General features: G+C 37.7%; 2 protein-coding genes across 5 annotated transcripts; one reads left to right on the top strand and one right to left on the bottom strand.

The window, feature by feature from the left end:
• The first annotated feature begins 7,390 nt into the window (after nt 1-7,390).
• On the top strand, nt 7,391-57,852 carry DHX9 (DExH-box helicase 9). 4 transcript variants are annotated; one of them, XM_057727633.1, is made up of 28 exons: nt 7,391-7,528; nt 10,682-10,814; nt 11,660-11,800; nt 19,904-20,018; nt 21,171-21,283; nt 21,886-22,034; nt 24,386-24,432; nt 25,904-26,040; nt 26,326-26,415; nt 26,517-26,678; nt 26,817-26,894; nt 27,468-27,659; nt 30,458-30,599; nt 31,395-31,477; nt 35,320-35,476; nt 37,794-37,894; nt 39,231-39,444; nt 39,631-39,725; nt 40,009-40,082; nt 41,293-41,445; nt 42,862-43,022; nt 43,805-43,916; nt 44,507-44,668; nt 44,775-44,902; nt 46,479-46,708; nt 46,885-47,000; nt 47,704-47,904; nt 49,049-57,852. In XM_057727633.1, exons 2-28 carry the CDS (start codon nt 10,704-10,706, stop codon nt 49,425-49,427), a joined length of 3,843 nt encoding a protein of 1,280 aa, XP_057583616.1. In that variant the 5' UTR covers nt 7,391-7,528; nt 10,682-10,703; the 3' UTR covers nt 49,428-57,852. The 4 variants fall into 4 exon arrangements, 3 of the variants coding, with proteins under 3 accessions (XP_057583616.1, XP_057583618.1, XP_057583617.1); XM_057727635.1 differs by lacking the exons at nt 47,704-47,904; nt 49,049-57,852 and having other exon boundaries at nt 46,479-46,556; nt 46,660-46,708; XR_009052676.1 differs by lacking the exons at nt 46,479-46,708; nt 49,049-57,852 and having other exon boundaries at nt 47,704-47,842.
• Nucleotides 57,853-58,545: 693 nt separating this feature from the next.
• On the bottom strand, nt 58,546-99,797 carry SHCBP1L (SHC binding and spindle associated 1 like). Its single transcript, XM_057728541.1, has 10 exons — nt 99,338-99,797; nt 97,649-97,798; nt 88,322-88,536; nt 87,310-87,396; nt 87,020-87,238; nt 75,502-75,607; nt 62,151-62,304; nt 60,695-60,945; nt 59,709-59,831; nt 58,546-58,833 (listed from the first exon to the last, which is right to left on the bottom strand). Exons 1-10 carry the CDS (start codon nt 99,752-99,754, stop codon nt 58,582-58,584), a joined length of 1,974 nt encoding a protein of 657 aa, XP_057584524.1. The 5' UTR covers nt 99,755-99,797; the 3' UTR covers nt 58,546-58,581.
• Between the last annotated feature and the right edge of the window lie 16,403 nt (nt 99,798-116,200).

Genomic DNA, 116,200 nt, shown 5'->3' with positions numbered 1-116,200 from the left:
TGCTTTTGTAAACTATGCTTACTGCAGTGAAAAAGAAAAACAAAAACAGGATGGCCTAGCAATCAAATGTAACCATAAGATGTTTTGCTAAATATGGAATGTTCTGCACCTGCTCTTTTAAGTTTCTGTTTGGAAATTTCCATGCTCTGTAAACAAAGTAACCAATATACTAATGCTGTCTGTAACCATGTGCACTGACCCCTATAAAAATAAAGCTCACGCTGAGCTCAGGGCCCAGAACTTTGGAGCTTTAGCTAATCTGGAGCTGCCAGTTTAATAAACCTGAGTTCTCCAAACCTGCAAGTGTGGTGGTGGTTTGGTGGTGGTTTCTCGACGGACCAATTTCTGCAACAGTACGTGGGTACAGTTAGCCAATTTTCAGATGCTGTGTTTTTTGTATCTTTTTTTTTTTTTAGGAAAAATATTTTAAATATAGTGTATGCCAGGTACTGAACTTCACATGCTTATTTATTTATTCTTTATAATTACTTTATGATATAGGTACTAATATTTTATTGAATCTAAGATGCTCTTGATTGTAAGACATAATTATTTTATGTACCTCTAAGAAAGAAAAAAGTAAAACAAAACACTGGTAAAGTATGACATGCCATCTCATTCCAGAGATATCAAAAAAAAATTCAAGTGTGTTCTAGAAGTGATACAATATAGCATCTTCTCATTTTTAAAATGAAGTAATTATGGCAAAGAGAAGTTAAATATCTTAATCAAGGTCACACATGGTTTGTGGCAGAGCCAGAATATGGATTTTAACTGGGTGACAGCAAACTCTAATTCACAGCAAGAATCTTAAAGCCATATGTCCACTTTTAACAGCACCTCTTAGCCAGTGTTCTCAAGATTCAATTCCTACTGATGTAGTAGAGAGTTGGGTTCAATATAGTATGAAATAGTAAACAGTATAACATGGTTTTGTGGGAGGCAGGGTTGGCCTTATGCTTCTATGTATGACCTCAAGCTGTGTGGGTTCAAGTCCCAGCTCCACCACTTACCATCTTGTTTTTTGTTGTTGTTGTTGTTTTGTTTTCTTTTGGCTGCATTGGGTTTTCATTGCTGTGCACAGGCTTCCTCTAGTTGTGGTGAGTGGGGGCTACTCCTCATTGCGATAAACGGACTTCTCATTGCAGTGGCTTCTCTTGCTGCTGAGCACGGGCTCTAGGTGCACAGCCTTCAGTAGTTGTGGCCCATGGGCTAAGTAGTTGTGGCTCACGGGCTCTAGAGCACAGGCTCAGTAGTTGTGGCACATGGGCTTAGTTGCTTCGAGGCATGTGGGATCTTCCTAGAACAGGAATCGAACCTGTGTCCCCTGCATTGGCAAGCAGATTCTTAACAATTGTACCACCAGGGAAGTCCCTCCACCACTTACTATCTGTGTGTGACTACAAGATGTTATTTAACTTCTCAGCTATTCATTTATCTCATTGACAGCATGAGAATTATAATGTCTATCTCCGGGGGTTATTATTGGGATTACACAAAGGAATACATAGAAAGTTCTAGCACATCTTAGGCACAGTGAAGTGTTACTTATTGTTAGTTTTTCTAGCTATCCAAGGCATTTGGTGTATGTACTTTATATAACAGAGAGAAACATTACTTTGCTGCTAAACTTTTAACTTAAAAGCTGCCAAAATAAAGTTGAAAATGATACAAAACCTAAGAACTGAAACAGAAATTTGCATTTACTATTATTGGAGTCCAGATCACAGTGCCACCCTCAGATTTTTTCCTAGGTTGGAAATTTTTGACTGTGCTTCTAACAGTAGAGGATGGGGATGGAAAATATCTGTGGGCTATGGAATGATCCATGTATCGCTATATGGAACAGTGACAAACTCAGTGAGAGCATGCCTTTTGCTAAGTGATTTTAGAGGAACAAGCAGGTCAAAGAGGCATAGATGGCAAAAGTCACCATCATTGAAAGATTTGAAGTATTTACACATGTATGGATAGGAAGGTATGTGGTATGACTTTTTGTGGGGTTGTTTGTTTTTTTTCTTATTGGCTATGTTGGGTCTTCGTTGCTGTGCACAGTCTTTCTCTAGTTGAGGAGAGCAGGGGGCTACTCTTCCTTGTGGCCTGCAGGCTTCTGAGTGCGGTGGCTTCTCTTGTTGTGAAGCATGGGCTCTAGGCACACAGGCTTTCGTAGCTGTGGCATGTGGGCTCAACAGTTGTGGTTCGTGGGCTCTAGAGCACAGGCTCAGTAGTTGTGGCGCACGGGCCTTGTTGCTCTGAGGCATGTGAGATCTTCCCGCACCAGGGAGCAAACCCACGTCCCCTGCATTGGCAGGCGGATTCTTAACCACTGCACCACCAGAGAAGCCCCATGACTTTTTGTTTTTAAAATGTCACTCTTGGAGCAGTATGATAAATAGATTGGAAGACACAGACTGGGAACAGGTAAACTGTTAGGTGGCCTGTTATGATAGGTAACCAATGGTGGAGCCTCAGACTAAGGAAGTGGCAGCAAGAATGGAGGGGAGGAAGTGGAATGAAAGATATTTAGAAAGAAGAATCAACAGAACCTAGACATGGAAGATACAGTTGGCCCTTAGTATCAGTAGGTTGCACATCCAAGGATTCAACCAACTACAGAAGGAAAATATTAAAAAAGAAAAAATTTCAGAAGCTTCCAAAAAGCAAAACTTGAATATGCCACATACTGGTAACTATTTACATAACATTTACATTGTAGGTATTATAAGAAATCTAGAGATGATTTAAAATACACAGAAGGATATCCTATAGGTTATATGCAAATACTATGCCATTTTATTTAAGGGACTTTACCATCTGCATATTTTGGTATCTGTGAGGGCCCTGAGACCAATCCCCTGTGGATACTGCAGGATGACTGTACTTGTATTTGTTATTTATTTCCTGCAACAAATCACCCCTAAACTTAGCAGCTGAAAACTGGAAACATTTATAAATTTACACAGTTTCTGAGGGTTACGAATCTGGGAGCATCTTAACTGGGTGGTTCTGGCACAGAGTTTTTCACAAGGTTGCAGCCAAGCTATTGGCTAGAGCTTTACTCATCTCCAGTTTCAATTGGCGCTGGAGAGTCTGCTTCCAGGTTCACTTACATAGATGTGGGCAGGCCTCAGTTCCTTGTGGGCTTTTGGCCACAGGCTTCGGTTCCTCACCACACTATGACAGCTTTCTTACTCCAGAAAGAGAAATCTGAGAGAGAGAGAGAGGAAGAGAGTGAAAGAGAGAGTACACAAAATTGAGCCAGAGCTCAAAACAGAAACCTCAGTCTTTTAAAGCCATCTCAGACGTGGCCTACCATCCCTTTCTGTATGCTATCAGTCAAAAAGACCAACCCTAGTGCAATGTAAGATGGGACTACACAGGGTATGAATTACAGGAGGAAAGGATCATTGTTGGCCATGTTGAAGGTTGCCTACCACAATAATAAAGGAATCAGAATTGACACCCAAACATCAAATCCTGTGGGACATCACGTAGAGAGGCCCACCAAGCTTGCTTTTTTGTTGTTGTTGTTGTTTGCTGCGTTGGGTCTTTTTTGCTGCACACGGGCTTTCTCTAGTTGCAGAGAGCGGGGGCTACTCTTTGTTGCAGTGCTCAGGCTTTTCAGTGCAGTGGCTTCTCTTGTTGTGGAGCATGGGCTCTAGGTGCGTGGGCTTCAGTAGTTGCAGCACTCAGGCTCAGTAGCTGTGGCTCACAGGCTCTAGAGCACAGACTCAGTAGTTGTGGCATATGGACTTAGCTGCTTCGCGGCATGTAGGATCTTCCCTGCCCAGGGATCGAACCCATGTCCCCTGCATTGGCAGGTGGATTCTTAACCACTGCACCACCAGGGAAGTCCCCCACCAAGCATTTACATATATTGATCTGAAGTTCAAAAGAAAGTTTGGATAGGAGATAGAGGTTTAGAGGGTGTCGACACATAGATGGTAGTTGAAACTGTGGTATGAATAAGATTGTCCAGGAAGAGCATATATGGAGTGCTAAGAACAGAACCTGGGCATGATTGGCATTTGGTGTGCTTATAGAGGAAGTTGCATAGGAATCTGAGATGTAGTGATTAAGACATGAGAGCTGAGCTGTGCTCAAAGGAACTTCAAAGTCCTTAAATGTGAGAGGTGGTGATGCTCAGAGATTTGCTTCAGGAGTCTCGCCCTTGAAGGAGAATGCAAAACTCAGAGGGAAATAGGCAGTTGGCGAATGTCAGCAGCCCCAAAGGAGCAGGGTCTCCCAGCCACCGCTGAAGTCCTCTCTGAAGTGTGGAAAGCCCTGGAACCTCAGCAGCTGGATACCATGTAGGTGCCATTCCCAGCCACCTCATTGCTGGGCCCCAGGCTCAGGACACAGGCTGTAGGGCAGCTCAGAAGCAGCACAACTCACCATCGACTTCTGAAGCTGCAGGGCAAGGGGCTGGAGCTGGAAGACCAGTATTCACCCCACCCCTGGCTCAGAGGAAGGGAAGACTAAACCCAGGGCAGCTGGAAGACCTGCCCAGACCAAGGCCAGTGGTGAGCTGGTAAAAGGTTAACCACTGGCTCTGGCAGAGTATAGGGGGATAGGGCCCAGACGTGCAGCATTTGCCTATTTCTATGCTTAGATATTCCCACCATGGGATGAGAAGCAAGATGGCAGAGTAAGAGGATATGGAGCTTAACTCCTCCCTACAAATACATCAAAAATACCTCTACATGTGGGAAAAGTCTCACGGAAAACTATCCAGAAACTGGCAGAAGAACTGTACAACTAAGGCTGCAAGAAAGATTCCCGTGTAATCAGGTGGGATGGGAAGAAATGCATCATGTGGGGACCTGTGACTTCGTGAGGGGACTAAGAGGAAAAGGGAGATTGCATAGGTGGACACTAGCCCTGGGGAGTGAGCTGGTCAAGCTACAGACTGGGCGTCCCAGTCCTGGGGTCCTACACAGAAGAGACAAGCCCCTTTGGCTGCTTGGAGGACCACTGGGACAGATACAAAGGCTGGAGAAGCCTAGATTGCACTCATGAGGAGTGCGCAGGTGCTGGTTTGCCATCAGACAGGGTGGAGAGAGGTCTGCCCTAGTGGCTGCCGCCTTGCCATGCTCCCCAATCTGAGCTAAGAGGACACCCCAGCCCCACTTATCCCACACCACAGCTTGGCAATGGACCTAGGGCAGCCAGGACCTGGGAAAAGACTTGATCTAGGGATGCAGAGGTAACCCAGGAGCTTGGCGTGTGGTCCAGGTGGGGCAGCAGTGGCCATTGTTGGCAGTCACTCAAACAGCACCACAGACGCAGTCAAGACTTCTGATGGTAGCACAGCCACTTAAACCACTACGACCCGTAGTCCCGGCCTGGCGAATGCTCTGGCCTGACCCATTCCATACCATAACTTCGCATTAGATGTGAGATGGCCACAACCAGGGAAAAGACACGACTTTGGGCTGTTTCTGAGCAGAGCTGTAGATGCCTACACAGGTAGCACATTGAACCTCTGTAAGCACATGAGCCCCATTTACTTCTTCACTCTCCTCCTTTGAGGCAAAGGCTTCAGTGCAGGGAGAAGTAAAAACAGACACTTAAAGGGAACAAAGCCAGCCTGAGCCCGACCCTCAAGGCTTCTGCTCCAGCAACTTGGAGCAGACCCACCCCTGACAATGTGGTGACAGCCACTGAATAGAGGGGAAGTCCCACCTCACACCGTGCACAGGCTCTAGCTACTCCAACACCAGCCACCCCCCCATCAGGGTGATAGTGGCCAGCACACCCTAAGAAAACATGTGGCTGGTGTCCACATCAAATCCAGCCCTCACACCAAAGACATTGGGCAAACAGTCTACACAGGGATGCTTCCACATAAAAACATCTATTCAAGACCACAATGGACAACCGTTTCACCTAAATTCACAGAGATAAAGTTAAGTAAAATGAAAAGAGAAAGGAACTACTCTCAATGGAAGAAGCAAGAGAAATCCTCTGAAAAAATAATGAAACACATATACCCAGTGTACCAGATGATGAATTCAAAAAGTTGGTAAATGGTAAAAATGCTGTGTTCACAGGGCTTCCCTGGTGGTGCAGTGGTTAAGAATCCGGCTGCCAACGCAGGAGACACGGGTTAGAGCCCTGGTCTGGGAAGACCCCACATGCCACAGAGCTACTAAGCCAGTGCACCGCAACTATAGAGCCTGCGCTCCAGAGCCCTTGAGCCACAACTATTGAGCCCACGTGCCACAACTACTGAAGCCCACACACCTAGAGCCCATGCTCTGCAAGAGAAGCCACAGCTCTCCACAACCAGAGAAAGCCTGTGGACAGCAACAAACACATCTAATAAATAAATAAATAAATTTTTAAAATGCTGTGTTCATTATCTACTACAAAACAGTTGCAATCCATTTATGCTAGTTGAGTTTCCCTTATCATTAAAAAAAAAAAAAAAAAAACCCTGCTGCTTTAAGCACCCTGAAAGGGACAAAGAAACAAGATTAAGGTGCTTCACTGAATGATTTCGTTCCTAGTTAAAAAGAGCAAACACATGGAGAAAATAAAAGAATGAGTAAATGCCGTGTTATTCTGATCATAGGAGTAACAGAGTTTTAAAGGGATTAATCACAGTGAGCTAGAAGAGTTAGGAAAAAACATAGTGAAACAGGCGAAAAATAAGGATGGTAGGTCTGATGGGGCCAGAAATTGATTACTTTGGATTCTCTGGAACAACCTCAATTTGATATATTTGTATTGTCACCTCCGCGGGAAGCACTAGAGTTAAAAAATTTAACAATAGTTAAAAATATAAATTACTCCAAAGTCTCTGAAGACAAAAGGATATCCAATTTGAGCAAAAACAACTTTGCAGGTTTTATCTGTTCATTAAACTAGTTTTTACTGAGCACTGAATGTGCCAAGCAGTGCAGAGGGCTAGCCAGGGTAGGGTTCCTGCCTCCACTGAGCTTCTTTCAGGACACGTTTGCGTTGGAGTATGTGAATCACTACAACACCTACTGAACACCTACTGTGTGCGAGCTACACAGGATAAGCCCCCTTCACACGCCATCTTATTTAATCACCCCCAACAACCCTAAAAAGTTAGCACCTAAGATTTCCAGTTGTCCTCGCAGGGCACCTCATCTACCACAGGTCCCTATGACAGAAGCTGCGAAACATTTTGCTGCATTGAAATGCTACAGGTCTCCAACTCGCCAAAACTCTCAAAAGCAGGTAGCAGACTACAGGAGGAAGCAGGGCTGGGGCTCCGGGGGCCAGGGGCGGCGGGCCTCCCAGGCGACGGGACGCTCCCCGCCGCTAGGTAGCTGCAGCCCCGCCTCTCCCTCCGGGCACCCTGGGTGCCAAGTGCGCTTTCTGCGCATGCCTAGCGCACTGACCCCGCCCCCCTGGCGCCGCGGTCGGAGCCATTTCCCCGCCGCCGCCGCCTCCGCGCAGGTGGCTTTACTCTCGCCGTGTGTCTGTCGCTAAGGCCGAAGCCACGGACGGCCCTAAGAGGGCTGTGCTCTCGGGCACCAGGAAGCGGACGCCGGTAAGGGAAGGACGTCGTCGTCCCTCGTTGGGCCCGCGTGGGCCCCGCGGCTCTGTAGCCGGGCTTTGTGGCCCGGCACGGGAGGCGGCGGCGGCGGCGGCGGGTGGGGGGAGGGGGCGCCGGCCCGCCGGGTTCCCGGATGGCGGGTTGCGCGCTGCTCGCGGCGCCGCGCTGGCGCTGCCCGGGGCCGCGCGGTGGCCCCCTGGTTCTTCGCGCAGCCAGGCCGGCTCGCGTCTCCGGAGCAGCCAGACCCCGCTTCCCCCTCTGGCCTGCGCGAGGCGGTGGCGCTGTCGCCGCAGAGTGGAAGGCGGTGAGCCCGCTGAGGCGCCACACACGCCTGGGGCCCTTCGTTCGTTCGTTCCTGCCGCAGATGCTGGGTGCTGTCCTGCGGGCGCTGTGGACGGAGAGGAACCAGTCCTCGCTCTTCCGTCCCAGAGGGTGCGGTCTTGGCGCGGGTGGGGAGGCAGTAGGAAAACAGACGTCTGCGGTTTCGGTAAAAAAGATCACTAGGGGTTAGTGTAAAAGGAGAGAGCCACTGTAGATAGGGTGGCCAGGGCAGGCTTTCGAAGGAGGTAGCCCTTTTTGAGCAGATATCGCGGCCGTGGGGCGGAGAATGCGTCAGCTATGGAGATGCGTAGGAAAAGCAAAACTGCAGAGGGTAGAAGGGATTAGTTAGTGCTCTCTGGAAGGGATTGGAAAGAAACTGAAAGAAGGTCCTGTGACTGGAGTGTGTTGAGGAGAATGGATTTTGGGGTAGGCAGAGTGGAAATGGGAATCATTTAGGACGTTATTGCCGTACTCGCGGTGTGCCGTAGTGGTAGCAGGGAGAAGGGAGGGAAGCGAATGCATTGGAGACATGTTTTGGAGGCAGAAGTACGCAATAGATCCGTATTAGATTAGGACTAGCTGGCTTGGAATTCTGGGTCCCCCAGTTAGGAGCTCTGTCTCCTGGGACAGGTTATCCTTTGGCTCAGTTTGCTACCGAATGCAAGGTCGCTCTGCTCGCTGCAGGACAGGCCAGTGAATCAGAGAGGAGGTGTTGAGGCAAAGAATATGACTTTATTCCGAAAGCTGGCTGACCGAGAGGTTGGCAGACGTGTGTCCCCGAAAAACCATTTTGTTTGGATCTGGATACGCCAATTTCTTTTGTAGAATCAGAGCGGAAGAGGCTGTAAGGAAGTAAGGTAAAAAGGTAGAATAGAGAAGGAGAGGTGGCCGGCAGGTAAAGAAAAAGGGCGGTCAGCCTGGCAGAACATCTGGGGAATGACCAGCCTCCGTGAGGGGATGTGTTAATTTCTTTCTTGAAGCCTTTCACAGGTGGGCGGGGTCAGATTGCTTGTGAGCTGACCAGAGGCACTTTAACATTCAGGCAGAGAGGGGCAGGGTTCCCTGAGGCAGGCTATTATGTATGATTATAATAGTAACAAAAGCAACAAAAAGCAAAGGCTAAAGTCAAAGAAACAGGGAACGTGGAGCCCTATTTAGCTCTTTCCTGTTGTAAGTTTACTCACCTGCAAAAGGGGATAATAATAATGTTTATCTATATAGTGTTGTAAGGGTTACATAATATAGTTCACGTGGATGCTGCTTCAAGGATACCAACCGGCACATAATAAGGGCTCTACATTGGTTAGCTATGGAGAATCTTGAGGGACTGGGAAATTACCAAACGGTGACTTGAGTAACTTGGTGGATGGTGGTGCCATTTAGGGAGATGGGAACACTGGGATTGGGGAGAAGAGGAAGAGGTTTGGGGAGGAAATTTAAAGTTCTGTTTTGACCGCGATGCCAAGTTAGCATTCAAATGGGTCTGCTAGTGCTGCAGTAGGATGAACTTGATTTTGGAGCTTAAAGAGAAAACACTAAACCTTGAATATATATTTGGGCATCATTAGCATATACTGTAGTTGATATTTAATATTATGGAGTTAGATGAGACTGCTGAGGGAGAAAGGAATTTGATAGTGCAGTCCTTCATATTTCATGTTACTCATTCACCCTGAGGGCTTATTTTTTAATTAATTGTTTACGGTTTGCATTTGTAGATAGACATTGTCAGCTTTCCACAGCTTTTCATTAATAGGATGTCCCCAGGGTTAACCTATGACTACAGAATAAACTTTTTATCCTAGGGTCCAGTTTGAGGACACAAGACTTAGGTGCTAACAAAATACACTAAGCATTAACAGAGGACAGAGACTTAATGCTAGCAGTGGGGTTTCTTCTGGCATCACAGCAAACTAAATTCGTAGCATATTTTCTCGGGTTCTTAACTTAGTGTCAGATACCTTGCTTGTAATGCAGACTCAGATTTTAGACTCAGGCTCTACATCTTTTGCTGTCTTGTAACCTGGAGTAGAGGGAGAGTGCCAACAAGTATGGTAGGTTGCACTTCAAGAAGTTGTAATATTCTCAAATTTTAATGAATAATAAGGCCTAAAGGAGAGATTTGGTACAGAATATTTAAGTTCATTGATTACTGTTTTCAGTTTAAGTGCTGTATGTGGACTTACTAACATAATATATTGCCTACAACTTTGAGGACAGTCTGCTATGAGACATAATCCAAATGAGGATAAACTATTGGATTTATATACAAAATGACTGATGACCATTTCTTAATATAGTAGTTTGGGTTTGAATTTAGGCCTCCACAGTGGATAACTTAGAAAAGTTACTAAAACTTTCTGTGCACTAGTTTCTTTCTCTGTAAAGAGATGATATAGTAGGCTCTACCTTGTACAGTCTTATCTACCATTGTTGTTAGGATTAAATTAGATAAAGCACATAAAGTGCTCTTGTAAAAAGTAGGACATTACATAAAATGTCCTTTAAGATAAAAATCACTTGAAGTTACCTTAAGATAACTATCTGATGGGGGGGATATTTCTTTTCCAGTCTTGATTTACCTATGCATACCTTTTGTGTAGTTCAAGTCATGCTTTAGTATCCTGCTTTTTCTTAAAACGTGTCATAGACTTTCCAGTTATGTCATTAAAATTTCTTCATAGGCAATGTTAATAGCAGCATGATAGAATATCCTGTACTTAACCTAGGTTTTCAGTAAATTCCAGCCATTGGTTATTTCCAGATTGGTAATTTCCAGTGTTTGTGCTTATGAATAATGCTGTTTTTAACTGACCTGTTTCTTAGGTCTGAAGAATACACTTGAATCATGGGTGATGTTAAAAATTTTCTGTATGCCTGGTGTGGCAAAAGGAAGATGACCCCATCCTATGAAATTAGAGCAGTGGGGAACAAAAACAGGCAGAAATTCATGTGCGAGGTACTAAAAAAATACAGTTTACATTTATGTGACTTTTGAAGCTTATTTTGTTATTAAAAGAATGTTTTCTGTTTGAAAATGTTAATGTGTTGTACTTTGGGAATGCTCTTTATTGTGACTTGCCTATTTCTATTTCATTATAAATCATTTTCAGGTGAGCATTACTGTTTTATTTTTGGTTGCACCACGCAGCTTGTGAGGTCTTAGTTCCCTGACCAGGGATTGAACCTGCCCCCCGCCCCCCATGATAGTGCCAAGTCCTAACCCCTGGACTGCCAGGGAATTACCCTAGCATTACTTTGAAAACAATCTGATAGGTAAATTATTCTAATTAGAACGTGAATCTTCCACAGCTTCCACAGTACCAGTAGTGCAGGTTGAAAAGTTGGATCAGCTGTTTGTAGTTTTACTAATTCCAGTAGAAAGTAGATCAGTTCTTGATTGCTTCAAGTCACAGTGCTTTAAGATAAATAAATATAAAGTGCTTTGGGTCTTACAAAGTCAGATTTTAATGTGGAACATTCTGTTACATGAGACAAGATCGGGTGTGTTTGGGGTGATATGGCCGTAGACTGGAACATTCTGTTACATGAGAAGAGAATATCTGAGCCACATAAGTTAACATTCTTGTTTTTGAATTACTTTATTACTGGACAACACGAATTAAGCTTTTTTTATAAGACAACCGGTGAATTCTCTTAAGCGTGTTTTTTTCAGTATGTTTATAGAGTATATTTCCAACAGTCAGCTGTAATCCCTTAATGGACTAGTGAATACTGAAAATTTTAAATCCCAGAATTACCCAGGTCAGTCTCTCAGGGTATTTTTTTTCTTGACTGTTAAAGGTTCGAGTGGAAGGATATAATTACACTGGCATGGGTAATTCCACCAATAAAAAAGATGCACAGAGCAATGCTGCCAGAGACTTTGTTAACTATTTGGTGCGAATAAATGAAGTAAAGAGTGAAGAAGTCCCAGCTGTTGGGGTAAGTATGGCCAAGCGCTTGAGATGTATGTTATAAGGTTATGCTAATCCATATGTATGGACGCCCAGGGTGATAATTTTTCAGTGTTGTTTTCAAACAGTATATTAATGTGTTCCTTAGTGAACTTTGGCATTTTGTTTTCTCACAGAACTAGGATGATTTCCTGAAGATTTGGATTTCATTCTCATGTACCTGACTTGTGGGCTTGGGAAATCCCTTTAATCTGTATATTTTATGGTTTTGTGTATTTCATTCATTCAAAACTGATTTTTCAGAGCCTGTTATAGTCTGTGTATTTATAAATATAACATTTTTAAAATGTTAGTAAAAGTCAGTAACATTTAAAAAAATTTTTTTTTGTTTATTTATTTGGCTGCACTGGCCTTAGTTTGCGGCAGGAGGGATCTTCATTGCCGCCTGCAGGATCTTTAATTGCGGTATGCAGGATCCTTAGTTGCGGCATGCGGGATCTAGTTCCCTGACCAGGGATTGAACCTGGGCCCCCTGCATTGGGAGTGTGGAGTCTTAACCACTGGACCACCAGGGAAGTCCCAAACTTTATCATTTAATTAAAAAATGAAAGTTTGAATTTTCCCAAAAATTGAGGTATTGTTCATGTTTAAAAATATTCACATTATGACTTAAGTAGATGCCTTAGGTATTCCATGAAAGATACAGTTTTTATAAAACCTTTAGAAATAATATATCAATTTTAACACTTTTCACTGAGTTTTTGTATTCTAACTTGCTTATAAAGGTAAAAATACATGTTTTTTTTCCTTCCATTGCTTTTACCCAGAAATTGTCTTACTTTCTAGAATATTGTATCACTAGATAATTACAGGATTTTTAATTAGATTGGTTGAACCATCTATAAAATGAGGGGATTGGACAAGATGACATTGAAGACTCTTTCTGGCTATGAAAAGAATATTGCAAATATCTTTGAGATATTTGAAGCCATTGGCCTTTGCTCCATCTGTTACGTGCTATTCTGTTTCTTTTAGTCTCTTCCTCTTTTGTAGTGTAGGTCTGCCAGTGGCAAATTCTCTTTCTTTTAGGTAAAAATGTTTTTATTTTACCTTCTTTCTTGAATATTTTCAGTGGATATGCAGTTTTCTTTCATCACTTTAAAGATAATGTTCCGTTGTTGTCTTACTTCCATTGTTTTCTGATGAGAAGTCAGCAGTAATCAAATCATTTCCCCCTATGTGTAATGTTTTCTTTGGTTGCTTTCATTTTTTTATCTTTGGTTTCACTGTGATGTAACTAGACATGGTTTTCTTTGTACTTGTCATGCTTCAGGTTTGCTGAGATACTTGAATCTGTAAATTTATGTCTTTCACCAAATTTGGGAAACTTTTGGCTATTATTTTTAAAAGACTTTTTCTGCTTCATTTTTTTCCTCCTCTTTTTCTGGGACTCTTATATTAACATGTATGTTAAACCTTCTGATGTTATCCCAAAGGTCCTGGAGGCTCTCTTCTTTTTCTCTTCCTTTCTCTTTATTCTTCCAATTGGATGATTTCATATATATGTTCAATATATGTTGAAGATAATCAGTATATTCAAGTTCACTGATTGCTTTCTCTTGTCAGTTCCATTTTTCTGTTAAGTCCCTCAGTAATTTTCTTTTTCAGATGCTATTTTTTTCATTTCTAGAATTATCACCTTTTTTTTTAACAGATTTAATTTTTCTGATGGCATTTCTTACCTTGTTTTCTTCTCTATTACCCACTATTCAGTGAACATAGTTATAATAGCTGCTTTAAAATCCTTGACTGCTAATTCTAACATCTGAGCCATCTCAGGTTTTCTCTTTGTTGATTGTGCTTTCTCTTGGGATTTTTCCTCTTTGTTTGTCAAGTAATTTTGGATTATATCCTGGGCATTGTGAATATTATGTTGTGGAGACTCTAAATGAATAATGTATTCCTCCAAAGAGTATTAATTTTGTTGTTGTGTTGTCAAGCAATTAATTTAGTTGGACTCAAACTGCAAACACCATCTTTTGAGTGATAGCACAAATCTCACTTAAGTTTTCTGATCCTACAGTAGGAGGCTTGGATTCTTTCCTGTATATGTGTAGTTTAAGGGTTAGCCAGAGATTTGGGGAGAGTTTATACACAGAATTTGAGATTCCTCCTTCTTTACTTTCTAGGATTCCTTTCCCACTTTCTAGCAGCTTTGGTTTCCCCAAATTCTTATCCTCTGATATATCAGGACAGGAAAACTGGGTTTTCTATTGAGTTTTAGCTGCCTCAGGTGGTCTTCCCTAGGACTAAAAGGCATAATAAACAGGAATTATACCCTTGCTATTTCTTGCTTTCTCATTTCAAGTTCCTTCCAGAATCTGCCAGCTTTTGCTCAGTTTTTAGTGCCCGTGTATAGTTTTTTCTCTCCTAGAGTTCATGTTATCTGCAGGAGTCAGTCTAGTAGGAGCTTACTTGGCCATACCAGAAAGTACTGTATTTTTAATTTTAGCACATTCAGATGTAACATTTTAATCCATTATTTTTCTCATATTTTTATTTGCGCATTAGCAGTATTAACCTTTTATCTGTGATATGTTACTAATTTTTTTTCCCAGTTTTTCCTTTACGTCTTTATTTTTGCTTGTGGTATTTTCTGCTATATCAAAAAAGAATTGTTCGTAATGTAAACTGAACACTCCCCCACCCCTCCCTTTTTTTTTTTTTTTTTTTTTTTTTTTACCTAATCAGTGTTCGGCCTGATATTATTTATCCTCCATCTATCCTCCATCACTCTTCCTTTGTCTTCTTTATTACCCATTCTTCTTAATTTTCTTCCTGTCTCTCTGACTGCTCCTTAATTTTGTGTTTTATCATTCCCTCACTTAGTAGGGTATGGTCCTATATACCCTTAACTATTCCATACCATAATTATTCCATCTTTTGTTGATACTACTCTGTAAGCTTTGCATTCTCTCAGGCATTGGCACTTGTATCTTCTTTGTAATGAATGCATCAATTCTTAACATTTACTTAGACTAAACCATAATTAATCTTTTGATATTACTTGACAGGGAGCTGTATAATTTCTTCATCTTGAACAAAACCTTATAACCTTAATAGATCAACTTTAAACAAACAGGCATTCCCCAGAAAAGTGACTACAGTGAGAATTCATGAAAATTCCCTGTACAACTTGTCTCTTTTCCTAAACTTGAATTTTTAAATTATGTACAGTGAACAATTTTTCTGGCCTTGGTTCCTTCTATTAGATGAAAATCTTTTGAGGGTTTTGATGGGGATTTTGTTCGGTTTACTCATAGGAACAATATGCCTTCTGAAATAGTGAACCTAGTTTGTCACCTGTGTTGGGTGGGGGGTTGGTCACATCAATCTATAGGTGAGTATATGTTGAATACTATGTTGAATTCTTAATGTAATATTGCAAGATTATCAGAGTGCTTGAACCATTGTAGATTTCAATGTGTCACCTATATCAATAGATTTAGTAGTTTTGGTTGTCTTTTAAAAAAAAATTATTTGTTAATTTAAGAGAGAAAAAAATGGTAGTGTTTTAATTTATGTTTCTTTCATTATTAATAAGTAGACCATTTCTTATAAATGTTAATTATTTCTAACTTCTTTGAATTGTCTATTTGCTTATCTATTAGTAGTTCATGTTTTACTGTCAGTTCTAGAATTAAAAAATAACTTTTACAGTGTTTAATACATGTTGATTGTGAAAATTTTGGATAACAAAGATTATAAAGAAGATGACAAATGAACTATAGTATTGCCAGTGTTGCTAAAATCTATGCATTTTTATTTAGATATTTAAGTGCGTATTTTAACATGACAGAATACATATTGCGTATACTATTTTATAACCTCTTTTCGCTTATCTTAATATAATAAACATTTTCTCATGTCATTAGACCTTAGGCAGAACCAAGGTTATACCTGATGACACACTTTTAATATCCTTTTCTGTGTCTTAATCTTAATTGATCAGTAAATGTAAAAAAGGAAATCCTTCCTGTGTTAGAGCTGCTATAACAAAGTACTATAGACTGAGTGGCTTATAAACTGTTAACAGAAACTTATTTCTCACACTTAGATAAGCTGGCAAGTGTAAGATCAAGGTTCTGTCTGATTCAGTGTCTGGAGAAGGAGTTCTCTGTCCTTTTGTTTTGTTTTTTGTTTTTTCTAAATAAGGGCACTGTACCCTTTCAGAAGGGCTCCACTCTCATGGCCTTATCACCTCCCATAGGCCCTGACTCTGGTACTATCACATTGGAGGTTAGGATTTCAATATATGAATTTCGGGAGGCACAGGCATTTAATCCATAATACTCCCTGTCACTGGAAAGTAGGAAGTTGTCCCATGAAAAAACCTCAATCTTGCAGCAATTTTTTTCTAAAGTTGATGTAGGTAGAGAGGTAGAACGGAACTGTGGTCCTGGAGTGGGCAAGGTGGTGGAAAGAGGAAAGATAAGTAAACCTTGTGGCACCAGTGCTGCCCACTGTTTTTTTCCCGGGGACCTGGCTATTAAGTCTGTCCCAAGAGTAGGCTGTAATTTGCTTCAGACCCTATGCTATCTGTATAAAGAAATCTTTCAGTCAGAAAGATCGAAAATAAAGACATAAGTAAAGCCGTACCAGGCAAATGAAATACAAAATAAAATGGGAGAAGCAATATTAATAGCAGAGGAAACTTTAAGGAAGGAAGCAGAAAGGACAAACATCAATTCACAGTGTATCAGTCTAACATTAGAAATACTGGTGCACATAACGGTAAAACCAAGATGGCAATGTGAGACGGTGGTAAAGGGACCAAAAAAATCCCAAACACTTGGAAATTTGAACTCTTAGTTCTAAGTGAAAATTTAAAATTACAATTACAGACTGTTTAGATAACATTGCCTATCAAAACTCTGGAATGCTAGAGGAATGTTGTATTCAAAGAAACATCATCAAATGCTTTTATTTTTATACAGGAAGTAGTTTTTTAAATGAATGAACTAGTAACTTTCAATTCAGGAAGATACACCAGATAAAACTGGAGGAAATTAATAGAGACAAAATCAGAAATTGCTGAATTAGGGAGAGAAAGTATCAACAAAAGTGATAAGTAAAAATTTTTAATGTTCTTTGTAAAAGATAAACAGTCCATCCCAAGTCTAATTAAGAAAAAAGTAAATACTATAAATTCACAGTCCTTTATCAAAACTCAAGTGGTTAGATGGGTTTGAGAATACAGGATGTTTCATATTTTAGAAAAGTAATTTGGTGCACAAGCCGTATCTTACATGACACTTCTAGCAGATCTGGGTCAGAACCTTGTGATCAGACTTTCTTATATCTACTCAGTGATCAACTTAATAGAGGTCTTTTAAAAGAACATTTGACAGACTTAAGTGCTTATTACCAATAAAGTACTTAGGAAATGGAGTAGAAAAATACTTCCTAAACATGCTAAAAGGTATCATCTAAAAATAATAGTGAACATTATACTAAAAACAAGCCCTAGAGCAGTGCTGCTCAAAGTGTTTGTTACAGTTTGTGAGAAGGTAAATATAGAAATGAGTCAGAATTTAGAAATACTTATGATGTTTTGACAGTAAACTTACATTTGTTGAATCTAATAATTGAAACACTTGGGCTTGTATTTTATATGTTTTTCTATTTCATATTTCTAGGAATTTAGTTTTTGTATGTTTTACAAAAATATTGTTCCCAGTGGATTGGAGAGAAAACTCAAAGCCAGCTCTTCATTGCAGATAGTTTAAGATGCCCTGAGCTAGGGGAACTTCTGTAAAGTTAAAACAAGACCAAGGTGTTCACTGTCATCACCATTACTCAGTGTAATGCAGTAAATAAAAAGAAATAGAAGGAAGATGTAGTAATAGAAAGAAATGAGGTGTAAATATTTTAAAGAATTTAAGTGGAAAAAAATCTCACTATAATAGTAAAAATTATATAGAACTTATGAATATGTAGTTTGTAGGACCTGTAAGAACAGCACAACAGATTTTCAATGAAGGATAGCTTCAAGAACTCTTTAAGAGCCTGAGATTTTACCATGCTTGCAAGCTAACAATTCAGACTGCCAGTTTCATAGATGCTGGCAGAAGACACAAGACTTCTAAGGGTGTTGTTACTCATGGGATAGTAGGCAACATAATCTTCATGTTTGCCTCAGTTCCTCCTTGTCCCTAAATCTCTTGGGGGGTGGTGTGGAGAAGGTCCAGGTGGATGCCGAGGACACAGTGGGTCTGTATCACAGCTGAGGCACTTTGGGCTTAGGAAACTCCCCCTAGTCTTGGGGTGCTGCTGGCAAGCCTGCCACCTACCTTTATCATCCTTATTAGGAAACAAACCTGCCTCCTACCCTGGAGGAAGATACTGTCTTCATCTTCCGAGGTTATTTGCTGTCCAGACATGCTTGAGAAGATGTTTAAATAAGACTTGAAGAAGCACAAGATAACCATGGAGAATTGTCTCAGACAGACAGAAGACTTGATGAAATGTAGAGCCACATATTTCAGGTGGTGGTGTTATTGTAAGATGTCAGTCAGTTCATTATCAGGAAGTCAGTTATCTCTGAGTAAGTTCTGTAAATTTAACATATTATTTGATAAATTAGATGAAAAAATAATTGCTAAAGAACAGTCAAGAAGAATAGCCAAGAAATTTGGAAAAGTTAAAAGTATTATCCATTCCTACTATATATTAGTAAAGAATTTTAATTATTTTTAATTTGCAGTAACTAAATTAGCATGATACTAGTTTCAAGTTGAGGAGGGGTGTTATGTTCATACGTGTGTATGAAAATAATGTAAAACAGGTCTTAGGATAGGAAAGGCCATTTTACGGAGGATGTCACAGCAGAAACTAGATTTGACTGCAGAAACAAAAACAAAATAGCATTAAGCAGCATTTAACAGAGTTAGAAGGACAAATTATTTGCAAGTTGTATGGCAGAATGAATAGCACTAAAATATTAAATTCTTAGAAATTACTGGGAATGATGAATTGTCCAGATAGGATAATGGGCAAAGAAAATGTAAATGAAAACAATAGGTTGCCAAAACAGAAAATGAAACCAAAACTGGTGAAGATGTAAGACTCATGCTGTAATTCCCGGAAATGGTGAGGCTGTGGGGAAGTAGATTCCCATATAGTGTGCGAGTATGGAAGTCAACCTTTCTGTAGAGCACTATGGTGCTATTTTAAATGTTGATGCTTTTTAACCCAGGAATTTCCCTTTCATGAATTTTTCCTAAAAGAAACAAGCCAAAGTACAAAGAATTTATGGCAATGCTGTTTTATGATGTTAAATTGGCTACAATCTAAATGTCTGTTAACATGGTATTGCTTGAGTTATGCATAATGCATCCATTAAATCATTAAAATCTAGGTAGATCAATATTTAAAGAAGTAGAAGGTGTATGTAAAGCATTTTTCATTTGCCTTGGAACTTGATGCTCCCTTTCTCTGGAAACCTATTCTCCCAGATAGTCGCTTAGTTGGCTCCTCAGCTGCTCCATATCTCTTCTCAAATGTCACCTTACGAGTGCAGCTTTGCCTGTTCTCTTTAAGTAGTGATCTCCCACAGTCCCTGTTTTTCTTTTCTGGTAGTATTGTATTATACTTGACATACTGTGTATTTGTTCTTTATTTAGCTCTTTAAGAATACAGCATTAGAATACAGCTATTTGAATATAGCTCTGTAAGTACCGAACATGTTTTGTTCATTATTTTATCCTCAGTACGCATAACAGTGTTTACCACGTAGACATCTAACAGATGCTTCTTGGAAGTTGAACATATTTATAAAGATATTAAGTGGAAAAGGTAAATTATATAGCAGAAACTGATATCACTTTTTGTGGAAAAACTCTTCATCTACATAATTATGTAATCTCCAGATGGAAAATTATGAATATTTTTACTATCCTTATCCTTTTCTGCCTGAAATGAGAACATGATAGTTTTATAATACTGAAAACGAAGATGTCAGTATTACGAGGAAAGGAGGGGTGACACATGGGCCTCCCCTAAGCATGAAAGAATTTAATAGTGTCTGAAGGGAAAATTACTGACACTGCCTTGACTTTTCCTCTTGCAGGTGGCACCCCCTCCGCCCCCAATTACTGATACACCTGACACCACAGCAGATACTGGTGGAGGTTTACCAACAAGCATGGGAGGACCTCTTCCTCCACATCTGGCTCTCAAGGCAGGTAAGGGACTTGAATGTGTCTACATGACCAAGAATAAGATACACAATCTTGCATGGTCATCATCTCTCTTTCTCACGAGGATAGATAGAAATAACTACAGTAAACTCATAATGTTGAGAGAACCCAAGACCCACGTAAGTTTGCAAATACCACCAGATTTTTTTATTTTTTTAAGAACTATAAGTGAGATACCATTGACATACAATAAACTGCATATATTTACAGTGCACAGTTTGATATTTTTTCTTATTATAGTGTATATATCCCAATCCCAATCTCCCAGTTCATCCCACTCCAACCACAAGATTATATAATCTCCTTTATAAAGTGGTACAGCTCAAATCCGTGCTGTCACTAGTTTTTACTAGTTTTTGATCTCTAGGTAGATTTTGCACAGGCTAGAACATTTGGTTAAAGGGGTCTTATTTACTGCCCTTTCTTGTTTCTAACTTATTTATACCAAATATATTGTAGGCTTGTTTGTTTGACTTATGGATCCCAGTCATTGCTGAATTCTGTATATACCAAAACTTTTATTAGTGTGTCCACTGTAGGGTAGATTAACTGGAATATTTGTCAAGCTACCTAAGTCTCAGATCCAGCGTTTATGAAATAAGAATAACAGTAGTATTTACTTATAAGATTGTTATGAAGAGTAAACTCTAAAAAAGCATATAATAAACTTAGGAGTTTCAGTCAATATTTACTGTTTTTAGTTACTCTGCTTTCTCATCAAGATTCATCACTTTTTAACACCTTTTCAGCTTCTTATTTCCATCTCTAGCACTAGTAGTTAGCTTTCTTTCAGGGTCATATATAGCAAAGAAACAGTTTTATCATTTAATCAGTTATTACATATGTAACAGCTCAGAGCTACACTGGTAATGTATGCTGGGTCATCAGTCACTTATGATCGTTACTAGTAGCACCCTCCTGCATACCATCTTTGGAATTAGCAATTTAGACCTATATTCAGTCATGTAACACTTTTCAAGTAAGTCATAGAGACATCAGGCCCATTTCCAAATAAATGAAACCTTGGATTTCTATAATGGAGTGCTCAAATTTAAATTAGGAGTATTTTTAAAAAATATTTAGAATCTTTGTACAGTTTGACTCATCAAGAGAACAATCATTTTCTTCCCATAATAGAAAATAATTCTGGAATTGGGGCCTCTGGCTATGGTGCTCCTGGGCCCACCTGGGATCGAGGAGCCAACTTGAAGGATTATTACTCTAGAAAAGAAGAACAAGAAGTACAAGCGGTAAGGCTGTAACCCTGTGTAACATCTCCTGGAATGGATTTAGGACTTGGGTATTTGCAACTTAATAATTTGGTGATTGTTTTAAGTAGTTACTTGAGACTGATTATTCACGCAAAACACCATAAACTTAAGCTGCCTGTTAAATCTGGTCAATAGAATTGCCTGTGAAATAAAAGAGTATTTTTCATGGTGTTAATAAAAGGTCTCTTAATCTGCTTTGTAGGAAATGTAGTTGCCTCAGTAAATCTCATTTCATGAGCACTCATAGTAAAAGTGTTATGATAAGGTAGCTTACTTTTCCACTGTATATATGTAAAGTGTTAAAACCAGGTTAAAAAAATTTGTCAATGGTTTCCTTGGAACAGTTTAAATACAGTACATTAACTAATAGCTTGTTTGTACAATAGGGCCATCACATGGAGTAAAAACTAATTCTGGCTCAATTTTGACTAGGATTAGAAACTAAAAAAAAAACAAAAACAAAAACTTATGCATTATAAAGCATGGTACAAAAACGGTATTGTTATAAATTTTTGTGCTTTAAATATACATAACTAAACTAAACTTAGTGCAGCCAAATTTAATTATCTTTGATTCAACAGACCCTTGAATCTGAAGAAGTGGATTTAAATGCTGGGCTTCATGGAAACTGGACCTTGGAAAATGCTAAGGCTCGTCTGAACCAATATTTCCAAAAAGAAAAGATCCAAGGAGAATATAAGTACACCCAAGTGGGTCCTGATCACAACAGGTTTGCTTGTTTCACTCTTTTCCTTCTGTAGTAAGTTAGGGTTTTGTATATTCATTGTTCTCTTTTTGTACGTGTTACCTGGTTCACTTTGTGGATTAGCAGCAAATTGTGAGAAAATATGTCACTTTGCCCAAGAAAAATTGTCATTGATTTGTAATGTGCAGTTTACCATGGTTTTCACTTAGGAGTGTGATTCTAGCTGTATGAGAAGTTCTGCGAAAATCTGCTGTTTGTGTTGCTAGACTTTTAGGGTCTCGTATGAATCTGAGAGGCAAAAATTGTAGCTGCAAGTAGTGGTTTGTCCATAATTGATTTAAAAATCAGCCGGAGGTGGTGAGTTTATTATTCACTGTAGTATTAGAAGCAGTTATAATGTTTGTTTCTTTCATGAGTCGAGTTAGGCACTTCAGTTTATTTAGTCTTCAGAGGTAGATGGCGTTGCATCTAGGTCCAATTTCCCATCAGCTTGAAAGTTGCCAGCTGTCAAGAGTCCTATGATTGAAGGTCTAAGGGCTTATTGTAAAGCTGAAGGAGAGCCTCAGTCTTTGTGAGTTAAATTAGCACACTTTTATTCTGTTAAACTTATAAAACTGAACATAAAGGGAGGAGGTTGTTCTAACAGTGACAGTATGTTTCTCAGCCTGCTTGCTGTTCTTCCTGAGAGCATTCCAGGGTGTAGTAATTATTACTCCCAGGAAGGCTCATATGGATTAGACTCTTCTGGGGGCACTGTATTTTATTGGAAGGGAGGGAGTGTTATAATGGAAATCTGGATGATTTAATTTGCTGTCCTTATATGAAATATTCAAAATACGTCAAAAGTTTTTTTCCTTGAAAATCACAGTATTCTCCTTTGGTTGCATCTAGCAACCTCAAAATAATTATTACTAAAGTAAAACTTTAGCCCTGGTCAAAATGTTGTTCAGAGTATGATTCCCCCTGCTTCCCACTGTTTTGTTCAATCCTGAATTCTCAAATACTTAATTTTGACGTCAGACTTTTTTAAACCCACAGATTATAAAGGCAGGATTCATTTCTTGGCTTTTTTTTTTTTTTTCTGCACTTGGTGACTTTAAGGACAGTTAGATAATTTAAGTATGCCTGAAGCTTATTGTAATTTTTTTTTTTTTTTTTTTTTGAGTATCTCATTGACTTCTGATACAAAGCGTTGAAGAATTCAGGCTGTGACGAGGAAGGCAGACAGTTGGGGGAGCTAGGGACAGCATTGCTCCTTGTATGTCCTTTATTTAAAGGCATAACAGACAGCAACACCAGAGGTCTGTGTTCATACACACATGTGTTGCTGCTTAGGCTGAACTAAGCAATCACATGGGAAACTATTGTAAACTGATTTCTGGTGTTGCTGTTCCCCCTAGGTGGAGGAGAATGAGATTGAGTGCTGACTTTAAGCCTGGCTGAGAAACATACTGGCATCGGTGTCATTAATGAAAGGGTGGATGTTGTTCCCCTGAAAGCCAGTGGCCTTTGACCCCTGAAGCCGCTGTGCCTGAAGGTCAGTTCACAAGAGGTATAGGAAGGAGTCTAACATTTTTTTTTTCTTAAGTCTCACCTAACCTTTTATTCACAGCACAAAGTTAAGGTTAGAATGTACATGAGCAGTGGAAGGATCAGAAAGCATAGTTTTCAAAGGGCAGTTTTGCCCTTGTTAAAACCTAAATTTATTCCCTAGAATCTGCTAGCAGTTTTAGCTATAATTTTCAAAAATATTTTGTCCTCCAGGACCTGATTTAAATAAGTGTGATATAAATAAGCTAAACTTTTTCTTATCAAGGGCTGCTTCCAACTGCAGGCAGATACGAGACCCCTGCCTCAGGAGCCACGAACATGTGCACAGTGTTTGTATACCCATGTGTATGTGTGCATACGTGAGTATATTTAGCTTATCTTAACAGATTGAAATCATTAGTGGGTGGCCCATGCAGAGGAATCTGAACATAATCAAAACTATAATTTAAAAGAGTTTTAGGCCTATTTTATTTCTTGGCCTCAAGCTAAGTGGAAAATTCCTTTTCACTGAATGTATTCTAGCTGTTCAGACTGCAACCTTTGAAGTAAGAGTTAAAAGTAAGTAAATATAGAATCAAAAACCCTAACATTTTCTTTTCATGAACAGTTGGCTCATCAACTTTGATTACAGCTGTCTCATGCCATATTGTGCATTTTTTGAAGTTTATATACTTCATTTGTTCTAGGATTGAACAAATAAATGTTTACAATGGTTTTTTGCTTTGTTTTGCCTAAGCAGTTGGAAAGCCTGCCTGATATGGGAGTCCTGGATTAATAATTTCTAATAGCGAAATTTCTAACCTTGTTTGTATATGTTGTTACAGGAGCTTTATTGCAGAAATGACCATTTATATCAAGCAGCTGGGCAGAAGTAAGTGTTACTGCTTCCCTGATACTATGAGTCTTGTATAATGGAGTAGTAGTCACCATGATACAAGGTAGCACATAGGGTATGTTAGAATCTTAGTAATTAGAGGGCCCAGTTCCCCATTTTTGCATGTGAAAAGAAAGATTGTGCTAATGTTACATTTCAAAAGGTAAGAGGTGGTAGGCTACTGAGGGATCTGCCACTGTCAATTTTAAAACTTCTTTTTATCTTTCTACATAAAAGACATCTTTCCTTTGAGTAAAACTAGCTGGGTGATATTTAGAAAGGAGTTATTTAGATGATAGGATTGGAGGCCTGAAGGTGAATGTGAGCATTTAAGAGACTTAGAGTCAAGAAGAAAGGGTGAGAAGGTTACCCTTAGGAAGCACTTAGGAATAGGTTGGGGTTATTCACAAAGGAAGTAAAAAGACAAAGATATACATGTATTCTTTATTCTTAGTAAGTTTAAAGCAGGTAGTGTGTCATGCTTGAGAGTAAGGAATAGCCCTGTGTACCTGGTTTTGTTACTAACACGTTTTGTGACTTTGAATAAATCGCACCTACATTGCTGGGATTCAGTTTAGTTCACTACAAATTTGTGAGAAATGGAGAGAGAGTCTTTTCCAACTTGAGAATTCTGCAGCTGACCCTAATGACTGAAATTTAGTATATCAAAGACTTCTAATGGAATCAAGCCTTTGATTCTATTATCACCATCAAGAGATGATGTTGAATTTTTTTATCCTAGACTTTAAAGATAAGTTACTTTGAATGGGAGTTTATTTTAAACTTACTGGAGCACAGCTACAGTTATTCGTTTACTTCAGGGAATAGCAGACTTCTGTAAAAGTCCAGATAAATATTTTAAGCTTGGTAGGTCATGTGTATCACACATTATTATTTCTGTCTTATATTCATGACTTTGAAAACATAAAACCATTTTTAGTTCCTAGGCCTATAGTTTGTCAAACCCTAGTTTTAGTATTGTCAGTGAATGCTTTCACTTGAGAGGCAGAGTAGAGTAATTGTGGCAGAGACCACACGGCCTGCAAAGCCTAAAATATTTATTATCTGACCCTTTGTAGAAGGAGATTGCTGGCTCCTGGTCTAGGCACTTTAGATACATTTTCATTCCTTTGATTTGCTGTTTGATCCTTTACTTTTCAGAAGTTAAGCTCTCTTCCCCTATTTTAATGCCAAATGATATTAATATTGACAACTTTGTTGAAATAGGTTATTTGCTTTTGTAATGATTCATATGTGTCTTAGTGTGTGCCCGTAATTGAGATGGTCAGTTATCTAGTTGATAAGCTGTTAAGGTATTGCTTGTGGTTAGCAGTTAGAATGAAAAGAAACTTAGAACTCATAACATACTCTGTATTTTAGGACAGGTTTTGTACCTAACCTTCTAGTTGCTTATGATAAGATGTTTCTTTATCCTTCTGTCATTGGTAATCCTGACCTTAAATTATAGGGATTTTTGCACGCGAACATGGATCAAATAAAAAATTGGCAGCACAGTCCTGTGCGCTGTCACTTGTCAGACAACTCTACCACCTTGGAGTGATTGAAGCTTACTCTGGACTTACAAAGAAGAAAGAAGGAGAGACAGTGAGTCTTTAGATTTAGTAACCCAGAGAGATATTATAAGATTCAATTTAGCTTCTGTTTAATATTTGGCTAAAGAGGTTTGATAGTTCTAGGACTCTTGCCTCAGGAAATGGAAGTGGCCCTGCTTACCATCATTAAGTAATTCTTTCACAAGGGAACTGACTTGTTGGCTTTAGGACTATTGTAGACCTAGTGTCGACTACATACTCTTAACCCTGCTGTAGTAGATTTGAGCAGTGTTCGTGTGTATGTTACATGATTTTCATGGCCATCCCTTTTCTGTAGGTGGAGCCTTACAAAGTTAACCTTTCTCAAGATTTGGAGCATCAGCTGCAAAACATCATTCAGGAGCTAAATCTTGAGATCGTACCTCCTGTAAGCATATGGCTATTTAATTTACCTTTGTATTGAACTTCTCTAGTCAGACAAGCAACTGGTATTGTTTTTTGGTTTTGTTTTTTGTTGTTGTTCAATAGCCTGATGATCCTTCTGTTCCTGTTATACTCAACCTTGGCAAATTGGCTCACTTTGAGCCATCTCAGCGGCAAAACCAAGTGGGCGTGGTTCCTTGGTCACCTCCACAGTCCAACTGGAATCCTTGGACTAGTAGCAACATTGATGAGGGGCCCCTGGCTTATGTGAGTGCAACATTGTTTTTGAGATCGGACTCTGTGTTTTACTTTTGAATATATTTCATTAGGATGTCTAGATAAAAAATGTATTCATTTTGAAGCTGAATTATGCTTTTGTGTGACTGTCGTCTTCCCATTTTACAGGCTACGCCAGAACAAATAAGCATGGACCTCAAGAGTGAGTTAATGTATCAGCTGGAACAGGATCATGATTTGCAAGCAGTAAGTCTGTGAAGTATTTAGACATAAGGTGCTCAGAGCTTCAGAACTTTCTAGGTATGGGCAAAAGGACAGCGAATACTATATTTTTGCCCTTTCTAGGAAAGTGGATCAAAGACACTAACCTAACTTCTAATCCTAGTTAGCTCTGAGGGTGATTGTTGTAAGTCAAAGGCAAGTGGAGAGATGTGGGGTAATAACTTTGTTTTGTTTGGTTGGGTTTTTTTTGTTTTTGTTTTATTTGTTTTTGGGGTGGGGTTTTTTTTTTTGGTATTTTCTCAATGAAATAACTTAAAAGGTTAGAAGAAAGGGAATGTATATGTAATGTCTGGGGAGAAAAGGAGGAAAAAGGTGTGAATAAGGCCAAAAGGTAGATTCTTCAGAAATTTAATGGAAAGAGGCCATTCAATTAAAGGTATAAATATATACATTCTTTTATGAAAAAGTATATTTTGAGTACTAAGCCAGTGGAAAGGAATAACTTTTTATAGAGGTGGCAGATTTTTTCTAGAATTAAGGTAGTTGCTTCTAATACGTATGTTGGTAGAAATTTGAGGTGTAACTTTTCTAATACAGATCTTACAGGAGAGAGAGTTACTGCCTGTGAAGAAATTTGAAAGTGAAATCCTGGAAGCTATTAGTCAAAATCCAGTTGTCATTATCCGAGGCGCTACTGGATGTGGTAAAACCACGCAAGTTCCCCAGTTTATTCTAGATGACTTCATCCAGAATGACCGAGCAGCGGAGTGTAATATTGTAGTAACTCAGGTAAGTAGCAAGCCAGCTTACGAGGTGTGTGCCTGCTGTGGAGAGCGTTTGAGAGGTGGAAACACCTAGAAGCCAGACCATTCCTAATTCTTTGATCAGCTCCCCTTTGTAGTGACATAAAATTCTGAAAGTGGTAGAGCATCAGGCCCTTTTAAATTAAAAAAAGAAAAAAAAAGGCATGAAAAGAATTTAAGTCTTATGTTAACCTCCAGTATCCTTCACTGATAAGCTAAACTGAATCATGTGGAGGATTCTTTTTGTCTGGGCTAGAGGGAGTCTTTGGGCCTAGAATTAAACAAAATGGAGCGTACTTTCTCCTTAAGTTTACATCCAAACCTTGCTCTCTTTATCTTATCACCTTAATGTTCAATAAAAACCAGTCAGAGCAAGCGTAGACGAGGTAGAACAACAGATAAATGGTTGACTAGCTGAATGCTTACTATAGTCCAGGTTCTATTTTAAACTGCTGATTTTTTTTTAACTCATTTAAAGTTTATGACTCTAAAATGTAAGTACTATATTATTTAGTATTTCTTTTTCAGTAACTTAAGGCACAAAGAGATTTTAAAATTGCACAAGGTCAACACAGGAAGTGGTTGAAACTAGGATTCATAACCAAACAATCTGCCTTCAGTAATCCCCCTTTTGACTGCTACATTCTGTTACCTTACCAGCAGGAAGCAATGCCTGCAAGTTTGTCCCAGTGCTAGGGAAGAGTTAATTAGCTCTTCCAAGTCTTCTTAGGTTAAAGCAGTTCCTGTCAGCTCCTAACCCTCTACTTCTGGAACTTGAAAGGAGAGCATTGCAAGTAGCCAAATAACCACCTCTCAGGCTGGCTCAGACCTTGACTTAGGGATTCTTAACTTGGGAAACTTAATTGATACTCAGGAGAGTCATGAACCTTGAGATAGCAAAAAATGTTTGTGTATATGCATTTATGTGGACACGTGCAAACCATATTTTTTAACATGTCTGAAATGAAGGTATGTCTTAAAATTGGCCCCCTGATGTTGTATAAGAGAGTTGAGTTTGGGGGACCTCAAAAAGATGACAGAAGGAATGCATTTAAATGGGTGCTATTTTAAGCTTGAAAGAAACATGATAGGTTTTTATTTTTCTGGGACAGAACCCTTAGCTCTCTTCTTCTCAAAAAGTTCTTTGATTGCCCTTCTCACTCCCAAAACTGGCTATGATTTCTTTGCCTCACAGCACAACCTAGACAACCCCAAGTACAGTGTTCAATAAAATATCCTTGCTCTTTATGCTTATCTGATCTTTCAGGAGGTGTATTGATCAGGAGGGTGCCATTTTACAGAAGAACTTTGTCCTCTGCCATGCCCTCTCTCCTTACTGCCACTTTCCATTTTTAAACTCAGAGCAGTTCAGCCATATAGGCAGAAATGCTGAATCCAGCAAATGAGCTGAACACTTATGTTCTTACTCAGAAGCTGTTTGCATGTCATGAGTAGGAAAAAACTAACTCTTGCCCAAGTGAGAAGTGATTTTTTTCGCCTCCTATCTGACTTATCAAATCCAGTCAAAAATGGCTTCTGTTTGTTCTAGACAAAAATAGTTTTTGTACTGTGGTCTTCAACTTTGTATAATTTGCTTACAAACCCAGATGATTTGGACATTTCCAGTGGGTTTCATCTGTAAAATGTGCAGATTTCTGTATGTAGGCTGTAACAAATGTAAGAGCAGTAAAGCTACAGTGTGGAATGGTGGGTCAAATGTAATCTACCTCTGTTGCATATAAAACAGCTTTCACTTGTCCACTAGTTCTCCTTTATTTATATTCTTTCATAAAGTGATCGATTCATGGAATTGAAAGCTACTTCAGAGAATTATTCATCTTCCTACTCAAGGTGGAATGTTTATAATAGGTGGTCACCTAACTTCTGCTTGAAATTTTCAGTAGTGTGGAAATGTAGCCTGTGTCTTCTAATTTTGGACAAATGACTGAACTGTCATATGAATTCTACATCCTGTGGCTTCCATGTTTTTGTCCTAGTGCTTGTCCCCAAATCAGTCTCTGATTCCTCTTACCTGTAATAAGTCTTCAAAAGTTTAAAAACTTGTATAGTGTCCTAGTATATCTCCTTTGTTTTATAAACAGCTGTGATTCAGCCGTGAAGATAGTCTAAGATTGTTAACCACAGCTGAAGCATCAGCATCCTGCCTGTATACCGATTGGTCATTGTAGAATACAGTTTTTACCATTTGTGATACTATAGAGTACTTCTGTTAAGGCAGTCTGAGGTAACAGTGATTTTTGTAGTAAAGTCACTGTTAGGTCATTCTTCCTTTTTCCTGCACTTGCAGTCATATATAGGAAACCACATAACGTCATTACCTAAGTTTTTTAATGTGCTTGGTTTAAATGTGCTATTTCAAGTCCTAGAGCACAAGTTGAGAATTATTATGAACCAGAATAAAACAGAATGAGTAGCTCAAACCTTAACTCCTAACCTTACCACCAGCTTTAATGTAAATTCTATACCAAACTCACTGTATCCTTTTTGTGCCTTCAGGCTATTCATACCCAAGCCACTTAAAACTTTTGTGAGTGTACAACAATTGAAAATAGGAAATAGTTATTTTCTGACCTTAAAGATGTTGGGAGAGGTGAATTAAAATTGCTAGCATGCAAATCAAGCATATTAAATTATTGTTTCTGTTGATTACTGAGCTGGCAATGGGTGAGATTTACTGCAGTAATTTAATAACCCTAATAAACAAGTGTAACTATTTAACTAATTTTGTAGCTTTTAAATCACTTTTTTTTTTTTTGGTCTCAGCCCAGGAGAATCAGTGCAGTTTCTGTTGCAGAGCGAGTTGCATACGAGAGAGGAGAAGAGCCTGGAAAAAGTTGTGGCTATAGTGTTCGATTTGAGTCTATACTTCCCCGCCCTCATGCCAGTATAATGTTTTGTACTGTAGGTCAGTAATCTGTTTTATTTTGGCCTTTCACTTGGGGTTTACATTGTGTTTGTGAAGAAAACTTGGTAACAGCACAGAGTGCCTGGAAATAAATCAAAAACCCAGTTTCAGAATTCTTGTTTAAATAGAACTTTCGGCAGTTTTTTCTTCATGGAGCGTTGTTGTAGCCTAGAGCAAATGAAATCAGCTTAGGTTACTAGAGTTACATCTTTTTTTTTATTATAATTTTTATTTATTGGCTGTGTTGGGTCTTTGTTGCTGCCCGTGAGCTTTCTCTAGTTGCAGTGCACGGGGCCACTCTTCATTGCGGTGCATGGGGTTCTCAGTCCAGTGGCTTCTCTTGTTGTGGAGCGTGGGCTCTAGGTGCTCAGGCCTTAGTAGTTGCAGCACATGGGCTCATTAGCCGTGGCTCATGTGCTCTAGAGCACAGGCTCAGCAATTGTGGCACGCAAGCTTAGTTGCTCCGCAGCATGTGGAATCTTCCTGGACCAGGGCTTGAACCTGTGACCCCTGCATTGGCAGGTGGATTCCCAACCACTGTGCCACCAGGGAAGCTCCTAGAGTTACATCTTTTAATGCTCGATTTTCATTAGACAAAGGTATTTCAGAGTACATGATTATTATTTCAATAATTTAAATATACCAGTGATTATTTCTTTCCTAAAATGCTGGGGTTATAGTAGTTGAAGCACAGTTGATTGTCTAGAAATTTGTTTCTTTGTACTTTTCCATACCTCCCTGTTTTAATTAACATAGAAACTCATCTCCAGCATTTACTCTGATTTTCTTTTCAAGGTGTACTCCTAAGAAAATTAGAAGCAGGCATTCGAGGAATCAGTCATGTAATTGTAGATGAAATACATGAAAGAGACATAAATGTAAGTAACTTGAGAGTTATGGTAAGATACCAGTACTAATATTCTGAATAAAGAAAAATGAAAGTAGAATGTCTTCAAAGCCATCAAACCCTTTTTTTCCCTTTTGTTAAAGCAGAGTTCTAAAAGTAAAGACCTCTTATTGTAAAGTAAATATAATTGCAGTGATCATTAAATTAGCATAATTGAGCAACCGATCTAATGATTTATCACCGAATAGCTGGTGAGATTTTAATAATCAGTTTTTCCTTGAATTGAAAATTTATCTATGATAATTTTTTTTCTTCCCCTGCCGTGCAGCTTGTGGATTCCCTGATGAGGAATTGAACCCTGGCCCCTGGCAGTGAAATTACCAAGTCCTAACCAATGGACCACCAAGGAATTCCCACAATTTTTAAATTCAATACAGTTAATAGTGTCTTTTGGATATTTGAAGCTTTAGTCTTTCCTGATGTTAATGATAATCATGCCAGAATTAAGAAAAAACTAGGACTTTTTTCACTCCCTATCCTCTTTTGGTCCTTGGCAACACTTGTGTGAAATTAACTTTATACAATTATATAAATCAAAGATTGATACTATAAATCAGTGACTTGTTTTTATGGCACTGTTTTACATATCCGAACAAAGGTGTTAGTGGATGGACAGTATGTCACTCAAACTGTCACCAAGCTGCTATTACTTAAAACATTTCATTGGAGCTCCTTCCCATAGCCATTGTTGTTAATCGTATTTAGTTTTAGCAAAATTTCTATCTTTATGATTGAGGTAAAGCAAGTAAGAAAGTTTGCATGATCTTTCAGATGACCGTTTTAAATCAAATCTACTCAGAAGGATAAAATTTTTGCTGTTTTTGTCATTCACAATCTTTTGAAAACTCAGGTTTTGTCGCACCCCCCCCCCCCAATTTAATTAAAACAGATGGTTAAATATTGTCTTTACTAGCATGTTCTTAGAGCTTAAATTATTCCAGATCACACTAGAAATATCATGGTTATCATTACTATTTTCCCCCAAAATAAGTGGTTTTGGTCAACTTTTCTTGAAAGATTGTCAGGTCTATATTAATGTGTTATTCACAGTAAAAGTGGAAAAACAACTTAGCAGAAACATATGTTCTCTTTCAGATAAGCCTTATCTAAACTTGTCACTTTACAGGGAAAACCCAAGAGAACTTTAAGACCAATTATTAGAAATAATAGAATAGGGGACTTCCCTGGTGGTCCAGTGATGAGGACTCCATGCTTCCACTGCAGGGGGCACAGGTTTGATCCCTGGTCCGGGAACTAGGATCCCACATGTGGCGCGTAACAGCCAAAAGGAAAGAAAAAGGAAGAAAGAAACATTTAGCAGTGTGGTTGGGGAAAAAGTTAATATACCAAAGTCAGTTGCATTGCATACGTTACGAACAGCTAGAAAACAACTAAAAGGATACCACTACGCTAGTCAGAATGTCAAACACCTAAGACTAAATCCAAAGAAAGACATGCAGAACCTCAGTAGGAAAAATAAAACTTTATTATAAAACACTAAAAAGGACCAGATTGTGTTCACGGCTAATGTAATATAGATGTCAGTTCACCTGAAGTTGATCCACATTTGAATGTGATTCTAATCACATTCCCAGTAGGTTTTTTTAATAGGCTGATTATAAATATCCATAGGGAAGATTTATGGCCAAAAATAACCAGGACTCCTGTAGAAGAGCAGAATGAAGGGTCTCTTTACAGATACCGGGACTAAATTTGAAGCTATAATCATTGAGATAGAGATAGTATAGTATGTGGGATGACAGTTTGACCAACGGAATAATACAGATTGTGTTGCATGCAGCTTTGGTATAATAGAGTGAGTGGTAGATGGCATGTCAGATCAGTGGGAGAGGGAACGGACTATTCAGTAAATGGAACTGGAAACAAATGGTTATCCATAAGGAAATACTTGAACTTGGATCCTTACCTTATAACCAAATACAAAAATCAACTCCAGATGGATAAGGACTTAAATGTCAAAGCAGTTTTGAAACTCTTGAGTAGAATATATAAGTAGACATCTAGGCAGCACTATCCAGTAGAGATGTTATGTGGCCCAGACATGTAGTTTTTAATTTTCTAGCATATTTTAAAAGGTGAAAAGAAACAAGTAAAATTAACTTGTATATCTAAAATATTTTCATCATGTAGTCAATATAAAAAATATATCAACATTTTTTGCATTTTCTTTTTCAAAATCTATTTTACACTTAGAGCACATCTCAGTTTAGACCAGGCACATTTTATGTGCTTAGTAACCACAATTATATTGGGCAACATAATTCTAGACCTTCTGGAAGAATTTCTTAAAACATGAAATGCGTTAACCATGAAACAAAAGACTGATGTATTAGTCTATTTTAAGATTAAGATCATGTATTCATTCAAAAGATACTTTAAGGAAAACCACAAGCTAGAAGATTCTAATATAGCCAACAAAGGATTAGTATAGAAATACATAAACACCTCCTACAGAACAGTAAGAAAAGTACAGATGACTAAGTAGAAAAGCAAGGAAAAATACAAACAGGCATTTTACAAAAGAGGAATTATATTTGGCTAATAGACATGATGGGGGTGTTCAGTCTCATTGGTGAATAGGAAAGTACAGACCAAGACCATAATAAGATACTTGCACTTTATATCCATTTGATTAATAAAATTTTAAGTGGTTATGCCAAGTATTGGAGAATGTAAATATCATCAGGTTCTCTTATCCATTGCTCATGGTGGTTTGTGGACTGGTAGAATGCCTTAGGAAAATAGTTGAGCATTCTCTCCTAAAATTCAACATTTACACACCCAAGAGTACATTTCCATACATACACTTACCCATAGAAACTTGCATTATGTACCATAGGAGACATGACCTAGAATGTTCAGAGGAGCAAATGTTTTTAAGAGTAAAATTCCAGAAACAACCCAGATACCTGTAGTGGATACCACCAGAAATCTAGTGGTGAGTTAATGGCTATATACACACATTGGGATATTTAAATAGTGGTCAGAAAGAATAACTGTGCTGACACACATGAGTGACTATTAGCAGTGCTATAGTATGTGAAAAAGGAAATCCCCATAAATAACGTAAAACATCCTACCTTCTCATAAAGTTGAGAATAGTAGATTTAAAAATATATGTATGCATGCATATGTATGTTTGTATATCTATTTAGATATACATATAGATGAGAGGAAAGGTGTATGAAAAGAAATAATGAAAGATTCAGGATGGTGGGTTTCTCTAGTTTGGGGAGGCAGAGTGATGGACTTGAAGTCCACATAGCCAGAGAAAAGTTTTATCAGAGTTCTAGCTTTCATGTTGTTTGGTGGGTTGATGGAAACATTACATTATTAAATAATAAATGTCTCAATCATTATTTTGTTTGAATGGACTAAATATAGCCTTTTCAGCATTTTTAAGATTAGCTTTATAGGTGATTGGAAAACTGATTTTTGGCTCATCGTGGCTTTCCCTTTTTCTCTAAAGTTTGTGCAACTAAAAATATAAATTTTCTGAAAATTTCCTATCATTAATGTTTTTTTTTCTCTTCCCTTCCCCTACCCTAATAGCACTCATTTCTGATCCCCACAATGAATAAGCTACAACTGTTCTTAAAAATACTGTTACCACTTAAAAATACTGTTACTGTATCTCACTGTAATCCTTCATCTTATTTCTGCAAACCGCCTAAGAAACTGAATTTCACTGATGTCTTGTGGCTGTATAACACAAGAAATCTTTGATCTGTATCTTATGAGCCCGGGCTTTTTACTGCATTTATTTTTCCTGTTGTGTTTGTGTTTTAATAGACTGACTTCCTTTTGGTAGTGTTGCGTGATGTGGTTCAGGCTTATCCTGAAGTTCGCATTGTTCTCATGTCTGCCACTATCGATACCAGCATGTTCTGTGAATATTTCTTCAATTGCCCAATCATTGAAGTTTATGGAAGGACTTACCCAGTTCAAGGTAAATAGTGTGGGGGTGGGGTGGGGAGAGTGAACATTTTTTGTGCAGTAGTGTGTGGATTTTCTTAATCCCAAAGATTGGAGTAATACTTTAAAGGATATTTAAAATGAAGTCCAAATTTGGGTTTCAAATGCATCATAGCATTCTTGGGGTTTTTTTAGTCAAGCAGTAGTGAGTTTCATTCACAACTTGAGGAGTTTGCATATCTAATAAATTTCCTATCCTTGTAGCTAAACTTTTAAGATTTTATACAGCCAAGTGTAAATTAATATGGCCTATAGGAGTTCATGGGAAATACTGTTAAAAATTTAAGCAGCCAGGGTCAAATTAACTAGAGTCTTTCCTAGGGCCAGAGCAGGCAGATTTTGAAATGAGATTAAGGTGAGGGTTTCAAGGTCAGATATTTCTGATTGCTATGAGTTTCTTTATTTAGAAGATTTTGTCATTATCATTTTCTAGGATAGTCACCTAGTAGCTTGGTTTTAAAAATTAATTACAGCACAGTCTAACTGAGGGCATGAAAATAACCTAAAAGATTTTCAGTGTACGTATGAGGTGATGGATGTCTACGTCAGGATGCCAACTTTTGAAATTCAGAAGGAATGGGTAGCTCTGAAATAAAAGTCAGTGCACTCGTATGTCACAAGGGTGCAGGTTAGTAACCCTAACTCTGCTTTGCGTGCACACTGGCATTGAAAAAAAAGGGAAATGGATAGCAGAGGGCAGGAACCAGGTTTACTGTTGGAGTGAGAGGTTACAGGTAAGTATGAGGGACTGCTTGAATGAACCCTGTGGTACTGGATTACAGTTGGAGACACATCAGTAAGAACTCAAGTTTAGATAAAAATGGATAGACACAAAAATAAACATACCCCTGTATGGATCCATGGATCAGTATACATTGATATATTCCCTAGCTCTGTCTGCAGAGCAGGCCTGGAAGTAATGACATCGCAGTAGCGAGGATCAGGCCCAACACCCAGATCTTGTTTCCAGTACCATTCTCCAGTTCAAGGAACCAGATGTCCTTGAAGACATGACTGATACTGAGGCTGAGGCGGAGAATATATTGATACAAGATGAGCCTGAAACATCTTGTAGTGACAGAAAGTAAGGAAGTGCTTTAAAAAAACAAACTGGAAACAGGGAAGGGGACAAAGGGACATAGGAGTCTACCTGAAAGCTCTAAGTGGCCAAAATTGGAATAATTGGAACCAAAAAATAAAAAACATAGTATATGTTTATAACCTGAAGTATAAAATAGATACCCATGAATTTATATGATGCTTGAATAAATAAGTGGGTAGTAAAAAGACAAAGCTCTCATATGGAAGAATTAGAAAAATATTAGGTAAATACTCTCTTACCTCAAAAAAGTGATGCTTAATTCCTTTAGTGTGCTGTGCTTAATGAGTTGCTTCCAAAGAGTAGAGTATGGAAAGGGGGAAACGAGTAACTTTACTATGGAATAACTGGCAAACAGTACCTCAGGGTGATCAAGTTTAATATCATTAGTGATGAGTCATTTTGATAGTATATACCTTTGATATAACGTGATGAGAGAGGTGCTTTGGGGCTCTTAGGGTATAGAGGAGAAGTGTTCAGGTTATGAGACACTTCTGGAATACTTCAGAGAACCTCAGGAGCATAACTGATCAGTAGATGTTTCAACCTTTGCATCGAAGTCTTTTTTTAAGAGTAATAACTAGGGACTTCCCTAGTGGCACAGTGGTTAAGAATCCACCTGCCAGTTCAGGAACACGGGTTCAATCCCTGGTCCGGGAAGATCCCACATGCCTCGGAGCAACTAAGCCCGTGTGCCAATGAGAAGCCCGTGCAGTGCAGCAACAAAGACCCAACACAGCTAAATAAATAAGTAAATACAAGTATTTTTTTAAAAAATATAGTAACTAAAAGGAACCCGTTTTATCTGTACATCCTGATAGAGGAAGGATGGACTATGGTATTTTATTGTATTGATATTAATTTCTCCCCATATGTAACGCCCATACTGTTGGGATTATACAACAGAGAACAATATGCATTCCATGAATGTTTGATTGAATATTGTATATAGCAGATACCTTGTTGGCTTTGTGGGAACATGTATACAAGATACCTCACCCTCCTTCAAGGTCCAAGAGATGGGAACACTGATTGGGAAAAAAGGTTATTGCCACTGAAATTTCTTGGCAATTGTGAAGAATCAGATTGAAGGGTATGAAGGTAGTTTTGAATTATGAATTAGAAAATGAGTTTTAAAGACTGCTCCATTCTGAAAGTGGATAGTACTTACCTGACTGGATTGTCCTGGCAGAATATTTTTTGGAAGACTGTATTCAGATGACCCACTTTATTCCTCCACCAAAGGAGAAGAAGAAGAAAGACAAGGATGATGATAGTGGGGAAGATGATGACGTAAGTGAACTTCATGGAGAAGTTTCATTATGGGCAAAATTGTTATTGCAGAGAATGATTTTAGTAAAAACATGCGCTGAGTTAGCATTACAAAAAACTTTTAAAAATCGACTCTAATGTCTGTCTTTGAATTAATCGATGTGTTTCACTCCAAAGAATTCCACATTCAGGGCAAAGCTCTTTTCATACCATGAGTTAAGTCATCTCTGGCATAAAGGTTTAAAAAAAGAGGAAAGAGTAAGGTATTTAATAACTCCTATATTTGTAAGGCTTTGCTGCTCAGAGTGTTTTCCATGAGCCGCAGCACCTGGTAAACTGGTAAAGAGGTAGAATCTTGTGGGCCCCCTCACCCCCCATCTACTAAATCAGAACCCACATTTTCACAAGATCTCCAGGTGACCCATGCGTACAATAAAGTGTAAGCAGCAGCAGCTGTAGTCCTAGGTTACAGAGACTATATGGTAATGACATGAGCAGGTGGAAAGAGTACTAAAGTGGGGGATGATGAGGGATTTCCTAAGAAACAGGAAAGAAGAGTGACACTTATTTTGTAGTGCTTAAGAGTTGGACCAGTGATATTTAAAAGTGCATCTTAAAAGTCTGGAAATATGAACAGAATGAATACTAGAAGGCAGCCAGCAATGCAGAATATGGTAAACATAACCTAGGAGTGGATATTTTTAATCAGAAGATTTGAAGATATAAGTTAATTATATTATGAATTATATCCTCAAATCTGATGAATTAGAAAGTTTATCGGGGGGGGGGTGGAAATGAATTGTAACAACTTTGTTTCTCATTACTGAAGGTTTGGTTTATTTTTGGTTCTTAGGCAGGCTCTTTGGGAAATACCACATTATTTCAGATATAGATGGTGATCAACTACCCTGTCAGTATGAGATGAGTCTGGGAATTACACAGGGAGACATTGTGTATATGTAAAGTGATTATATGATAACTAATAAAAGAGGATAATAGCAATTTATTAATCAGTAAGGAAAATATTTTTGAAAAACCAAGAGTTTATAGTTATAAGAGAGAAATAGACTTGGTAGAGGGAGCCATTAGAAATTTCAGAGTCAAATTTAAGCATTTGTGCTTGAATTTTAGTCAATGTCCTATAGGAAATATTGCTTAGTAGAAAACTTTAGTATGTGCAGTGCAGTGGCTTTACAGTTTTGAAAATTAAATTTCTTATATATGCCAGATATGACTAATCTGCTAGAATTAATTAAGGATATTAGGTGTCAACTGAACATTAAGAACGAATGTAGGAGAACTGAACTCATGATCTGTACTGAGACAGTCCAAAATATATCTCCCTATTTTTTTGCAGGCAAATTGCAACCTGATTTGTGGCGATGAATATGGTCCAGAAACAAAAATGAGCATGGCTCAACTGAACGAAAAAGAAACTCCTTTTGAACTCATTGAGGCTCTGCTTAAGTACATTGAGACCCTTAATGTTCCTGGAGCTGTGTTGGTTTTTCTGCCTGGCTGGAATTTGATTTATACTATGCAGAAGCATTTGGAAATGAATCCACATTTTGGTATGAGTCTTCTTTGAATTCTCAACTATTTGAGACTGAAAAGTGAATGATTTTGCTTGTGCCCTAGCCAATGTGTGAAAACAAAATTTAGTGTTGTATCAATTTTTGATTAAAAATATGCATAATGTAGAACAGTTTTAAATTAGGCTTCTATTTTTAGACCTTAACTTTTCCATATTGTTATAGGAAGCCATAGGTATCAGATTCTACCTCTGCATTCTCAGATTCCTCGAGAGGAACAGCGCAAAGTATTTGATCCAGTGCCAGGTGGAGTAACCAAGGTAAATAGTAAACATTACAGTTTCAGGGTTAGAAGTACCTTAGATGTTAAACCAATGTTACAGACCTTCAAAGAGCTATCCCCCCCAAAATTGTAATCCATCTAAATTGAGGAAGGAAAAAGGGGTCCATTCTTCATAAGCTTAGTAGGTTTTTCAGTTATCCAGTCAATGAGTGAGTAAATTAAGGTTTCTGTAATTCTAGTGTCATTTGTTAAATAAGCAATGTACATAATAGGAAAATATTTTCTGAAGTGTGATTTTTCTTAATATCATTTCTTCGCAGGTTATTTTGTCTACAAATATTGCTGAGACAAGCATTACCATAAATGATGTTGTTTACGTCATTGACTCCTGCAAGTAAGTTCCCAAGGAACCCGTTGTCTAGAATACAATAAATCTTTAAAATGCTCCATGTAGTGTCTGGAATCAGTTAACAGAATCAAAAACACCTTATTTTTAAAACTCTTCTGTTCTCTTACCATCAAAATTACTGTGCTGCATCTGTGTGTGTGGAGTTATAGGGTAATTACGATTCTTGGTGTTGACCATCACATCAGTTATGGTAGAAAGTGACAAAGCTTAACACTAACTTCTGACTGCTTCCCACTATTATTGTCTGCTGGTGTTTTGCTCATTTCCCATTGGGTGTTTCCATTGACCACTGCCATACAATAGTACGCTCCTTGGTGTATAAAGATGTCCAATATTTAGCTCATGACAAAGGTCCTACTTGTAGGACACTCATTTAAGAATTAAGATTTCATATTTGGTATGAAATAGCCTGGGAAGTAAATACACAGGGATGCATTGTATATAGATAAAGTGGTTATATGCTAATTGATACACAGAGAGGTCAAAACTTTGTTCTGTCGAGCCAACTGGTGCCTCATGTCTTCTCTGTGTAGTCCCGAAGCCTTTCCGGGCAATTGAAAAAGATTTGCCAATGCCCACTGTAGGGAATAGGGAATAGCATGCCGCTCTTTTGTGCCAATCCTAGTCATTAGTGCCAGCTGCCTGTGTGTAACATTGACAAATTCTGAGGTTGCTTAGTGGTTCAAGAGGACCATGCGGCACCACTTGGTGAGGTGGTCAGAAGTGCCACATATTCTAGTTTAGCACATAGCCTTTAGATCATAGATGCCTAAAAGTTAAACTAAACTTTGGAATAGAGTTGGCTTGAATAATTATCACTTACATACCTGTACATGCCAGATCCTGTTTAAGTGCTATGCGTTCATTAACTCACATAATGTTTATAAATAAAAACACTAAGGTAGGTGATAGTATTATACTCCTTTTCAGATGAGGAAAATGAGGCACTGAGAGATTAATAACTTGGCCAGGATCATCCAGCTGGTAAAAGGGCTTGTGTGTATTATATTGCCTCTTAATAGGCTGGCAGCCTAGAGTGCGGAGTCCAACTCTTAATTGGTGCTGTTCACAAACAGACATCGCAAGTAGGCATGGCTGTCTGGAAAGTGTCTACAACTTAGTGAAAATATAATAGTTATGTATCGATAGTATTAATACATGTGAGTTTTAGAATTAACCATTCTTTCCTATTTAGGCAAAAAGTGAAGCTGTTCACTGCTCACAACAATATGACCAATTATGCTACAGTTTGGGCGTCCAAAACAAACCTTGAGCAGCGGAAAGGACGAGCTGGCCGCGTACGGCCTGGATTCTGCTTTCACCTCTGTAGCCGAGCTCGTTTTGAGAGGTAAGACCAATTCTTGAGTAAAGAATGAAGTTTGTTTTTTTTTTTTTAAGCCTTCACACACACACACACACACACACACACACACACACACACACACACACACACACACACACACACACACACCACACACACACACACACACACACACACACACACACACACACACACACACACACACACACACACACACACACACACACACACACCCCTCCCCACACCTCACTGCCTTGACATAAACTTAGTGAACTCAGTACATAAGTGCTTCCAGTGAACTGCAGGAAACTTAGCTTAAATAGTGAGATGGTGGTAAGAATGAAAAGAAATCAGAAATTATTAATGGTGGCTTGATTCCAGTTTAGTGTTTACTAATAACCTTGAAAAGCATGACATGTTTTCCCAACCAAAAAAATAAAGGACATATGGGCGTTATTCTGGCATCACATAGCTTTATCACTTTGGGATTACTGATATTTATGGAATGGTTAACTTTCTGAAAAATGCATTTATGAAAACCTGATTTAAGCTGACCTAAGTCTTGTCAGCGGTGTTGGAATTCACCCCTGAATGGTTCCTGTGAATCTTCATTACAAATCGTTTATACAGAATAAGCCCGAATTGGAAATGTAGAGACCTGGATTTTAATACCGTTTGCACCTAATGTATCACATAACCTCAAACATTTACACTCCTTACGCCTTTGTTTCCCCATTCTACAAAATGAGATTGTTACTTAACCTTTCTGTGTTTCTTTTCCTTAGTTGAAAAAGGAATACTAAATACTAATCCCATAGGATTTGTTTGAGAATTGAGTGAGTCAGTAATGGAAAATACTGAGAACAATGCCTGGCACATAGTAAACTCAGTAAATGTTAGCTATTGTTATTGTTAATATAATTTATATTAATAGTTTTTATTATTAAAATTTTAAAGCATTAGATAATCTGTAAGATCCTTTCCAGTGGCACTAAATTTACATGGACCAGGAAGCAGGGTAAGAGGTTGCAGGGAAATAATAGTATCAGCTTGCATCTCCTACCAAAGGTCTTGCTCCCATTTTTAACCCATATTTGTCAGCAGGAAGGCCCTGAAGAAGCCATGGGTGGGGGTAATAACATTAGAGATTTGGGATAATTTTTCATCCTCCTTCACTGAGCTGAAAATGCCTTCAAGCTATAAGTGTAAAGTCATAAGCCACTACTCAACCAGTTAACAGGGTCTTGTCTAGAGTCTTTGTAGTAAATATAAAACATTCTTTGGTGGTTGTAAAAGGATGAGGGAGGGCAGCTCTGTGTTCCTGATGATCTCTGCAAAGTTTTTGGGTTTTTTTGGTTTTGTTTTGTTTTTTCTGCAAAGTTTTTGTTAAATGAATGTGTGTACACAAGAGAAGATGGTTATTTGATGCTTCTTTTCTCTTAGGCTCGAAACCCACATGACACCGGAGATGTTCCGAACACCATTGCATGAAATTGCTTTGAGCATAAAACTTCTGCGTCTGGGAGGAATTGGCCAGTTCCTGGCCAAGGCAATCGAACCTCCGCCTTTGGATGCTGTGATTGAAGCAGAGCACACACTTAGAGGTACCTACAGATACAGACCTGCCTAACATGTGCTAATTATGCCATCTGTCTTGTCCTGGCAAATAACACTTAACAAATGAGTCAGGAAGAGGATTCAGTCCACAGGGATGTGATAATAAAGCTTCCAGTGTTGCTTAATGTACTAGTATGGTCGGTATATAAAATGAGCAACATAAGGTAAGAAAAGGATGATGTGAGTCTTATTCAGGGTAAAAACGGAGAAAAGGCACATGTTATCTCTTAACCAGTATTTAGTGATTAGGACATGAATTATTCGTGATACCGTGTTTTATGTTTTCTAGTCACACAGCAGTGTAGTATAGTGGGGAAAAATAAGGACATTGGAGTCGGGGGATCTGAATTTGAATTTTGAATCTCACGCTCATCTGCTATGTGAACTTCAGATTTTAATTATCTAGATTTCATTTCTTTCTAGAAGTTATCAACAGATGGTATCAGACTTGTTATATAGCATGTAGCTATGCTGCTGTTATAGTTATTACTGTGTTTATAGACTTCTCATGGACTGTACTCAGCTTTACAGCCTACGGGGCCTAATTCTAGTACCTTCTTCATGTTAGGTGCTCTGGAATTTGGTTTTGTTCTGTTTTTGAGTGAAGAGAATTGTTTGCCATGGGCATGGTGCTGGCAGTTGGCTTGACAAATGATGAAAACTTAAGTGCAGTATCTGAACCTTAATCTGTAAAGAAATGTTTCATGTTTGCCTACGTTAAAGGGGTGTTCATTACTGTTTCTGCTCACAAAGAAATATTTCCCCACAGAGCTTGATGCATTAGATGCCAATGATGAGTTGACTCCTCTGGGACGAATCCTGGCTAAACTCCCCATTGAGCCTCGTCTTGGCAAAATGATGATAATGGGGTGTATTTTCTAGTAAGTGCTTTGTTTTCTTGCTGATAGTTAAATGGTGAAACAGTTTCAGAGTTTTATCCCCCTCCCAATAAGAACAGGATGGGCTCAAATGGAAGAAAAAACTAAATATTCTTCAGTAGAGAAGTGGCATACTTTAGATGCTGAGAAAAGTGTGAAATGAGAAGAAAAAAAAGTTCCAGTAGATGGACACCTGGGCCCAGCTTGCTGGGGGAAAGAGCACAGACTTCCCAAAAAAGAAGTGCAGTTCCTCTCAGTAGGTTAAGTTGTCTGAGGAAGAGAAAGATTAGGAAGACAGGTACATTTTATTTGAAGGTTTTGAAGACTAAGAGATTAAGTAAGATGAGGGAGAATGAGAAAGGAAAAATATAATACTTGGTCAGTTTATGGTAAATATACATCCATTAATATCAGAACTCATTATTTTTTTCCTTTTTTTGCTTCTGGAGAGCAGCTATAAAATTCTTAGTTAAGCCAGTTTCAGTGCTAATAAAGCAATATCATAGCCAAAGATTCTGACCCACAGTTAACAATACTGCCCGAGTTGCTGGAACAAAAATGTGACCTGGACTGAATTTTCCTGTTTGTTTCAGTGTGGGAGATGCTGTTTGTACCATCTCTGCTGCCACCTGCTTTCCAGAGCCTTTCATCAGTGAAGGAAAGCGACTGGGTTATATCCATCGAAATTTTGCTGGAAACAGGTTTTCTGATCATGTGGCCCTTTTATCAGTATTCCAAGCTTGGGATGATGCTAGGTATGGGCTTGAAAGAGGAGTGTTACCAGATTTGGGTGACCTGTCTTTAGTTGGTATCTAGTTCTTTAGGCTTTGAGAATGACTCTTAACAACCTGTTTGTTTTAGAATGGGTGGAGAAGAAGCAGAGATACGTTTTTGTGAGCACAAAAGACTCAATATGGCTACGCTTAGAATGACCTGGGAAGCCAAAGTTCAGCTCAAAGAGATTCTGATTAATTCTGGATTTCCAGAAGGTAAAATTCTCACATTCTGAAGACATATCTGAAGAAACCTTAACGTACTACACGCACATGGACAGTGCAGTATATTTTAGCTTCAAACCTTAGATCCTTTGCTTCTTCTATGTTCCTGGCTATTTCTTAGTTCTTTAAACTCTAGTGATAATCATTTTTTCACATTAATTCAGTTTTTTAAAGAATGCAAAAGGTTGTAATGTTCAAATTGTAATTTAGTACAAAGATGATTAATAGATCTTTTGAGATTTGTGCTACTTTGGGAGGACTTTTTTTTTTAATTAATTTTTAGGGAGTATGGTTGATTTACAATGTTGTGTTTCAGTTTTACAGCAAGGTGAATCAGTTATACACATGCATATATCCACTCTTTTTTATTTTTTTATTTTTATTTTTATTTTTTTTTATAATTTTATTTTTTTATTTACTATTTTTTTGGGGGTACACCAAGTTCAATCATCTGTTTTTATACACATATCCCCGTATTCCCTCCCTCCCTCAACTCCCCCCCATCCACTCTTTTTTAGATGGGGGAGTTTTTAAAATCCATCTGCTTTGTGAAGAACACAGGTCTAGCTTTTAGCACTTTTAAAATGAACAGTTTGTTGAATTACCTCGAATAGTGGCTTGTGAAGTTATTTATTAATTTGCCCATATGTTCAATTTTAGATGTGCGGTAAACTAACATGTTAAATTTTAATTGGCTTTAAGTAAGGTTTTAGGGGACAGATAATTACAGAGGGCTTTGAGATAGGAGTAGTAATCTAATGTGAATTTGAACTATTGTACTTTTCTCCAACTAGATTAAGAGACAGAGTTATTTCCTGAAACACTGAGAATTGGAACATATAACCAGAAATAGCTATTGAGTTGGTAGAAGGTAGTTGGGCAATATCTAAATAACTAAACAAAGTAATTCTTTTCTGTTGTAAACTGACTAAATGTGTAATTTTAAAATCAAAATCAAAGGAAAAGAGAACATTTTTTGTATGATAGACTCTTCACAAAAGTCCTGAGATGCAGATATTATTACCCCATTTTATAGATGAGGAAACTACACAGAAGTTTAAATTACTTGCCCAGACTCATTCAGTTAGGAAGTTTATAAGACTAGGATTCCGGTTTTCTAGAACAAAGTATATCCACACTCTTACCATCATACTTTCCATGTGATGGACTGTGCATACAGCATAGTTTGGGTGAAAACATCAGCGCCTTCTAGTGGGTTCCTCCTAAGTCGTCATTCCATCTTCTGCAGAAGGAACAGCCTTTTCAGAACAGCAGATGGAACACTGTGGTCATATCGGTTTTATTGGGGGACCTTTATGTTGAGTCTGTAAGAGAATACAGACATTTTAATTTTCTTATTGTGGCCACTTAGCAGAATTTCTCTTTGCACTTAATCTGAGTGCATGTGTTCTGAGAAGAGAAGTTAGGCAGGTTATTTGAAAGAATAGGGTAGAGGAGGAGTTAATTCTTCTAATTGTCTTCTAATTCTGGTAAATACTTGACATGCAATGTGAGAATTAGCCAGATAGCTGAATTTTTTTTTTTTTAATCTCCTTCCTCTTAACAGAGTGTTTATTGACGCAAGTGTTTACTAACACTGGACCAGACAATAATCTGGATGTTGTTATCTCTCTCCTGGCCTTTGGTGTGTACCCCAATGTGTGCTATCATAAGGAAAAGAGAAAGATTCTCACCACTGAAGGGCGTAATGCACTTATCCACAAGTCATCTGTTAATTGTCCTTTTAGCAGCCAAGACATGAAGTACCCATCTCCCTTCTTTGTTTTTGGTGAAAAGGTAAGAAAAGATAAGCTTAGGAAAGTTTACATTTAAAATCCAAATTATCTTTACTTATTAATGTGCAGTGGGAACATGAGTTTTAATTTTCAGAGCATAGTTTGTTATCATTATATGGTACTTGATGGACAGTTGCAGTGTCAACTATTTCCTCTTGCCTCTTCCTCTGTCTGCAGATTCGAACCCGGGCCATCTCTGCTAAAGGCATGACCTTAGTCACCCCACTGCAGCTGCTTCTCTTTGCCTCCAAGAAAGTCCAGTCTGATGGACAGATTGTGCTTGTAGATGACTGGTATGGGTTTTCAGATGTAAACTCAACTGAATTCTTAGAATTGAAATGCAGTGGAATTCAGCTGCCAATTTAATTTGTGAAACATGGCAAAATTCAATGGCACAAATGAGGTGCTTTATAACACTCTTTTCTTGGAGAGTAGTATATCTTAGTATGGTTCGTAGTTGGTAGTGGTCTTATGTTGACTATACCAGTAGAAGTAAATGCATTGGGCATTGGAGCCGCATCCACTACCATGAATACTACACTAAGGAGTTAGAATCTGACTGGAGCTTGGGTACCTCTTTTTCATGTATACTTTATAGTGCTTAGAGACTAGTGGTGAGTGTGTAGTAAGCACTTGGCAAAAATTGAATAGAACTTAATGGTTAGTAGGCTCAGTCATATTCTTGAAAACTTGCAAAGCTCTAACAATCTGAGTCTCTTATTTCATTCTTTTATTGGAGGCTCAGTGATCTGTATTACTTGATAGGCTTTGTGGTTCACAACTGCTGCCAATAGCAGTGAATTTTAAGAAGTTAGATTATTGTTGTTCTTCATACCTATGTTTGCGTAATTCTGAGGACATTACATTAGTTGAAAGTATTGGTACTTGGAAAGAAGTTAAATTTATCCCATCACTTGCCATGTGTGAAATTTAGAGAGAATAGTCTTTTTCTGTGTAGACCACCTCTCATTTTTAATCACTTTTTTTAAATTTTAGGATCAGACTGCAAATATCTCATGAAGCTGCTGCCTGTATCACTGCTCTCCGGGCAGCCATGGAGGCTCTGGTTGTTGAAGTAACCAAGCAGCCTGATATCATCAGCCAGTTGGACCCCGTTAATGAACGTATGCTGAACACAATCCGCCAGATCTCTAGGCCCTCAGCTGCTGGTATCAACCTTATGATTGGCAGTACACGGTGTGTACCACAGTCCATTCTCTTTGAACTAAGCAGAGGACAGTAATCTTATACTGGCCTAAAATTCCCACAGTTAGTTAATAGAGGCCTTGTTATTTAAGTTGAAATTCTAGACAAATGCTGAATATGAAGTTTAGTTCTGGTTAACACACTTAGAAAAAAGGGTGTTACTTTTGTGTTAATGATGTATTCTACCAGTGCATGCTAGAGATAGAAAGGGACCTTAAAAGTACATGTAGAGTCCAGGATAGGTCACATGACAGGAAGATGAAAGACCCCAGTCCTTTTCCCACAGTACTGCTTTGCCATCTCTAAAGAAAAAATGATGAGGTGTTAAATTGCTGCTTCTTCAAATGAAAAGCATCAGGGTTTATCTTAGTGAAGTATAAGAACATGCATATCTTAAAGAAGTATGAAGTTTCTCTTAATTCTTAAAATATTTTATTTGCTTCAGTTTTTTCACCTTTAAAAATTTCCTTTGCCCACAGCTTTTTATTTGGAAATACTTGATACCTGCAGAAAAGGAAGAACAGTAGTACAGTGACCTCCCATATAGTCTCTTAACTTAGGTTTCACTGATTGTCAGCATTTTGTGACAGTTGCTTTCATATATATATTACACATTTCTTTTGCTTAATCGCTTGTGATTAAGTTGCAGATGTTACGACATTTTACATCACTATGCTTCATGTATCCTTTAAGAACATAGCTATTAATACAGTACCAGGTCACACCCCAAAAATGTGTTACGATAACAATAATATACAATCATTAAAGTTTTTTCTAGTCATTCAAAAATATTCTTTAATCTCCCCATCAAGGATCACTTACTGCATTTGGTTACAAACTGTTAATGTATAGAAATGCTGTGTGATTTTTGGATTCTGGCTTCCCATTTTGGCTATAACTGAGTTAACTACTTCTTTAAACTAATCAAACTTAGTACTTAGGATGTGCCACACCGTGCTAAGTGCTTTTCTGATGTTAACTCATTGTAATATTTAATCTACCTATGATATATTCAGTGTTTGTGCATTTGGCTTCATTCCCTTTATGCATTAAGTTTTTGAATGTGACTATTTTGTGACTAGTTGAGAAGTACTAAGGATGCTTTGTTGAAGTGGTGGTTTTGTGCTTTTCCTAGGTATGGAGATGGTCCACGTCCTCCCAAGATGGCTCGATATGACAATGGAAGTGGATATAGAAGGGGAGGTTCTAGTTATGGAGGTGGAGGCTATGGCACCGGAGGCTACGGAGGTGGTGGAGGCTATGGGGGTAGTGGAGGCTACGGCAGCAGTGGCTATGGTGGTAGTTCCAGCTCCTATCGGGGAGGCTATGGTGGAGGTGGTAGTGGAGGCTACAGAGGGGGTTCCCGAGGTGGCTACAGAGGTGGATCAGGAGGAGATTACAGAGGGTCTGGTGCAGGAGGCTACAGAGGATCTGGGGGGTTCCAGCGAGGGGGTGGCAGAGGGGGCTATGGGAGTGGCTACTTTGGACAAGGAAGAGGAGGTGGTGGCTATTAAAGCTTGGTTATGTCAGTGCCTGTGCAGAGACAGTTTAAAAAAAAAAATGCATGCTACCCATTTTCCCAAGTTGTTTATTTGCTGCTGATAAGTAAACCCATTTTCAAGTAAATCCATTTCCCACACATTCTGTGTTTCATTGTAGTTTAAGGAAACTAAACATAGATATATTAGTGATTTTGTTTATAGTATGTAAAATATAATGATCTATTAAAGTACTACAGTTTGTATTTTTTCTTTAAGGAGTACAGATTTGCCTTGAACTTGATATTTTCTTGACTTTAGTTTAATACAATAGAAAATAAAGTATTACATTGACTACTGGCCATGTAGTTAATTGTTGATCTTATACATTAGAATAATTTTACAATGCCACTTAATTACATCTGTTTGTTTTAAACATCAGAAGAAAAACTGTACTTTGTTTCACACGTAGATCAACTGATGTTATTACTTACAGTAGTTAGAATAAAAGCCTTGGAATGCAGTTGTTATTCTTGCACTAAAAACTGGCCAGTACATAACTGACATGGACCTCTGTACCTGAATAAAACTTTTGACTTAGGGCTGAACATTTTTACTGTTTCCCAAGCTTTGTCTTTGAAAAACATCTAAGACCAAGGTCAGCGTTCTCTTTTCTTAAATTAGTTTCCAGTGTAAAAATTATTTTTAAATTTTAATTAAAATTATTAATCCACAATACTCTTGAATAAAGATTATATGTAGGCAGAGAACTAAGGTAAGTGAAGCTTCACAAATGCATAAAGTTTAGATATTTGACAAATAACTACATTAACATGTATTTCAAAGGATATTTGTTAAGCTAGTTTTAGTGGAGAGGTTTATACACTTGTAACACTATAGTTTTCCAATAAATTTTCACATTTTTGATTTCACAAATGGCACAGTATAGTAGAGATTACAAAGTTTTTGTATGAGAGTACTGAGCTCATATCTTAATGCTGCTGACATGTGAGTGATCTTAGGCAACTTATATTTTGTGTTAGTCTCCTTTTCAAAACACTCTTATTGTACATATGTTCTTTAGATCACCTTCAGCAGTTTCTGTTGATAAGCTGATTAGTCTAATTAATTTCAGATTCTCAAATCTGTATCTCCAACTGAGATTTTCTTTCTGAATATCAGACCTATGTAAACAACTGCTTACTGGACACACATTTCTGTCCAGAAATAAAAAAAACTTAAGTACTTTCCAAAGTGAAGAAAACCCCCTGAACTCACCCTATGCTCTGTACTCTGTTCTCTGTTCAGCTGGGGTTTTTTGTTTGTTTAATCACAGGAGTTTCAGCCTAAGCCATAAATATCACCACATCCAGTCAATTGTACTTCCAAAACACCTTCCAATTGTGTTACAATAAACTAGCTGCCCCTGTTCTATTTAGGCTATCATTAACTTGGACGTACATTTATGCAACAACCTCTAAACTGATCTTCCTGCTTATTTAGTCTTGCCTGTCTGCGGTCCATTCTCCATACTGCAGCTAGATTTACATTCCCATACAAATCTAAAATCACCACCACGCCCCTCTTGGCTTAAGCCAGTGGTTCCTATTGCCTTCGGGGTGAAGGCTAAGCTCCTTTTTTACGCCCTCACTCCTGCCTTACATTCAGTTCCATTCAGTAACCACACCGAATTTCCAGCCTCGTTAATGGTTTTCTTGTTTCCTTTGCACATGTGAAAAATCCCATAAAAGGTATAAATTTAGTAATGCCACACTTGACTGGTACCTATTCCTCCAACTTCTTCAACTAGAAATGAGAAGTCAAAAATGACCAAAAGAGATACCAAATTACATTCTCTGAAACTTGAAAGAACCCCTCAGGCAGGCATAGTTGTGATATTACAGAATTCAGCTAAAAACCTAAGGACATTGCTATGCAGATTTCTAGAACCTTTCTGCAGCTCTGTCCTATATTCTGCCCCACAAATTCTAGCTGTCCTCCTCAAACTCCAGTGTCTGTCTTTTACCTCAGTGAGACTTCTGTGCCCTGCTTGTTTCTTTCTCTGTCATGATTGAGAGTGCCTCCACACAAGGTCAAGGTGGTCTTAGGCTCATCTAATTTTTTTCCTTCTTTTGGGGATCACAGTTCTACACTGCCTGTTGTCCAATGTCTGAAAGCAGTTGATTCATATACATAATATTTTGTTGTCATTTCAGCAGTCTTCACAGCATCTTCAACAACCAGGAGTAAGTTCCATCTCAAGAAACCACTGTCTTTGCTCATCCATAAAGAGCAGCTCCTCATCTGTTCAAGTTTTATGAGGTTGCAACAGTCCAGTCACATCTTCAGGCTCCACTTCTAATTCTAGTTCACTTGTTTTCACCACATCTAGAGTTACTTCCTCCACTGAAGTCGTGGACCCTTTCAAGTCATCCATGAGGGTTGGAAACAAGTTCTTCCAAACTCTTTGTTAATTTGATACTTTGACTTCTTCCCATGAATCAGAAATGTTCTTAATGGCATCTAGATTGGTGAATCCTTTCCAGAAGGGTATCAACTTACCTTGTCCAGATCTATCGGAGGAATCACTATCCGTAAGACAAGTTGAAATTACTTGTTGACCTGTGCTCTGAAGAAAGAATGTTGTGTTAGCAGACATAAAAACAATGCACGTCTCCATCAGAGCTCTTGGGCGCCCAGGTGCATTGTCAGTGAGCAGTAGTATTTTGAAAGGAATCTTTTGACTACTACATGTCAAAACATTCAGTAGACCATTGTAAACAGGTGTGCTGTCATCCAGGCTTTTTTGTTCCATTTTTAGAGCACAGACAGAGTAGGTTTAGCATAATTCCTAAGGGCCCTAGGATTTGCAGAATGATAGATGAGCATTGTCTTCAACTGCGTTATTCCCTAGTGAGAGTCAGTCCTTTACAGCTTTGAAGCCAGGCATTGACTCCTCCTCTCTAGCTATGCAAGTCCCAGATGGCATCTTCTTCCAATATAAGGCTGTTCTGTCTACACTGAAAAGTCTCGTTCAGTGTAGCCACCCTTATTGTCTTAGCTAGACTTCTGGATAACTTGCTGCAGCTTCTGTGTCAGCGGTTGCTGCTTCCCCTTGCCCTCTTACGGAGATGGCTACTTGCCTTAAACCTCATGAACCAAGCTCTGCTAAATTCAGACTTTTATTTGGCTTTCTCACCTCTCTCAATCTTCATAGAATTGAAGAGAGCCTTGCTCTGGATTAGGCTTTGGTTTGAGGAAATGTGGCTGGTTTGATCTTTTATCAAGACCACTAAACCAGTGAGACTGTTTCACTTCCTTATTCATTCATTCATTAGAATAGCACTTTTAATTTCCTTTAAGAACTTTTATCTTTACATTCACAACTTGGCTAACTGGTGCTAGAGGCCTAGCTTTCATCCTCTTTTGGTTTTTGGCATGCCATCTTCATTAAGCTTCATCATTTCTAGCTTTGATTTAAAGTATGACATATTGACCCTTCTTTTCACTTGGACACTTAGAGGCCATCTTAGGCTTATTTGTTGTGCTAATTTCAATATTGTGTCTCAGAGAATAGGGAGGCCCAAGGAGAAAGGAAAGAGAGAGAACAGCCAGTCAGTGAAGCATTTATTAGTTCAGTTATTGAACTCATTTATCAGTTCATGGTTTTATGAACACGGTTTTGGTGCTCCAAAACAAGTACAATAGAAACAGATCATTGATCACAGATTGCCATAACAAATATAATAATAATAAAGTCTGAAATATTTTGAGGCTTACCAAAATGTGATACAGAGACAGGAAGTGAGCACATGCTTTTGGAAAAATGGTGCTAAGAGACTTGCTTGATGCACGTTTGCCACAAACCTTCAATTTGTACAAAAGCCATGTGTGAAGCATGTTAAAGTGAAGCGCAATAAAAGGGGGTCTGCCCATACTATTGAATCTCTTGAAATTAACTGAGGTCACCTGAATTTATCAGACTACTTCAGTGATAATTTAACATTTAATAAAATAATCTATTTCCTAGGAACTAATTAGGGTGACCAGCTGTTCCCAGCTTCCTCAGACTGGTTTCCTGAAACATGGGAAATGTTAAAACAGAAAGTTGTAGGCAAACTAGAATGAGTTGGTCTCTCTAGGATTAATCTTAATGGGGAATCTTTCAGAAGTTTCCAGATTCTGATACTGCATATTTCTTTCAAACCTAGAAATAAATTTAAGGTAAAGGCAACAAAGGAAATGGCTACAAATCCAGTATTTTAATGTTTCTCATCTTGACTGGTAAACCTATATAATACTTTTCATGTTAACCTGAAAAAATGTGAAATAAACTTGGTGGTTATTTTTAATACCATAGTAATTATTAATTTAAATAATTGAAAATTTTAGCTCTTTTTAAAATAACAGGAAGTACAATAGGATTAGGTTAACCTGCTGATCTAAATAAAATCTAAATTTGGGGACTTCCCTGGTGGCACAGTGGTTAAAACTCCGTGCTGTCAATGCACGGGGCCCGGGTTCCACCTCTGGTCGGGTTAACTAGATCCCACATGCATGCTGCAACTGAGGAGTACACCTGCTGCAACTAAGACCTAGTGCAACCAAATAAATAATTAAATATTAAAACATAATAATAAGAAATTTGGGGGTGTTAGTTCTAAGCATTTCCAAATTAACCTAGTATTCTAATGATACCTGCCAATAGCTTCAGAATTTTATTAGGAAATAATATAAACATTTATCTTGTGCAACTGCAAAATCTGAAAAATATCAAATTACCAAAAAAACACATGGTATAATGTTTAGTATTAAAATATTTAATGATGTAAAGTTGCCTGAATTTTCTACAGAACAAATCAGTATTCAGTAGACAAAGCAACACATTTTGTTGAAAGCTGTTTTAGGCCTCAATTGAGTAATAAAGAATATGTAAAAAGAAACTTAAATACTATCTTCGTTCAGTTGGCATAAGCTTTTGGAGGCTGAGAGTCTCCTTTGAGAGTATGAAAGATATGGACTCTCTCCAGCAAAAGGCATGTACACCAAGTTTTTCACTTAAAATTTAAGGTAGTTCACAGACTTGGAGCCTGCCTATGTACTTCAGCTTAAGAAGGCCTGATTTGGTTCAATCACTGAAAATACAGTATATTTATATAATTTTCTCATTTTCCACTTTAATACTTTGGAAAATTAGACCCCATCCTCAAATTTACTGCTTTGTGGTTATAACTGTTAAATCTGTAAGATACTATGCATCTTGGGTGTCTCAAAAAGAATGGTAACCAGCTCTTTTTTTTTTTTTTTAATTTTTTGGTCATGCCAGGTGGCGTGTGGGATCTTAGTTCCCCGACCAGGGATTGAACCCATGCTCCCTGCAGTGGAAGCGTGGATTCTTAACCACTGAACCGCCAGGGACATGCTCCTATTATGTTAGCAACTCTTCTATACTTTGTGCTGCTGAGGAGTGCCTTCAGTTCTTTGGTTTGTAGCCACCTGTAGCTTCCACTGCTTCTTATAAACTGACAAGAGGCTCTAGCATTTTAGTTCCCATTCTGTTCAATTGGGCTTTACCATAGCTGCTACTGGCATTGCAATGACGCAAAGGAAATCTCCACTCCTACTGCCAGTCCCTTACAAAAAGGCAGAAAAGTGTCCTAATTCATCCCTTTTCATTCCACACCAAGGCCCTCTAATCTTGATTTTGTTGAATTTTCACCTCCAGAATCCTAACATTTCTATCACCAGCAACTGTGATGAAATACCCTTAAAAGTCTTGGATTGTAAATTTCATTTCAGTCTTTTGCATAAGCAGAGACCCATTGGTAGCATCCTTTTAAAACTTAACAGTTATTACTTGGAATGCACAGTACAGTGTGGGATATAATGGTTACTAAGACCCAATGCCTATACTCCAAGTCTAGTGGGCAAGCCAGATGTGTGCACAAATGGGAAGGACAGAGCAGAAATATGGAACCAAACTCTTCTTTTTTTAATAAATTTATTTATTTATTGGCTGCATTGGGTCTTTGTTGCTACACATGGCCTTTCTCTAGTGGCGAGCAGGGGCTACTCTTCTTTTTTTTTTTTTTTTTTTGGCTCTTTATTGGAATATAATTGCTTTACACTCTTGTACCAGTTTTTGAGGTACACCAAAGTCAATCAGCTGTATTTATACACATATCCCCATATTCCCTCCCTCCCACGACTCCCCCACCCCACCCCACCTGGGGCTACTCTTCATTGTGGTGCACAGGCTCCTCATTGCAGTGGCTTCTCTTGTTGCAGAGCACAGGCTCTAGGTGCATGGGCTTCAGTAGTTGCAGCACATGGGCTCAGCAGTTGTGGCACACAGACTTAGTTGCTTCGCAGCATGTGGTATCTTCCTGGGGCAGGGATCGGACCCATGTCCCCTGCATGGTCAGGTGGATTCTTAACCACTGCGCCACCTAGGAAGTCCCAGAACCAACCTCTTCTTTAGGTTCTAAATTAGAATCTCTTTTAAATGTATAAAAGCTATGCATTAGTTGGTCCTGGTGGAGGAAAACTTCTTAAATTGCATTTGAGAAGTAGAATTAGGATTTGTCTTCCCTTGACCTAGAAATTTGGTTAAGACAGATGGTAAGCAGAATAATGGCCTGTCGAAAAAGTCCGCATCCTAATTCCCAGAGCCTGTGAATACACATCTTACATGGCAAAAGGGACTCTGCAGATGTAATTCAAGTTAAGGACCTTGAGATGGGGAAATTATCCTGGATTATCCAAGTGGGCTCAATCTATGAGTCCCTAAAAGTGGAAGGGAAGGGGCAGAAGAGTTGGGTCAGGGAAATAAGACTGAAGAAGAGGCAGAAGAAGCAGGAAAAGGGCTCAATTCATTATTGCTGGCTTTGAAGATGGAGGGAGGAGGACATAAAGGCAGTTGGTCACTAGAAGCTGGGAACAGCCCTTGGCTGACAACCATCAAGGAAACAGTGCTCAGTCCTACAACTGCAAGGAACTGAATTGTGCCAACAACCCAATGAGCAAGGAAACAAATCCCTGTCAACATTAATTTTAGCCTGGTGGGATGCATGCCAAAACCACAACCTACAGAACTGTTTGGTAATAAATTAGTGGTGTTTAAGCCTCTATATTTATGGTAGTTTGTTATGATGGAGAGAAAAAAGGGTGGGAAGGTGAAGGAGGAAGAAAAGTAACTTTTATCAAAGTTCAGATTTCTTAGAAAATCTTAAAATTCTCTGTGCATGCTTTAGGGATATAAGAATAGGAGGAGAGGGGGAAAAAAAACAAAAAAAACCCCTGTATTCTGAAGTGGGCCTGGGGAAAAAGAGTATTTGGCTGGAAACTGATAGCAGCAGAAAAAAGGAGGCAGGTGACCAAAGAATGAGAAGGTTGTTCATGTGAGGCTATTGCTTTCTACTCACTCTCAGAATAGGCTTTGTCCATCACATACTCTTCCTAATGCCAAAAACAGGGAAGTAGAGGAAAAGGATTGGAAAGGAAAATCCCCACTCTTACAGCTTATCAAATTCATTATAGAGAGATTATTCTTGTTAAGGCCTCCTTCCTGGAATTATATGTCACCTGGCTAAAAAGACCTTATGTTTACAGGGGGGAAAAAAAAGCTATTCAATGAAACCCTGAAGAACAGCTACGCTATTTTATTCAACTCTCGGCCTCAAGAGATTCTCTATAGCAACACAGGGTGTCCTTTGCTTAGTTACAGATAACACAAAGTATTGAACAAAAGTCAAATTGAGGAAGGAAAGGTTAGGGGCCAAAGCCTGCGTGCTTATTTCCTTTTATATCCTAAAGTCAATGTAAGCTCTGCTTTGTGAAAAAGACCAGTTGCTTCTTAGAAAACAAACACCCTATTTTAGAGGACACATGGTCATCCAATTTAAAGATTGTATTTCCTAGCTTCATTTGCAGTTAGATGTAGCCATGTGATTAGATTCTACCTGGAGGGAGACATGAAAGTTGAAATAATGTGTGTGACTTTGTAGACAGTTCCTATCCTTTCTGCTTGGCTACAATTTAGAAAAAATGGCTTGAGCAACAATTGCTGTCTTGGACCATGTGGTGATTTTCAGTGTAAACTATACAAATGCTAAAACAAGATAGAAGAAACTTGAGTTTCTAATACTGAACACTGAGTACCCGTGTGGAACATCTACAAGCTCTATAACTGAATACCTCTGGACTAATTGAATATGAGTGAGAAATACATTTCTTTGTTTTTTGCCTCTCTTATTTTGAATTTTCTTGTTTCCTATAGTTAAGCCTTGTTTCCTATAGTTTCCTACAGTTAAGCCTAAACATAGTGCTGTCTTACCTTATTCCAATTACCTGCACAGATAAATGAGAATGAATCAGGAATTGGCCATAAACTTACATTTTTCTATTGTCTACGTAAATACACCTAATGCTTCTTAATGGACTATGACTATAAAACAATATTGAAAACCACATTAGTTTTTGGAATTTGTGATGATGGTGTTACCATATACTAAAAATATACGAAATACCACTGAATTATGTGCTTTAAAAGCATGAATTTTATGGTGTGTGAATTATATCTTAAAACAGTTATTTAAAAAAACAAGTTGGAGGGCTTCCTAGGTGGCCCAGTGGTTGAGAATCCGCCTGCCAATGCAGGGGACACGGGTTCGATCCCTGCTCCAGGAAGATCCCACATGCCGCGGAGCAACTAAGCCCGTGTGCCACAGCTATTGAGCCTGTGCTTTAGAGCCTGTGAGCCACAACTATTGACCCCATGTGCTGCAACTACTGAAGCCCACACACCTAGAGCCCATGCTCCACAACAAGAGAAGCCACGGCAACGAGGAGCCCGCGCACCACGACGAAGAGTAGCACCCCCTCACCTCAACTAAAAAAGAAAGCCCACGCACAGCAAAAAAGACCCAACACAGCCAATTAAAAAAAAAAAGACTTTACCAGTTGACTTTGAAATCTATTCAAAATAAAGGTTTCAAAAGCAGAGTTTAAAAAAAAATAATAAAATAAAAAAAAATAATTAAAAAACAAGTTAAAATGAATCAATGAAACAGCATTAAATATTTAAATTTTTTAATTAAATAAATTTTGAATTTAATTAAAATGACCATTTCTGTGGGATATAAGAATTATTAAACAAATATCTGAAATATAAAACTTTAATCCAGATGCTTTAACTTGTTACTATTCTGATATCCCCCTTTAAGTTTGCTTCTATTTTATTATTATTCATTTCCAGATTCAGATTTTGCATTACTTTGGAGAGCATATTATCATCTTTTTTATCTCCTGAAGCAGCCCCTTTGTTGAGGGCTTCTTCTGCTACAATAAAAAACTGTTCAGTTGGTTGAAGAATGCTTACTCCGTAGCCATTGTTGTTGTAAATATGATTATTAGTCATCTTCAACTTGGGTGCTGGAAGAACCTGTTAAATTATTCAAGGAAATTAGTTTTTTAATAATTTCTATAAAAATAAAATACGAACTAATGAACGTCTCAAACTCTAGAACTTATTGAGTTTACATGTTTCTTTAAAACAACTGAATCTCTCAGTTTTGAACAAGTATTATTTTCCTCACACTGGATTAATGTAATATTAACTACAAAAATGTTTACTGAGGAAACATTAAATGAAGTTTCCTATTTTATCAGTTATTGATAAAGATTGATTCTAGATGGGGATACAGCAACATCCCATGAAGCTGACTTTTAATGTCACATGATAAGTATGAGACTATGTCAGATAATGAAGATGACAAAGATGGAAATAACGTAGTGAGAGGCGAACTAGAGCCCTAGGGGAAACTTCATTAACTACACAAGTCGAGAGAGGAACCTAGAAAGGTAGAATTAATAGAAGTAGAAAGGTATGGGAAGGCATTTCATTTATAAATTATTGCTATTAATGGTTTAATTGGTTAGCTTAAATTATTTTACAAAGTTTGAAAGTAAGACAAAATATTTAATCTATTTATCCTCTTAATTTGCTTTACCTTGCAAATGTATTACAAGTCCACCCAATGAAAAATCTAAAACATTTATAAGAGAACTTCTTTACTTTCTCATACTTAAAGTTATTTACTGAGAATTTATTTATTGAAATTATTAAATTATTAAATTATAAGACTAAACTTGTTTCCTATCAACCATCATGTAAACCATATTTTAATTACTTGTACCATACTCTTCCAAAGCAATGATAACAGACTAAAATTTAAGACTGAAGCTAATATTTTGGTATCTTTCTAATAATTATTTTTAATTCTTGCAACAATTCTGTTGTAACAAATATGAGAATACCTTCATATTAACTCCACCTAAGGTGCTTTTTGAACTGTCACTGGTTCTGAGGTTATTACAGTGATGAATTTCATTCCTTTCCAAAATAGCTATGCTCCCAGGATACAGTTCAACACCAGCACCCTGTAAATTAAAAGCAAATAAAACAATCTCAAAACACATGTACCTCTCCAAAATTTTCTTTTAGATTTGAAAATTGTAATTCTATATTAGCAATCTAAACACACATGAAAATACATGATAGTGCAAACAACAATTTATTGTGGAGATGTTTTAAAATGTTTACAACAGACTTTATCTGTGTCAGAGAATCATTAGGCCTAGAAGGAAGGCTGAAGTCATGTGGCTCATTACATTACTCTCCCACCCAAATCAAGTCTTAAAAGGGAGTCAAAGATATTTTTAAGCAATTATTTTCAATAGTTACAAAAATTCATTTATTACACACTCTAAATCCCTCATAATTCTGCTTAAGTCTATTTCCTCATTTTAGCAGGAACTAAGAAAAAGTCATTCTATAAAAACGTCTTACTTTTCTGCTTCCTTTAATCTTTTTTTCACTCAATTTTCTAGTCCTTTAATGATCTTTGTGATTGTTATCTTTAGACTCAAGCTGTCAGAACTAATCACAATACCTTCAAGCAATGTCTGATAGCTTATAAGTACTTACTTCTTTTTAAGTAAACCATCAAGTAACTGACTCATGATCTGTTCACAGCCACTAATTCCTAGATCTTTTTAAAAATCACACATAAACCAAAACTAGTAAGTTCTTACTTTGGACTTAGGCAGTTCACTTTTCCTAAAATGTAGTAAGTGTATAGTGACACACTTATACTTGTTCTCATTTTATTTACTTTTATCAGTTTCTAAGTTTGATTATAATCAATCAAAGATAAAATAATTGTTACCCTTTGTTTACATATTAAGATCACTAAAAGTTATCAATAGCCAAATAAACCCATAAATTTTATAAAATAAAATACCTGGGCACCAGTTATTTCACTATCTGTAATTGTCAAAGCAGCCCCTGTCAGAACACACACTCCTGTTCCTTCACATTTTAATACACAGTTTTCTAGAGTCATATGACCAGACTCCACCACCACAATACCATCAACTGTCCCTTGTTGTATCAAAGATAGATGCATTAGTTTCACATTATCAGCTTTGGACACGACAAAACTGTCATGAGAAGGTTCAGAAGTAATCATAATTTCCTCTCTCTTGCCAATTCCTGATTTATGGAGACAAAAATACATAATTAAATCAGTACTCCCAAAACTTAAAGCCCGTTAGTCATTCAGTAATACTTGCTATTACTGTTTTTCCTTTCACATATTTTTAATAAGTAACGTGTAATTATTCAGTCAACTAATTAGATACTTAACTATAATGTGGAGTTTTGTCCTTACTTTGATGCCATGATGAAAGAATCTGGATTTATAATCAATCTAAATGTACCTATGGTACTTATTCCACATACTCATTCTACTATGTATTTCCCTATATTAGATACTGAACAATCATCTACAAAATGTGTAACATACAAAAAGTATCTTACCATAACCTGGTTTCAGAACCACTATAAATTACTGTAACAAAAAAGACTGGCAGAGACTCCTGAACTGGATTACAAGACTAGTGTAATCACATCCATAATTTTGCTGTAGTCTGAGCAATCATCTAAACTTAACATCAATCCACAAATAAGGGGTTGGGTCTTCAAGAATACTACAAAATTTTTAAAATTACAAATATGATCCTCATTGCCCATATAGTTCAGCAAAATATAACTGATTACAGCCATCAAAATCTAGTGAAAACTTTGCTCAATTTTTGAACTGATAGCAAAGTTTGTCACCTGTCTTTTGGCTAGACAAGGGGATCTTTAGTGTAAAAGGACAGAATTAAAGTCACTGAATGTGTTTAGAACCTAAAAGAAATTTAGTAAACTCTGCTTTTTACTTCTATTTTAGTAAGTTTGCATGTGAATTAAACTTTTTGAGAAAATGCTGAGTATATTTTAATATAGCCTTACATTTGGGTTTTCCTACTAAAGTGATATGAAGTGCTATGGAGACAGAGGAGAAAAAAGTAGTTTAGGTAAAAATATAGAGCTAATAGAAGATATTGTAAACAGATTTTTTTTCTGATTTTGATTATTTATTTAGAATCTCTGCTTGTAGTGCTACATTATCATGGGGAAAAAGTAGTCTCGTTGGTTGATTTGCTCTGGTACAGTATGTCCAAACGAGGTCACCTGTATAGATAATATACTACTGAACAGGTGAGAAAATCTTAATTGTTAAAAGGCACATAAGGGATTTTTGCAAAGCATAAAACTCTGTTCCAATTTCCAGTAATCTGATTAACCATATTTATAATATAGTTTGTCCAGTATACAGTGCTATTAAAAGATTGCAAAGATGCCTTACTAACCCTTTATAACGATGTCATCAGTCAATAAAGCAAGATTTACAGCTTGATATTCTCCTGGAAAAATAACTACTGTATCTCCACTATAACAACTATCCAAAGCCAAATCCAAATCATCGTGCTGTTGGAGAAGTGTGTCTGAAGATAAGTCCTTTACCTGAAAAGAATAAATAAAACCATAGGTCAAACTGAAACAAGGTCATTTTAATCAGTTAATGCATCGGTAGCATGTGCTTTTCCCAAAGACGTACTTTGTATAGGTAATACACTGTAAATACTGTATGTATTTATATTCATTAAATGCTCAAAGTATCAGTCCATCAATTAAGGAACGATGAAAAGAGATTTTCTTTACAATCACTAGTAATTTTACAGCTATTACATACAGCCAGAAGTCATATTTTGACCTTCACATACTACCTCCTAAGCCTCACAACAGTTCTTTGAGGTAAAGTATTATTATACCCTTGTAAGTTTAAGAAATTGAAACTGTGAGAGTAAACGATTTGCCCACAGACACAGAATTAGTGGGCGGTGAAGCTAAGCTTTAGATTTAGGTCTTGATGACACCAGATCTCTTTCCTATTAACTCAAACTGACCTTAAAACTTTGGTAAACCAACAAAAACTTATATATTAAAGATTCTAGAACTAAAATTAAAAAATACCAGGAATTTGCACTGGGAGTAGGAAAGGGGAAAGAACTTCATTATAAGAAACTTTAAAAATAAAATTTGGAAACTAAAAATATACTCTGAAAAATGCCTATTCTTTTATCCCTATAGAAATGTCATTATCACTCATATATTTTTTTTCTTATTATATAAGAGGCACTTATAAAGAAAAAGAAAATGAAACAAAGCATAACAAAAATGGAAATTTTAACCTATATATTTTTACCTAAATAAAATACATTTGTATAGATATTTCCTTCTTGTCTTTTTCTCCATGCATATATTCATTTATTCATAATACCAATATATCATACTACAGATGCATGCTGTTTTGAATCCTGATTTTTCTTATTACATTAAATCACATTTCCCCATGTCTTTAAATATTTTTTCAGTCTAATTTTTAAGTTACATAATATATCACATAGATGTGTTATAATTTATATTATGATTTTCTAACCCTCATTTAGATAGCTTACAATTTTTTAAATAAAATACTACCACAAATAAATCATTATGCACATCGCTAGTTATTTCTATAGGATAGATTCCTAGATTGAGAATTACTAAGTCAAAAGGTATAAAACATTTTAAGCCTATTGGATACATATTGCTAAACTGCCCTCCAGGAAAGTTTAACCAGTTGAAACTTGGTCTGAGAACTCACTTTTCTGCAAGCTCATCAGCATGGGGTATCTTTTAAATATATAAAAATATTTGCCATTTTAATAGGATCACTCTCTCATTTTAATTTTCTTTGGTAAGAAGGAGTGAATATTTTTTTCCAGATATATATATGTATATATATAGTTTGTTTTATTTTGTTTTGTTTCCCTTAGCTCGCGGGATCTTTGTTCCCTGACCAGGGATCAAATCGTGCCACCCTAGAGTCCTAGGCACTAGACTACTGGAGAATTCCCATCATTTATGTTTTTCTTATTCACTGAAATAGGAAACACAAGAGAGAAGAAAGTTTGATGGGGGAAGATAATGAATTTAATTTTGGTGCCAGTTAACTTGAGGCACCAGTGGAGTCACTCAGAGATATCCAACAGAACATCCTTTTAAGGGTCTAGAATATAGGACTGAGATCTGACTAGGTATAAAGATCCTAGAATTGTTTACTTGTATGACAATTCAAGCATGGGAACGGATGAGATTAGCTATAAGAATGTGTAAAAGGAAAAGATAGCACCCTTGTACAGAACACTGAGGAATAACATTTAAAGTACAGGCAAAAACAAAAGATACCACAAAAAAACTGAGTGGCCAAAAAGGTGGTGAGAAAATCAGAAGATCAAGATGTCATGAAAGGAGGAAGTAGCTGATGATGTCAAATGCTGCGGAAAGATTAAACAAGATGGTAATCCCTACTGCATTTAGCCACAGTTTGGCCCCACATGACCACAAGAGCCTTTTCACTGATATTCTGGAGGCAAAAACCAGATCACGGTGAGAAGAGAGGCATGAATATGAAAGAAGTAGACACAAGTGCAGAAGAATATTCAAGAAGTTTTGCTCTGCAAGGGAAGAGACAAAGATGTAGTATTTAGGTTAGATATTGTTTTGTTATTTAAGATAAAACAGAATTGAGTATCAATGCTTTCAGGAAGGAGAGAGTAGACGGAAAGATACAAGAAAGAGGTGACATCACGGAAATAGTGGAGTAAAGAGCTCCAAGAATTAGTTCTTCTTCTAAGGCAAATAAGTTGGCAAAAAATGACAGAATCAACATTTTTGGAACTCTAGAATCTAATTAAACATAGCGGCCAAGGAAGTGCTAAATGAAGAGGTTGTTAAAATTCAGTAAGAAAGTGTTCTGGTGTTTTTACTTACTTGCCTACCATAACCCATTCTCCAGACTGGCAGCAGTTGAGTGAATAACAACAGCCCATGTTTCTGGTGTGGGCTTGCTGGCACTGGGATGGGTGAGGGGTGGGGGAAATAGGGACCTTATTCTCAAACAATTGTGACTGTGCATTTTGACCTGATGATCAGTATCTCAGGAGAGGAACTGGCAAAGAAACTGACCTTTGTTTCACCTCCCTCAGGATGGAGCAGCTTTGCAAATAGCATCTGATGAAGGCACATAAAGACATACTCTACCCAAAGCTACCTGGGACAAAGATAAAGGAAGGGGCAAGGAAAAGCCTACAAATGAGGAGGCTGAGGAGGAAGATTCTTGGGGAAATAAGAGCTACTTCATATTCTGGGGAATCTACAGTGACATGCACAATCTCAGGGAATGGATTCATAGAAGAGATGTAAAGACCTTCAGCTTGTGCTTCTGGCTGATCACTGGGCCCTGTGCAAGCAGGAGCTGGAAGCTAAGGCAGAGTTGTAGGCAGTCTGGCTTAGTTTTGAAGGAGTACCTCAACTCAGAGCTAATCTGCAAAGACAAGGAGTTTTTTGTTTGTTTGTTTTTCTTTTTAGCTGCAAGTGTTTAGGGAAATTTCTGTCAGGTCACTGACTAACTGCTGAGATAACATAATAGAGACTTCAGCAGCCACACACAAAAAGGAAGAGAGCCTTTGCAAAAATAGTTTGGAAAATTCACTAAACATATGGACAACTGCAGTCCTCAACAACCAATACAGCAAACCCTGCGGATGGAGTAGAATCCAATTTACAGAGTTACCACATTATAATATTAAAAATACCCAGTTTTCAACAAAAATTATAAGACATACAAAGAAACAGGAAACTATGGCCAATTTGCAGGAAAAAAAAAAGAAAAGAAAAGAAAAGAAAAGAAAAAAGAAAAACTGACAGAAACCATCTCTGAGGAAGCCCAGAAAAGACTTTGGACTTACCAGGCAAATCTTTAAGTCAACTGTCTTAAATAGCCTCAAAGAGCTCAAGGAAAACATGGACAAATAACTAAAGGAAAGCAAGAGAACAATAGATGAATAAAGAGAGTATCCATAAAGGGATAAAATTTATAAAATGGAACCAAATAGAAATTATATAGCTGTACAGTAAAAGCACAAAAAAGTGCAATAGTTGAAATGAAAAACTCACTAGGGAGGTTCAACATCAGATATGGCAGGCAAAAGAAAGATTAACAAACTTGAAGACAGGACAATTGCAATTATCCAGTCTAAGGAGCAGAAAGAAAAAAAGCAGGAAGAAAAATGAACAAAAGTCAAAAGGACTAGTGGCATCCCATCAAGAATATTATGGGAATCCCAGAAGAAGAGAGAAAGAACAGAAAGAATATTTGAAAAAAAAAATGGTTGAAAACTTTCCAAATTTGTTGAAAGATGTGAATCTACACATCCAAGAAGCTTAATGGATGCAGAATAAATACAAAGAGATCCACGCCAACATACATTATAATCAAACTGATGAAAGCCAAAATAGAGACTCTTGAAAGCAGCAAGAGAGAAGCAACACAATATGAATAAAGGATTGGCAATAAGACTAATATGATTTCCAATCAGCAACCATGGAAACTAGGAACCAATGAGATGACATATTTAAAGTGCTGAAGGGGGGGGGGGGGAAGCTATCAACCAAGAATTCTATATCCAGCAAAACTATCCTTTAAAATGAAGAAAAAAATAAGATATTCCCAGATAAACAAAGGCTGGATCTTCCCTATGCTTAAGAGAGTCTTTCAGACTGAAGGAAAAGAAAACTAGATAGTAACTCAAAGCCATATGAAGTAATAACTCCAGCAAAGGTAGCAACTACATGGGTAAATATAAAGTTGGTATTATTATAATCTTGGTTTGTAAATCCTTTTTTTGTTTCCTGTATGATTTAAAAGAGCAATGCATAAAACAATAATTATAAATCCACATTAGTGGGCAGACAATGTATAAAGATGTAATGTGTGACAATAGTAACATAAAGTAGGAATGGAGCTGTACAAGAGCAGAGTGTTTATATGCTATTGAAGCTAAGTTAGTATGAATCCAAGCTAAATTGTTATAAATTTAGAATATTAATTGTAATCTCCATGGTAACCACTAAGAATATAATTAAAAATATACAGAAAAGAAATGAGGAGTGAATCAAACAAAACACTAGAATAAAAATTCATCAAACACAAAAGAATATGACATATAGAAATCAAATGGGAAAATGGCAGAAGTCCTTTCTTATCAGTAATCACTTCAAATGTAAATGGACTAAGATCACCAATTAAAAGATAGAGACTGGTAGAATGGATAAGAAACATGATCCAATTATATGATGTCTACAAGGGACTCACTTTAGATCCAAAGACACGAATAAATTAATAGTAAAAGGATAGAAAAAAGACAAATAGTAACCAAAAGAGAACTGCAGTGACTATACTAATATTAAACAAAATAGACTTTAAGTCAAAAGTTGTTACCAGAGACAAGGAAGGACATTATATATTGACCCAAAGGAATTTATTAATCAAGAAGATATAATAAGCACATATGCAGGAAACAATGAGGCCCCAGAATATATGAAGCAAACATTGTCAGAGTTAAGGGGAAAACTAGACAGTTCTACAATAAGAGATGGAGACTTCCATACTCAATTTTCAATAATGACTAGTACATCTACAGAAGATCAATAAGGAAACAGAGGATTTGGACAACACTATAATTCAGCTAGACTTAACACACACAGAGAACTCAACACAGAAGAATATGTATTCTTAATTGCACATGGAACATTCTGCAGGACACACCATATAATAAGCTACAAAACAAGCATCAATAAATTTATCCTCTCTGACCACAATGGAATTGATTTAGAAATGAATAACAGCAGGAAAAACTGGAAAATTTACAAATATGTGGAAATCTTCCCCAAGGAAGATCCTGCATGCAGCAACCAAGATCTAGCATGTGGCAACGAAGATCTCATGTGCTGCAACTAAGGCCCGGCACAGCCAAATAAATAAATAAACATTTTAAAATGTTTATTTATTTATTGGCTGTGTTGGGTCTTAGTTGCTGCATGCAGGCTTTCTCTAGTTGCGGAGAGCCAGGGCTACTTTTCATTGCAGTGCGCGGGCTTCTCACTGCAGTGGCTTCTCTTGTTGCAGAGCATGGTCTCTAGGCACGCAGTCTTCAGTAGTTGTGGCACACAGGCTCAATAGTTGTGGCTTGCGGCCTATAGAGTGCAGGCTCAGTAGTTGTGGCACATGAGCTTAGTTGCTCCGTGGGATGTGGGATCTTCCCAGCTCAGGGATCAAACCCATGTCCCCTGCTTTGGCAGTCAGATTCTTAGCCACTGCGCCACCAGGGAAGTCCTAAACATTTTTTTTAATTAAAAAGAAAAAAGGTTAACATCATCATCCCTTAATTTTCAGTTGATCTAGTGATTGAGCATTTAAGGCTAACCTTTAAAAAAGAAAAAGAAAGAAAAAGAAAACCCAAGGAAAAAATTTAAAAATGCTTTGAGGTGAATGAAAACAAAAACACAACATACCAAAACTTATGGAATGCTCAAAGCAGAGTTTAGAGTGAAATTTATAGCTATAATTACTTACATTAAAAAAGAAAGCTCTCAAATCAGTAACCTAATTTTATACCTTATGGAACTAGAAAAAGAAGAACAAACTAAATCCAAAGTCAGCAGAAGAAAGAAAATAATAAAGATTAGAGCAGAGATAAATGAAATGGAGAACAGAAAAATGACAGAATTAATGAAATCAAAAGTTGATTCTTTAAAGAGATCTACAAAATTGATAAACCTTTAAACCAAGAAAAAAGGGAGAAGGTACAAATAACTAATATCAGAAATGAAATGAATTATAAAAAAATATTATCAACAATTGTACACCAACAAATGCTCTGGTCTCATACCAACAAAACGAAGTGTGCAAATTTCTAGAAAAACACAAATTGCTAAAATTAAGTCAAGAAGAAATAGAAAATCTGAGCAGACCTAGAACAAGTAAAGAGATTGAATCAGTAATCAAAAACCTCCCAACAAAGAAACATCTAGGACCGGATGGCTCTATTAGTAACTATTACAAAACATTTAAAGAAGAATTAACACCAATTCTTCTCCAATTCTTCCAAAAAATAGGAGAGAACAACTCCTAACTCCTTCTATGACGCCAGCATCCTCTGAAACCAAGCCAAAGACATCAGAAGAAAACTACAAAACAATTTCCCTTATAAATATAAATGCAAAAATCCTCAACATATTCTAGCAAGCCAAACCCAATAGTATATTAAGAGTTATACACCATGACCAAGTGGGATTTATCCCAGGAATTCAGGGGTAGTTTAACATATAAGAATCAATCAATGCTAAATTCATAGAACGAAGGGGGAAAAAACTACAGGATAATCTCAACTGATGTACAAAAAGCACTTAACAAAGCCCAATATCTTTTCATTATACAAAACACTCAAAAACTAGGAATAGAAAGGAACTTCCTCAACATGATAAAGGTAACTTACAAAAAACTCACGGTTAACATCATACTCAGTCATGAAAGACTGAAAACTTTCTTCCGGTATTAGTTTCCTAGGGTAATGAAATACCACAAACTTAGTTAGCTAAACAACAGAAATTCATTTTCTCACAGTTTCGGAGCCTGCAAATCCTAGATCAAGGTATCAGTAAGTTTGGTTTCTTTTGAGACCTCTCTCCTTGGTTTACAGATAGCCACCCTCTTGCTTCCTCCTCACATGGTTGTCCCTCTGTGCACGTGCACCCTGGTATCTCTTTGTGTATCCAGATTTCCTCTTATAAGGACATTAGGCAGTTTGCGTTGGGACCCGCCACAAGGACTTCATTTTAATTTAATCATTTCTTTAAATACGCATCTCCAAATACATGTAGTTACATTTTGAGGTACTGGGGATTACGACTTCAACATATGAATTTTGGAGAGACACAATTCATCCTGTAACACCTCCCTAAGATCAGGAACAAAACAAAGACACCCATTTTTGCCACTGCCATTCAACATTGCATTAGCCAGAAAAAGTTATATATAGACTGAGCAACTGGGTAAAAATAAATACAAAGCATCTAGTTTGGAAAGGAAGTAAAACTATTTCTATTTGCATACAACATGATTCTTTATATCATATACATAGAAAATCCCAAAAGAATTCACAAAAAAAGTATAATAGCTAATAATTTCAGCGAAGTTGCAAGGCACAAGATCAACACACACCAGTTTTGTTTCTATATACCAGCAATGAACAGTCTGAAAAGGAAAGTAAGGAGACAATTCCATTTACAACAGCATTCAAAATAATAAAATATCTACGAATAATTTTAACCTACATATAAGGTGAAAGCTTTTATGTAAAAACTATAATACATTGCTGAAAGAAATTAAAGAATACCTAAGTAAATTAAAAGACTCCATGTTTATGAATTGGAAGATTTTAATATTGCTAAGATGGCAATAATACCCTAATTGATCTACAGATTCAATGTAATTCCTGTCAAAATTCCAATAGCTTTTTTATGGGCTTACTACGTGGGGCAGTGGTTGGCAGCGGACACGGGTTCCAGCCCTGCTCCAGGAAGATCCCATATGCTGCAGAGCAACTAAACCCGTGCGCTACAAATATTGAGCCTGCACTTTAGAGCCCATGAGCCACAACTATTGAGCCCATGTGCTGCAACTACTGAAGCCCACACGCCTAGAGCCCGTGCTCCACAACAAGAGAAGCCACGGCAATGAGGAGCCCGCACACCACAATGAAGAGTAGCCTCCACTCACCACAACTAAAGAAAGCCTGCTCACAGCGAAAAAAGACCCAACACAGCCAATAAAATAAATAAATAAATAAATTTATATATATAAAAAAAATTCCAATAGCTTTTTTAGCAGAAATGGAAGATTTTATCCTCAAAGTTATATGGAATTGCAAGGGACCCTGAATATCCAAGACTATGGGAAAAAAAACGTTGGAGGACTCACACCTCCAATTTCAAAACTCACTACAAAGCTATAGTAATTGAACTGTGTGATATTGTCATAAGGATAGACAGTATCTAAAACAGAATTGAAAGCCCAGAAATAAACCCACACAACCAAGGTCAACCAATTTCCAACAAGGGTGCCAAGACCATTCAATGATGGAAAGAACAGTCTCTTCAACAGTGGTGTTGGGACAACTGGATATCTAGATGCAAAGGAACAGAACTGAACTCCTGACTCACATCATATACAAAAATTAACTAAAAATGGATCAATGACCTAAATATAAGAGCTAAAACTATAAAACTATTAAAAGAAAATATAAGGTTAAACTTTTATGACCTTGGATTTGGCAATGGATTCTTTTGTATGATACCAAAAGCATGAGTAATAAAAGAAGAAATAAATTGAACTTTGTCAAACTTTAAAACTTCTGTGCATCAAAGAACATTATTAAGAAAGTGAGAAGACAACTATGGAATGGGAGAAAATACATGCAAACATATGTCTAATATGAGTCTAGTATCCATAATATACAAAGAATTTGTAATAACCAAAAAAACAACCCAATTAAAAATGGGCATAGGACTTGAATAGATATCTCTACAAACAAGATATACAAATGGCCAACAAGCACATGAAAAGATGAAATCAAAATCAAAATCAGAATGAGATACTACTTCATATCCACTAGGATGACTGTAAGGAAAGAGACAGATAAGTGTCGATAAGGATGTGGATTTCAGAACCCTCCTACATTGCTGGTAGGAATGTAAAATGGTTCAGCCGCTGTGGAAAACAGTTTAGTGGTTCTTTAAAAAGTTAAACATAGAGTTACTGTACCCAAAAGAATTGAAAACAGGTAGTCAAACAAACATTTGTATAAATGTTCACAGCAGTACCATTCACAGGAGGTGGAAACAACTCAAACGTCTATCAGCTGATGAATGGATAAGCAAACTGTGGCACATACATACAATGGAATATTATTCAGCCATAGAAAAATCAATGTACTGATGATATATGCTCCAATGTGGATAAACCTCAAAAACATTATGCTAAGTGAAAGAAGCCAGACAAAAGCTTATATATCGTATGATTCTATTTATATGAAATATGCAGAAGAGGTAAATCTATAGAGACAGAAAGGAGATCGGTAATTGTCAGGGGCTGGGAGGGGATTAACAATTTAATAGACATGGATTTTATTCTGGGGTGATGAAAATGTTATGGGACTAGCTAGAGGTGATAGTTGTACAACATTGTGAATGTACTAAATGTCACTGAACTGTTCACTTTAAAATGATTCCTTTTTTAATGTGAATTTCACCTCAATTTAAAAAAATGAAAAAAAGATACAAGAAAGAGAAGGAATAACCAAGAGCACATTGTCTCTGAGGAGCCAGGTAGCAAGAGAATCAGTAATACAGGTGGAAGGAAATTGATTATTCTTTGTACCTGGTATATTTTCAGATACAGTTACCACACTTTTTGAAGCATTACAGGGAAAATCTGACAGCAATGATGGGTACATGATTGAGATATGAATGGCAAAACAGTAGTAATAATAGTAGTTGACACTTTTGTGGTAGGCACTTAGCTAAAAAATTTATATAAATTATTTCACTTAAGCCCAATGACTCAATAGGATAGACTTCATTACTCCTTTTTACAGGTGAGAAAATAAGAGAAATTATGTAATTTATTTAACCTAACACAATTATTATGAAGAAAAACTATGAATCAAACCCAGGTTTTTATTATTTTAAAGTCTATGTTCTTCACCACCACACTCTCATCTTCTAGACAGAGAAGGAAGAGGATAGAGTCCTGTGATGAACAATGGGGACATTGCTATTTCTCCTAAATATAGGAGAATAACTAATGTTTAACCTTAGTTTAGGCATTGAAACAAGTACTTATCTTTGCCAGGAAGGATTCAGAAATCAGACTGGATCTAAACCTAAAGACAGTCATCACAATTTGAGAGCTTGGGGAATAAGAGAGGAAGTAAAGACATATTTAATTAGGTTGACTAGAAGAATATTTAGGGCATTAACTTAACAGAGAATACAGGAGGACTAAGGATGGGCTCTGTACAAAAAATTAATAAATTCTAATTTAGGATTGTTGTATGTTAGTTAGTGAGACATAAAGACACTGAGAAGAACTTGTAGTAATGTTGGTCAGCAAAGAGTACAAGCAAGAAGGGAAAGAGAAAATGGAATAAGTTTACTGAAAAACCACTGTGTGCCAGGCACCGCTAGGTATTTTATACATAGCATCTCATTTCATCCTCAAAAAACCCTATAAGGTATCAGTGGTAGTGGCGGTAGTTGTGGTAGCCGTAATAGTAGCAGTAAACATTTATTGAGTACTTACTATGTGCTGGCCATTATGCTAAGCACATTACAAATATGAACTCATTTAATCTTCACAGCTCTATAAATAAGGAACACAGCATTACCCCCATTTTACAAATGAGGAATTAAAGCACAAATGGTAAGTAACTTGTTGAAAATCACATAACTAATAAGTGCCAAAGCCAGAATCTAAATCCAGGCAGTTTGGCTCCAGAGATCATCCTCCTAATCAGCACAGTACACAGTTTCTTTCTCTTTTTAAAGCAGCCTGCAAATAGAAATTGAGGTTCAGAGGTTGGGCAGCTTGCCCAAGACAGGCTATTTAGACACTGGGCTATCTAACTACAAAGTCCATGCGCCTTTTCATTATACTATTTGTGAAGATCACCAGCATAAAGATGATGGGCATGGATAAAACTCTTTAAGGAGAGAATATAGGGGAGGAAAAACACCAAGTAAAGAACCTTCAAAGCTGAGAAAATTGTCAAAGGTTTATGTACATAGCTGCAACTACCATCAAATTAAAATATTTTGTCAACCTCAAAGGTAAATCTAAAATCAAAGATCTAAGCAAAGTGGAAGTTGATGATGCTGCCTTCTCAGTGTAGTCTTCCTCTCATTATCCTGTCCTCCTAAGTTCATGGATATTTACTGACACAGGTGAAGACAGGGTTGTAAAGCACTGAACAAAAATCAAAGAAATTTCTTATTGTCATATAGGAAAATAAAACCAAAAGCAGATTTAAAAACAAATAAAAAGGTTAGTAAAAACAAAAATATTTTAAAAGGCTGGAGATAAAAGCACAATCTATACCTTAACTTTACAATGATGTTTTAAAAGATGTTTACAAATATAATTGGTGGAATAATTAGTTATTGAAAATCTGATCCAATAAGCAAATCCAAGGAAAATTAAATTTTGTTGAAAATAATAAAAATGGGTAGGATAGCAGATAAGATCATTCTAATAGTCCAGCTTTACCTCTAACCACTCTCCTCCTAGGTATTAAACACTATCCTTGCTGGACTTCTTTTGGTTCCTCTTATATACTCCATACTCTCTTGTCAAACATGCACTCATTTACTAATTCAACAAAAACTGCTTGGCACCTACCTGTGCCAAGCATCATGCTAGGTGACTGGATGAATGGTAAACATACACCCCTTGCTCTCAGGAAGCTCATAAAAGAGACAGACATTCAATAGATAGCCAAAAAAAGTATTTAATACAGCCACGATAAGGAAAAGTGCCAGTAAGGGAAAGTGCAGGGTGCATTGGAATATGTAATGTATTCTGGAAGGTTGAGAAAGCCTTTTTCTATGGAAACGACATTTAAGTTGAGACCTAAAGGATGTGCAGTAGCTCTTTGAAACAACCTGGTGTACACCAGGATGTGGTGTTAGTGAGGGATAAAAGGAGGTGTATGAAGGTGATCAGGGATATGATTGGCTAACTCTCAGAAGATTGTAATTAACAGCTGGGTAGAGAGTGGTGCCATTTACTGAAACAGAGAACTCTGGATTATGAACAAGTCAATGGATAAGATCATGAATTTAATTGTGGACATCTGAGTTCAAGTACTCATGAGATAATCAAGGAGTGATGAGCAACAGGCAGCTAGACATATAGGTTTGGGGCTCAGAACAAAAATGTGGGCTGTGGATACACATTTTAGATTATCACTCTACATAACTGAAGTCATGGGAAGAGATCAGATGAATCACTTAGGGATATTATGTGCAGAAAAAAGATAAGTTCCAAGCACTCAGGACAGAAGGAGAAAAAAAACAACTAGAGAGACTGAAACCAGCAACGTATTGTAATAGAAGACAATGAAAAAGATTATTCCAAGGAGAGAGCTGTGAAATGCTACTGAAAGGTCAAATGAGATGGAAATACTTACTCTTTGACTTACTCTTTGACATCTTTCTCTCTTGGGCTGGTTAAATTTATGCTCAACCTTCAGGTTTCACCTGAGTTGTTTCTTCCAGCCAGCATTGCCAGAATTCCTAACTTTGGCTTATGTACCCATCCTATATGCCTCCTGTACACACTCCTATTGTAGCATTTATCATTTTGTGTTGTAATTGTAATAGCCTATCTACTTGTCCATATCTCCACCATAATTCAAACTTGTCAAATGTATGGAAGAAGCAAGGCTGTGAGTCTGGTTCAAAACTATCTCCCTCAAATGCAGTATTTCTCATATTTTTCTCCCACAGCTACTAGCATAGCACCTGACAACAAGATTTGTACTCTGTAAATAGTTGTTGACATTTATTTATTTAATACCTATTACATGCCAATCACTGATCTGGATGTAATGGAGGGGATAAGGCTTTAATATCAGACAAGAACTCAACCTTCAAAGAGCTTCTTTTCTGATTATATGCAGCTAAAACTTAAACGAATAAGAATAGTGTATTTCTTACCATGTCAGTGGTCATCACTTTTGCTACGATATGTGTTATAGTCTTTCCAAAGTCTCTTTTTCCTTTCCTACGCCTCAGGATTCTTGGAAAGAAAGGTCCATGAACTCTGAAGTTGAAAACATTTATTTATTATTAAATTAACATGAAAAAGACTCAACATATACTTAGAAAATAAAAACTTGGTACTAAGCATCTTTGAGAAATAGGTTTCACTAATTTTAAGCTTCTTGAGAGCAATGAGCAACTTGAGAACAATGGTATAAGTGAAATCTTTTAGACAACTGAGTGTTTAAACCTTTGAATTCTAAAATTTTTTCATTTTAATGAAAATCTGCATGTCACCCACTACAATCATCTCAACTTTTCAATATAGTAGAAATTTTCCTGCTTATACTTTCATAATCCACTGAATTATAGACACTCAAAGCAGAGATAGGTTACATCTGTGATACTGAGGTATAGGAACGTTTTGGGATGTGCCTAATTTGAGATCCTATGTTTATTTAACAGATTGTTTTTGTTTCAAAGGATAAGTTCTCCATAGATATAATTGACTGTTGGCCTCCCAGCAGAACAATTCTAGCTTCTCTCTTCATTGTTGTTTTAACTGTTTGATGTTCAGCACTTTTAGTTAATTTCATTCTTTTCTTCCTGCTTGTCTTTGCAGATCCTGTTTCCTATCAATCATTTAAGTGTTGTCAAAAGAAAGAAAAAAAATTGAGTATAACTTTTACCATTACTGTCAGCCAAAAGGGACACTTCTTTTTCAACATATTTACAAGTAGTCTCCTTAGGTGTAATCTTTTGGGTTCTCTGCAGCACTTTGATTAATGCTTGATGCTAATGCAATGCAGCATTAATACCAATATTTTTCAGCTTATATTTCATTTGTTAATATTTTTGTAAAGCTTAAAATTTCAGAGAACTGTTCCTAAGAGTTCATGACCCCAATTATTAAATTTTGAATTCTAAGATACTAGCAATGTCCTCCAAAGCAAAAGTTTCATTTAACATTTCAAAATCATACCCATTCAGCATTTTTTGTACCTATTTAAGCAAGTGGTTTTGATTTTGAGAGAATTACTCATACATTTTTTTCACTGTATAGCTAATTACTAGTTGCTCAAAGAGTACAGCATCTTACATGTAGGAAATAAGTAGTTTATCATACAATCCCAGTTTTGAAATCAGAGGTATATGTCAGTGATTTTTAAAATTATACCTTTACTAAAGTATAATTTACATAAAAGTCATTCATTTTAAGTGAACCATTCTATGAGGTTTCACAAATGTATACACCCATTTAACTCAATCATAATAATCAAGATATAGAACATTCCCATCATGCTAAGTTCCTTCATGCATCTTTGCAGTCAATCCTCCATAACCACTCCCAGAAAAACCACTGATCTGCTTTCTGTCATAGATTTCCTTTTCTTGGAATTTTTAAATTGAATTTTAAAGTGGAATATGCTATGTACTGTCTTGTGTCTGGCTTTTTTCAGTCAGACTATTTTGAGATCTATCGGGTTATTTTATGTATCAGCAATTTATTTCTTTATTTCGCAGAACATATTTCATTATAGGATTTTCTGTATACAAGCATGTCATCTGCAAGTACAGGTAATTTTACTTTTTCCTTTCTGATCTGGATAACTTTTATTTCTTTTTCTTGCCTATTGCTCTGACTAGAACCTCTAGTACAATTGAATACAAGGGTGGACGTCCTTATCTTATTCCTCATCTTAGGCAGGGCAACATCCATTCTTTCATCACTAAGTATGATGTTAGTGGTAGGTTTTTATAGATGGCCTTAAACATGTTGAGGAAGATCCATTCTATTCTAACCTTTTTTAGAATTTTTATCATGAAAGTGTTGAATTTTTTCAAATGATTTTTCTATAAATATTGAGATAATGTGGCTTTATTGTGTATTACATTGATTTATTTTTCATATGTTAAACGAACCTTACATTCCTGGGATAAATTCCACTTATCATAGTGTCTGATCCTTTTTATATGTTGCTAGAACCAGTTTGTTAAAGTATTATTGAAGAATTACATCTATATTTATATGGGATTTAAAAAAATTTATTTATTTATTTATTTATTGGCTGTGTTGGGTCTTTGTTGCTGCACATGGGCTTTGTCTAGTTGCAGCAAGTGGAAGCTACTCTTCGTTGTGGTGCGTGGGCTCCTCATTGCCACAGCTTCTCTTGTTGTGGAGCACAGGCTCTAGGCACGTGGGCTTGAGTAATTGCAGCACACAGACTCAATAGTTGTGGTGCATGGGTTTAGTTGCTCCATGGCATGTGGAATCTTCCTGGAGCAGGAATCAAACCTGTGTCCCCTGCATTGGCAGGTGGATTCTTAACCACTGCACCACCTAGGAAGTCCAATATACGGAATATTTTATGTAGTTTTCTTGTTACATCTTTCTATAGTTTAGGTATCAGGGCCTCATAGAATGACTCGGGGAGGTGTTCCTTTCTCTTTTTATTTTTTGGAAGAGGTTATTTTAAAAAATGGTGATAATTCTTTATATGTTTGGTATAATTCACCAGTGAAAACATCTGGTCCTTCGTTTTTCTTTGTGGATAGTTTTTTAATGTGCTAATTCAATCTCCCTACTTGCTATAGGTCCGTACAAATTTTCTGTTTCTGCTTGAGTCAGTTCTGGTTGATGTGTCCATTTGATCTAGGTTATCTAATTTGTTGGCATATAATTACTCACACTATTCCTTAATAATCCTTTTTATTTCTGTTCATATTTCCATATTTTCAATTTATTTGGGTAAACCAACTAGGAACACAATTGCTGAGTTGTACACTTAGACTAAGTTTAGCTTTTAAGAAACTACCAAACCATTTTCCAAAGAGGCTGTACTATTTTGCATTCCCATCAATAATGAGAGTTCCTATTGCTCCACATCCTTGTCAGCAATTAGTATTGTCAGGTTTTTGTTTTGTTTTCTTTATTTAGCCATACTATTAGGCAGTAATGAGATTACAAATTTTAATTTGTAATTACCTAATGACAAATGACGGTGCGTCTTTTTATATGCTTATTTACCTTTTACCATCTGTATATTTTCTTTGGAGAGGTGGTTTTTTTTTTTTTTTTTGGCTCCATCAGGTCTTAGTTGTGGCACATGAGCTCCCTAGTTGTGGCACACAGGCTCTAGAGCATACAGGTTCAGTAGTTGCGGCATGCAGGCTTAGTTGCTCTGCAGCATGTGGGATCTTAGTTCCCCGACCAGGGATCTTGAACCCACATCCCCTGCATTGGAAGGAGGATTCTTAACCACTGGACCACCAGGGAAGTCCCAGCAAGGTTTCTGTTCAAGTCCTTATTGGGTTATTTGCTACTTATGAATGAATTTTAAGAAATCTATCTATATCTATATTTATATCTATTAGATACAAGTCTTTTTTTTTTTTTTTGGCTGCACCATGTGCCATGCAGGATCTTAGCTCCCTGACCAGGGATCAAATCCATGCCCCCTGAAGTGGAAGTGTGGAGTTCTAACCACTGGACAGCCAGGGAATCCCCCTAGATACAGTCTTTTATAAGATATGTGTTTTGCAAATATTTTCTCCAAATCTACAGCTAATCTTTTCATTTCCTTAACAGTGTCTTTCACAGAGCAGAAGTTTTTCATTTTAATGAAGTCTAATTCATCATTTTTTTCTCTCATATAACATACTTTTGGTGTTGTATATAAATATTCATTGCCAAACCCAAAGTCACATAAGTTTTCTCCTCTTTTATTCTAGAAGTCTTAGTTTCTTTTACATTTAGGTCTATGGATCACTTTGAGTTAATTTTTGTGAAAGGTGTAAGGTCTGTATCTAGGTTCATGTTTTTGCACAGGGACATTCAATTATTCTAACATCATCTGTTGAAAAGAATATCCTTTCTCCAATTTCCTTTGTCAAAAATCAGTCAACTATATTTGTGTAGATCCATTTATGGACTCTCTACTCTATTCCATTGATGTATGTCTATTCTTTCACCAATACCATGCTCCTTTGATTACTGTAAACCTTAAAATTGGGTAGTATGAGTACTCCCACTTTATTCTTCTTTGGCTGTGTTGGCTATCTTAGGCTGTTGCCTTTCCATACAAATTTTAGAAGTAGTTGGTATCTACAAAATAGCTTGCTGGGATTTTCATTAGGATTGTATTAAATCTATAGATCAAGTTGGAAAGAACTGACATCTTAACAATATTGAGTCTTCCAATCCATGAACATGGAATATCTCTCCATTTATTTACATTCCCTTTTCTTTTCTATCATCATAGTTTTGTAGTTTTCCACACACAGATCCTATACATATTCTGTTAACTTATACCAAAGTATTTCATTCTTTTTGGCTCCACTGTGATTTTTTTTTAATTTCAAATTTTCTCTGGTAAATAAGGAAGCAATTGACTTTTTAATTGAGGTTTATTGGTTTACAATATTATATTAGTTTCAGGCATACAACATGATTAAAAATTTTTATAGGTTAGGAATTCCCTGGTGGTGCAGTGGTTAAGAATCCGCCTGCCAAGCCAGGGGACACAGGTTCCATCCCTGGTCTGGGAAGATCCCACATGCTGCAGATCAACTAAGCCCATGCGCCACAACTACTGAGCCTGCACTCTAGAGCCTGCAAGCCACAACTGTTGAGCCCAAGTGACACAACTACTGAAGCCTATGCACGGAGAGCCTGTGCTCTGTAACAAGAGAAGTCCATGCACCACAGTGAAGAGTAGCCCCCGCGTGCACCAATGAAAACCCAACACAGCCAATAAATAAATAAAAATGTTTACAAAATGTACTTCACTTATAGTTATTATAAGGTATTGCTATATTCTCTGTGCTGTACAATAAATCCTTGTAGCTTATTTATTTTATACATAGTAGTGTGTGCTTCTTAATCCCCTACTCTTATCTTGCTTCCCCCTCCCCCTTTCCTCTCCCCACTGGTAACCACTAGTTTGTTCTCTGTATCTATTAGTCTGTTTCTTTTTTGCTATAGTCACTACTTTGTTTTATTTTTTAGAGTCCACATATAAGTGATAACATACAGTATTTGTCTTTCTCTGACATTTCACTAAACATAATACCCCCAGGTCCATCCATGTTGTTGCAAATTGCAAGATTTCATTCTTTTTATGGCTGAGTAGTATTCATTGAATCTATATGGACTTAGGTTGCATACATATCTTGGCTATTATAAATTATGCTGCTATGAACACTGCGGTGGAAGAAATTGACTTTTGAATATTAACCTTGCATCCCGTGAACTTGCTATACTTATTTTTTGCTCTAGGGTTTTGTTATTGCAGTTGTTTTTTAGGATTTTCTATGTAGACAATCATGCATCTGTAAAGAGTTTTATTTATTTCTTCCCAGCCTGTATACCTTTAATTTCTATTTCTTGTCCTATTGCACTATCTAGGACTTCCAGTATGACGGTAAATAGAAGTGATGAGAGAAAATATTCTTGCCTTATTCCTAGAGCGAAAATATACAGTTTCTCACCAATGAGTGTGATGTTAACTGTAGGGTTTTTGTAATGTTCTTTATCAATAAGAGGAATTCTCCTCTAGACCTATAATTATAATTGCTCGATCTATCAACCACTGAAAAGAGATGCTGAAGTCTCCAACTATAATAGTGGATTTGTCTATTTGTCCTTGCATTTCTATCAATTTTTGCCTCATGTATTTTGATTCTCTGTTGTTGGGTGCATACACACATTAACAACTGTTATGTATTCTTGGAAAATCAAACCATTCATCATTATGCAATTCCTGATAATTTTACTAGTTCTGAAAGCTTACTTTCTCTGAAATTAATATAGCTACTCTAGCTTTTTAATGGCTGTGTTAGCATGAAGTATCTTTCTCAGTCCCTTTCCTTTGAATATTTCTAAGCATTTATGTTTAAAGTGGGTTTCGTGTAGATGATATATGGTTGGATCTTGTCTTTTTATCCACTTTGACAATCTCTTCTCTTTTGATTTATGTATTTAGATAATTCACATTTAAAGTAATTACTGTTGGACTTTCCTGGTGATCCAGTGGCTAAGACTCTGAGTTCCCAAAGCAGGGGGCCCAGATTCAATCCCTGGTCAGGGACTAGATCCCACATGCTGAAACTAAAGATCCCACATGCTGCAACGAAGATCCTGCACGTGGCAGCAAAGATTCCACGTGCAGCAACTAAGACCTGGTACAGCCAAATAAATAAAAATAAATATTTTTAAAATAAAGTAATTATTGATAGCTTTGGATTAATATCTACTACACTTGCAACAGTTTTCTATTTGTTGTACTTATTTTTCCCTGCCTTTTTGCCTCCTCTAGTTTTAGTTGAGCATTTAGTGATGCCATTTTATCTTCCCTCTTAATGTATCAATTATTTTTAAAAGTTTTCTTAGTGTTTGCTCTACAGATGGCAATGTACATTTTAAACTAAGTCCATCTTCAAATAACACTATACTACTTCACATGTGGTACAGGAACCTTTTAACAGAGTATTCTCATTTCTCCCCTCCCATCCCTTATGATATTACTGTCACTTATCTAACCAATCCATACACAATTATCACCCAGTACCATCATAGCTATGATTGTTTTAAATAGTTATTTTTTAGATCCATAGATATGGATTGAGAATAAGAAAAAGAAAAGATTTTGAGACTTCTCTAGAGGCTCAGTAGTTAAGAATCCAACTGCCAATGCAGGAGACATGGGTTCTATCCCTGGTCTGGGAAGATCCCACATGCCACAGAGCAACTAAGCCTGTGAACCACAACTACAGAGCCTGCACTCTAGAGCCCTCAAGCCACAATTACTGAGCCTGTGCATTCTAGGACCCTGAGTGCCACAACCATGAGCCCCTGTGCTGCAACCACCACAGCAAGAGAAGCCATCACAATGAGAAGCCCATGCACTGCAACGAAGAGTAGCCCCTGCTCGCCACAACTAGAGAAAGCCCGTGCACAGCAACAGAGACCCAATGCAGCCAAATAATAAACGAAATTAAAATTAAAAAAAGGTTAAGATGATTAAAAAAATTTTTTTACCTTCATTTATTCCTTCTCCAAAGCTCTTCTTTTGTATACATAGATCTGAGTTTCTGACATTTAATTTTTCTTCTCCCTGCAGAACTTCCTTTAGCCTTTCTTGCAAGGCCAATCTATTGGTGACAAATTCCTTTGGCTTTTGTGTTTGCCTTTTTTCTTTTAAAAAAATTATTTATTTATTTATTTATTTATTTATTTATTTATTGGCTGTGTTGGGTCTTCGTTGCAGCATGTGGGCTTTCTCTAGTTGCGGAGAGTGGGGGCTACTCTTTGTTGCTGTGCAAGGGCTTCTCACTGTGGTGGCTTCTCTTGTGGAGCACAGGCTCTAGGCACCCAGGCTTCAGTAGTTGTGGCTTGCAGGCTCTACAGAAAAGTCTTAGTAGTTGTGGCTCACAGGCTTAGTTATTGCAAGGCATCTGGGATCTTCCTGGACCAGAGATAGAACCCGTGCCCCCGGCATTGGCAGGCAGATTCTTAACCCCCTATGCCACCAGAGAAGTGCTGCCTTTTTTTTTTTTTTTTTTTGTCTAAGGAAGCTATTTCCCCTTCACTTTTGAAGGATAATTTCACTAGATATAGAATTCTAGGATGGTGGTTTTCTTTCAACACTTTGAATATTTCATTCCACTCATCTCATTTACATGGTTTCTTATACAAAGTCCATTGTATTTCTCACTTTTGTTTACCTATAGGTAGGGTTTCCTTACCCCCTCAGCTTCTTTTAAGATTTTTTTATTTATGTGTGGTTTTCTTCAGCTTAAATATGCCTATTTATACATTTTGGTGGTATTTATCCTGCTTGGTGTTCTCTAAGCTTCCTGGATCTGTGGTTTGGAATCTGCATTTAATTTTGCAAAATTTTCACCATTATTAATTTAAATTTTTTTTCTGCTGCATTTGCTTTCTTCTCTTCCGGTATTCCAATTGTACATATGCCACATTCTTTGAAACTGTTTCGCAGTTCTTGGATGTTTTGTTCCGTATTTTAATTTTTTCTCTTTGCATTTCAGTTTGAGACAATTCAATTGACATATCTTCAAGCTCTCTGATTCTTTCCTCAGTTGTGTCCCATCTATTGGTGAGCCCTTCAAAGGTATTCATTTCTATTTACAGTGTCTTTGATTTCTAGCATGATTTTTTAATTCATTCTTACAGTTTCCATCTTCTGCTTACATTATCCATCTGTTCTTGCATGTTGTGTACTTTTTTCCATTAAAGTCCTTAACATATTAATCATAGCTACATTTTTTTTTTTTTTTTGGCTGCACTGCACGGCATGGGGGATCTTAGTTCCCTGACCAGGGATCGAACCTGTACCCCTGCAATGGAAGCACACAGTCTTAACCACTGGACCTCCAGGGAAGTCCCAATCATATCTATTTTAAGTTTCCTGTTTGGTTAATGCCAAAATCATACCTGAGTCTGGTTCTGATGCTTGCTTTCCCCCTTTGGACTTAGTTTTTTCTTGCCTTTTAGCATATCTTAAAATTTTTTGTCAAAACCCACGGATGATGTATTGGCTAATAGGAAGTGAGGTAGATAGGCTTTCAGTGTGAGGTCTTACATTAATCTGACCAAGCGGTAGCCTGTGTTTGTTTGATGTAGCTTTAGGTGTCAGAGGCTTCAAATTTCTGTAGTTTCCAGATTTCTGTCTCCCCTATATATCTTTGGGCTTCCTTTAAAACTACTCTTTGAAGAGTCTGTGTCTTACCACTCCTTTTTTTTTTTTTTATTGTGGCACACAGGCTTAGTTGCTCCGCGGCATGAGGGATCCTCCCGGAGCAGGGATTGAACCCGTGTCCCCTGCACCAGCAGGCGGACTCCCAACCACTGCGCCACCTAGGAAGCCCTTACCACTCTTTTAACTATAATCCAGTTATTATACTGGAATCCTGTGGTTTTAAGGTTCAGCAGAGAGGAAGTGTTCTATACTCTTATGATCAACTCTCAGTCTTTTACTCAGTCTACGCCCCTGGACTGTGACCTTCACAAGTGTTTCTTAATCCCCTCTTTCCCCAGACAGAAGGGGTTAGAGTCAGGGAAATGCCCTTCCTCTAGGTGGGAAAAGGCTCTGGTAAAGTTTTTTCCCTTGGAGAGTAGATCTTTGTTATGGAGAATACACTGAGTATATTTCACAATGGTTGCTTTTCCCTTCACTCTGCCACAATCATAATGGGATCTTTCTTGGCTCTTCACCTGAGAACCTAGTGAGACTCCTGGAAGTAAAATTCCACAAAGGTATAAGGCCTCCCTAAGAACTGCAGCTCCCCAGGAGTTTCTCTCATACTCATTAACATTCAGCCTCCAGCAATCTATCAAAATTACCATTTAAGTGTTCTTATATTTTATGTCTCTAGCGGATTCTGTTCAAGGTAAGCAGATCTTAGCGGTGACTCTCTGAATTTACCTTTCTCCAGATTTCAGAGTGGCAGTCTGTCCTGTGACCTCAGTTCTCTGATGGTTCCAAGAAAGTAATTTTCAAGTTTGTTTAGTTTTTTTCTTGTTGTAAGGACAGGAATGAAAACTCACAAGCTCTTTGCATGTCAGAGCTAAATCTGGAAATCCTTGCTTCTTTTTTATAGTTTTCTTTTCTCTGTTGAGATTCTCTGTATACTTATTAATACTATGCTTTCCTTTAGTTCTCTGAACATATTTATAATAGCTGCTTTGAAGTCTCTGTCTGACAAATCTAACATCTGGGCCCACTCAAGATCAGATTCTATTAACTTCCTTTTTTCCTGAGGATGGATCTAAATTTCTGCTTTCTTTGCATATCTATTAATTTGCGGTTGAACACTGGAGATTTTGGATAATATATTCTGGTAACTCTGGATTGTCTTATGTTCTTCTGAGGATTGTTAGTCTTGTATTCTTACAAGCAGTTAATTTTCCTGGCTGCAAAATGCAAAATGTTTTCCATGAGGTATGTAGCAGGTGACATCTCTGCTCAGTTCTTTCAACTTCCATGTTTCACTCTCATACTTCCTTATTCAGCAGAGTTCCCAGATTTCTCTCCCCTGCCACTGCTTGCATAGTTTAGTGGACAGCCAAGGATCTGAGCAGAATTTATACTCAAATTTTGGGTCTCATTCCTTTTACAGCTCTCTCACTTTCAGAATATCCCAACTAGATTTCCAGCTACTCTGCCAGCCCTGAACTCTGTCCTTTGTCACCTTGAAACAGTAAGATGGCATTTTTTTGCTGTCTGGGCTATGAGAACTGGTGATGACCCTCAGACCAGAACACCACAGTTCCCATTTCTTACCCATTCCAAGGATAACATTTCTGGTTGCTGCTGCTTTTGGTCATTTCATAGTGCCTTCAAAGAGTTGGAAACTATTGATATATTTTGCCCAGAATATTATCATTATTATCCATGGAAGGGTTTGACCAATTAACTCACTCCACCATCCCTAGAATGAAATTCTCTGTGATTATAACTTTTAAGATGAGAGAACTCTGTGTTGCCCTATAATTAGAATCTAAAGTCTACTGATGGTAACCTGTATTAAAATTCAACTTTTGTTGAATCTTTATTTTTAGATAAGTGGATTTCAAAAAATCTTATCTATATGGATTCCCCAAAGTAATCCTAAGGTTTTGTTACACAGGAATCCCAGTAACAATGAAACACCAAAAATGGGCACTAGAATGAGATTCTTAGTGATTTTTAAAAAGGTCAAACTTAAAAGAAAATAGAAAAAGAAAAGATTTAGGCTGACAGTTAATTATTAGACAAGTTCAGAATTCCTAAGGCAAAGAATGAGTAAAGGTGGAACACAAAGGAAGGAGTTTAACAATTTAGTATGAAATAGCCATAGTCCTTTGGTTCCAATCAAGTTTTTCCATTAATTATGGGGTCATGAGCAAGAATTCCTGTTTCCCCTCTATTTAAAACAAAGAGAGAAATATATATTTTATTTCACAGTAATGTAAAAATATTTTAATACATTTTGAAGTATTCTGGAGAATGAAGCTGGTTAAATCTGCATTGCTTTATTTATCATCAAAAACAACTTATCAAATTATTTTGGTTAGAAAAGAAATTAAGAGGCAGCCAAATTAGTCAACTCTTTCTCTACTTTGCATTTTGTATGTGGACGATGTCTACCTACTCTTTTTTTATGCTTTGGCCAAAATTAAGAAGGTAAAGAAGAAAGGTAAGGAAAGGATAAGATTTATGAGATTTTTTTTTCATTTAAAAAACCCAAAACAATGATTTCAGTGAATTCAGCTAATATAAAAATAATTTTCCAATACTGGTAGTTGCACCTGTGCCTATAAATACTGGTAGTTGCACCTGTGCCTATAAATTGGACATCTACTTTTATAATCTATTTCAATTGGGGTAACATATATGACAAGTTAAGTGATATGATAAAAGAATGACCATGTTATCTTTTTGTTTCCATTGAAAATAGAGCAAATTATTACCGGAGGCGTAAATCTTCCCACATTTTCAATAATCCACAGAGCATTACTATCTCATAGTACTTTTTCCAGCATTCAACAGCCTCTGCTGCAGATGGATCTTCTTTAATATTACTCTGATATTCAATGAGCTCAACTCGCTTGTTTTTATACTTCTCCAAAGTTTTTTTGAAACGTTGTGCAATAGGACCAGGTATTGTTCCATCTTGTATATCACACCACCTGAAAAGTATCAGTACAGTTATAATGTTTATCTTAAATAATGTGATGAATCAGTTTTTAACTATACTTACAAATTAATCCTTTCTTCAATCAGAGCAGTATAATTCTCACAAATTTCTTCATCATCCCAGTCCCTCCAAAGAAAGTCATAAAAAAACCTATGATACATCAAATTGACATGACATTGATCAAAATCAGCCAGTACATGTTTAGAATTAAAAAAACATCCTGATGTCAGATATCTTTATATGAATCTTAATTGTTAAGAAAAATATTTCAGAATGACCTTTCAGTGAAATAATATTAAAGGAAAACTTTAAACATTAGATGATCTGCATTCTATTTCAAGTTACTACAGATAAGATAATGTTTCTTGAAGTGGGATTGTAAAATTTATGTTCCACATTTCATAGATTGTGGCTATGATTTTGTTTACCAAAGAAATAATACTTGAGATATCATCATATTTTTATATTTGGGGGAGGATTAGGAAAACAAAAACATGCCCCCAATATTCTGTATTATGCTTATGTATAGCTTCTCTCAAATTGTATCAACTGGTAAGAAGCAATCATAATGGGGATGATGACATTTGGTATTTGTAATGCCTTTAAATGCGAAAAATTAAATCTAATATATTTAAGATGCTTAAATATGAACAGAATTTAGTGGTTTAGTTTTTCGGATTTTGGGGGTTTTTTTGGCTATGCCATGCAGCTTGCCAGATATTACTTTCCCGACCAGGGGTTGAACCTGGGCGCCAGCAGTGAAAGCACTGAGTCCTAACCACTAGCCAGCCAGGGAATTCCCCAGAATTTAGTGTTACTTATCTCTAGAACTTTTTAAAATCCAATTTTTGTAAAATGCAAAATCAAAAAACAGCAAACTTACTGCCCATATATAATACTTCCACAAGAGAGAATGTTTTAACTAAAAGTTACAAATATGTTCATTAAAAACAGGAAAATTGAATTCAGCAGTGAGTAAAACTGAAATAAAGTGCCTATATGAACAAGACTTACATATTAAATTAACTTTTAGAATATCAGAACTTTAACTTTCAGAAGTAAAAACCTCTAATACCTTACAACTTCCAAGGCTAAAGCAATATCATGTAAATCAGAATCTTGTCCTTCAACAGGGTATACTTCCAAGAGAGGTATACTATGCTCTAGTTCTTCCAAAATCTCATCGACCAAGTCCCTTGGAATATTTGCAATGTTAGAAGAAAAGGGCTCAGCAACAGAAACGGTAACTTTGAAACAAGATGATGAGCTTTGGCGTGGTTTACAATTTACCTAAGATAAATATTATAAAATTTGTAATTACAAATGAAAGTAAACCACAAGGATTCTTTCCCAAATACGAGCTACTTATAAAATTTCTTCTTTTAAATTTTTATGACTTCTCTAACAATCAACATACATAATAATAATAATGAATAAATATCAATACTGAATACTGAATAAAATACTGAATAAAACATCAACACAATTTTTCAAACTACTTTTTAAACAACATTAGTTTTAAGGTTCATGAAAGGAACTGCCTATCTCCTACATTATTTCTAAGTTTGAATTGCCAGACTTTGGGATTTTATAAAACAGTAGCATTAAGAAGAGTTTTTGGACTAATTTTGCCATGAAAGTATGTTTTTAAAATCCTACTAACTATATTACATTATTTGTAAAAGAAAAGATAATAAAATACCAAAAAAAGTAGAATGGACATAATAAAAAAATAATGTGCTTAAAAAAAAAAGTCCTTATGTTGAATAAACTTAGCTTCATAAGCAACACAGTATACTGTGTTTACTTGCCTCATTTCACCACAATAGAGTGATAACCTCCAGCACGTCTGAAAATCAGTGCTTGAGAACCACTGAGTTGACAGTAGCTTTAAAAATTAAATAATTATACTAAGTATTAACACAAAATTTAAAATTAAAGAAGTTGGTAAAAGGGTACAAACTTTTAGCTATAAGATGAATAAGGTCTGAGGATCTAACGTATAACATAGTGACTATAGTTGATAATACTGTAGTGTATATTTGAAATTTCCTAAGAGATAAATATTTTCATCAAATAAGGTGTGTGTGTGTGGGGGTGGTTTAAATATGTGAGGTGATGGATGTGTTAATTAACTTAATGAAGGGAATCCTTTCACAATGTATATGTATATATATGAAGTCTACACGTTATACACCCTATCTTACAAATTTGTCAATTATACCTCAGTAAAGCTGAAAAAAGTTAACACTTCCAATAATCAGTTTTGAACATTTTCAAGTACATCTCCAATAAAATTCTTTATTTTTAGGTAGAGTTTATTTACCTAATGTTACTTATAGCAGCTTTATTCATAACTGCCAAAACCTGGAACCAACCAAGATGCCCTTCAGTAGATGAATGGATAAATAAACTGTGGTGCATCCAAACAATGGAATATTATTCAGTGCTAAAAAGGAATGAGCCATCAAGCCATGAAAGACATGGAGGAACCTTAAATGCATATTACTAAGTGAAAGAAACCAATCTGAAAAGGCTGTATACTATATGATCCCAACTACATAACATCCTTGAAAAGGGAAAACTTTTTTCTATTCTTATACTTAACCGACAGTGTGACTGGGTATAGATTTCTAGGTTAGGATATCACTGTTGTTGAAAACTTACTTTCACAGCCTTTTAAAGTTAAGAATTACTGTTTAGAAGTCCAATGCTATTCTGTCTCTTGATCACTTATATGAACCTATTGTTTTTCTCTCTGTAATCTTGCTCAGCCTTCTCTTTGGACCTCATATTCTCAAATTTCACTATGTGCTAGACAGTCAGTGGGCCTTTTCAATCTAGAAATTCATGTCCTTTTATTCTAGCAAACTTTCATGACTTGGCAATTTGCTATCCTCTGTCTGTTGTTCTTGTTTTCTCCTCTTCCTATTACTCTCCTTCTCCTTTTCCTCTTCCTTCCCTCCCCACCCCTCTTCTTTCCTTTTTTCTCTCTGGAACATTTATTTGGATGTTGGACCCGATCCCGTAATTACTCTCCTTTCTTTCCTTTCCATTATTTTAGTCCTTCAGCTCTACTTAATGGGAGATTTTACTCAACTTTATCTTCTAGTGCTTCTAATCCTTCTATTGTTTTTCACTTGCTGTTGTATTTTTATTTTCCAAAAGCTCTCTTTCTTGGAATTTTGCCATTATATAGGTTTTAGTTCTTGTTTTACAAATGCTTTGTCTTTTCTTTATATTAAAAATTTTATATGTGTGTGTGTGTGTGTTTCTTCTCCCTATCATTTCTTTCTTCCAAATGTCTTTTCTGCTGTTTTAATCACTGTTTTGATATTAAAGTTTCCTCAAAGGTCTGGTGACCCTTGGCTGGCTGCTCACATTTAAGAGTTGAGGACTATAATGATAATTGGCAGGTCTGTGTGGAACAAGTCTACTATGGATTCACTGTAGGATGTTCTGCCCATGATCTTTCCATGAGAACTTCATATATCAGTATCTTTAGATACTCTCTTTTGAACTGATCATAGAAAAATCTTTCAACTCTAATGCCTAGAGAGATATGCCTTAGCTGCCTGTGTTCTAGAAAGAGGATCAGGATAGATGGCAGAGGATCCTAACATTCAGTACCAGTAAACTATCATTTAATCTTTTTTTTTTCATTGGGATACCCCCATCTTTAACCATGCTTCTCAAGCCAGCTTCTTAAATCTGTAGATTTATGTCTTTTGCCAAATTTTGGGAATTTCAGCCATTATTTCTTTGAATATTTTTTTCAGCCCGAGCTTTTCTTCTTTCCTCCTAGGACCATGAAGACATGAATTGTTTTGTTTTGTTTTGTTTTTCTATTTTTTTTGGGGGGGGTACACCAAGTTCAACCATCTGTTTTTATACACATATCCCCGTATTCCCTCCCTTCCTTGACTCCCCCCCCTCGAGTCCCCCGCACCCTCCCCGTCCCAGTCCTCTAAGGCATCTTCCATCCTCGAGTTGGACTCCCTTTGTTATACAACAACTTCCCACTGACTATCTATTTTACAGTTGGTAGTATATATATGTCTGTGCTACTCTCTCGCTTCATCTCAGCTTCCCCTTCACCCCCCGCCCCCTTCCAAACCTCGAGTTCTCCAGTCCATTCTCTGTATCTGCGTCCTTGTTCTTGTCACTGAGTTCATCAGTACCATTTTTAGATTCCGTATATGTGAGTTAGCATACAATATTTGTCTTTCTCTTTCTGACTTACTTCACTCTGTATGACAGACTCTAGGTCTATCCACCTCGTGACATATAGCTCCATCTCATCCCTTTTTATAGCTGAGTAATATTCCATTGTATATATATGCCACATCTTCTTTATCCATTCATTTGTTGATGGGCATTTAGGTTGCTTCCATGTCCTGGCTATTGTAAAGAGTGCTGCAATAAACATTATGGTACAAGTTTCTTTTGGGATTATGGTTTTCTTTGGGTATATGCCCAGGAGTGGGATTACTGGATCATATGGTAGTTCTATTTGTAGTTTTTTAAGGAACCTCCAAATTGTTTTCCATAGTGGCTGTACCAACTTACAGTCCCACCAACAGTGCAGGAGAGTTCCCTTTTCTCCACACCCTCTCCAACATTTGTTGTTTCCAGATTTTGTGATGATGGCCATTCTGATTGGTGTGAGGTGATACCTCATTGTGGCTTTGACTTGCATTTCTCTGATGATTAGTGATGTTGAGGATCTTTTCATGTGTTTGTTGGCCTTCTGTATGTCTTCTTTGGATAAATGTCTATTTAGGTCTTCTGCCCATTTGTGGATTGGGTTATTTGCTTTTTTGGTATTAAGCTGCATGAGCTGCTTGTATATTTTGGAGGTTAATCCTTTGTCCGTTGTTTCATAGGCAATTATTTTTTCCCACTCTGAGGGTTGCCTTTTAGTCTTGTTTATGGTTTCTTTTGCTGTGCAAAAGCTTTTAAGTTTCATGAGGTCCCATTTGTTTATTCTTGATTTTATTTCCCTGATTCTAGGAGGTGGGTCAAAAAGGATCTTGCTTTGATGGATGTCATAGAGTGTTCTGCCTGTTTTCCTCTAGGAGTTTGATAGTGTCTGGTCTTACATGTAGCTCTTTAATCCATTTGGAGTTTATTTTCGTGTATGGTGTTAGGAAGTGTTCTAATTTCATTCTTTTACATGTTGCTGTCCAATTTTCCCAGCACCACTTATTGAAGAGGCTGTCTTTTTTCCATTGTATATTCTTGCCTCCTTTGTCAAAGATAAGGTGCCCATATGTGTTTGGGCTTACTTCTGAGTTCTCTATTCTATTCCATTGATCGTCCTTTCTATTTTTGTGCCAGTACCATACTGTCTTGATCACTATGGCCTTGTAGTATAGTTTGAAGTCAGGAAGCCTGATTCCACCAACTCCATTTTTCGTTCTCAATATGGCTTTGGCTATTCGGGGTCTTTTGCATTTCCATACAAATCGTAAGATTTCTTGTTCTAGTTCTGTGAAAAATGCCACTGGTAATTTGATCGGGATTGCGCTGAATCTGTAAATTGCTTTGGGTAGTACAGTCATTTTCACTATGTTGATTCTTCCAATCCAAGAACATGGTATGTCCCTCCATCTGTTTGTGTCGTCTTTGATTTCTTTCATCAATGTCTTAAAGTTTTCTGCATACAGATCTTTTGCCTCCTTAGGCAGGTTTATTCCTAGGTATTTTATTCTTTTTGTTGCAATGGTGAATGGAAGAGTTTCCTTAATTTCTCTTTCTGCTCTTCCGTTGTTAGTGTATAGGAATGCAAGAGATTTCTGTGCATTAATTTTGTATCCTGCTACTTTACTAAACTCATCAATTAGTGCTAGCAGTTTTCTGGTAGAGTCTTTAGGGTTTTCTATATATAATATCATGTCATCTGCAAAGAGTGACAATTTTACTTCTTCTTTTCCAATTTGGATTCCTTTGACTTCTTTTTCTTCTCTGACTGCTGTGGCTAAAACTTCCAAAACTATGTTGAATGATAATGGTGAGAGTGGACACCCTTGTCTTGTTCCTGTTCTTAGAGGGAATTCTTCCAGTTGACATGAATTGTTATAGGCCAACATGTCCCTGAGGCTCCATTTTGTTTGTTTGTTGGGGTTTTTTTTTTTTTTTTTTTTTTCAGTCTATTTTCTCTCTGGTGTTCAATCAGGTCATTTCTATTATTCTACCTTCAAGTTCACTGATTGTTTCCTGTGTCTTCATTCTGTGTTGAGCACATCCATTGAGTTTTTAATTGCAGTTATTATGTATTTTGAGTTCTAAAACTCTCTTTGGTTTTTTTTCATATCTTTCATTTACTTACAGACTTTCTATTTTTTGCTGAGACCTATTTTTTCATTTCACATGTATTCATAATTACTCACTGATGCATTTTTATGATGGCTGCTTTAAAATCCTTGTCAGATAATTTTAACATCTGTGTCATCTCAGTGTTGGTGTCTATTGTTTTATCTCATTCAAGCTGAGATCTTCCTCGGTCTTTGAAGTGATTGAGTGATGACAAGTAATTTTCTATTGAAACCTGGACATTTTGAGTATTCTGAGTCTTGATTTTATTTAAATCTTTTATTAGTCTTCTTCTGACACCTATCTGGTATGGAAAAGGGGCTTGCCACTTTGTTACTGTCAGATGTGGATGGAAGTCCAGATTCTCCACTCAACCTCTGCTGACACTGGAGGGTGAGGGTGGTGTTCATTACTGCCATTCAGCGGTGGGAGTTCAGGTTCTCTCTTAGGCCTCCACTGATACCACCGTGGCTGAGAGGAGAACACCTCATTACTGCTCCCCACATTGTCTCCACTAACATCATGGGGGTGGTGGTAAAAGTCCTGATTCTCCACTAGACCTTTTCTGACACTATCCATGCAGGGAGTGGAAGGAGTCTCTTACCAGTGCGGGTGATAGTACAGTCTTCCCATGTAGCCATGGGAGGCAGGGAAAGTTCCTTATCACCCAGCTCCTCATTTTTCTTCCCACTAGGTCTTCTCTAGCACCACTCTGGGAGTGGGGTTAGTGTGCCTTGTTACAGCTTGGCAAGGGTGATAGTCTAGGTTCTTCACTTTGTCTTTTCTTGCAGGATGGGAGTGAAGGGCAGCAGTTTTTTCTGTGGTGTTTGGCTGTCCCTTCCTTAATTTTGACTAGAGAAGAAAGCAGGCTTTTGGGGGAAACTTTTTTTTTTGTCTACACCTGTAGGTGTTTCCAGATTTGCAGCTCCTCTGGTACACAGTCTAGGATACATGAAGCAAAGCCCAGGGAACTCATCAGAAGTTTTCATAAATGCCTAAGTACAAAATTTTTAAAAATCAACCAAATTCTTATCATCAGAGATAACCACTGGTAACCTTTTTACCTTTACCTTCCAGTTTTACTCCTATGTACTTTGTTGGATCCCACTGTATATTTAGTTTTGTGTCTTCTGTTTTACTTTACGTACACAATGAGCACATTCCAAATCATTAAGTTTTTTTGTTATCATAAGTTTCATAACTACATAATATTCTATTTTATATGTTATTTATTTGGCCAGTATCCTATTATTCCCAATTTTTAATTTTATAAATATCACTGTGATCCATCTTTTTTTTTTTAATTTTTTTATTTATTTACACCTTTTTTATTTTTAAAGGTTGGGCAGATTCTTTCTCTTTTTTTAAAAAAACATTTATTTATTTATTTATTTATTTATTTATTTATTTATTTATGGCTGTGTCGGGTCTCAGCTGTAGCATGCAGGATCTTTCATTGTAGTGCTCGAGCCTCTCTCTAGTTGTTTTGCACGGTATCCAGAACGAGCAGGCTCAGTAGTTGCAGCATGCAGGCTCTCTAGTTGTGGTGCACAGGCTCAGCAGTTGCAGCCTGCAACATGTGGAATCTTAGTTCCTCAATCAGGGATTGAACCCTGCATTGTAAGGTGGATCCTTAACCACTGGACCATCAGGAAGTTCCATGATCACCTTAAATACATAAATCTTTTTCTACATTTCTGATTTCTATAGAATGAATTCTAGAAATAAAATGAACACTTTAATTTTTATTTTTATTTTTCTGTGCAGTGGGGTCTATTTATTATTATTTTTATTTCTTCCAGGTTTATTGAGAAATAACTGACTTACAACAAACTATTTGAAAGTTCTTAATATATTTTACCAAATTGCTTTCAACAGAGGTTATAAAAGTTTCCTTAATATTTGGTCCACTTTGTAACCAAGATGAAAGATATGCTAGATTTCCTTCCAATCAAATACTGTATTTCCAAGTCTTTTTTCTTTGTTTGTTTTATGGATCTATATTAGGCAGAATAATCGCCCTCATATGGTCCCCTAATACTTAGAACCTGTGAATATATTACTTCACAAGGCAAAAGGGACTTTGCAGATGTAATTAAGGTTAAGGAATTGAGATGGGGAAGTTCCCTTGGATTACCCAGTTGGGCCCATTCTAATCATGAGTCATTTAAAATGGAAGCGCTTTTCCAGGCTGCCGGGAACCAGAAAGATACAGTGTGAGAAGGACTTTGCAAATGGAGAAAGAGGCCACAAGTCATGGAATGCAGGTAACTTATAAAGGCTGGAAAAGGCAAGGAAACAGATTCTCCCCTAGAGCTTCCAGAAAGGAATGAGCCCTATCTACTCCTTGATTTTAGCCCAATTTGTCCCATGTCAGATTTCCTTCCTATAGAATTGTAAAATAATAAATTTAGATTAAGCCACCAAATTTGTGGTAATTTGTTGCAGCAGCAATAGAAAAACTACTATAGCATCTAATGCTAAAGTCAGAGATTGAGGTCCATAGGATTCTCTTGTTGCAGAGCATGGGCTCTAGGTGTGCAGGTTTCAGTAGTTGTGGCATGTGGGCTCAGCAGTTGTGGCACACAGGCTCTAGGGTGCCCAGGCCTAGTAGTCACGGCCTGTGGGCTCTAGAGCACAGGCTCAGTAGCTGTGGCGCATGGGCTTAGTTGCTCCACAGCATGTGGGATCTTCCCAGACCAGGACTCAAATCCATGTCCTCTGCATTGGCAGGTGGATTCTTAACCACTGCACCACCAGGGAAGTCCCCCACCTTTCTAATGTTTAAAGGACCTTAAAGTTTCCTAGAGGATTTTAAAGCAATCTAGTTATGTGATATCTTATTTATTTTTGGAATAAGGAAGAGAGCAAATGTATTGCATGTGAAATCTGAGAACTTGATAGAATTTTTGTATAGCCTAATCCAGTGAGTTTCCATGTAAGTTTAGGGATCTTGAAAAGTTTTACAGAGTGTAGGGGCTATCGTGTGATGTTGAAAGAGAAGCCAAGCAATTGCTGTGATACCATCCCTCATTTCAATCAGAAATGTTCTGCTTTAATACGCTGTATATGTGGGACTTCCTCATAAAACTTGACTGAAAAAAACCCAAACTTATACTGTTAAAAAAAATGTTGAAGATACTACATAGTGTACCGCCTCTTATCCACAAGAAAAAAGTCCAAAGAAGTTATAAAAGTTCTAGGCAAAATCCACTCAAAATCTGAAGTTGAGCAAACCTCAAAGAACCACTAAAAATAGAATATTATTGGAAAATTAATCCTATGACTTTCATATTCTTTTGTAGCCTCTGTGACTGAAAATATGCCATCCTTTTGTAAAAATACCACTAATTTACTTTCCCATAGAATACAGAATTGAATTGTTTTCAGGTAGTGTGCAATGTAATGAGTTTCAAACACAAATTTTTCTTGTCACCAAAACCACAGATCTGAAATATCTATCTGAAGCAGGGGTACCATTTGTGATTGTAAATATTAATTTCTATACAAGGATAATTGACCTTTAAGGGAACTGAATTTATGATGTCAAATATGCTATAATATTTAACATATGGACCTATAAAAGCAAAATCTTATCAAATGAAGACTTGGAAGTGTATGTATTATATTAAAAACGCACTTTTCATAGGAAAAAATTTCAAATTTTACAATAGTTTTCTGATCCATTTTTTTTCCTTCCTAATGTAACTAAACCTCATAATTCAGATAAATGAAGATTAAAGAGAAATGATGGGGGGAAAAGCTCAAGTTAATTAAAGCCTAAGTTACTAAATTTTAAGAAATGCACTTTTATTTTTACGTTATTTGAGCAATTGAAACTAGGCTAATAAATATTACCTAATACTACTAGATTTGATTTAATGATAACTGTTCATAGGAAAATGCGTGCTAATATCCCTCCTTATCTTCTTCTTACACTATTAATTTGCTTAGAAACTTAAAACAAAAGTAAACTTTTGTCAACCTTCGTTTAAGTATCAAAGCCAATTAATAAGGTTAATATTTTGGTCTTAAAAAGAACTGATAACTTCACTCAAAGAACAAGGATTAGGTGAAAATTATTTACCTCAACCAGTATAGCAACAAAAGGGATAGAAGCTTCTTCATATTTCACAAAGAATAACTCAGGATTAGTTTTCCAGACTCCAAGCCATTTGTCTTTCAACTTTAATTTTTCTGTTAAGTATTTACTCATAGCGTCATCAGCATCTTCCGCCTAGCAAAAGAAAAAATATATACATATAAATATATGAAATTATAGATTTATGTTTTTACTGACTTCTATTTAAATATGAAACCAATATACCCTTAAATAATGAAAAGCCTGTGAAATAATAGATTTTTAACTGAATCTATATTCAGTGGAAAACAGAAACATTAAAAAATTACAATAAATTTAAAAGATCTATTTATTCAATAAAGTAATTCAGAGATGAGACATCTACTTATTATTTATGTTTTAAGTAATTTGTTTTATTAATCCACTGAGCAAAATGTACTGTAATTATACATATTAAAACAGTTATTATGTTCAAAAACAGTAATGATTTTTTCTAACCTTTAAAGATTTAATGACCTATTTAAAATTTATTCAGTACATAAAAATTTAAAATAAAAATCCATTCTATAAAACAAATGAGCATATTAAACACTCAATAAATATGTGCCCATTTGATTTTCTACATTTCAATTCAGCTACCTCAGGATGATAAATAATCTAAACTATTATGAAACTCAGTAATTAAACCCTGACTGATTAATGACACAGTAATTTATATAAATGTTTTTCAATTGCCTTTAAGAGATCTAGCCTTCTCCCACCCCGAATATCAGATATAAATGGTCCATTAAATACCATTCTAGTTTTGTGGTAACAGTATTTTTCAAATTTTTCTTCTGATTATAAAATATGGTTAACCTACAGAAAATCTGAAAAATACAGATAATATAAGGAAAACAAACACAATCCCTAATCCTGTCAGCCAGAATAACCATTGTTGATATTTTGGTGCATTTCCTTCCAGTCTTTTTTCTATGCATATATTCATCTATACATATGAATCATATGTTTTGTTTTGTCTTCTGATTTTTTTTTTACTTAACATTATAGCATAAGCATATCTATAGTTCCTGAAAACCTAGTTTTTACAGCTGCATGATTTTCCATTACATGAAGCCACCACAAGTTCTTTACAGCCCTCAAAGTTGGAAATTCAGTTTCTAGTTTTTAAGTTTTATAAACATCGGTGCAATGAAATCCTTGTACACAAATTCTTCTGCTATAACTTAAAAAAAAAAGTTAGAAAAAGCAATATTTGCTTTATTTAGTGTTACCGGGTATGTATCTTCTTTACAAAAACCTCATTCCACATTCTAGACTGATGTCTAGGAACCATTCTTAAAGTGTCAAAGTTTTTATTGTAAAAATCAAGGCTAAGTAGTCTTATCCTCATGTTTGGGCACAGATTGTTAAATGAAAACACTAAGATGCATACCTGGGCACGGATAAGGCCTATCTTCCTTCAGCTCCCAGAAAACCAGGAAACACTATGTGATATGTTTGAAGGAAAATTGAATTGGAACTCCTTTAACAGGGCCTGATTACCTCTCACAAGGTGGAAGCCCTATAAATGTGGAGCAAATTTTCTTCTTCGAAAGGCAGCGTTTCTTTGTGCCCTCTGTACCCCCTTCAGGGTAGAAGGAAGGCCCGAGTCCCTCGGGGCTGTATTCCCGTGCGTTTTCTTCTCCCCCTCACCTTGCAGCCCTGCAGCACCTCGTCACAATACAGAGCCACCTTCTCCTCCCGCCACATGCCCCTCAAGGGGGACACGCACACTGGGGGCAGTGGCTGCGCCTCCTCGTCATCCTCCTCCGGCACTGAAAGAAGGGGCTCCTCTTCCTCCTCCTCCTCGGGCCCCTGTCCCTGGCCCGGGCCCTCGGCCTGAGAGCCCGGCAGGAGCTGGAGCCGCCGCCGGGCCGCCTCCCGGCCCGCTTTCCCCTTCACGGGGAGGGGAGAGGCCACCACCGACCGCACCGGGGACGCGGTGCTCTTCAGGGTCCCCATCGCCACCGAGTCCCCGGTGAGCGCGGAGACGACCTTCTCGCCTCGCCGGCCGGGGCTGACGGTTCGGACCGAGTCTAAAGGCACCGCGGCCCTGGATCCCGACGCCATCTCCTCAGCACCCTGCAGGCCAGCGGCAGCCGTTAGTCACTTTTCCCGCCCGGGTCGCGCGGGCCAATGAGCGAGCAGCGCACTCACGGCCCGCAACGAACGCTGCGGCTCGAGGGGATGCCGCCTGGCGGGAGTTGGGGGATGGGGTGTCGCAGGTGGGTCTGGGGGTTGGGGGTGGGTAGGGATGCTGTGGGGCGCGACGGGGCGGAAGGAAGGAAGGAAGGTTCTGGGCGAGCTGTGGGCGAGCTGTTGGCGAGCGGGGGAGGGGCGCCGCTAGATGAGGCCCACTCCGAGGGCGGGCGCTGGCTCCAAGCTCAGGTCGCTCTCCTTAGAACCACCGAGAGACAGTTCTCTCCCCAAGGAGCGTTTTCGTAGGGTCTTCACACGTTTTCAGGGTGATTGTGCGTCACCCTCCATGTCCTAATGACCTAACGAATGTAGCTGGTACCTAACCCTCTACGCACACGTGTCTGCACAAACACAGCCTGAAAGAAAATTTATTTTTATACTGGGTGGCGATGGTAACTACACCTTTCTGGTTATTACTAGAGGAAAGTCTAGTGACGGATAAATCCAGCGACCTAGGTTTCCTCCCACATAGTCACAGGGTTCCCAAAATAAAATTTCCTTTACATTTTAAACAAGACACTTTCTGCCAAGGAGATAGTCTATTTTCATGCCCTTTTTGTGCTGCTCAAAATTCTCACGTGCAAGAATATATTATGTAACTGTTAAACTGGACGCAAATTTCCAGCTGGGAGTAATATGTGCAAACCGTGAACACTTTCACAATAAAAGTCTGTTCAACATAATACTTTTGGAGAACAGAGACCATTCGTTTCTGTTTTACGATTGAACGTTTAAGTCGAGCCAATTGGAATCACTTTTGTTTACAGTCTAGCTGTGAAATACTGCAGTAGTGCTGACAGCTCCGACGGAGACGAACCGCGTTGGGAAAACACCTGCCTGCCTTTCCCCTGATCTGGAAGGACACTGTGTTAAATTAGGAGTTTATTTTGAGGAAAACATTAGTATTAATATCGTGTGACTATAGTTCAGGGAATAATTACAACATTCATCATGTTTAAGTTTATTCCTTTAGTCAGAAGTCCTAGATTAAAAAAAAAAAAGATCCCTTATAGATTCTACTCACCAAAAGTAAAATCAATTACACTAGCATCTCTTGAAAAAGTTTGTTTTTAATAAAAATTGGGTTTTTTATTCTTAGCTTCAGAATAATAGAGACCACTTGTCTTAGAAGTTCAAAAACAACAAGCTCCCACCAAAAAAAAAAAAAAGATAGAAAAAACAAATATTTGTTAGGAACTTGCTATGTGCCTGGCAATGCCTAGATGCCAAAGTTATAGAAATAAAAGACAAAATTCTTATCCTCATAATCATAGTGAAGGGTGCAGATGGGTAAACAGATGATTGTGTTTGGGTAAGGACCGTGACTAAAAATATATATATGTATATGATGTATTCTCCACATTGTGAGAAAAAAGGACTTTTCTTCCCAGAAGTGATACTTAAACTGAATCTTGATTATGAAAGCACTATCTGTTTCCTGAGCCAATTTGGCAATACAGAAAAGCATGAGAAAGAAGAAAATTTAAATAACTTTTAGTTCCAATGCTGGGCAATAACAGCTGCTAAATTTTGTAATGTTATCTTTCAGTATTTTTTCCTGTCACAGTATTACAATGTTTTGGTCCTAATAACTTCATTTTGTTTTTTATTTAGAGTATCACATATACAATGGAATATTACTCAGCCAGATATCTTTCTTTATCTCTCATTCCCAGGGATCTGACCAGCAACCATTGTCCTACCTTGCTCATGCTGTTTTCTTCACCTGAAATACCTTTCCTGCTTGCCCCCACCTGTCAAAATTCCTCTAAGCCATGTTCCAATACAAGTCCCTCGTCAGAACTAAACTTCCTCTTTCTGTGCTCTCAGAGTACTTTCTGCACGGTATCGTGATACACTGAAAACACTTCATGTGGAGAGACAATGACATTTATAGTTTTTATCCCCAGTACTTAACCCAGTTCTTGGCACATAACTAGTAAAAGTTTTAAGAATTGCATCACGCTAGGGGTACAATAAATATTTTTTTCCAGTTTCTGAGTTGAAATGTGTCCTTCTTCCCTAGGTTGTTATCTCTTTGATGCCCAGGATCAGGTTCTACTCATCTTCATGTCCACTGCAGAACTTTTATAGCACAGAGTTCTCACATTGCCAATTTTTTAAAAAATTTATTTATTTACTTTATTTTTTATTTATTGGCTGCATTGGGTCTTTGTTGCTGCGCACAGGCTTTCTGTAGTTGCAGAGAGCCCAGGCTACTCTTCATTGCAGTGCTTGGGTTTTTTTTGCAGTGGCTTCACTTGTCACAGAGCGCAGGCTCAGTAGTCGTGGCACACAGGCTTAGTTGTTCCGTGGCATGTGGGATCTTCCTGGAGCAGGGCTCGAACCCGTGTCCCCTGCATTGGCAGGAGGATTCTTAACCACTGTGCCACCAGGGAAGCCCACATTGCCAATTCTTAGTACATTCGTGCTTAAATTCTTTAATGTGAATATTTGTATGCTGTTACTCTCTTTGGGTTGGGCTATCTGGGGGAGCTCTGGGTTAAATCCACATGTATATTGCCTCCAATATACAAATGGTCTAAATGACAAAATTTTATTTAAAATTTGGAACTTATTATTTTTTATCTGAAAAATATTTCTGATCGTCTTCATTTTTTCCTAGGTCCCTGTGAAGTAAAAAGTAGGCTTGTAAATTCTTTCAATCCTGCAGCCCCTGAATATTAATTCTTTGAGGTCTTCTTTTCTCTTTTTTGGTCTCAGAGGGAAAGAACAAAGCACCGATGAGTAATAACAGCTAGCCCTAGGCAAAAAAAGAATAGATAAGGCTCACTGACATTTCAGATATCTACCCAGACTCAGAATATTCTTGATATTTTGTTATTATCTGGAGTAGGAACCTGGGGTCAGGAGCAGTGCAGATCCACCTGATATAAATGCAGAGATGTAATGGAGGCTGGCATGTAATAAAACCAGCTTTGGGATTGGAGGAATGTACTGGAGAGATAGCGGAGACCTGGAGGATTTGTGAAATGTGAAATAAAATGGAGTCACTTATGTCAAGAGATTTTAAAATGGAGCCAGGAAGCCATTAAGGAGGTGGACCTTACACATGTCCTCACCAGGTGGAACCGCGAACTTTTGAACTGAGCCAAACCACAAACCAAGACTCTGCAAGAACACCTGCAACTTGTTACAGGAATGGACTTTTACCTCCCTCTAGTGATAACCTTGGCATTCAATCATGTTTAGCCAAGACTAGCTTCTGCCTCCAATTCCAATTAAAAATCTTTGTAATACAAACCTCCCTTCTTTGCCTTTAAAAGCCCCCTGACTTTTACTCCCTAGCAGGACGCTGTTTGGATTGCTGCCTGAATGTGTATGCCTTGAACTGCAATTCTTTGATCCCAAATAGAGGCTTTTTGTCTGATTATCCCCTTCTAGTTTTGTTTAGGTCGAGTGTGTCAGAAGTGGGATCTGAAGTACTCTCAATGTCACAGGACTGATGTCTCCTGGAATCAGTGTGGTACACCCAGACCCTCTTGTAGTCACTGTTTCCACCAATTGCCTTCTTCAACTGTGAGTCATCCCAGGCTCCAACCTCCCTTCTTTAAGTTGAGGTTGAGGTTGCTGCCTTTCTTTGGGATCAGGTGCACAGTTGCCCTGGGGGATGGTTGTCTCGTTGTGCCAGTTCATCACTATGCTGCTAGAGGGGTTTCCCTTCTGGTGAGTGTTCTGATTTTTTTTGCATGCTTCTTTAATTATGGGACTGTCCTCTTCTAAGTTCCCCCAAGCATCCTCCCTCAGGGACCCAAGCAGGTTGTTTTATGTTTAAAAATTATGGTCCTGGGAGTTCCCTGGTTGCCTAGTGGTTAGGATTTGGCACTTTCACTGCAGAGGTCTGGGTTCAATCCCTAGTCAGGGAACCATCCCACAAGCCACATAGCACAGCCAAAATACACACACACACACACACACACACACACACACACACACACACACACAAAACCAAAACCCAAAAAACTATGGTCCTTCATTTTATAAGTTTCTCTGTCAATGGACTGATAACACCAAATATATGTAAAATTACCAGGGCCACAGTGCGTTTCTTTTGAAGTCCCTAAACTTATTTTTCTGCACAATAAACTTGAGAACTGCAGAACTAAGCAAATTGAATGCAACACATTTTAATTGGTATTTAAAGGCCTCTAAACGAGTCCAAGGTTCCAAAATCACTTCCCTCCAAGATGCAAATTCTAAACTTTCTGAAAAGATTTCTCAGCTACAGAAGACTCATAACTCTTCTCTGCCACCCCTTCTGCTCCTCAAGACTGCCCTCCACCCACCCATCGTCTACCTCTCCTGCTTCCCTTTACCCTTCCCATGCGGAACTTCCTTTATATTCCAAAGACCCTGAGGCATCCCTTGATTTTCCATCCCCAACCTCTTCCATTTAAACCATTTCAAATTCTTCCCTTTAAATTGGAACCCAATAATGAAGGCACACTTTTATTTATTTATTTGACCACACTGCACAGCTTGCGGAATCTTAGCTCCCTGACTAGGGATTGAACCCTGGCTGATGGCAGTGAAAGCACAGAGTCCCAACCACTGGACAGCCTGGGAACTCCCAGGGCACCCTTTTAAATGCAATTTACACACTTTGGACTAAGGCAGAATTGCAAGCTAAAGCCAAAGAATTTCCCAAGGTTACTGAAGATCCTCGCCATTTTGCAAACAAGTTTAATGTTGACCTTAAAAAAAATGCACAATGTGAGAGTTGCAAGTTAAGTTTTATTTGGGGCAAAATGAGGACTGCAGCCTGGGAGACAGCATTTCAGACAGCTCTGAGAAACTGCTCCGAAGAGATGGGGGGAAGGTCAGTACATCCATAATCTCGGTAAAGGAGGAGTACATGCAATCAAACACATATTTTTGTAGAAGGTTTCTGCTAGTCACAAGGAGCAGACATCACCATGAAGGGATTTAGCACTTTTTTAGATGGAACGAGATGCAAGGACTGGCTTACAAAATCAGCTCCTAAAAACATCTAACCATCTGAAGGCCTGTTCCATCCATTTTTCCAAAGCACAGAGCACCTCATTCCTGATCTCCACCCTAGATTCCCTTCAGGGGATGTGGAAGGTCAGCAGCTGAAGCAGTACGGGTGATCTAATCCTTGTAGAGGTAGATGGCAAGTGCCCATGGCAAGTGCCAATTTGTAGTTGACGCTGACATTGTCATTCAGACCCATGAGCTTGTGTTTCCTGATCTTTGTCAATTAGTCCACATGCTCGTGGGAGAAGGTCAGGCCCAACAATGGATGGCTAAAGCTAGCTGGAATCATCTTCTAGAGGATCTTCAGCAGATCATGATAGCTGATCCAAAGCCCAAGAAACAGCAAAAACCTTATATGGAGCCATCCCCCGGGCCTTCCCAAAACCTGTTGACTGGAATAAAATCCAAGCATGCACTCAGAGACTGGCGAACCTGTGTATGACTATTACAACCGACCTAAAATTGTTTTTAAGGAAAACTCTGGACTCCCTTTAGATGCAGAGTCACTGAGGTGGCATTTAACTCCATGTTCATAAATGGCTCAGATGAAGATCTCATAATTCTAGTAAAGTAAGCACAACTTAATTGGGAAACCATAGCAACTCCCAATTTGGTTAATCCAGCAAACCAGCTGGCCTGGACTATTCATAATTCAAATAAATGAAAAGCCACTAAAATCAAGAATTTACAGCTTCAACAGTGATCAGCCTTTTTCCAGGGGTTTCAACAAACTAAATCAAAGCCTTCAAACACTGAATAGGTCTGCCATTTTTGTAAGAAAACTGGCCATCAGAGAAAGGATTGCCTTAAACTAAAACATTTTATACAATCCTCCCATTTTAAGCCTTCAGCTCCTCTTATGGCTTATGGACTAAGCCTGCTCTGAGGACAAACAAGGGGTTTTTTCAATCCTTCCCCTTAATCATCTGGGCGAAACTTCCCTTATAATCGGAAATGAAGTCCTTACTGTCTTAATTGACAGTGGAGCCAAACTAGTCGTGCTCAACCACACCAACCTCAAACAACCCCTTCTTTAGAGCACTGCGAAAATTCAAATGGTGACAATATCTAATAAACCCCTTAGAGCTTATAATCCCTTAACTTACCTTTCCAATTGGGTTCCCTAGGAAAAGACTTTAAAAAAATATTATGCTGCCATCTTCTTTTTCACTAAAGAGGGAAATTATCCTTGAAATTGATTCGACCCCCTCAACAACTAATGGCATTCCATGCTCCTCAACGCTATTAGCAGTTTTTTGCCCTTAAGACAAGCTTCTAAGATAACACAAACTTAAAACTCCTCAAAGAAGTCCCTGAGAAACTCTGGGCAAAGCCCACAACCAACATCAGGTGCATTCATTCAGCTCTCTCAATTCAAATTCAGACTGACCCTGGTAAGCCTTTTCCTAATATTAAACAACATCTTTTAAATCTTGAGGCCTTAACAGGAATTAAACCAATCATAGAGGAATATAAGACACAAGGCCCCATAGTCCCTTGCACCAGTCCTTGTATTACACTCATTCTCCCTATTAAGAAATCCAAGAAAGACGGTGGAGATTTGTCCAAGATTTGAGAGCCGTTAATAACATTGCCATCTCTTTCTTGTTATCCAGTTGTCTCCAAACCTTATCCTGTTTTAACGGCAATACCCACAGAAGGTAAATTTTTTACCATAATAAATCTCTGTAGTGCATTTTTCAGTATACCCTGTGGATCCCGAAACTCAGTTTTTATTCTCTTTCATGTGGGAAGGACAATAATACACCTGACTATACTGAAATCTTTTTCTACTTTTCACAGATCCTAAAAGCAGATTTAGCAGATGTCGTTTTTCCACAAGGGTCTACCCTCTTACAATATGTTGATAAACTTCTTTTCTGCTTCTCTTCCAAGGAAGCAAGTGAGCAAGTTAGTATCTGTCTCCTCAAGTTGTTAGTAACTAAAGGTCTTTAGGTCTCTAAAGAGATTACAGCTTGCTCAAATTCAGATCAAATACCCAGGACACTTGATCTCAGATCAAGGACTCTTTTTAGACCCTAATAAGATTCAAAGTGTCTCAGATCTCCCGCAGGCCAAAAGACGACTTCAAGGATTTGGGGGTCTGGCCAGATACTGTAGGAACTGGATACCTAACTTTTTCTTAATTGCCCAGTCTCTTTTATGCATTGCTCAAAGCTGAAAAGCCAGATTGCTTAGAGTGGGAAGAAAACACCTTTATGGCTTTCTAGAACCTGAAAAGCAGACTTCTCAGTCCCCAGCTTTAGGACATCCTAATCACCAGCTTCCTTTTCCCCTCTTTGTGTAGAAAGGGGAAGAGAATGCCTTAGGAGTGCTTATTAAAAGGCAGAGAGGTCGACACCGACCCCTTGGCTATTGCAGTCAACAATTAGACCCTGTGGCCAGAGGTCTTCCCCAGCGAATGAGGGCTATTTCAGCTGCAGCAGCCCTTACAAAATCAACTGAGGAAATACGGGCTGTCCACTCATCTATGTTCCCCATGCAGTAGAAGCCTTGCTCAATTCTCATCACGCTAAACAACCTTTCCGCAAGCTGTCTTATCTCTTATAAAGTATTGTGACTAACTTCTCCTCACAAAGCTCTTTCCCTCTGCAACAACCTTAACCCTGCAAGCCTTGTCCCTTTACCTACTGACAGAACTCATGACTGTCTGACCCTGACTCAGCAGTTATTAATCCTAAGAGCTGACTTACAAGAAACCTCTGTCACTAATGCAGAGCTTTTATGATTTATTGATGGTTCTTATTTGAAAAATGGCAAAGCAAGATATTGTGCTGCGTATGCAGTCACCTTCTCCTTTGCAGCTATTTTGAGGCAGCTCTGCAGATGACTGCTACTTCAGCCCCATGCACAGAGCTCCATGCTTTAACTAGAGCTTGCACCTTAGCAGAAGGTGAAACTGTGACTATCTATACAGATAGTCACATGTCTTTGGGGTAGTTCATGACTTTGACATGCTTTGGAAAGCATGAGGGGCAGGGGGAAACCAGATCAAGAATAGAAATTAGGATGATCCAACTTCCATTCATTCTAGCCATTATTTAGGTGCTTGGGCATTCAAAATTAAATTCAGATGAAACCAAAGGAAATAATTTGGCTGATCAGGACACAAGGACAGCTGCCTTACAAGCCACCCAAGGTGAAACTGTTACAGCAGACTTTAAATTAAAATTTAATTTAAAGAATTACTAGGAAATGAAGCAGACGACATCTGATTCTGACAGCTTTCCCAAGATTCAGGACTGGGCATATACATACACACTGCTCTAACCTCATTACTAATCCTTTTCATAATAGATCTGCTCTGTTGCACTGATAAATTTTACTGAGTTTCGTGATACTCGTTCAACATTCTTGCTAAGGAGGGCCCACTCAGTTGGCTGGTGGTTTCAAAATATCACTTAATGACTTTCTTTATTATGTCCAGGATGGTGATCTTTTGTTGGAATCTATTTAATCTTAGCTGAAGTTTTTACTTTCCCTGAGGGTGGTTCTTTTGGAAAATGGGAAAGATACCATTCCAGTGAACTATTCCTAAACTATAGCAACGGGGGACATCTCTCTGAGTGCTGAGTATGTCTCCAAAGACCACAATCATCCAGATCTAAGGACTTTGTAGTCATACTCAACATCAATTAATTTCTCTTTGGTTCCCAATGCTGTGGTAGATTGTAAGCATCCAGCCCCTAAAACTGTCCACAGAGTAAAACTGTATGATCAAGTGTCTCCACCTTGCTTTCAGTTAACACAAAACAATTTTTTAAAGCCCTATTCCTCTAACATTCCAACCACCTGTACCCTCTTTTTCCTCTACCTATGGCATCAAACAAATGACTGGCTGAAATTTGTAAAAAAAAATGTGATCTCACCAGTCTATGTTAAGCCTGTTGTCGCACTGGGATCAGATGGTTGTCAGCCGACCCCTTAATGGTCTGTAATGGCCGCACTGATGCTTGGCTAGAAGGTATCCCTAAGTTCATACCTGTCACTAAAACATGAATAACGCGTGGCAGCATACTGTGTGCCTCTTCTGGATACACCTTTGTGTGTGATTACAAAGGACAGCCATGGGTTTATGAATGTCTAGAAGCTGGCACATGACAGGACAACACCTTTGGGAATACCATAAATTTAGTTTCGAGTTTTTGTTAAAGAAAAAATCTGAGGAGAGACTTGGCAGCCCCCTTTTTATACCCAATCTACTCTCCATTGATTACTGTTGCCAAAGGATTTGTTCCCTGGATGGGTGCAGTCCATAATGACCTGTTGATAAAGAATTTCTCTCTATTCATAGCAAAATTAGAAAATTCTACCGCTCGAGTCTTGGCTCAACAGCAGTGATCCCTGGGTTCCCTATGAGGGTTGCATTAGATAGTCGAATAGCACTCAATTATTTCCTGGCAGGGAGGGTGGCATCTGTGCCATCACCAACACCTTCTGCTACACCTGAATCAGCACTTCTGGGGAAGTTGAATTAGAACTCAAAAAAAAATTAGAAAAATAGTACAAGACCTCTCTGGTCTGATATCCTCTGCTTCCCTATTGTTGTTTTCAGCTAGGTTCCTTCAGGTACAGGCTCTCGGATAACATCAGGACTTCAAATATCGCTCACTCTCCTATTATTGGAATTTTGCTGTGGATGCTTGTGTTTAAACGCCTTATGCTACTCTTCACTCAGTTCTGCTCCCAAGCATCTGTGAAAACCAAGATTATGTTTCTTAACAGATTGAAATGATAGATGTTTATTCACATGAAACTTCACATAACTTGATAAAATTCCCAGATGAGGAAACTGCCTAAGAATCATTTCCTAAACATCTCCCTGTTGCTCAAATGTGGCCTAACCCTTAAGACACTGACTCCTTGAAATAGCCATTGAAGATTAAAAATTTCCCCGGTGTAGGACATGACTTTCTGGGATGGGTCCATCCTAGAAATGTCAGACAAAGCAAATCTGTAAGTTGATTAGCCATGTTTTAAAGAAAGATCTTGATCAAGAGGGGGAAATGTGAAATGTGAAATAAAATGAAGCGACCTACATCAAGGGATTTTTTAAATGGAGCCTGGAGGCCATTAAGGAGGTGGGTCTTATGCATGTCCTCATCTGGTGGATCCATGGGCTTTTGAACTGGGCCAAACCACAAATACGCTTGACCCCAAACAATGTTGGGGGTTAGGGGCACCAAATTCCACACAGTCAAAAATCCTTTAACTTTATAGTAGGCCCTTTGTCTCTGCAGTTCTGCATCCCTGGATTTAACAAACCAATTAAAAGCGTTTGTAATGCAAAAGTCCCTTCTTTGCCTTTAAAAAGCCCCTGACTTTTGCTCCCTAGTGGAACACTGAGTGGGTTGCAATTCTTTGCAATTTTTTGATCCCAAATAAATACTTTTTGCTTGATTATTGCCTCATAGGTTAATTTAGAGCTACAGAGTCACCTTCCTTTCTTGTGATGGCTAGCAATGACTCACCTGACTTTAGGTGAAAAGTTGGGACCAGAATTAAGAGGAACTGAGGGATCCCTTGCTGCAAAATGTTCAGTCTTCCAAAAAGGAGAGAGGAAAATAATTCATTCATTTTACAGGTATGTATTGAGCATCTACCTTATATTGGCATTGTATTAGGTGCTGGGGATGTAGCAAAATATACAAAAAGCTCTGAGCTTGCATCCTGGTTAGGGAGACAGACAACAAACATGGTTTTTTAAATAGAAGTAAAATCCCCAAGAGAAATGGAAACTTGCATCCTCGCAAAAACTTGTACTTGAATGTTCATAGCAGCATTATTTACAACAGCCCAAAAGTGGAAAGAACCCAAATGTCCATCAGCTGATAAACAGAAAAGGAAAATGTGGTATGGCCATACAATGAAATATTATTTGGCCACTGAAAGAAATGAAGTATTGATGCACGCTACAACATGGAAGAACCTTGAAAACATGCTAAGTGAATAAAGTCAGTTACTAAAGTCCGCATAACATACAATTCCATTTATATGAAATAACCAGAATAGATAAATCTATAGAAAGTAAGTTAGTGGTTGCTTAGGAGCAGGGGCAGTGGGATGGTTTCAGTGGAAATGGGGACTGACTGCTAATGGGTTCAGGAGTTCCTTTGGGGACAATGAGAATGTACCATACTTGATTATTATGTTGGCTATACAACTCTGAGAATAATACTAAAACCCACTGAATTATATGCTTTAAATGACTGAATTGCATGGCATGTGAATTATACCTCAATTTGAAAAAGTAAAATTTATAGTACATTCAATGCTGGTAAGTACTATGGAGAATGTTAAAAAATGAGGGGGAAGGGCATGGGCGGAGCAGGCGTGGGGGAGTTTCAGAGGGTGGGGCTGGGTTACAATTTTTACACAGAGTAGGGAGGGTAGTCACACATAGGTGACTTTTGAGTAAAGATCTAAAGGAGGTCAGAGGAAAACCTTGGACTCTGACAGCTGCAAGGGAAGGAAAGTTTTTTCCATCACTCAGTCATTCCCAGAGGGCAATTCAGATATTAAGGAACATGGGTAAATAAGGAGTAACTACAGTTTTATACAGTTCTTAATATTGCTAGCATATTATTTTTCTATATGTTAAGCATTTAAATAAGGCCTGCATTGGTCAAAAAAACTAAGTGAGTGCGTCTGAAGACAGGAATTTTAGAAGTTTTGTGTGGTGGCGACTTGGTTTTTATTGTTTTGAAGGTGAGCACAGTAGGATGCTGTAAAACGTAGTTGTATCTGTTTTTCCTTTTGGCTTTCTCAACTGAAAAAATAAATACTAATAAACACTACAGTCAGCATTTTATTCCCAAATACGTTAATTTTTCTCTCTTACACTGAATTTTCCCTCTTCCTTAACTCTTTGACGTTAACTTTGTACACAAATACTCAATGTTGGGAAGATACAGAAACAGTTCTCCGGTTAGCATGTAGCTCCTCACTTTTGCCAGAAGAGGGCACTAGAGAGCTTTGGGCTGCTTAATCCCAAAGGGCTGGGTGGAGCCTGAAGCATTCCTTCGGCCCCGCCAGTTCCAGCCCTGACTCAGAAGCAGGCTGCACACCACTTTGCTAAAGGACAAGCTCAGACACATCTCTTTAAAGTCTAACACTTCTTTAACCTTAGATGTGATGTTCTGCTAAATCTTAAAACTCTGACAGTGTGTGCTTACCCCCTGATACTTGTTTTGTGTTCTGCTTCTGTTTTTAGCTCTTCCTGAGGTAAACACAGGATTTTAATTTCATTTTACATAAACCGCACAAAAGTAAAGAAGCACCAGACATGTTTCGGGGCACATGCATTGCACTAAAGAGAGGCAGTTCAGGATACGGACAAAGCACAGCCTAGAACCGCTGACTATAACTCCTCTGGTAAAAACCTAGTGGCCTAAACTTGCCTTGATACCCATCAGAAGTCTTACATTTCAGTCTTGACAGTAAAGGACACTAGGAATGACAATAGCTAATTAGCCTAAGTTTTGAAAAGTTCACAGATATCTAATAGTAAAGCAAACATATTTAAAATTGGTAGTGACCAATGTAAGACAGGCACTCTACTATGAATGAAAGCAGAAATTGTTAAAGACTTTGAGGCAGACAATTTGGCAAAACCCTTCAAATTTTTGAATGTGCTTAACTTCAACCCAGTAATTCCATCTTTGGAAATCAGTTCCCTTGTGTATGGCCACAAAGGTGTTATATATAAAAATTATAATAATGATAATAATTGCGTTTAGCACTTACTATGTGCCAGACACAGTTGAAGAGCTCCGCATATGCTAGTTTAATTCTAAAATTAGCCCCATAATCCCCACTTTACTGATGTGGAAACTGAGGCACAGAGAGGTTAAGTGACAGCTATGAAGAGGTAGAGCCAGGATTCAAGTGCACGTAGCCTGAGCCCAAAGTTCATGCTCTTAACCGCTGTGCGATGCGGTATGGGGTATCTATTGTTGCATTGTTTATAATAGTGTGAAACTGGAAGCAACCTACATCTAATGCTGGTGGAGTAGTTTAATAACCGATGGTAACACCCATTTTTATCAAAATAAAGTCAATTTAGATATGCTGACTCAGAAAGAGCCCCAAAGATATATTGTAGGGAAATGGGGGGAAAGGAGGAAGAAGCAATTCTCAGAATGATACACCCCATTTACGAGTTTTAAAATTTCTACTTGGACATATATGAAAGCATAGTAAAGGGATGGAAGGACCTATAGACATCAAACAGTACTAGTTGTAACCTTTGGGGAGGAAAGTGGTACTGGGGATGGGGGTAGTTGTAAAATGGGAATTTCATGTTTTACTCTATATAACTCTGTATTACTTAAATGTTTTAAAATAAAATACATTTATGTACTACAGTAACAGCCTTCCAAAGAAAGAAAATGATACAGTGTAAAAATAGAAGTGAATCTCAGCAAGCAGTCCAATCAATCCCTTCACATCACAAATGAGGAAACTGAGGTATTAGGAAGTAAAATGGAGTGTGTATTGCTGTATGTACAACGGCTGAGCTAAGCTAGAGCCTGCCAGCCTGACTCCTGCCCCAGGGTTCTTTGTGTTACACTGTTTTGTCTTTCGCTGGTGAAACCTCTGCAAATGAGTTATGCACCATCTTCATGTGACTTCACAGTTACACTTTATTTCAGAGATTCATAATTATGTGGCCTTAAAAACGTTTTGGAAGGATATATAGTGTCAGTCATTCAATCAACTGATGTTGGCTAAGTTCAGTAATTAGACATGACGAATTAGATGCTAATTGCTATAGGCCAGTTACTGTGCTAGGCCCTGGAAATATAATGTTACTCCAAATAAACATAGTGGTTGCCCCCCAGAATTATGAGAAAATGTTTACTACATAACCATACATGAAAAAACCAAAATGTGAAGCTGCATATGCTAGAAGAAAACGCACAAAAATGTTAACTGCTTTATCTTAGGAGTTTTGGGTGAGGTTGTGTGGTTCTTTACATATTTCCATGTTTTCTTTTTCTTAAAAATTTTCAATTTGCATGTTTTTCTGTCACAATCAGAAAAATATTTTTTATTTTATTATTATTATTATTTTTAATATCTATTTATTTATTTGGCTGCACCAGATCTTCATTTTCATGTGTGGGATCCTCGCTGCTGCATACGGGATCTTTAGTTGTGGCACGCTGAACTCTTAGTTGCAGCACGTGGGATACAGCTCCCCAACCAGAGATCAAACCCGGGCCTCCTGCACTGGGAACATGGAGTCCCAGACACTGGACTACCAGGGAAGTCCCCCGAAATATATTGTAAAGAATCAAATAGCAGCTCCTTGTCTAAGTTTTGAAGTATATTGAATTATATGAAAAGAGAAGAAGGCCATTGTACTAGAGGAAATAAAATGTTTTCTGGGGGAAAAAAAGCTTGGGCTAGCTCTTCTATCCCTTTTTTTCTTTTTTTAATTATTTTTGGCTGTGTTGGATGTTCATTGCTGTGCATGGGCTTTCTCTAGTTGCGGCGAGCGGGGGCTACCCTTTGTGGCAGTGTGTGGGCCTCTCATTGTGGTAGCTTCTTTTGTTGTGGAGCACAGGCTCTATGTGCCTGGGCTTCAGTAGTTGTGGCTCGAGGGTTCTAGAGCACAGGTTCAGTAGTTGTGGCGCACGGGCTTAGTTGCTCCGCGGCATGTGGGATCTTCCTGGAGCAGGGATTGAACCCATGTCCCCTGTGATGGCAGGCAGATTCTTAACGGCTGCTCCACCAGGGAAGTCCCTAGCTCTTCTATTCCTGACTCTAAACTGTAAGTCTGTGAAATTCCCAGAGAAAAGGCTCCTCAGAAGGCCCAGAATGAAGGTGGGAGACACCTTTTGTTGCGTTACTAGGGAACCTAAGTGTAAACTTCAGATCAAAGAGCACTGGGAGCCCCCTCGGGCTGGCAGTTTAGCCCTCAGGCTCTGGAGAGAGACGGCTCAGCTCAGCCCTTTCTAGCTATGCAACTTTGAGAAGTGTACATGCCTTTCTGAACTTCAGTTTCTCCATCTGTACATGGGAACAAGAAAGAAATTATATCATTGGGTGGTCATGAAAATTAAATGAGATAAAGTCTGTAAAATGCTCAAAACTGTGATTGGCACATGGTTGTGCTTAGTTTATGTTACCAGCTGCCTAGCTCGGCAGCAGAGCTTATTCTCCCTTCCCTGACCGTCCCCCTGACTCCAACGCCCACACACATTCCACGCACATATATGGACCCACACACTAAAAAACACAGGCTAACCCATAGAGAAAATGTCATTAGTGCAATTTTAGGCGGTCATACAATTTAGCTCCTTTTACTTAACAACTGGACTAGAAGTAGAACTACCCAGAATATTAAAATATAATAATAAATAGAGAATGATACATTAGAAAAACATTTTCACATTACCATTTAGGTTTCCTCTATGTCGAAAGAAATAGGTCTTAATATTTTACAGTATCCATTGCTTCATTTTCCAAGTCCCTTAAAAATAACCAGTAATGAAAGGACTCTGAAGAAAACTGGCCATATTGTAATGCAAGAAGGCTTAGCCCTGAACTCCAGGGCTCCCAAATACGCAAAGGCTTGGAGCTCCCCTGATGTGTGACCAGCAGAGCTATCCAACTTGAAGAGGCCACATGTGCCTGGACAATGTGGATGCTGTCCAGGACCAGAAGTTGGTGCTTCAGCACTTTGATGCTTTGAAGGACCACTTGTCAAATATACAAGTGCCATTTGTGTAATAATGCAGCACCTGCTAGATTTTGAAGGAAAGTAAAAAAATTCAGTACGCCTACAGTGAAATCAGAAGATCAATTTCCCAACATGAAGCCCTACTGCTGAGACCCCTCTTACAACCACGAAGGAAGCCAGCCTAGTACAGAGCCAATAAGGACAACAATAAGGACAGAAAGAAAGAAAACCAGAGCCCTGAATCAACTGTGCTTAAAGCTTGGAACTACCTCTGTCTGGACTCTTCAATTATATGAGCCAATAAATCCTCATGCTTTAAAAAAAAATAGCCAATAATGGATAAATAGTGGTAAAACGAGTGAGTTTCCTATTCTGGTTTTGAGTCATAGAACAACATTTTTTTTCTTCCAGTTTTATTGAGCTGTAATTGACATACAGCACTATATAAGTTTAAGGTATACAGCATAATGATTTGACTTATATACATCATGAAATGATTATCACATAAATTTAGTGAACATCTATCACTTCACAGATACTGAATTAAAGAAATAGAAAAAGAATTTTTTTCTTTTGTGATGAGAATT

Source organism: Hippopotamus amphibius, chromosome 3 (genome assembly GCF_030028045.1).
Source record: "Hippopotamus amphibius kiboko isolate mHipAmp2 chromosome 3, mHipAmp2.hap2, whole genome shotgun sequence".
Taxonomy (NCBI): Eukaryota; Metazoa; Chordata; class Mammalia; order Artiodactyla; family Hippopotamidae; genus Hippopotamus; species Hippopotamus amphibius.
Note: the sequence above shows the minus strand (reverse complement) of the source record. Positions and strands in the feature narration are given on the sequence as shown.

Bases quoted from the DNA above. Each gene is read 5' to 3' on its own strand.
- DHX9 (XM_057727633.1), top strand. From the start codon at position 10,704: ATGGGTGATGTTAAAAATTTTCTGTATGCCTGGTGTGGCAAAAGGAAG. The intron at 10,815-11,659 runs GTACTAAAAAAA...TGACTGTTAAAG, and splicing joins GGCAGAAATTCATGTGCGAG to GTTCGAGTGGAAGGATATAA. The intron at 44,903-46,478 runs GTAAAATTCTCA...TCCTCTTAACAG, and splicing joins TAATTCTGGATTTCCAGAAG to AGTGTTTATTGACGCAAGTG.
- SHCBP1L (XM_057728541.1), bottom strand. From the start codon at position 99,754: ATGGCGTCGGGATCCAGGGCCGCGGTGCCTTTAGACTCGGTCCGAACC. The intron at 75,608-87,019 runs GTAATAATTTGC...TTTCAACTTCAG, and splicing joins TGGGAAGATTTACGCCTCCG to AGTTCATGGACCTTTCTTTC. The intron at 60,946-62,150 runs GTTAGTAAGGCA...TCCATAAATCAG, and splicing joins TGATGACATCGTTATAAAGG to GAATTGGCAAGAGAGAGGAA.